Source organism: Drosophila navojoa, chromosome X (genome assembly GCF_054131105.1).
Source record: "Drosophila navojoa isolate 15081-1374.11 chromosome X, UAZ_NAV_1.0, whole genome shotgun sequence".
Taxonomy (NCBI): domain Eukaryota; kingdom Metazoa; phylum Arthropoda; class Insecta; order Diptera; family Drosophilidae; genus Drosophila; species Drosophila navojoa.
Genome location: NC_142895.1, coordinates 24,808,542 through 24,952,720, shown reverse-complemented (window position 1 = coordinate 24,952,720; position 144,179 = coordinate 24,808,542). Strand labels below are relative to the sequence as shown.

The 144,179-nt window shown below is 40.3% G+C and overlaps 7 protein-coding genes across 16 annotated transcripts in view; 5 read left to right on the top strand and 2 right to left on the bottom strand.

The window, feature by feature from the left end:
- nAChRalpha3 (nicotinic Acetylcholine Receptor alpha3) overlaps positions 1-26,963 on the bottom strand; it is a 124,604-nt gene extending 97,641 nt beyond the window's left edge. The window contains exons 1-2 of one of the 2 annotated variants that reach the window (XM_089263944.1): positions 26,639-26,963; positions 25,062-25,282 (exon numbers count right to left, since the gene is read on the bottom strand). The gene's annotated coding sequence lies outside the window, so the exon portion shown is untranslated. The remainder of the gene's footprint in view (positions 1-25,061; positions 25,283-26,638) is intronic. The other variant, XM_089263945.1, reaches the window with a different exon arrangement.
- Positions 26,964-55,534: 28,571 nt separating this feature from the next.
- LOC149090743 (uncharacterized) lies at positions 55,535-60,126 on the top strand. Its single transcript, XM_089264143.1, has 3 exons — positions 55,535-56,110; positions 57,154-59,123; positions 59,166-60,126. The coding sequence occupies exons 1-3, from the start codon at positions 55,975-55,977 to the stop codon at positions 59,811-59,813; spliced, it is 2,754 nt and encodes a 917-aa protein (XP_089120269.1). The 5' UTR covers positions 55,535-55,974; the 3' UTR covers positions 59,814-60,126.
- Positions 60,127-71,001: 10,875 nt separating this feature from the next.
- On the top strand, positions 71,002-76,774 carry LOC115564830 (pyridoxal-dependent decarboxylase domain-containing protein 1). The gene is made up of 6 exons (XM_030389564.2): positions 71,002-71,394; positions 71,574-72,752; positions 74,390-74,659; positions 74,716-75,231; positions 75,290-75,483; positions 75,546-76,774. Exons 1-6 carry the CDS (start codon positions 71,152-71,154, stop codon positions 75,907-75,909), a joined length of 2,766 nt encoding a protein of 921 aa, XP_030245424.1. The 5' UTR covers positions 71,002-71,151; the 3' UTR covers positions 75,910-76,774.
- A 5,996-nt stretch (positions 76,775-82,770) lies between these two features.
- Positions 82,771-95,136, bottom strand: tty (tweety). 5 transcript variants are annotated; one of them, XM_089263048.1, is made up of 9 exons: positions 94,750-95,136; positions 92,108-92,481; positions 90,162-90,647; positions 89,280-90,043; positions 89,047-89,216; positions 87,671-87,682; positions 86,679-87,598; positions 86,614-86,648; positions 82,771-86,543 (listed from the first exon to the last, which is right to left on the bottom strand). In XM_089263048.1, the coding sequence occupies exons 2-9, from the start codon at positions 92,243-92,245 to the stop codon at positions 86,099-86,101; spliced, it is 2,970 nt and encodes a 989-aa protein (XP_089119174.1). In that variant the 5' UTR covers positions 92,246-92,481; positions 94,750-95,136; the 3' UTR covers positions 82,771-86,098. The 5 variants fall into 5 exon arrangements, with proteins under 5 accessions (XP_089119174.1, XP_017963874.2, XP_089119172.1 ...); XM_018108385.3 differs by having other exon boundaries at positions 86,614-87,598; positions 94,750-95,128; XM_089263046.1 differs by lacking the exon at positions 94,750-95,136 and adding an exon at positions 92,951-94,076 and having other exon boundaries at positions 86,614-87,598.
- An 846-nt stretch (positions 95,137-95,982) lies between these two features.
- Positions 95,983-101,076, top strand: fliI (FLII actin remodeling protein). The gene is made up of 4 exons (XM_018108383.3): positions 95,983-96,216; positions 96,628-99,773; positions 99,858-100,008; positions 100,085-101,076. Exons 1-4 carry the CDS (start codon positions 96,163-96,165, stop codon positions 100,493-100,495), a joined length of 3,762 nt encoding a protein of 1,253 aa, XP_017963872.1. The 5' UTR covers positions 95,983-96,162; the 3' UTR covers positions 100,496-101,076.
- A 392-nt stretch (positions 101,077-101,468) lies between these two features.
- On the top strand, positions 101,469-106,426 carry HP5 (Heterochromatin protein 5). 4 transcript variants are annotated; one of them, XM_089263837.1, is made up of 7 exons: positions 101,469-101,612; positions 101,772-102,077; positions 102,144-102,227; positions 102,288-103,625; positions 103,691-104,383; positions 104,484-104,600; positions 105,383-106,426. In XM_089263837.1, exons 2-6 carry the CDS (start codon positions 101,927-101,929, stop codon positions 104,564-104,566), a joined length of 2,349 nt encoding a protein of 782 aa, XP_089119963.1. In that variant the 5' UTR covers positions 101,469-101,612; positions 101,772-101,926; the 3' UTR covers positions 104,567-104,600; positions 105,383-106,426. The 4 variants fall into 4 exon arrangements, with proteins under 4 accessions (XP_089119963.1, XP_089119962.1, XP_089119961.1 ...); XM_089263836.1 differs by having other exon boundaries at positions 102,141-102,227; positions 105,387-106,426; XM_089263835.1 differs by having other exon boundaries at positions 102,141-102,227.
- Positions 106,427-106,575: 149 nt separating this feature from the next.
- On the top strand, positions 106,576-143,324 carry LOC108656373 (TWiK family of potassium channels protein 7). 2 transcript variants are annotated; one of them, XM_089263953.1, is made up of 8 exons: positions 106,576-107,132; positions 138,420-138,581; positions 139,671-139,794; positions 141,057-141,206; positions 141,269-141,460; positions 141,523-141,638; positions 141,704-141,796; positions 141,884-143,324. In XM_089263953.1, exons 1-8 carry the CDS (start codon positions 106,905-106,907, stop codon positions 142,040-142,042), a joined length of 1,224 nt encoding a protein of 407 aa, XP_089120079.1. In that variant the 5' UTR covers positions 106,576-106,904; the 3' UTR covers positions 142,043-143,324. The 2 variants fall into 2 exon arrangements, with proteins under 2 accessions (XP_089120079.1, XP_089120077.1); XM_089263951.1 differs by having other exon boundaries at positions 141,881-143,324.
- The last annotated feature ends 855 nt before the right edge of the window (positions 143,325-144,179 follow it).

Genomic DNA, 144,179 nt, shown 5'->3' with positions numbered 1-144,179 from the left:
TCGATCTCCAGGAAATGCGAGCTTAAGAATTTACTGCAAATGAGTGTCGCAACACTGAAACGTTGGAAAAGTTGGATTTCCTCTGGGGAAGCCAAAAAGCAAAGTTTTCCCATATTTGACGAAAGCCTCCATATGCACAATCTGAATGTTGATTTCAGAAATAAATATCTAAATAAAGTGTGTATTTAATATAACGTATTTAAAAGTTCAAGTCGTAATCAGAGAGAGAGAGACAGACGGACATGGGGAAATCTTGAAAGGCAGGCAGAAAATAAAATGAATAAATATTTTATATATATTTTAGTTATCCAATCTGAGTACAAGTATATGAAATATGTCTGAAATGCCTTAAATTAACCTCTTTTAAATAGAAATATAGCTCACTAAGAGGTTTGTTTAATTTGTGAGTTCATTTCATACGTAATATTTATTATTTGCGTATGTCCAACTATTATATTAATTCATAAGCAAGAGCACTCTACTCTAGAGTCTAGCGCCCACCCTGACCCCTGTACAGAGCTGCTACTTCAATCGTTCCATGCTTCTCTTATGGCAAACAACACATGCAAACACACATACACTGGCGCAGTTCTAGTTGAACTTTCTTAATTAATTTCAGAGCATAAGAATGATATATGTTTGTATAAGTGTTTGCATTTGCCAAAGCGAAATTCCTAGCTATTTGAATAAAGTTGTTTCATTCCAATTTGCGAGAAGATGGGATAGGCATGCCTTACTGTGCATGTATCGCCGTCAAGTCTCAAGTTGTATAACTATCGATTGTTATCGATAAAATGGATATGGGCTGAGTTATCGAAAATAAAACTCGTACTGTCTAGGTATGGCACATAGGAATATCGATTCTTAAATTGCAAGCCCTATTACTTCCTGAGATGGGTTCGTCGAGTATGGTTAGCCTTGAAGGGCTCCAGATGGTTCCGTTGAATATAGACAGCCCGTACATAACTAAATCAACTTGGCTCATTGCCCAAATCAGGAATTTATATACTCCTTCTGGGTCTTACGTTAGTTGTATCGAATATCCGCTTTCTATGGGTCATATGGGAATACATGTATGTATCGGTATATATGATATACACATACATATATATCTTTGGGAATATATATATGTATATGTGATATATACCTACATACATAGGTATTAGAAGGAGTATTTCTTTATATATGATATATATGAACATACATACGTATATATGTCGGAGATGACAGTATTCTTCGAATACCATATCTTATCGATATGTCGGTAGTATTGGGTAATATTGATTGAGTGAGATGTTAGTTAACACTAATATCGAGTGGTTGGGTCGGTTGCGATAGATGTAATCGAACGTGCTAGTGAAAAATCGGATATATGTTTATGAAAATTTAAATCTCATATTGTAGACTATTAAGGGAAGACTCTGACTAAGAAGACTGAAATTTGTGCAAATAATGTCGCCACAAGACAAACGGAACTCGCGAAAGTTTCGCGGAAAATCACAGCCGCAAAACAATGCAACAGCAGTTGAGCTGCGGCTCAGCCGTAGCCGTAACCGTGGCCGTAACCGTAGCGTATGGCCGTGCGTCAGGCAATACGGTTTGTAGCTGTCAGCCACGCCCACTACTTAGGGCCTCAGCCACCGCAATGTGGCGCCGCATGCGCTTGTCTTTTACCTATGCTTTGTTTTAGTTTAGCCGGACTTGGCGCCTTTGGTGTATGCATCCGGATGGCGTAAAGTTTGTCCTGGCAGCGAGCAGTCCGTCACGAACTTGGGCCGTCACCAGTTGCAGCAGACAGAGGGGACAAGCGACAGGACAACAACACCAACAACAGGTGAAGGGGCACGGGGAGGGGGAGGGGGAGACAGCGACTGCATTAGCATTAGCCAATGGCCGACGGCACTGGCAACACTTAGGAAATTGAATTTCCCAGCCAAGTTGAAAGCCTCGACGTGGGCGTGGCCCAGGGCAGGCAGCCCAAGGCAGCCGAAATGCGTGCGAACTAGTTGCAAACTTTAAATGCCGCTTGGCGTTGCAATTTGCTGATAAGGCGGGCACTGCGGCAGCGCCGTTGGGGCGGGGAAGATGCGGCCACACCTCCTTATCCAGTTGCCAACTGCCGCTGACCAGGCCCACCCACGCGCCCTACGTGCCCCATCAAAAGTCACTCAGTGCTCCGCGCCGCCCGCTGCGCCGTTCAATTATTTAAAAACTGTCTTCAACTTTGGCTGACGTCCTGATTGCCAGGGGTCGCACTTCAGTTGAGCTTCTCTTTGGGTTTTGTTTTTTGCTTTTTGTTTTTCTGCTTTCAATTGGGCTCTGGGTGTGGGTGGGCTTTGGTGCCGCGCACTGGCTACGTGCCCGATCCTGGCGAGGCGCAGCCAGGACACTGCACTGGCACAGCGCTTAATTCCCTTTATTTCATTTTTTTTTTTTTTACATTTTCGTTTGCCTTATAATTGTATTTATTTTCATTATTTTAAGCTCTCGCGTCCTGTGCACGTTGCGACAAATTGAATTTGAAATTGAAAATAAAAAAAAAATTTTTGATAAAAATCAAAACAAAGTAATAAAATAGAGAAAATAAAACAATCAAACGCGGACAAAACACAAATATTGAATACATACGCGATTCGTCAATAGCTTTTGTATGTAGGTTTCGTTTTTAAAATAAATAAAGTCTACAAATATATCAAGCTCATAACACGTAAATACCAACAAATAAGTGAGTTGCATTCCCTTTTTCTTTTTATACCCTGAATCCACTGAAAGTGTGTTGATTGTGGGTGATGCATCAACACCTCTACACTCTACATACCACCGAAGTCAAAGCACTACCGTCACTAAGTTGTCATATACACTACATATACATACAGCACACATACATTTATATATAAACAGTTATGTAGATAGTCTTCAAGCGAAACACTAATAGAAATACATCACTTGTAACGTAACTCTCAGCCTGAACAGACCTGCCTCCCTCTTTCTCTACAATTCTCTACTGAAATACACTCTAAATTTTTTTTGATAGACGCATGCATATTCTATTTTAGTGATGGGCGCTACATATTGTACCGGACCGGAAATTGTGAATATTTATTTTATGTAATCCATAAGCAGATCGAGCTTAGCATTTATTACCAATAGCTTGTCCCAGGTCGATAGCAAAATAACGGAAGTAGTTATCGATTTTAGCAAACAAACTCCAAGTGGGCGCAGTATATAAGACTCTAACAAAGAAAATTTCAAATCTCTAGCTCTTTTATCTACTAAGATCGACGCGTTCAAACATATGAACGGACAGACAAGCAGACTGGCATACAGACAGACGAACAGGGCTAAATCAAGTCAGCTCGTCGCCCTGATCAAAAATAAATATACTTTATTGGCTCTCTCACGCTTCTTTTTGATTTCCCATTTTTAATCGGATCAGGGAATGAATATATATCGAGTTTCACATGAATAGAAACAGCTCGGAAGGGTGTTCCCAATGCTGATGGAGAATACTTGGTAATAATTGCAATCAATTGCACTTGCATCGAGGCGAGGCAGAGGCCTCGATTGTTCGGAGCGCAATTATTAATAAGCATCTCGAGGCAGAACGATTACTGACAGAGACCAGGAAGAGGAGTGGCGAGAGGGGTATGCCTTGCTTTATGCCGTTACACGAGTTGCATCTTACAATTTACAAGTTTTGAAAAATGCGCAGTCTGTGTGACGTGAGGCGAGAGCCTGGGCTGCTTGGCGTGGCAATGGCACTGTGATTGATTTCTGCTGCTGCAAGGACACGCTGAGCGCACAGCTGCTGCCAAGTGCTCAAGGACGCCTTCCAGCTGACATGGCAAAGAGAGAGAGACAGAGAGAGAGAGAGAGAGAGTGAGTGGGGGGAGGTAGGCTGTGATGTAGGCGTGAAAGTCGACTGCTTGGCTAATTGGACGCTTAAAAATATGGCAGGCAGTCAGTTGTGAATGGCTGCGAGTTGGGTTCGAGTTTGGGTTCGGGCTCGGCTTAAGGTTTTGGTTTTGGCTTTGGTTTTGGCTTTATTGCCCGTCAATAGGCTGGCTAAAGTGACTTACAGTAAATAAGTATGCTAAGCTGGAGTAATTATTTTTGATTAATGACCGGCCGACCCGAGCAGCTGCATCCAGAGTCCAGAGAGTCCCGGTTCAGGCGACCCGCTCGCCCACTCGCCCATTTGCCCACTCGCCCGCCCTGGCTCGGCCCCTTCGCTTGCGGAACGGGTTCAAGTCATTTGCGAACGATGTCAGCGCATGCATAAAACATGCGCCCGAATGCCCCAATGCTTCAGAGCATAAGCCCGCAAACTTATGACAGACAACATGGCGCGCGACACACAACTTACAGCTATGCAAATTGCGCGCTTTTAGCTGGCACAAAGCGAGCCCAGAGCATCGCTGCTGAAGAGGAGCGCTACAAATATTCATAAGTGCCAGGTAGACAACCACCAGCGGCAGCAGCAGCAACAACAACAACAACAACAGCAAGCGGAAGTTGCTGTCGCATTATGAATTACATACATGAGCGACATGGAGGACAACGTTGCGTATGCGTAATGTGACGATAGGCAGAAACTATTTTAATTATTGTCGCATAAAATGCGGCAACAACGTTGCTAGTTGCACCCACGCCCCACACACACACACACACACACACAAAGGCCATGTTGCAGCAGCACAAATACTCTTAAGCTGCCATTTGATGCTGCAAATTTGTTTGCTAAAGTGCAGGCAGAAGGAGAGCAAGAAAGAAAAGGCCGGAGAAGCTGCAGAGGAAGAGCAAGAAAGTGCAACATACTTTTTCGCTTGAAACTTTATATTAAAGTACTTGGTGCTTGGTATTTGGCTTCCAGTTTGCTACGAAAAAAGAATGAGCATGATATGATAAACATAAATTATATATGCAGCATATACGAAGATCGTACCAACTCACTCAACAGCTAACAGGTAGTGCAATGGGATAAGACTAGGGTCACATGTAGCGACTCTATAAATGGACAGATGAACACTAATCCTTGCAACCCCAGAGTGAGAATAAAGAATATAGAGAATAGACTAAGAAATTCTTACCAAGAATAGCTAATAGACCAATACTGAGCCTTACAGACTCAGCAATAGACGCACTAGATTTAAGGGTTGATAAAATGCATGAGTTGCTTATATAAGCCCGAGCTCAGAAGGATAAAGAGAGGCAATATGAAACCATCATAGTCATAATATAATATATATATAATATAATAATAATATATATAATATAATAATAATATATTTACATAATATATATTATCTCAGTTGAAAAGCCACAGCTGGTAAAAATAAATGTCTATATATATACATATAAGTATATATATGTATGTTTATACGTATATTGTGCTTGATTTCCTTTAAATATTAAAAAAAAAAACTCAGCTTTATATGAATTTTTTTTTGTTAATGTTCAAAGGAAACCAAACAGAATATATTTAGAAAAATAAAAATAAAATATAATAAAAGCATATAATATAATGAATTTATGTATTTTCTACAACTACACAAAAGTTGATTCTTTTTCACGGTATTGGTAAAGTACCAAGTTTCTGTTTAGATCGAAACATTGGTTAATGGTATAATTAGAACTGTGACTCAGACTGTGACGCAACCATAGTGTCCATAATTTCTATCAACTTCATTCGTTCTTTGCTTGTTAAGCTATACAAGCTTGAGAATTGTAATTGTGCTACATGTGAAAGGAGTGCTCCATTATAAATCTGAAGAGAGCAAGTGTGTGTGTGTGTGTGTGTGTGAGTGGGAATGTCAGATATATGATGGTCTCAGATATTATTCTGTATATAATTAATAGGGTATTGGTATAATGATTTGAGTAGTGATTCAACTTCTTTTAATCATCCGCGTGTACGTCTCTACTCTAACAATATTCCGTTCAAACTGTCTTCTTCTTGAACAGGTGCTGCCATCCTGTTGACATTCTTTAAGCCAGGTGCCACAGTACTCGACAAGGCTTATCATGCAACTGCTCGTATGTACATACATACATATATCATTACAGAGATAATTTCTTTTTCATCTACAAATTTATATATTGTATTCAAGAACTGTTCGGCCACCTCTAGTGTCAACATAATTCAGTTGCTTGCTATAGAAATGATTGTTTTCAACGGAAGGAGGTTGTTTTGCAGCAACATTCAGGCAGGAACATGTTACTGCTGGCCACTTCCTGACGCCCTCGAGTGAACTGCAAGAGGACATTGAGGAATTTACGACCAGCACCAACATCAAAACAATCGAATGCACGGGGGAAGTACAAGCATTTGTGCACTTGACATAAGTTACTATGAATATGTAAGAATTTTTAATAACTGAACATATATATATATATATATATGTATATAAGAATTTTAGACGAGAGAGTGACAATCACTGCAGCATTAAGTCTTGTATAATAATCAGAGTTACACATGAACTGTTGTACCTCAAGCACTGTGCTTCGAGTTGATAGGGATTCGAGTTTTATAGCTTCAGCTGCGTGGGTATTTAGAAAAAGCCATATGTGTGTGTTGGTATATAAGGAGCTGAAAGATATGCATATTCTTTATATGGAAGTACTCAACTGAGATCTCATAAATCTTGTAAAATTATCTATATATACCAGTTCTTCGATCTAGCAAATCAACCTCGGCGTAATTCCTATTATGGTAATATTTCATTATCTTCTATTTTTCCTTTACCATGGATCAGGTCCATGGATCAGGTTAGGTCTCTTGGCTAATCTGGTAGGCTAAAGGCTTGAATTGATTAAACTGGTACAGTATAGTCGTTGCTTAATGGGATACCTAGCTGATCTCATCACGATATGTGAAAGGTAATCAGGAAATCAAATATCGGGGCCAAGTTGAATTGCTTCGTGCTGATCAATCATATTTATGTTAAATTTACTTTTGATCAGAACCATATCTCCAACTCTATTTGATACACTGTAAGTAGCTCTACTTACTCATCCTGAACATAAAATCATACCGCAATCATTGCTAAATCACAGAACTCACGTATTTTATTAATCACATTCCGCACGAACTTTAGCTGAACTTCCCTCGTTTCGCTCAAAAGACGAGAATCAAATTTGACTTCGCTGCTGCCAAAGCAATCTTCATAAAGCCATTTCCGAACTGGCTTTAAACTTGATCGGGTCAAAGCCAGGAACGAAAAACAACAACAAAAATATAAATAAAGTTTCGTGTATAAATTTTTAAGTGCTGCACCTTAGTACGTGTCCGCCTCGTGAAGGACGTGAGAAGAGCTCTGTTCAGATCGTCTTACAAGTTGTTTTACATGCATGCACACATACATACATACATATATACATGCATAGATACATGCATACATACATGCATACATACATGCATACATACATGCATACATACATACATACATACATACATACATACATACATATACATATACATATATTGTTCGTCTATTCTTGAGCAGGCAACTACAACAAACTATTTGTTTCATTTATATACATACATACATATACATATACATACATACATATATATGTATATCTACTAGTTTGGCGGATGCTTTTATAATATTCGTTTAATAAACAATAAAGTTATTCGTGAAACTATCTTCAATAGCTCGCAGCTGGAGCATATCTCCATGCATGTGTGTGTGTGTGTGTGTGTGCGCATCTCAATGTGTGTAAATAATATCTATGTGTATGTTTGCTGCTGCCTTGCATGTGTGTATGTGTATGTAAAGTTTGTTAAATCCACAGTAAATGGTCTTCGTAAACTTTCATCCACCATGCCATACCACACACACACACACACACAGAGTTAGCTGGGCATTTTATTTATTCGATTCTCAATTTAAATCATTCATAAACCTAAACGATTTTCGTCCGAAAACTATTTGAAAAGTTTAAGAGCTCAAACTTTAAATTATCAATAATTATTCAAGACAATATTGGTCAAGAGAAATATTTAGATACGTTAAGCTCGAGTGCATGCCCGACTAGCAGATACCGTGCAAGCTATTGCTATCATATTTAGCTGTGCAAATATATATGTCCTGTGGCTATATAAATATATATATATATAAAAGTGCCTATGAAATTGAAACTTAATTATTAACTTGTAACTTGAGTTTGTTCAGCAATTCAATGATCATCATGGCTCAGCTAAAAGTAAAATTATCTTTAATCTTATTGAATTGAAGCAACTAGGAATGCCAGCTCGACGGCAGCATTGGAACCTCGATTGCCTTAGTAATTCATATGATTCATCTAATTCTATAAATTCTGAAATTCTGTCAGGAAACCATTTGCATAATTTACCAACTCATATATAGAATGCCATTAGGGAAGAAGTCTCCAGATAATATCTCAAATTGTTATTGTTCTACTGCAAATTGCAATGCCTCTTCATATTACTCTTATTTTATGATTTATTTTAGATGAATTAATCGATATGTGAGTGAATGAGGAATGACGGCTAAATAAATAAATAAAAAAGTAAATAAATAAATGAATAAATAAGTAAATGAAAATAAATAAAAATCTATATAAAGAAATAAATAGAAAAATTTAAATAAATAAATAAGAAAATCAGTAAATGAATAAAGAAACACATAAATAAATAGATATGTAAATAATTAAATAATTGAATAAGTATATAAATAAAGGAATTAATCAATTAATAAAATAACAAATAAAATATATAAATATACACAATTAAATAGATAAATGAATAAATAATTTATTAGGTATATACATAAAAAAAAAATTAATTAATAATGTAAAAAATAATAAAATTAAACAGATACAAAATTAAATATCTAACTATAATTATAAATCATACATATTATAATAATTAATATCATACATATATAATTTCAAAAAAATAAATTTAAAAAAAAAAATGCAAATAAATAATTAAAAAATAAATGAAAAATAAAATAAATAAAAAATTAAATATCTAACTATAAATACAAATAATGAATATAATATAAATAGTTGATATCATCACCATTAATTAATTAATAAATAAATAACAAATATATATATATATATATAAAATATAATAAATATAAATAAAAAATTAAAAAATAATATAAATAAAAAATTAAATATTGAACTATAATTAGAAATAATATATAAATAATATATCATATATTTCATCTGGAACAAATATGCCCGTCTATTTTTCCCAACTTATTAATGAGTATTCGGCATGCAAATGAAATGCAAATTAATGAAGATAAAGTGATATCCGGCGCACACACACACACACACACACGCGTGATATACCCACATTGGGGGCGAATGCAGGGTATGCGATGCAATTGAAATATACAATTTCAAATTATAAAATCTATATATAGAAAGAGGAGTCATAAGCTACCAAAACATATATCTCCTTAGTCGAGCCACAATTATTTCGATTCGATGCGAATATTGAGAGCAGAACTTAGACTACAAAATGTTGAATTTATAAAAAAACGAAACGGGTTTGCGAAATGACATTTGATCGATAAAAGAAGAGAGCAAAAGAACTGAAAGCGATAAGGTCGCAGTTCAGCCCAAAAAACTCCTAACATATGTTGTGAATCCGAGGAGGGTTGCAAGCGCAAAGGAGGGTAGGTAGAGGGGAAGAGCGTAGAGCGAAGAGCTCATGCCAGCTGCTTGTGGGAGTGAGTGATATACGAGGTGAGGCACCTGTGCATGTCAGCCAACTGCACGGTGAGCTAGCGCAGTGCCGTTAGCTGACCAAGTAAATATCAAATACAAAAGCACAACAAATGAAAAAAATAAAAATAAATAAAAATACAGAGAAAAAAGCCGAAAGTAAATTGAATTTCGCAACACATTTCGCACGAAAACTTTGCATATGCCAAAGGCCACGCCCACACCTGACGCACGATTTCCAACATTTGCCACTTTTGGGGCGCGTGAGTGTGAGTGTGAGTATGAGTGTGAGTGTGTGTATACCCCTTACTATAAATCAGCCTGCTTGAATGGGGTATTACGAGGCAAATGTGCTGTTTGCAAGGTTTTCAGATTTCCCAATGCGATGCGAGAATACTGGGTATTATTAATTCAATGTCATTTGAGCAGATCAAGTTCAGACATTTCGTTTTGATAGTTGACTAAATTTTGCATATCTATAATACTTTTATTAGTTCCAAAAGATTTGTATATAAAGCTGAATGTTTTCTTAGTAAAATTTAGCTAAAATTTGTGTGCATTTGCCAAATTTTTTAACGACCTAAAAGCAAAGTTAATAATTTTAGGCAGTAAAATAAATATGAAATATATTAATTAAAATATACATATTTCAAGCGGTATAAATATAAATAATATAAATACAAATTATAATTAATTTTCACTAAATTATTATTGATATGCATACTGACCCACTCAGTAGAGCTAAATACTCTTTATCGATCACTTTCTATATATATATATATATATATATATATATATATATATACATATATATATATATATATATATATATATATATATATATATATACATATATATATATATATATATATATATATATATTATATATGCATGAGTCGCTAAGCTCTATGACGAGTTTTCTGTGTTGTTGTACTTCTATACTTGCCCTCTCTCTCTCTCTTTCTCAGTCTCTCTTCTCCTCTCACTCACACTTTCTTGTTCTTAACCCCCTCTCTCTCCCCCTCTCACTCACACGTTTTGTATTTCTCTCTATCTCTCTGCCTCTTACTCACTCTGTTTACATCTTTCTTTATAAATATCTCTCTGTCTATTTATCTCTCTCCCTTCCTCTCTCTCTCTCTCTCTCAATCTCTCCCTCTCTCTCTCTCTCTCTCTCCCTCTCTCTCTCTCTCTCTCTATCTCTCTCTCTCTCTCTCTTTGCGCTTTTCGTTCACACTTTTTGTAGAGAGCGAACAAGTCTTTTTCAGTCATTCTCCGCCTCTCGCTCACACTTTCTTGTTCTCTCTCTCCCCTTCTCACTCACATTTTCTTGTTCTCTCTCTCTCTGTCTCTTACTCTTTCTGTCTACATCTTTCTTTATAAATATCTCTCTGTCTTTTTCTCTTTATCCATGTTTGATCTTCCCCTCGCGCTCTTTCTCTTCCTATCTCACTCTCTCCCTCTCTCTCTTAGTATCGTTCCGCAATGCTAGTCATTTCTTATAAACAACTCTCTTCGACAAGATTTCTACATACCATCTCATTCACTCACTCTCAGCAATATTCTTAGCCACGTTCAGCAGCAGCTATATATTTGTCTCACTCTCGTATACTAAGAGAGCTCAAGCTATAATTTCAGCACTACTCCAACAGACACTGCTACGATGTATACCTGAAAGTATCTACTATCTAGATATGCTATAGCGACACATATGCAGCTGTATAGCTCCGCTTGCTGCTGTTGGATGAGCGAATGCAAATTTTGTTGGTCAGCTAAAGTTTGGCGCAGCAAGCATTTAGTGGGTAAGGTCGTCCTCCACCCCGTCACCCCTCCATCCCGGCACCCCACCACGCTGCCGTTCAGTGGGTCACTGTTTGAGTAACCGCAAAGTTGCTGAGATTGAAAGCAATTTAAAGCAGCCATACGCCAACGGCGAACTGTGCGAGTCACTGGGGAAGGTCGGCTGGGCAGAGGATGGAGGGCGATGGAGCAGCAGCTGGGCGGGCCCACACAGGAGACAGCGTCCCATATTTCATTGATGGCGCTGACAGCTCCCCAAGCAATTGGCGGATAGATGTTTAAAAATTCAAGCGAAATGGCTAAAGAAAAATGCCTAACACAGCAAATGAGTTGCACCTGCCGAAAGGGCGTGGTAGTGGGCGTGGGGGGGGGCAGATGTTGGTGAATAAATGCATGAAATGAATGAGTAAATAACTGGAATGACTAACTGCGGTGCTTAGTCGTCTCCGGCGACGACTCAGCCTCGATTTGCAAATCACATGAACATGAGCATGAAGAGAAGAAGAAGAAGAAGAAGAAGAAGCTAAAGCATCGATGGGAATGGGCCGAGCGATGGAGGTGTGAAAGTGCCAGCCTGAGAATCACTTTAATGCGTATGTGGTTCACATGCCAGCAGCAGAAAATAACGGCAGGCAGAGATAGATAGCAAGAGAGAAAGAGAGAGAGATGGAGAGCGAGAGAGATGGAGAGCGAGAGAGAGGGAGAGGGAGGGTGGGTGGGAGATATCGACAAAGAGCCCAAGACAGGCTAAGCATGCTGCCTGCCCGCCTCCAGCCAGGCAGCCAGGCAGCCAAATGGCATTATCAAAATTTACATACAAGCATATCCTGATTATCCTTTAAGCATGAATTATTGAAAGCGTAAATACCGCCAGAGACGACACTTGGCAGTGGCAGGAGGTGCTTTCAGAATGCCAACAGCCAACAGCCAACAAAAATTGCGTAGTAGCATTGCCTGTCGAGAGAGAGGGAGAGAGAGCGTGAGAGAGAGAGAGAGGGCAGGCAGAAACAACGGCTTAATTTGCACATGACAAACCGAAAGACAAACTGTAAGACATTTGAATGAAGGTATATAACCTGGGCCAGGGCAACCAGCCGAGCAGTCAAGCCATGACAGACAGCCTCAAAAATAATGCGTAGACGGGCCAAACTTTGTCTACGGCAAGGCACAGAGGCGAGCGAGCCGAGCTCATAAATACCCTACACAATGTAAACCCTGAGTGAAGACGACTGGCAGAGGCTCACATTTGGTTATCCCTCCCCTCCCTCCTCGGATAGCATTGACCCATTGACGGAGACGCAGCTCTCTTAATGAGGCATGTGTAATTAGGCTGAACATGTGTTTGGCTGATTGGGCAAGTGCACCGGCTCCAGGCTCCAGCGGAGAGACCCACACCTAGCCTAAGCGAGCTGTGGCACTCTGCACTCAGTCGACAGCCAGTCGATTTCTGTTATGCTGATTCGAGTTGCCTTCGAGTATCCGAAAGCAACAATGCCGTATCGAAAGTTTTGCCTTTGCAATCTCCGACTCGGCGGCTCGTCACCAAGGCAAGATGTGAGATTTACATTCCCTTCGGCTTAACGGCGCCAAGCAAACCCACAGAGAGTGAGAGAGAGTGAGAGACTTTGAAATCCACTCACTTGGATAAATATGTTTTCAACTGTTTGTACACTCGCATCCTGGACGAGCCGACTCCTGCCGCCTGCTGCGTGTATTGTGTGCTAAAATCCTGTTAAAAGTTTGCCATAAATCCTATTTACATATTTCGTCTTCATCTCATGGCAGTCACGGCTTCTCCTTGACGGCCTCAAAGAGGTCGCCGAGAGGGCGCCGACACGCCCCCTTGCCCCCGTGCCATACGCTTGGTAACAAGTTTCTGGCCATATCAATTGTTTAGGCAAATAAATCATTCGACTTCCTTTAGCTGCAGCCGCCCGCCTTCATCGGATTTCAGTGGCTGGCCGGGCTACCTGAGCGGCTGGCTAGTGGCCTGGGATGAGGCCAGCTCGTTGCGGTTGCCATCTTTTTGGCCAGCACTGAGCATGGCTCATATTCCCCTTGTTGCTGTTGTTGACCTCGTTTGCCGTTTGTTGTTTTCGGGTCTGCAGTGCTTCCTTCCTGCCATCCAGCCGTCCAGCCTGACCCCTGTCCCGATCCCGCAGCAGTTTCAGCATTCGCCTTCGATTAATGCTGCCAAACGGCAGCGCATTGTTCGCTCTGCCTACCGCCCGCTGTGCCTGCGGCTTGGCGCTTTGCTTATAGCCAGTTTGAGCAACGAAAAGTCACTCGGTTCTCGGCTCTCTAATCCTAAGCCTAGCCTAATCCTGAGACTCCTAAAGACTCGCTTTGCATATGCCCCGCGGCCAGAGCCTCAGCTCGTATAATTGCCCGCTGTCCGCCGTCCGCTGTCCGCTTAAGCCCCATCGAGCTCTAAATGTTGTCTCCAATGGCATCAAATGGAAATGCCTGGCAAAGGCAGATGCCATATATGTACCTGGTTGAATCTCTACTATATTAGAGCTTTACACCTGATATCGATATACGAATATTATGCAAATATATATAGAGTATAAATATATGTATATATGTGTGTATCTGTGTGCGTGTGTTTCTTTGCAATGCAAATTGAAATCTTTCTTAAATTGCCCTTTTTACATTTCGCAGCACCCAAAACAAATTATTCTCAATGTATATAACGCACATTTATATACATTTATATACATACATATATGTATAGCTGTATATATATACATTTATATAGATTGTCAGATGTCTGCTGCAGACAAGCAGCAGCCAACGAGTGTAATTGTAATATGTATTGTTTGGTATTTCGCCTTGGCGTTTTTATTTTTCAATTTCAATGTTGCGCATACGCAGCGTATAACCAACGTTTGGGGGCGAGGCAGCAGCAGCTCCCCAGCGACGTCTTTTGAAAATAAAACGTTGGCTTGTAAATCAAATGCGTGGTTACGCCCCACACACACACACACGCACACATTCATGGAGACTGTTGAGTTTTTGTGGTGCCGACGCTGAAAAGCACGCAACACTTTTTGGCCAAACTCAATTAGTTGCCATTTTTTAGTGTGCGGCTTTTTTTGTTTGCTGCAGGCATTGAAATCAAGTGGTGTCAGTGTGTGTGTGTGAGCATTTAGATAGTGGCAACAAAGTCAAATGGCCATTGGCAGCCAGCACAAGTGAGTGCAACTTTGTTGCGAGCTATTAAAACATGGCTCGGGTGCCGGGCAGCAATTGAAGTCGCCATTCAAGGCGCACTTGGAGTAGGCAAAGCCTCAGTTTCAATTGTGCCACATTGTGGTGGCGCAGCACACACAGTGACTCCTGCCACATGGCGAACCGCATCAACTGACAGCGCAATCGTTCGAAAGCCACACAAACACACACACACGCACATGTGCAGGGCTGACAGCTCCCCAAAGGAAGCGCAGTTGCCGCTGTCTCCCACGAGAAGGCTGTTTGGACGAGCCACTTAACACGCAGCCACCGACAACAACAACAACAACATCGACAGCAGCTACAACTACAAAAATAACACTAACAATAACCGCAGTAATAACTGCGTCAATACGACGCACAAATACCCTACACAAAAGTCGGACTTGGCCTATTAAAAGTTGGCCTTAAATTTGATTTGGCCAGAAATTTGCTGTGGCCCAACGATGCCGTTAACTCAGCAGCAGCGCTTGGCTTGCCATGGAGTCGGTTCTTGCGGTTCTTTGCTTTCTTTTCCCCCTTTTTTTTCGCTTTTTCGCTTTTGCCTTTACTCCTGGGGCTGTTTCGCATTTGTGTTTGCATTTTGCAGGAACAAGTGAAATACACATTATGCTTATTATTTAAAATGTTGCCATGTACACACACACACACACACACACACACACACACACACACATACACTGTTAGTGCAAGGCAGTGGCTGATGCTTATCGTGATTTCTTGAGCGACTACAAAATACGCACAAGTCAGCACGGTATAGATTCTAAGGCATACATCAATATGACCTACTAGGGCATATATATATATATAATAATGTGTATGCAGATGTAACAACGTAATACAATATCATAAAATTTCCTGAATGATGGACTAAAGTTTCAACTAGAAAAACCATTTTCCTTTTAGAGATCGTAAAGTTTAGATATGAAACTAAATCTAATACATCATTAACAATATATTAAAAACAAATTTTATACAGTTTGATTCAAATACATACCATTTATAATACGTAATAATATAATACAATATTTCTATTGTCTTAAATCTTCTGCTCTTTGTTGGGTAAAAGTGCGAAAGGCATGGAAAACCTGATCGATTTTTATCGATTGCAGGCAGATGATAAATTTACAGTACAAAATAATGATCAACCTCTACTGTAAATGGAGCAAAAGTGTATTGATCTTAAATTTCCAGTCTCTAGCTTAAATAATTGACGAAAGAGCTTGCATATTCAATATAACCTCAATCCTTAACAATTCAGAAATGATAAAAAACTTATTTATTAAGAAAAAATCTCTAGTTATCTTTGAAAGAGATGAGCAAAAATGATATATCGTATATTTTCCAGATGTAATTGATATATGCCACATTTTTTATCATTATTATTATTCATATTATTTATTTATTTATATTTTTTTATTATTACTTTTATTATTATATGTTATTATTACTTTTTTATTAGTATTATTATTTTATTTATTTATTTTTTTATTATAATTCAACTAAAATAATTAGTGTGGGAACGACGTTTTTAAAGAATTGAGATAAGACTATGAACTCTGAATTATGGATGAGTGCGAGGACTTCACAAGGTAAGTTAAGCCCCTTCATTCATTCATTCATACAATACATACAATATATCAACTCTTAAAGTTATCCACATTTAAAATCGAAAGATCTGATACCCAATGCCGCTCTGGAGAAACCTACTCCAGGAAGACTTCCCATTCTCTATGCCCTTAATCAAGGAACCTATTTATATCACTGAATCTTGTAACTTAAATACTTGAAATTATGCTTAAGTATGTTCAATGATATGCGATAGTTATGTGCACGAGGCAAGCGTGACACGCGCTCATCTCTAAGACGAGAGAGGCTTTATAAATATCAAAATATTTTCTGCCGCCTTTTCCGACGCATTTTCATTGCTATTAAAAACTTTCTCGAACAGGAAAACGCCCATAACAACAACAACAACAACAGCAACAACAACGGCAGCGGCAACAGAAAGCAAGTCAAAAGGAGAAACAAAATTATGTATTTTATTATGCTGATGATGATGATGATGATGATGATTTTTTTTTTTATTTTGCCCGTTGATTTTTACGCATTTCGTGCGACGAGTGCGGCTGCTGGGCAAACACATTAAAAACCGCAGCAGACAAAGGCGGCCGAGCCGCTGCCAGCAGCGAGGGCTGCTCGCAAAGTTAATTAATTTCCACTTAATGTGCACTTAAGAACACTAAAGACGATTCAAGCGAGCAGCACTGGCAACATATAGAAGTACAGGACGTCAGCCGTCAGAGCGTTTAAATACCTAATTCGATTGGGCTCCTTAAAGCCAAAGCGATTCGCTCGAATGTCACATGGCTGGCCGTTCGGCCAGGACTCTGAATAGTTAATCTAGAATCACAACAGGAAATTATTTTAAATTGAATTGAATTGATTTCAATATCAAAGCGAATCCCAATCACTGCGAAACGGCAACGAAACCTCAATTGGACTTCTTAATAAGCCCACATGGATCACAGCTGCATCTCAGCTAGATAATATATATGTATATGTATATGTATATATATGCATATTCCACTCCAACTGCCAGTTGAGCTCAGTTTGTAACTTCTGCTGCGGCTACCTGCATAGCATTATGTGGAGCTTGTCAAGCCTCGAGCTCCGAGCTCCAACCCTTTCCCTTTCCCTTTCCCCTTTCCTTTGCCCGAGCCCCATTTGCAGCCCTTTTCATTCATAGCGCTCGCTTCCTAGCAGTTTATCTGCGGGGCTGCGGCTACTTGTTTTCGTTTTTATTTTATTTTATATTTTATTTATATATTCTTGTTTTTTCCATTTTTATTTTATTTTTTTTATTAGCCCTCGCGCTTTTCACACATTTTTCATTTTCCCAGCTCAAAGTTTCGTTTTTATATTTTATTTATTTTTTTTCGTGATTTTGTTGTTGTTGTTGTTGTGTTTTTGCTGTTTCTTTTGTTTTTGGCTTTTTCATTGTTTTGTGTTGGAGCAATTAAAATTTTTATGAGCAAACAAATTTTCGTTTACAACAATAACAACAAACTGCAATAAAAAATAATAATCATAAAAAAGCAAAGGCAACACTACGGCAAAAAAAAAGAAAAATAAATAAAATAACGGGCCAGCATATACACGTGCAAAGGTAAACCTGTAAAGGTGCTAATTGGTTAATTGTGCGCGTACAGTTAAGTGAAAGAACTTACAGCACACCGTCATGTCAGCCTCTGTGTGCGTGTGTGTGTGTGTGTGTCCTGCTCAATAATTCAGCAAATGAAAACAACAAATGAAGAGAATTAACTGTAGCAAGCCAAGGAATTAACACACCAACAAAGCAGAACAATAAATATATATACATACATACATACACACATATATATATGTACAATTTATGCATTTGTAAAGGTGTAAATGCATTAAAATTAAATTCCAAATTATTTACAAAAATTAATTTATCAAAAACTATCAGTTTGCCATAATTCCAGCATTTAAGTTCATCAGCTTTGGATATTATCGAGGATTACAATTTGCCGCATAAATATTTCATTGAACAAACCAGCGGAAAGCCCAATTCAGAGGCAGAAAAAGGCGGAGAAGAGATGATACGAGTTTGTAAGCTGCTTTAAATTAAATAATTTCAATTTCTAAATAACTTTTGCGGCTATCAATTATTGTGTATAAGTATATTTATATCATTAAATATATTGAATAAATATATAACTACTTCTAAATGATTCGAGTAAACATAGAGACAAGTGAGAACGTTGCAGTCGGGCGTTATCGATGGCAGAATACTCATTCATGAGGCAAAGACTGTCGGCTCAAGTTTTCGATTTGCGGTATATAAATATTATATTATTGTGAAAATCAAATCAAATCAAGAGGATTTAGTTGATAAATTTGAAGTTTCTATCTAAGAAATTGTGGAAGTTTTATCCAATTTGCCACGTCATAGATATATCCATCCAGTAATTGACGGGCGAAGTAAACCTATATACTCACTTCCATTCGTGAATAGGTATAAAGAGCTAGCTAGGAGCTGGAGTATATAAGCGCTGACCTATAAAACAATTTAAAAATTTTCTCAAACGCAACTTTGGTTGAAAATTTACTTTGCAACTCTATAAAAGGGCAAAATGAAAAGATATAGATAAAAACCCATGGCTATAGACTGGCTTATAATGAGATAAGGAATTACGTTCTGAGTTCAAGGCACTTGAATGCAAGAAGAAAGGCAAAAATCTATAGGGACTGCAACGTGCACTTGATTAATAAAGGTGTTCAATAGGGTTGTCGAATATTTGTAAAATAAATAAAATAAAATAAAATATTCTATGATATTTTAAGGCTTGATATCAATATTATATTTGATATGCAAGATTAAAAATATCAATATATCGATATATCAATTTTTCAATTTTTTTTTCTTTACTTCTGTTCCCACAATAAATTTATAAGCCGTCCCCAAAAATAAAATAATAATAATAATAATAAAAGTAAGTATTTTTTATTTAAATGAAAATGATCGCTTACTCAAAAGTATCATAGTGCTTGATTTTAATATGCGACGCCATATTTAATGCTTTCATTACTTTGAGGCACAACTAACATTCGGCTGTTCCATTATTAAAGTCAGAATAATACGTTTTCAGCATATTCTACTTTTATACATTCACAATTGGTTCACTTATAATAAGAGTGAACAATGCAGATATATAAAACATATCGCAAAATATATAAAATATCGATATTTGGCCAAAAATATTCTGATATAAATACATATTTGTAGAAAGCTATATCGATATATTATCGATATATTGATATTTTGAAATATTTTCAACAACCCTAGTGGTAAATTGAGATAAGTAAAAAACTGCTTATCGGTAATTCAATAGCTTCGACAGCATTAATTCCAGAAGTTAGTATTTTAGACAATATTATATAATAACAAAAGCTTTTCTAATTGAGAAGATTGACAGGAAAAAATATTTTTTTTTTTCAATAATAAAAAATTAAAAACAAACTGATAAAATTACCTATTATCGCGTTTCCCTTTAAATAAAGCTACTTTTGAAGCGTATAACGCAGTCCTCTATATCCGACTGCTACCCTCTAATTTATTCCGCTAAATCATCGTTCAGCCTCGCTAAGCGATTCTACAATGTCATCCACGTATGTAATACAGGCGTTCGTTTAGTTTAATTGACTCATAACTCAAGAGCAAACAAGGAAAAACTTGAATTTGCCTGGGAAAGCAGGGAAAATCAAGCCATTTACGTGCAGCTAATTCAGATGCCGCCGCGTCTCCTGTTTAAGGCGTCAGCTGCGCCACTGCAGACAAAGGCATTGACACGCCCAAAAAAAAAGGCACTCATACACGGTTGGGACAGGGAGGTCCACCTGCTGCCCCCATTCCCATTCCCCGTCCCGTGTCCATCTTCCCATCGCATCCCCAATTTCATCCCATGGCAGTTGTTAGTTTAAACTGATTTGCAGTGTTTGACATGGCCATAAAAAGCAACGGCAAGTGGACCAAACCGAAAAGGCAGCAGGAGCCGATGAGTGTGAGTGTTAGTGTGAGTGTGAGTGTGAGTGTGAGTGTGTGCTGCATAGAGCTGACTGCTCAGAGATCAGAGGAGCTTCGCTTAAATGTTTTGTCTTCATTGCTTTCGCCTCTCGCCTTTTGCTGCACACACACACACACACACAGTCACAGACAGTCCCACACACGCGCGGACAGATCCTAACTACTTGTAACCCATTCAACTAACCCAACCATGTGGATGGGCTAGTCTCATCGCCTGCCGTGTTCTGTTGGTCATTTCACTAATCTCTTCATTTTGCTCAATGATGTTTTTCTTTTCGTTGTAGTTGTTGTTGTTGTTGCTGTTGTTGTGCCTCCTCCCATGTTTACAATTTATTTGGCCTGTTGTAGTTGCTCATACGCCCCATTGTCTAGAATTTTTGGTGCTGCAGCCGCCCTTTTGTTTGACCAGAACGTGCAGCGTCTCTAATGTTAAGTTCAACCATTCATTTTCTAGCCATATAAAGCGAACAGGGTCCATGTGACAGCCAGCAAACACAACAAGCCATGAACCACCTACAGCCCTACAGCAACCCCTACAACTACCCCAACATCCACCCCAATCCCTATTCCTATTGCTATTGCTATTGCTATCGCTACAGCCCACGTTTGTGCGCACTCTTCCACTCCCTCTCCCCCGCTCTCTCTCTCTTTCTGGTTGGATATTATGCCTGTGCACGTCCGCCCCCAATAAGCTGCTCTTGTTGTTATTGTTGTTGTCGTACAGAACGGTGCCCTGGAGGGTGGGGCTATCCAACAATTAAGTAAAACGATTAAAATGCAAAGTAGTCAGCGCCAATGGGCTGCAAAAATCTGCTGCTGCTCCTGCTGCTGCTCCTGCTGCTGCTGTCAACAACACAAATTCCCTCAATACCCTAACAATGTCAAACAAAAGATTGGAACAAATGTAAATAGTTTGGTAATGTGAAATATATGCAAAACTGTCGACTAAAATCGCAGCTGAAAATTCAGGTGAGAAGCAGCAAGCGAGTGTTAAACAACAGATTAAACAAAAAACTATTTGAAATTTAGAATAGATGCACGTGTACACATGTATATGCGAGTGCATGTCCATCTCACATAGAGTTAGAATGCTCTATGTATGCCCACTGCATGTCAAAATGGTATTAGAGAGATTTAGATTCTATATATAAGCTTTGATCTGCTTTAGTCTACGATTATCTTGTACCTAAGGCATAGCTAATCTGGGTATACCTACTTAAGATACAATGTGAGAGTTCCAGATCCAAGAAATCCAAGTTTTTTCATGTATCTACAAGTATCTAAATCCCTATGAATCTACTCTACTCTACTCATTAAACTAAATTATGAGATATATGAGTCGAGTAAGAACTCAAATGAATAAACTATAGATTATGAGCTATAGGGTCAAGCTGATACATATCTACATACATCTATACATACATATGTATATTATGAGTTATGGGATCCAGCTCATCTGAATATATCTACTCAAAGAAGGAACTCAACTGAAGTAATCCAGATGCAAGCGAGCAATCTAATCGATCGTCCAATCTATCGATCTTTGACGATAATTAATCGATTTTCGGCTATTTCTCTAATTACTTGAGCTCCATGCTATCCTCTTAAGTAGATGAGCTATTAATTGGCAACTAGTACGTTCTATTTACTATTGGGGCCATGTGATATTTCCAGCTGGCATTGGATAATTTAAGTTTATATCCAGAGCGCAACCTTTTGGGTCAATTCATGATTTAATCCGTTCGTTTAATTTCCATGGACATTGTTGCTGCTGCTATTACGGTCACAGTTCTTGATCCCACAACAGCCCGCTACTAAACAAACACACATGCACACACGCACACACACACACACACACACAGACACAGTCGCATTGTGCAATGGTTTTGTTTGCTTCTGGCATTGTTGTTGCATTTAATTAAAACCCTTAAATGTAGGCACACGATTGCAGTAGCTACAGTTGCCCGATAAAGAGGCTGCAGCTGTGCGAAAGGGGCGGGAGGGCGGTAGGTAAGACGGGAGCATTTTGGGGGACATTCGAAATAAATAAATGTGGAGCTGTTGCCATTTTGGCAACCACAGCAACGACCAGAACCAACAGCATCAGCAACAAAGGCAACAGCAACAACAACTCACTTATCCCTTTCGCTCCCACACACCCTGTCTCTCTCACTCTGTTTTGCTCTTTTTCTGACTCTCTCTCTCTCTCTCTCTCTCTTTTGCTCTTTCTCAATTCGTAATCGCTCAAATTGTTGGGCAAACATTTTAGCAGCTTTTTGGGGAAAATACTTTAAATGATTTCGTCCGTTGGAAAAAAGTTATGTTCTAAAAAGCAAATAGAAAACAGTCCGTAATATGCGGAAATTATATTTGGAGAACTGTTTTAGAGAGCTGCAACTGGCTTACGCCAGGGCTCAATGTATTTATTAGCTCTAAGCCTAATTAGAGTGCCACAGAAGTTTCTTTGTGCAGTCGCTCCATGCGCATCAGATAATCCCAGAGACTCTAGCTATTTTCTGGGTCGAGGATTATTTGCTATATAGAGCTGTCTACTCTTATCTAAAATTAATTTAGTGCTAGAAATTTCTGTGTATGCTGAGAGTGCTGCTAGAAGAAGCGATGTATATCGCTGAGAAGCGATAACAGATTATCAAACAACGTTATCGATCAGTTGATGTGAAGTGAACTGGGTGGATCTACAGACGGTAGTCAGGTCTCTAGGAATAGCCAAAGCAATAAATGAATTGATTAAATATATACTATTTATTAGATTTTTTTTTGTCTTATTTTTGTTTTTCGTTTATATATGTTTTGTAAATATATTTTTATTTATATATTTTTATTTATATTTATATATTCTTTTTGAGGTTTATATATATATATTCGCTCTATATATATATATAGTCGTGCTTTACCAATTAGAGAATACTCATTCACGACCCAAACACAGCCAGATCTAATTTGTTAGAGATTAAATTTTGCTTGTGGTTTCTAGCGCTCAACTAGTACGGTAAATACAGTTTTTACCCATTTGCCACGCCTCCAATGGGCGTATATTCGGCATATATTTATAAGCTTGTGTTGTCATCGCGAAGATATTATTCGAATTTCAAATCTCTAGCACTTCTAGCACTTTCTGCGGTACCGGAAAATATGTTTTCCTATACGCAATGTGTTTTCCTATCGCAATCGAGCAAATCTTCACACTTCATAATTCCAGATCATATACAAGACAAAAACAATTCACTCATTTCACTTGCATGAATGAGTATAAAAGCAATGCTATTGTTGAATTACTATCCTCGAATATATCACATATCAACCTATATCAATAGCCGTGAAATTATATTTCAAGAGTTTTTTCAGCTCGCTGAATAATCAAATGAAATATTTTTTATTTTTATTTTCATAGCATGTCACCAAAATGATTCCAATCACATTATTGTTCATAATATTCTGTGTATTTTAATTGAAAAAGTGCCAAAAATAAAAACAAAATACATTTTACACGGAATCAAAAATGCGAGCATTAAAAATAAAACAAAATATTGAAATATTTCATGTCTTTACGCCCCCATTTATTAATTCAACTTCTTTGTAAAAGTTCTCTGAAATCTGATCTTACAAGAAGAAGCTTAATTATAAATATATTTACAATTATTAACCATTTCTAAGAAACGGCCTAAGAAAACTTCGAGCTTCCAGATACTCATATCATAATACAGAAATCGTTCTTCCCTTATACATGTACTTGAGGTGTTGAAATATTAACGGAGCTTATTTATTATTCAAAAATTCAGTTATGTCAGCTAACTGAATATGCTAATTACGCTCAGCCAAATTCATTGTAAAAACATAAAGTAAAACTTTTTAATTAACTAAACCGCTGTGCAGAGGCACAGCCTCGCCAAATCGCTCGGTTCAACTTGTGCCAGCTCATCAGCTGCAAATCTCTTTTTGTACTCATTCACGAACGTGAAATGGGTATATTGGTTTTGTAGAATATCCGTTCGTCCTCAAAGTTTCGATTCAGTAGAGACTCGGATCTCGGAAATCGTTTGATTAAGTATCAAGATATTCCCCATATTCCCACTAGGGGCGTAGCCAAAAATAAAATTCCTTTTTGCTCATTATAATATATCATAATAATTATATTCCTTTGGCTAACAGCTCGAGATCACACAGATATGTCGAATGTATTTACGTCTATTAGAGGCGTGGCAAGTAATAATAAACTGGAAATTTTGAAATTTAATGACTAAATTACCGTTAACCACATAAATAATATCTATGTATTTATCGGGGGCGTGGCAAACGAGCTGGGCCATGAATCAGTATGCTGCAGTCGATAACGCCCAACTGGAACGTTTTCACTTGATTTTCATTTTGAAAGAGAATTACCAGAGTGAAAAATGTCTTACTTCAGTTATTCATTTTGGAATGGATAATCCCATTTAATTTTTCAGTCTCTTAAATGAAATTCGAAAAAACCTTCCTCAGGCTCGCCTGTCAATCAAGCATTTTTAGCACTAAACTAAACCCAATACAATACTGGTACATTTGTAATCTCCATTCGAATCGTAAGACTCGGGCTGAGTACAAACAAAACTTAAAGTATTAGATGGCTTATGTTGCTTATGTTGCTTATGATAATACAATAATATATAATATATGCATGCTCGTCTTCAATTTGCATTTCGAGCCTTACCTTGGCTGCTGTCACGGAAGACAACAACAACAACGCCGCCAAAAGAAAAACTCGCTTCCGTTTCCTTAACTTCAATTGTTGTTGCTTCAGTTCGTTTTCTATATTTGCATTTGCTGTTGCTTTACGTGTTTTTGTTTCTGTTTCTGTTTTCGTTTTCGTTTACGTTCTCGTTTTTCTCGCCTGCTTATTTGCATTTAGTTTTTCATTCCTTTAGTGGAATTCTTTAAAAATTTATTGTGCACAATTTGATTATTTCAATTTCTTTTATATTTCTCTTGATTTGCCTTTTATCATAGTTTGCAAACAGAACAAAAAACCAAAAAAAAATTAGCAACAAACTTTGCCCGGATGCCAAGAAAAAAAAAAAAACGAAATACAAAAACAATTCACTCGAATATTTGAAAAGTCGCTTCATCTTCATCTGCTTCTGCTTCTTCTTCTTCTTAGCACTTTTCAACTTTTCTGTGTAATGCGTTTCGCTTGCTCACTCACTCTCTCCCTCTCGCTCTCACTCTCACACACGCCCTCTCACCCAGTCTATTATCTATTTGGTTATTATTCTTGCCATAAACAGAACGAAATCGTAACGGATTCAACATTGGTAAACACTAAAAGAGCCGTACGAAAATTCGATTTAAATAGCAACAAGTTGATCGAATTAATTGATATTCCCAATTAACAATAGTTAATTGGCTTGAAATGCAATTGCTGCAGCTGCAGCTGCGATTCGGTTATGAAATTTTTGCAACTTAAATTTCCTAACTGACTCGCAATTGTCGCCAGCAATTGTTGTTGTTGGCATTGCTGTTGTTGCTGCTGCTGCTGCTGCTGCTGCTGCTGTTGTTGCTGTTGTTGCTCTTTATCTTTGCCTTGGCAGCTTTGTTAGCGCGACCTCCGCAATGACCGTGTAACAATTTTGCAGCTCAGCAGCAGAAGCAGCAGCAGCACTAGCAGCAGCAGCAACAACAACAAACAATGCCAAGAAACGCGCGCGCGCCACAAAGTAGGCAACGAAAATGTTCGTGGCAATCAGACGATGCTTTAACGCAAAAACCAACAACAACAACAACAGCAGCAGCAGCAGCAGCAACAACAACAGCTGCCATAACAACTGCCAAAAGCTGCGCGCCTTTTTTTTCGCCTGGCAATTTTTAACAATTCATTTTTTTTATGAAGTTGCGTTTCCTGCTGCTGCTTCTTCTTCTTCATTGTTGTTGGTTTCTTTAGGCGGCATTTGCAGGCTGATTATTGCTGCTGCTGCACATAGCCAGAGCAGCAGCAATAACATCACCATCATCAGCACACACACAAAACTTATGTAAGCGTTTTGTGCGCGTTTTATGCGCGTTTTTTCTTGTTTCGTGCGTTTTTTGTGCGTTTTTGGCAGGCGTTAAGCGCCAGCTAAGCCTTTGCTTGCTCTGACTGACTATTGCTAATTGTTTGCATTCTTATTATTATTATCAGCTGTTTGGCTGGCCATTGCAGTTGCTGCTGTTGCCACATTACATTCGCAGCGACAGCAGCAGCAGCAGCAGCAGCAGCAATGACGGCGGCAGCATTCATTCATTCAAACTCACTAAACGAACGCAGCTGGCAGTCACATGCGCGACTAGCACACACACACACATGCACGCACATGGATTGAGAGGTATGCGAGCATACGCACACACACACACACACAGACACAGAGACGCACACACTCCCGCACACACACGCACGCACGCAGGCAGGCAGGCAGACAGGCAGACACAGAGACACGGCCACGGAGACGAGACAACAACGGCGACTGCGACTACGACAACAGCAATTGCTGCGACTGCTGCGACTCTCGCGTTTGGTTCTCCTCAAAGCGAAACGCGTGCCGTCTGCGCTGAGTCCTGTTTCATACTGTCCTGCAATGGTTGCTGCTGCTGCTGGCGATGCTGCTGCTGCCGCTGCCGCTGCTGCTGCTGCTGATGTTGATGCTGTCGCTGCTGCGGCACAAGAAATTCCCTTTTGGGCTCTGTTAAAATTTCCCTGGCATGCGCACCGTGTACAGCAGCAAGCGTTAACAGCGCCAACAGCAGCAGCAGTAGGAGCAGCAGCCGGCAACGCAACGTATACGTAATATTTAGACCATAGACCACAAGTTGTTTACAGCCAGCCAAAACATTTCCCAAAAACGAAACAAAAGACAGCAACACAGAAAAAAAACACACACATCAAAAAATATTGCATGCAATTCGAACTGGACTTTCGCTGGCCCAAAAGGCTAATGCCAATACTTTCTAATTAAGTGAATGGCATAGCAGCTGCTAAGCTATTCCAATTTACGATATTCGAGCTGACACCACGCTAGCCAGCACACGATGCGTGCACTGCATTAATACAAAACGAACAGCCACCAAATTGAATTATGTTGCATGCCAAAAAAAAAAAAAAACAACCCGAAAAACGAAAAAAAGGTTAATGAAAGGGCTCTTGCAGCCTCACCTCTCGCACCCAGCCTCAGGCTGCCCTCGCCCTTGGCTCGAGTGTCCTTTGCCTGAATTGCAGCTCAGGCAGCGCTGGCACCAGCCAAACCGCACATAGATGTACCAAACGGCAATGTGGGCGATGTGGATGCGGATGCGGATGCGGATGTGGTGCGGCAACTAACGGACACAGCTCCTCGGTCACTCCCAACAAATTGATGGGTTTTTATTCACGTTCACGCACGACACTGGGTATATTGGTCCGTCCAGCTGGACGTATGAATGGACTCTGAAATTTGTCAAAGATATGCGTGTATTGGTCCTGAAGGTGCTATGATTCTTTGAATGGATCCAATGAGGTCGTAGCCAATCGGAATTCGCATATATTCTAGGTCATTTCAAGAGCTATTGAAGCTAAAACTTTAAGCCTGAAAGATATAATGTCTATGCTTAGTCACCAATTTTAAACGATATAAGGACTCAAGCTTTCATTATTTGACAGACCAAGCTTTAGTCTTTATTATTTTAAAAGTAGAACATCAAAATTTATAATAAATCAGCATTACTTTTGACCTTCTAGACAATTTAGTCAAAAGTTGTTTCCGTTAATATAGGGAAATATCGTAAAATTTATAAGATGAGACAAGATCTCAAGATCATGTGGAGGGCCCGCTCTTTTAGACCCGTATAAATAAAATCTTATATATATTTATACTGAAGAATCTCCAGATTTAGCAGTTGGATAGACCCGTAGAATATATAGAATATTTGCCAGCTTGAAGCAGAAAGATCTCCAGATTTACCAGATGGATTAACAGCTCTGATTGGTCTGTCAAATAAAAGAATATTGTATAGCTTTGTACTTTGTGTAGCTGCGCACTACCGACTGCGTAATACTTTGTGTTTATACCCTGAATCCATTGAAAATGGTAAAATTTAGGTGGTACATGAATAAGAATTTTGGAAGTTGACTTATCAGAATTTTAAATTTGCTTATCATAATTTCAACGTACATCTACTCACACCATCTTCTTGTCATTGCTGTCAGGCGAGGGTATACGCGCGCCTTTTTGTCCCGAATTTCAAGTTTTCAGCTTCAATAGCGTCGAATAGATGAGCAGACAGACAGACGGATGGAGGGCAAGACGGACTTTGCATTGAACGATTATACTTTTTATACGCTCAACTCATTGAAAACGGGAAATCACGGTATACGGATTTTACCCTTTGTGAACAAAGTATTGTATAAAAATATCAAAATTGAATTGCAACCTTTTAGCCCTCTCATTAGTTCATTACAAATTTACCTCTTATCAATTGCAATAAATGCCAATGCCAGTACAATTATTACATATACCCATTATTTTCCCCTCGGTAAGTGGACAATGCTGCTGTCTTCTAAAGACTCAATACACTTCGATTCTCTCATTGAGTCATAAAATTGTTTCCACACAAATATAATTGAACCTCTTGTCAATTGCCATATCGTTTCGAAACCTTTTACTAAGTGAAATGTGTTAAGCTACCGTTAGATATTGCTTCCGCTTGAATTAATGATTCCTTTCGAAGTATTCAGAAAGACATGAATGCAATTAATTTTAATTAAACATTACAGTTTATTAATATTATATTTAATCAACTATTTTATTACAGACAATGGCAATATTTACTTAGATATGTATATAGCCCAAAGTGTTCACCCTTTGAACTCGTGAAAATTGACTGCGTTTTAGTCCTCTCATTAATTTATTAATATTTTTTCCTCTTATCAATTGCAATTTTGTTTCGAGCCCTTTGGCCATTCGTGATACAAATCGAAATTTGTTCAGTTGAACAAGTCTGAATTTCCTTTATGTAGCTCTGCAGGCTGAATTCTGTGGTTTTCATATTGTTAATACTTGGTTTAATTAATTTTTCCAAACGTTAAGTCAAATAATCGCGCTACAATCGATTGCACAATAAAATATCATAATTTCAGCCATTATTAATCAAACAAATTTCATTGACGTGTTTTGCCTTGTCAAAGAGAGGGAAAATCAAGCATCGTCGTGCAGTAAAGTGAAATGTGAGAAACAAGCATAATACCCTTATGTCGATAAATGTAAAATTTTCGTTGGTTCGACATTTGAGCCTCATTAAATGAAAATCTCGATAAAGCGAAATAGAGAGAATGAACAAGGAAATATTATTTTCTTGAATCTCACATTTGGTTTTATTGATTTTCAGCTGAGACTCTATTCGAAATATAGTTAAACAAAACATAATTTAGCTATGCATGATTTTCCTTTGATACCCATTCAAGAAAGTTAAACGGGTATATTGGTTTTACACTAATGAAGCTAGGAAATTCGAAATTTGAAACATCGAATTATAAAGTATATAAACTATACAATTTATCCCATCCACCCACTAGGGGCGTGGCGAATCGAAAGAAATCATAGCACTTGATGTGCCAGAGAGCTGAAATTTTCAATATGTACTCGGCGTGACAATCCAGAATCAATAAAATATTTATTTTGGTAGTTTTAAGCCGGGAAAAACAATATTTTCTACAGCATTAGAGGTGAAATATATATAAATTGAATATATGAAATATATATATTCAAAATATAATAATTGAAATAAAGCTGACATCCCTTATTTATTTGCAAAAAAGATTATAGATTAGCAATACTACGATATTCCTGTCATTATTTGAGCCTTAAATGAGTATTCTTCAGTCGGCAACACCCGACTGCAACGTTATTTCATGTGTTGATATGTGAATATTATTTATTTGATTTGGAACTTAAAACACTTTTACGACATAAATTTGTCGGAGAGTTCAGAGGTGGAAATGAAAGTTTTCGCCCTCAACTTCAAATTCAGAATGGATTAACAACTAAAGTATTTCAAATGGACGCAGCTAAGAATTCTGTTGTCAAATAAACCATATCTTAACTCGAGTTCCAGCCATGTAAGACTTTAAATAATATCTATGAACGCAACTCATTTTACAACTATAAAGACTAGCTAAAAATATTTATCGGGCTGTCTGAGTCCGCTCCCATTTGATCAGCTGTAAAGTGAGACTGAGCCAAAAGAGTGCCAAAGGCAGCATTTCCATTAGCAATCATTAGGTTGTCCAACTCCTCTCAGTTCAGCTCAGCTCAGCTCAGCTCAGGTCTGGCTAGCACTATAAATGATTATTTATGAGCGGCTGCTTTGTGTCTGCCGTTTGTCAAAAGCGCCACGAGCTATCAGGCATATTGTTTTTAGGGACAACAAAGAGAGCACTCAGTGAGGACACCATATGGAGACTCGGCAAAGGCGAAGGCGAAGCCAAAGTCCGAAACTTGACAACAATTAAATTCGCATAACTTGCTACAAAATGTGTTATGTAAATGCAACGTCGCGCAACTAATTGAGTTGTCCCGCTGTCAGCGAAGCTCTCAAATTGCCTCTCTTTGTCCCATTCGCATTTCGCATTCGCATTTCGCATTCCCATTCCCACTCCCATTTCCTTTCCCACTCCCACTCCCACTCCCAGCTCTCAAGCTTCTGCTACCCAAAGGCCCCAGGGCCCCAAGGGGCCGGGGCGGGCTACTTTGCGGCCCTCAGCTGCATGGCATTAATGATGGATGAACTTAATTTTTATTGTCCGACCTTGAGAAGCCAAAGTCTTTTCAGTCTACAATCTTTACAAACCCAACCAGCAACAACAACAACAACAATGTTGAGCCTACATTATTAACCGGAAGGGAAATATCAATCAGCATTTTACACTAGAATGCCTTAAAGACAAGGGATACACTGGCAGAAAAACTTTCAAACTCAAAATCATGTTCAATTCCACGTAAATTTATGCATATTTCATAATACAAAAAAGAAAATTCCAGGTAAAATCAAGTCAAACCTGAAACTTGATAATATTTATATATACAACATATTGTTTTTCTTGTTTTTCTTTTTTTTTTCGAGTGTACAGGAAGGGCGTGTGGCATGTGAAATGGAAGGATGTTAACGCAAAGACTTCATGTCTCATCTTTCGGCCCGTCTCCATTTTCTATTTGCTGCGAGATACTAAAACAAAACATTTTAATTAATTGAGGCGGAAAATTTGGTTGCTGTCGTCGTTTGTTGCCCTTGTCGGCATTGGATTTGGCTTTCCCCTTGGCTTTGCCGGTTGCATGCTGTCAACTTAACTGGGCGCAGCTGCCTGAAATAGGCCCAGAGACACTTGGCCATTTGCTCGGGATGTGGCCAAAATGGAATGGCAACGATTCCTGCAACGCCTTGCACGCCTAATGGCCTCAACAAGCCCTTTTGATGTACGTACGAGTGTCTGAGCCTACGAGTTGCTCTAAATACTTGATTTTGACCAAATCACATTTACAATAAAGAACTTAAGGTCCACAGACTATAATACTTTAGTATAGCCCAGCAAGTGTGTCTGTGTGGAGCCATTTAAGACAATTGTGAATGCAGAAGGGTGCCAAAGATGGTCATTAAATGTATGCCTCCTCTGGAACTGTGATACTGGGTATATGTAGGCAGTAACACAGCTTCCAAATACGGATTTCTGATCAATTTCAATGATGAAAGCATTACTCATACTAATCTATAATCTATAATCTATAATCTATAATCTATAATCTATAGCTCTGCTTAATGCACTTAATAAAAATGTATATATTACCTATATCACTTGTCGAGGTGAAGGGATCGACTAGGAAACACCTGCCCCTATTTGGTTCTCAATAATGATTTCTGATCAATTTCAATGATCAAGACATTATACATACGATTATTTGCCGCTCTCTCAAATATGTATAAAACATATATATCTACATATCAATACTGTATAAATCAGACTGCTCTAGTCGGAAGGGACCGACTAGAATATACCTGGAACTACTGGGTTCTTAATACACATTTATGAATTTCTGATCATTGATCAACTTATTACACATAAGCCTGTTTACCACTCTCAGAAAAAATGTTGTTTTGCCATACACTCACTCACACATAAATGATATTATCGTGGTCTGAAACTTTGAAACAATTATATATCCCATATTGCAGAGGCATCTACTGCGCAATTATATGAGTACTTGTGTGTGTGCGTATTGTTACGTTTTGAATAGGTATAAAATAATCGTAGAATGATTGGAATATCAGAGCTTTGTAGAGTTCTGGGGATCTGTTCTACTGAGCAGTAACGACTGGAGCACTCTTACTTCTGAAGGTATAAAGGAAACTTGGCATAGTTGAAAGATCAGATCAGAGCATTTCCTAGTTATGTACTCCCTTAAATATTAAGCTCACAATTATTGAATTATACAATAAATAATAATAAAAAGAATTTATAGTAAATGAAAATTATTTTAAAAATCATTGTCAATAATTAACGAAGTGCAACGCCGATTGTTATGAAACTTTCGATCGAAATAAAACCAAGATCTTTACCTACCGAGAGTTTTATCCACTCGACGAGTAAAAGTTTTATCATTTTCAGAGTCATAAATCGCTCAGCTGGTGCACTATAAAAGAGATTATAGCAAAGCCGACGATTTCGTTTTTCTCTCTCTCTCTCTCTCTCTCTCTATGGGAAAAGCAATTTTTTTCAATTTTCTACTCATTGCTGCTGGCTTGACTTTAATGACCAACGAGTGGGTGTGAATGTGCGCGTGTGTGCGAGTGTGTGAGTTTTAATATAAAAGAACTGGCTGGCAGCAAGTCAGCTCGGCTCGACTCGGTTCGACTGGGCTGGGCTCAGCTCAGCTCTCAGCTCTCAGCTGGTTGTTGGTGTTGCTAGCAGCAAATTGCGTGCGACACAGGCGCAAGTTTCAAGGATGCCACTTACAGCCACTGACAGCTAACGATGTTGCCCAACGTCCTAAAGTTCAGCGCTGGCACGCCCCCAAAACAAAAGCCCCTGCCAACGCCAACGCCTCCATATAGACCTAACTAAAGATCAACACTCGAGTGAAAACTTTTGCCATTTACGCGCCAAATTTGCTGGCAACTGGACGCCGGACTCTGGACTACGGACTGCGGACTCCGTTGCCACTGCCGCTGCCGCTGCCGCTGCTGCTGCCGCTGCACAGAGGCCCCTATGGCAGCTGCTTCGGCGTAACATAGACAGGGTCGAGCCATAATTGAATTTTCACAACAAGCGCCACGCTTCGCATTGTGAAGCAAAATATATAAAACGCCAAGTTCGGCAGCTCGCAGGATACCTACACACAGCGCTGGGATTACGGGCATAACGAGCAGCTTGTCACGGCTGAGCTCCGTATCGCATAAATAAAACAAACACTGGATCACGATCCCACAAAGTTATTTGCCAAGTTTATGGGATCAAGCAATAAATTTCCAAACAAACAAAGTGCAAATCCCCAAATCGAATTTGAATATAAGAAAATAGTCGATTGAAATTGAGAAAGACGCGAAACAGGCTTTCTCTCCCTCGCGGTCTCTCTATCTATCCATCTATATATATCTATATATATCTATCTATGTATCTCTCTATCAATCTATTTAGATATCTCTCTATCAATCTATTTAGATATCTATCTATCTATCTATATATCATATATATCCATCCATTTATCCATCTATCTATCTATTTATCATCTATCTATCCTATTTATCTATCTATCTATCTATCTATCTATCTATCTATCTATCTATCTATCTATCTATCTATCTATCTATCTATCTATCTATCTATCTATCTATCTATCTATCTATCTATCCATCTATCTATCTATCTATAATTATATATTTATCCATCTATCTATCTAACTTTCTATCCATCTATCAATCTATACATCCATCAATCTATTTATCATCTATCAATCTATATATCATCTATATATCAATCTATCTACCTGAACATCTATCTATCTGTCTACCTATCTTTCTATTTATCTATCTATCCATCTATCTATCTATCTAACTTTCTATCTATCATATATCCATCTGTCTATCTATCTATGTATCTCTACATCTATCTATCTATCTATTCTTCTCTCTTTCTATATCTATGTATGAAATTGAGGTGAATGTACATATATGATTCAGTCAAAATTGTGGGCTTAAGAGACAAATCATTCCAAAATCTAGCTACAGCTGAGTCATATTATAGTTATATAGTCGAATTTCCTTAAGATATTGCTTAAAGACTTGCATAGAAACTTACAACTTATAATTAATGTTTCATTATCTAATTACCGACCAAAATGTGAAACTCCATGATTTCTAATGAGTCAATCATAAATTTGCTAAATATAATTTATGTAAATATCGAATATATACTTAAATAATTATTTTTAACATATTTCAAATAACACTCTTATTTAATTGTCAATTCGAATGCGATGTCAAATAGCGCATGTGGTCGTAGTCAAGGCGAGGGTATTGCTAAAGAGCCGCTAGATGTTAGGATAGGGCAGGGCATGGATAAAGCGAAGGCTTCGCTCGAAGATGAAAAAGTATAAAATTAAATGAAAAATAAACAATGAACATGGCGCAGCGAATTGAATTGAAACTCTAGCTTCAACGAAGCAGGATGTCGAGATGACATAGAAGGGGCAGGAGGCGAACGGCTGAGGGAAGCGGGAAGCGGGAAGCGGGACGCAGGTGGAGTGGCACTGAAAGAGCTTGGCGGATGAGTAGCTCGAGCTGCTGCTGCTGCTGCTGCTACTGCTGCTGTGTGTGTGTGTGTGTGTGAGTGCTAACATTGTCAGAGCAACCAGCCGTCCGTTAGTCCAGTCCGGTTTTCATTTTTAACACACGACAGCTAAAAATGCTGACATGGTCAGGACACGACGCGCCTGACTTCGAGGCGAACAGGCGGATAGGCGGGAAGGCGTGTACGGGGGGGGTAGCGGCAGTGGCTGTGCTGGGGTGGGTTGTATATCACTAGCTTGGCTATTTGTATGAATTACAAGCGACACACATTCTCAGCACTCAGTTCTCTGTTCTCAGTTCTCAGTTCACAGTTCTCGGCGCTCGGCGCTCAGCGCTCAGCGTTCTCTCCGCTCTCTCCGCCCTGTTACGCTATGCTACGCCGTACTGTGCTATGCTGTGCTGTGTGCGCCATTTCCGTTTCCGCTTTCCACTTGCTGGGTATTTAGTATGTTCAAGCACAGCCCAGCCCAGCACCGCCCCAACCCGCCTCAGCCCCTCCCTTGTAATTGTTGTACTTCTGTACTTCGCTTGTACTTTCTGTTGTCGCTGTGATTTGGATTGTCGGATTCGCTATTGCCGCCCAGCCCAGCCCAGCCCAGCCACCATCGCCCCAGCCTAGGCCATCCGCCACGTGTTTGACAAGGCAACGCGCATGCATGCAACCTAATTGAGTTTTGCTCACCAAAAAAAAAAAAAAAAAGACGAAACAAAATTAAAAATAAAAAAAAAAGAGTGAAAAGAGTATCTTCTAGTTGAAGGATTCGCAAATGGGCTTTAAAACCAGCGCAGGATAATTAAAAAAAAGCATTGAAGGAGCAGCAGAAGTTTTCATCAGGAAGGAATTTTCCATTAATAAATATGGCTAATCACGGCGTATTAAAGATACGTTAAACATAAATACAGTGGAGTGTGCACAGAACAAACTACACTCAAAATGCGAGAAATGAAAATATAAAACAAATTGCATTCAACTGAAAACCAAACTCTATTCTAGTAAATCTAATACAAAATGTTTATATAAAAATATATTTATATAAATAATAAAATAATATATTATAAAATATGTCTATGTCACATATAAAAAAAATAATTATAGAATATGTTCACATATATAATTATTTAATAAAAATAAAAGCCCATTTCTTTGTTTATATAAAAATTATATTAAATATATAAATGATAAAATGATAAACTATGGAATATGTTCATATAAAATATAAAATAATAAATGAGAGAATATGTTACTATAAAATATGATATTTATAAAAGCTAAACAAAAACTTTTTTGTTTATATAAAAATAATATTTTCATAAAAATAATAAAATCATAAATTATAAAATATTTTTATACAAAATTTAAAAAAATAAATGATGGAATATGGTTTTATAAAAGATAATATTAATAAAAAAATTAAAAAACATTTTTTTGTTTATTTAAAAAGTATATATTTATATAAATAACAAAATAATACATTATATAACATGTTCATAAATTAAAATTAATAAATTATTAAAAACAATTAAGAAACGAAATATATTTTATTTATATACTTTCCCTGTTCAATGGATTAGGGGTATAAATTATGAAGTAAACAAAGTAAATATTGAGTAAAGTTAAGTAAGTTATTTGCTTACCGACTGCAGAATACTCATTCACGGGCCAAGCCAGTATTGTCATGACCCTATTAGGCGGATCCAATAATGTTGATGACCCCAATGTCAAGCATATAGCTCAAATAGCGGCCATATGGTTTGCATTCACATGAAAGAACATTGCACAAAGCCGATAAACCAACTTTAATAGTATTAAAATTTATCTGAACAATATCATTTAGCTCAAACAACAGAGTAAGATGTCTCGAAAATTTATTGTATAACTGAGTCTGCTCAAAAAGGATCTTTAACTTTTATTTTATTTATTAGGGAACTCAGCTTTTGGGAGCTTTAAAATAAAGATTACATAAATATACGGGTAAATATATATGTTTATACACAAAATAAGCACAAACTTAACTTACTGTCGGTAAGATATGACGTTGTTTGCAATTATCGATAAAATATCGATTTACTGAAAAGTAACCGAAAATCCACAAAGAGAAGAAATCCCGATTTTTATATGAAATTGCGCGCAATGAGCATGCAGATCAAGAACATTATGCATGAGGCATTACAATATATGTGATATATACATTATCTAATCATAATAATGAAAAGAATATAATATAACAGCCAATTCAAAAACCAACGAAATCAAAGGCATTTCAATCAAAAAATCACCATCAAAATATATATGCATATATGTATAGATATACATATATGTATGATAATGGCAGCATTTACTTTTGATTTTGATGGGCTTCTATTTGTCCACTGTAACATGTTGTGCGATGTGCTGCTGCATTGCGTTTGTGTCGTTAACGCGGGCATAAAAATTTAATCGTAAAACGATTTGGAGCACAAAAATCACATGGTCATAAACAAAACCCGAGGCGCAGGCAATCCTTATGCTTATCAGTGGCCATAAATGCGGAGCGGAGCAAGGCAACTGTGAAATTTCAACGCAACACACGAAATTGGAATTTTTTACCAACAGAAAATAATGAAAGCGTAATGAGGTCGCAAATGATGTGCGCCACTGGATGGCAGCGATAGCACCTTGAACTTGGAGTCTTTTAAGTTTAATATTATGCAATTAACTGTGCGGGGAGTGAGGTGAGTGGGGGGGGTGAGTGGGGGTGCTGCATGGGAGTTATGTGCAATGAGTCAGCATCTGTGATCAATGGCAAGTTGAGGAAAGCGTTAACAGCGAACAACGTTAAAAACTTTGCACAAATTATTTGCACAAGTCTCTGATGCTAAAGCAATAAAATGACAAACACACACACAGACACAGACAATATATATGTATGTATGTATATATGTATGTGAGAGAGGTGGAGACAAGAGAGATGGATGAACTGAAGCAACATTTAATGCTGAGGAGTGAAAAGTCAGCCTGGCGGCAAATCGAACCGAAAGTTTCTCTTTGACTCCGCTCCAGGCAGCTCGCTGGAGGCGGACTCTGAATGGATGGCAGCAGCAGCAACAACAACAAGCAAACTGCCATTAAAAGTGACAAAAATTACAGAAGCATCCGAACAACAACAGCACCAGCAACAACAACAATCGAATGAACGATGAGGGCCAAGGAAAGTTTTATTCGGGCGTGTTAATCAAGCATTGCGAACAACCACACAGAATTGTGTACGCGTGAAGGCCAAGGGCTGATTGAAGTTCGTGAATGGAGTGGGCTGGGCTGGAAAGGTGAGTGCCGCACACCTGTTGACACCCTCCGCAAATAGCCAAAGGAGCAAAACTTTCACAGCCGGAACAACAGCTCGCAGACCAAGGACCGAAGCGATTCAATTCGGGCAACAACTGAGCTGAAATGTGTTAAATAAAACTCTGTTTGACTTGGCCATGCAAATACACTAAGATATGGTGCGTGTATCTGAATTAACTGCTTCACTGGACACCTGACAAATATGCAAACACATTTCGAGGACAACTGCTGAGCCCACGGGATTGGACAATAAATTGAGCTTGAAGCGCTTAGAGCCCTGCGAATGCTGAGAATTTTAGCCTAATGGTATTAAGGCTTTGGGAATGGAAATATAATTGGCTTGTTTAACTTAAGATGCACAGATTAGCGCAGGATACAAGTCATAAAAGGTTTCAAGGCCCATCGATGGTACATTGCTGGTGGGATAGGAATTACAATATAATAAAAATCAAAAATTTTATAAAGTACATCTGAACTTACATATACAATTTGGCGACTCTAGCTCTAAAGATGTTCGAGATATAATTAAATAGCTCATTTTGGATAGTATTTTCACTCGATAATAAAATAACTGGATGAGTTATCAATTTTTGGAGATAAGCTCGAAATCCGCGCTATATATACGGACATTAAACAAAGAATGAAAGTCTCTGACTCTTATATCTTCTGAGATCGACGCGTTCAAACACACGGACAGACGGACGGACGCACGGATAGACATACGGACGGGGCTAAATCGACTAAGCTTGTCGCCCTGATCAAGAATATATATACTTTGTAGGGTCTGCCACGCCTTCTTCTGCCTGTTATTTACATTTTAAAAAAAATACTTTGTAAATTCATAAAGATATGAAATAAGCCAGAAAGCTCTAATCGATCACAGCAGGCACAGCAAATCTAATCACGTTGGCATTCCACATACATCGTAGCTAATGTTGAGAGATTGATTTGAAACTTTCCTAGTTTGAATGAGTACAAAATAAATCATTTTTAAAACTTATATAACTATTCATAAAATCATGGAAGGCCGCAGCGGGTTCTATGAGAAGAGCAGCCCCAATGAAAGCAGCAGCAAGAATGAATATAAACCCCTATGCTGGAAATCCCATCAAATCATACGACGCGACGAAATGAAGACCATACATGAGCTGTTGTATAAACTACTCAAGAAATACGGCTGGGAGGACGAGATTCGCGAGAAGGTGCGAGCAATTTGGGAAAGACGAGGCACCGACGCTAAAATGAATGACGTCATCCACGAGATCATGCCCACAGCAAGCAAATCGGTGCCCCCAGACGTCAGCCTGGAGCTGGAGGTGCACCTGCGCAATACCCTGCGCTCGCGCTATAAGCTATAGAACAATTACCTTTATAGATTCAGTAATGTATTGGGTATATGTAGCAGCATACACTGGACACTTTAGCATACACTGCACTACATACACTTGCACACTAAATAAAAACAAAATTTGAATACGGGGTAAATATGGGGCTTATACACTGGGCATTGAAAATTGTATTTGAGGGTATCAAAGTTTTGGGAAAATGCATGTAACAGCTCCCATGTTATATGGAACGACGAATTGATAATTGACAAATTGAATCGTGCGTCCGTCCGGGCGATCATCGCACTGATCTTCAAAACCACAAAAGATGGAGGCTGTGTAACATGAGCAGAACGAGCTTATCATATTTTACTGACGATAGCTTGTCCAATGTCCGTATGATCCTTAAAAATAGATAAAGTGATTACTTCTTTAAGCGCAAATAAAACTCTACAACAAAGCTCTAGTCGGGGCAGCTCGACAGCGAGGTCTCCTGAGCTTTTCTTTGCTATCCTCATACACAAGAAAAAACACATATGTGGATATATATATATTAAAAGTATATGCACAATTTGGAGCCTCTATCTAGCTCTCAAGATGAACGATATATAGTTTTATAACTAATTTCCTTTAAGGTTGATAATCGATACGAATAAAACGAGAATAATTATCAACTTTGTGCAATATATAATTTCAGTCTGCTTGCAGGCATAGTTCCATCTCTTCATCTACTACATATTACAAATATTCCATAGAACTATCGTAAAATATATATAATAAATAAAATAAATATACAAAATATTTCCTCAATACTTTTAACGGCTCGAATGGCTATCAGATCTAGAGGTTCTTGACTCATTCCGCCTGCTTAAGTCTCTTTGAGTTTTCTTTGGCTCTCCTCTCGTTTCTTCTGATGCTTTTCCGTCTGGCTGCATCAAAGTCCAGATTGATTAGAAATGACATAATTAACTCAAATGAAAGTTTCCTTTTAACCAGGTGAGTCTTACACGGCTCGCAAAGAAAAAACTCTCTTTGGCTGCTGTTTGCTCTTTCACTAATTACCATTAGCCTGCCGCAGCCGTCGAGCGTTGTGCTGTGCGACGCATTAGCTTATTGCCACCCAATGTGCACCTCCAATCGACCTTTTCTCTCGTACTTAACTTGGCTGAAGAGCTAATGAAAAGTTAATCGAGAGGCACGATCAATTGTTTGTTTAGCTTTCAAGTAAATTGAATATCGCCAAGTGAAAAGCAAAGCATTGCAGCAAGGAAAACAGCCAACAGGCCAACAGGCCAACTGCCAACTGCTCTGCAGGACTTGTTGTGCCGCTCTTAAGTCAAGCGATGAGCCAAGCAAGCGGAAAGCCATGCAAGTGGATCGATTGCAATAAAGAAAAAAAAAAACACAGAGCGGGAGAGAAAGAGAGAGAGAAAGGGCCAAAGGCGGCTTTGTTCATATTTTTACTGTCACCATTCACATCAGCATCATCATCATCATCATTATCGTGCCCAACATCATCATCATTATCGTCATCAGCAGCGCTATCGTCATGATGACCATCATATGATGGTAGCCGCTTGGCCGCACCTGCGGGCGTGTCATAACTTTGTCAAGTGCCACTCAACACATTCACAGCTACAGCTACAGCTGCAGATACGGAATACGGACTCAGATACGGCGCAAAGCAGCAGGGCGAGTGTGTGCAAAGTGAAATCAAAGCAGCATCAGCAGCAGCAGCAGCAACAGCACCAGCAGCGAAAGGCGACAAGAAATCTCGCGCCCAGCTGTACCGAAAAAAAATCAACGAGAGACACATTGTGCTGAGAACTTGTGACTGACTAGGAGATGCCCTGCAGGCAACAGTTGTGCAGGCGAATATACCCCTTAGTATACCCAAAAGCTGAGCTAAACTATACACTAAATAAAAGTTGATTAATCATAATAATCATTTATCGATATTTATCGATTACTTGAAATATTTAGATATTTTATATTATTATTATTTATTATTATACATAAAAGTTGAAAGCTTTGAGGCATCTATAGCTCTTGAAGCTTGATTAGCTGGATGGTTCACTGATTTAATATCCGATTTGATATATCCTATATACAATAGGCGCTTGACATATCGTCCATCAAATTCTGAAAGACTGAAGCACTCATTCGTACAAATCGATGACTCGCTTGACAGATTGACTGCTTGACTTCAACTTGAATGCTAATCAATAATTCAATTTTCAGCCAGCCCAAGATAAACAAAAAGATTCCCCAAGTTCCTTATGTCGAAGATCTCAGACTGAACACAGATTGTTTGACTTAAGTTCCCAGGATATCAACCTCATGCGCTCTCAATCAGTATACCCTATGCTTGCGCTTAGTCTCAATGACTACGGGGTATATAGAAAGGGGTCGAAAAGAGCAGCCAACAGCGATGTGTCGCATGGAGCTTCGCCACCAACTACAACAACAAGCGAGCACTCATTGACAGGCAGACAACGAGAAAGGGGAAAAACAAAAACAAAAGATAGAAAAAGAAAGGAAAATATTGTTTTTCTCTCACGTAGCTGCCACTGTTGATTTTTGTGTTTTCCATTTTAGAGAGCGGCCCTTTGGTTCGCAGGCCACGCCTCTGTGCTCGACACAGCCGACGCACAACAGCCAAAAAATAAAAAAAATATTAAAAAAAGCAAAAAAAAAAAAAAAAAAAAAAACGAAACATAAATAAATCAAAGGCATTTAATTTTATTTCGCAGGCACAACCAGGCGTGGCGTGGCAGGGCGCGGCGCGGCGCGGCGCTGGGCGCTTGACATACGCGGCGTATGCGTAATCACATTCTGGCAGAGAGGGAATGAGCCGCCGGAGGCAGTCGCGATTGAAGCGCGAACTGAGGCGAACTATTGGCAATGCCAGCGCCGCCATTAGACGAACGAGTCCCGCTCAGTTGGATGGGCCTGAAATGTGGGCGTGGCACCTTAACTTTGCCGTCAATTTGTTTAGCATTGCCCTTTGTCGACTTTGAGCAGGGATTGCAACAATGTCAAGAACAGACTTTGCCACATGTTTGCTTAACTTCGCATATGTGTGTATATATGTGTGTGTGTGTGTGAGTCTGTCTGTGTGTATCAGTGCTTACGTGCCGCGTCTACAAATGGACTTTGGTAAAAGCAGCTACTCGCCGCCCTGTTGATTTTTCTATCAGGTGGCAATTTATTTAAACTTCGTTTGCATTTGAAATGCAAAACAAAAAAAAAAAAACAAAAAACGAAACGTGCCAAAACTTTTTTCTGCTACCCTTCTGATTAAAGTGGCCCCTCCCAAAAAAAAAAGGGAGGTGAAGAAGAAGAAGCTGCCGGCTAAGTGACACTGCAGGGATTTCGCCAAAAGATAAATGAAACCAAACAGACTGCAACAGTGGCAACTGCAGACGAAGAAGCAGCAAGACTCGAATCGATTCCCCAAAAGACTTCAGCATGGAATCAATATTTGCGCTGTGCTCTAACCACAACACATAATCCAATAGTTCTTGATCGGCGCAGCTCTTGAAATTCATTCGTTGAAAGTCTGCGGTGCGAGGAAGATTTAAAGGAACTGGGAAATTTATCAGATGTGGGGAAATTTATGAAATCTATTCGCCTGAAAGCGGCTTGGACTGAGCTTTCCATGTATGTAAATGAATGATCTGGCATCTCTGTCAAAACATATAAGGCTGTTAGCTGGGTCTCAAATATGGACATATTTTCATACCTGGATTGTGCATTTCATTTCATTTTAAGCTTCCCTTCAAGATATTCATTGCAATATCATCAAACTAACTAAGGGGAAAACAAACTAGGCCGGCCTCAGGTATATATTATCGAGCAGGTCAACGAGCTGAATCTCTTTAAACATGATTGGCAGACCATCTGTCTATATAGGCTCATCAGCTATTAGAGCTAGACTATTTAAAATATATGAATATTATTATAAACCAACATCATTTAGATAAATTTACAAATAATTGGATAAAAATCAATCTCTACAGTTGACGCTCTTGTAGTTCCAAGAATAAGGCATGCGAAACACATGATTTTATATATTCCTTAGCATACCCGAATAGAAAATCTTCAAGTTTTTCGCCAACTTTACTAAATTGTTAATTATCGATAAGATTCCATCTCGATTTAATTTGACATGTTAATATGAATTCTCAAATTCCATATACTATATAAGTCCACTTTGACTGTTTACTTGGCTCATCTACTTTTAGTAAAATTGAAAACAAATTTCAACAACGAAACGATAAGCCCAAAGTGTGTATATATATTTTTCGTTTAGTGCTAGTGATAAAACCCAATCTAATCGACTAAAATATGTAAATATTTGGTATTTAACAAATATATTATCACTACCACTCACAATGCATGTTCATCATATTCATTTTGAATAATAGCGAGGCACTCATTATATCTAATCTCAACTTTATATCTCTCCAAAATTTCACTCAGTTGAATACTATCGATAGTTATCGACTTCGTTAGAAATCATGGCTATTATTACCACGCTCAGTTCAAGTTTATATAATTATAAAACTAGCAGTAAAAGCTCTAGCTGTAGTCTAGCTATATAGTCTTATCAGTATACGACTGTTTTCTTATATATCTTGCTTCACGATCGATAAAAATCGATCGAGTTGATTTCTGCGATGAGGCTGCGCTTTTAGATATCTCGTATAAATTACGAATACACTCTCCTACCAAATGGAGCTCCTCAACCACAGTCATAAATCATAAATTTATTTGTAATTTATTCCCTTAGATAGTTCGATTCAAAGATGAATCTCTCAGACTTTGAAGTGCATTCAACAGAATTTAATACATAATTTGACCAGGGCAAACGCGAGAGATGGCCAAAAATGTTGTGGAAATGTTTGTACAACAACCAGCTTGTTAATGCCAATTGGAAGTTTAGCCCACATTCACACACACGCACACATACGCTGTTTCCCAGATGTGTAAAGAGGTCGCCTAGTCTGCCGCTTGCACGACAGACGCATAGGCAATCTGGCAGGCCCATCGAAAGGCTTTTTGTTAGCTGTTTATTTGACTGACTGGCCGTGTGTGTGTGTGTGTGTGTGTGGGAGTGTGTGCGTGTGTGTGGGAGTGTGTGACAGGCGTGGAACTGGGAGCCTAGGGGCATCATTACATGTATCAATGTATGTGGTATATGTCTTTTGACTTTTGACAGCTCCACGGTCCAGTTAACTCACTCTGCTCTCTGGGCGCTAGCCCAGTTGATAGGCTTGACAAATGCCTGGGCCAAGAGTGTGTTGCCAAAAATTTCAGCAAACTTGTCTCGCTCCTGTTGCCATTACATTTTCCTCAGCTTGGCATTTTTGTTTTCCTCTTGATACTGGGCCCGCTGTGGGTGAAAAGTGTGGAAACACGTACGTTGCGCCAAACGCTAGTCGCTCGCTTTTCTTCGTTTCCCTTCTTCTTTTTCATTTTTGCTGCCAACTTTGCTTTCGATTTGATTTGTCGGTAGTGCGAGGGCGATGGCGAGGGCGAGGGCGGTGTTGCTGTGGGCCGTGGCAAATACTCGACTGTTTTTCACATTCCGTTTGATTGCATTGCAGACACTTGAGTGGACGGCAGGAGAAGTATTCTCTGGGTCAGCTTTTCGACTGCTTCAAAATTAAAATTTTATTTCCTACTAATTTTTATTGGGTTGTTTATTTATCCAACGGCCCCATCAATAATGCAGTTACTCTTGAACACCCTCCCATTCACATTAGCATCAGAGCCAGCGCCAGCGCCAGCGCCAGCGCCAGCGCCAGCGCCAGCGTCAGATGCTATGCAAACTTTCGGTATTTGTATTACCTGCACAATTGTTTGCTCGATTTTCCTTCGCTTTCACCTCCCTCACTCCCCCCTTTGAGTCTGAGACATCAGCTCTGGCTGTGCCAACAATCGAATCAATTATCTATCGAGAGTTTTCGCTCATTGAAATTCCATTCGCCCGCTCGTTACGCGCTACATTTGAGACCTATTCCCACAATTGTCCCCAATAAACTAGAGGAATCTCATTGGCGAGCACATTAGGTTTTAGATTCTAGTTAGCCAATGTTTCTGATAAGCATCTGTTGGGTAAGAGAGAAAGGTTTGCAGTGAAAAATAAAAGGCTATAGTCATTAAACTTTTCTTTTCATATTGTGTAGGGTATTAAAATGGAGCCAAGTTATTCAAATTGGTTTGGCATACTGCAAGACAGCCTGACTAATTTCAGCTAGTTCAGGCATATTCCCCTCTTCTCTATTCCTAATCAGGCTATTCATATTGTCCCTCCATCTGAGTGTACGTCTGAGATCCCTTAGGCTGCATAAGCATGACAGGCTGGACAAATCTTATTATGTATTCAGTAACATAGTAAACCAATCTTTCGATATTTCCATATTTCCATAATCAATAAAAATCGATCATTTTTTACTCTATAGGCTATTCAGACTTGGAATCATTAATTATACACACAGAATATAAAGAGTCTAATATGGTAGATTCTTTCTTGATATATAATAGGGTTGTCTAATATTTTTAAAATATTGTATCGATGATATTTTAAGTTTTGAAAAAATATCTACATGATATTTAATATGCAATTTCAAAAATATCGATATATCAATATTTTTCGAATTATTTTGAAACCTTTTTTCCACAATAAATTTATAAAGCTTCCCCAAAAAGGTGAATAATTAGAATAAATGTTTTTTTTTTATTTAACTGAAAGAAACTGCTTAACTCCAGTAATAGGTATTCAAAAACATTGTAAAGCTTGTTTTTAATATGCGGCGTCATATTTAATGTTTTTGTACTTGTTTTCCTTACTTTAAGGCAATAATTACATATGACGTTTCCATAATTAAAGTCGGTATAATACGTTTTCAGCATATTCAATTTTTGAACATTCGCAATTCAGCTCTTACAGCAGATATATCAAAAATATCATTCGATATTTGAGCAAAGAAGAGATTTAGATATTTGTATATATTTTTTGTTGAAACATTGATTGATATATTGATATTTTGATATATTTTTAGCAGCCCTAATCCACATCAATAACCGCTCACTATTTCATTAAGCACTAGAAAGTCGCGGTATCTCCTAGTCAGTCACTTTTACTCCTTCTCGCACGTGATAATATTAAAGTTCGCCAGCGTTACTTTTGAGCTCCATCTGCTTCTTCTTCTTCTTTGTGGTTGCTTGACCTGGGCGAGCCAACAGATTTTATGAGCATTTCTACAAATTGATAGTCAAGTTTTTATTCCAACTAATTTTGTTTTCCTGCTTTCCTATGGTCGATTGGTATAATGCTCTAGGGTATCATTTAATCGCATACTTTTCGCCTAATTTGGCCAGCCAGGCTACTTAATCTGCGCCCCTGGGCGTACGACGGCGTAACTCATTATCCCAATGCCATCGTCCGCCCCTACCCCTACCCCTACCGAGCCGGCACGCTCGCATAGAGCATTACGGATCCGGATGATTGGCTGGGCGGATGACGCTGCACTGTAGACGCCATTAGCCTGCCAATATTGATGGAGCCATCGGCTTGGCTCGCCCATATATAACACAAATTGCAGCGAGCGCTGCTAATTATTCAACGTCATTGACATTAATAATGCAACGTCCAGCGACTTAGATAGGAGCCGTGCAGCGCCTGCCCTTGCTCCAGCTCCAGCTGCCGCTGCAGCTGCATTGGCTCTCAGTCGATTATTTATAAGTATGACAGGTGAATGGGGCGCACTTATAGGACAAGGTCCGGCCAAGAAATGTGCGGGTCGCTGCGCATACTCTGGCTAAGATTAGACCTTGTCCACGTATATAGTATATATACTATAAATTTATATGCATCTATATAATGTATAAATTTGTAGAGAAAAGAAAGTTTGCCTTTTTTCTGGGGGAGGGGGAGTGGGGGAAAACTAAAGTGACGACGACGTGGACTCCGTCCGCAAGTTGATGGACGTCCGCCCGCTGGCGACCGCTGGGAGTTTAAACGTCGACGCACTTAGCGGCCGCCTGGGCGAGTTGTTAAAAATTTTATTCCTAAAGTGCTGGAAAATTGCCGAGTGCCCACTTCAAAAGCAGCGGCAGCAGCTGAAGACCCAAAGCAGTGGCACTGGCCCGCCGAGAATCCATCCGTTCATCCCTTGGCCATCGCTCGACCGCGCCAGCGCCTAACCACAAAGAACTTTTCGGGCCAAAAGTCGTTGTAGCAATCAAGTGGCGACTGCCACGAGGGGTCGCTCCACGGCTCCGTCCAAATACCACGCGAACTGCAGTTTGACGAACGGATTCACCAAGATGCCGAGGCGAAAGGGGTGTGCTCGGGTCCTGGCTGCTGAATCCTACGTCCGGGTCTGGGTCTGGGTCCGAGTCCGGGTGTGCGAAATGTCAGAAACTGTTTCGCCTGCACTTCAACTGACTGCTCCTGACTTTCCTCCTAGTTTCAGCTCGCGACTGACGATTTCACTTGATTTCACCGCTGCTGCTTCCACGGCGACGAGCTTATCGATTTTATGGCCCAGCATATTCGATCTGCGGACAAAAAAAGAAATTCATAAATAAAAGGAAAAACTTATTATAAGTAGAAGCCTTTGAGCTTGATGGATCTAGCGATTACTCATGCTAGGAGCTTAAAAGCGATTGAAAGGGCTTGGAATTATTTGAATAGATATCTTTAAAATCTTAAATGAACTTTAAATACGATATATGTAATACATAAGAGCTTCGCTTCGCAGTAGATGTCGAAAAACTATTTTATTGCTTAAAGACTTGAAGCTCGACCATTCAAAAGTTAGATAGATATATATTATAAATCAGATACTTCAAGACATTGAGCTTAATAAAGCAAAGGTTGGATGATATGCAGATATTCATATTATATATATAAATCATATACTTCAGAACTGAAGTAGCAAAAAACAAGTAAGAAAGCTCTAGTCGAGACAGCTCGACTACGAGATCCCCTGAACCCTACAAGCAACTGATATTTCAATAATAATTAGCAAACACACACACGCATACAAACAAACACACGCACACACACGCATACAAACAAACACACGCATATACACACACTCACATATACAGGCGATTGCGCTTGGGTTGCGCTGCAGTGACAATATAATGACAACTTATTTGTTGAATAATTTAATTTCTAGACGTACGATCGTAATGAAACTTTCAGAACGTAATCATAATGTTAAAATGTATGTGTATACCGAATCACAAGTCTCTAGTATTTGATATACGACTTTTACAAAGATGAGGGTGAGGGGGTGGATTTAGGGGTGGGGGGTAAATTTTAACAAAAACCGAAATTGCATAAAATACATCTTTATATACATTTTAAATTTGGAGACTCTAGCTTGAAAGATGTAGGAGATATAATTTTTTAAGTGATCTTCGATAAGGTTTTTTATCGATAAAAAAGTATCAGAATGAGTTATCGTTTTTTAGTGATAAACTCGATAAGCGCGTGATATGTACGGACATTTTAAAAAAAAGTTTAAGTCTCTAGCTCTTATATCTTCTGAGATCGACGCGTTCATACATACGGACGGACGGACGGACGGACGGACGGACGGACAGACAGACGGACAGGGCTAAATCGACTCAGCTTGTCGCCCTGATCAAGAATACATATACTTTGTGGGGTCTGCCACGCCTCCTTCTGCCTGTTACATACTTTTAACAAAACCATTATACCCTGATTTCCCATTTTCAATGGGTTCAGGGTATAAAAACCTGGAATAATAATTAATATATGATTACATAAAGACTTAAAAGACTTAAAACTTAATCGGTCAAAAGTTAGACTATATATTATAAATCAGATACTTCAGGACTTCAAGTTTAACAGATGAAAACCTATATGATATACAGGTATACATATTATATATGTAAGTCATATACTTCAGAAATCAGTTCTAGTAGGAGATAAAAGTTGGAATAATAATTAAATACTGGAATACGTCAAGACTTAAAGCTCTACCAATCAAAAGTTAGATACTTTAAGATTAGATTATATATTAAAATTATAGATTATTCATAAATAAGATACTATCAAAATATATCAAAATATAGATAAAAATATATATACAATATACATATATATTGATCTACCTATTAGCAGTTCCAGTTCCATATTATAAATTGAACAAATATTTTCTTGCAATTCCAACTCTAAAACTTTCTGATATTGCATATGGTAGAGCTCTATATTTCCATTATTCTCAGTTGGTAACTTGTTAATATGCGCTGTGAGCTGTAGGGGCAGTCGTACAGTTGGCATGGCCGTGGCTGAATTTTTGGCATTTTCTTTGGCATTGGCTCGCTCGGGTATTACTTTCACTTTGCCCGCAGTTTAGAGCAGCAGTTTTGAGTGCTGGTACTACATATTCATTTATCATTGATAAGAAACATAATCAAGGAAATGAATGAATGCCTGACTGAGCAAATGAATGAATGAGCAAAACCCCAGCACACATACACACACTCACACACACACACACTTACACACAGAGAGAAGTTAAAATTTACGAGCTGCTGGATGGGTTTGCAGCTTGTTTTAACTGGAAACAGAGCTAAGTTTCTGCTGCTCCTCTCGACTGTTCGCGCTGCCAATGCAGTTGCAGCTGTGAGCTCGAGCCATGGCCATGTGGCGACTGTTAAGTCAGTTCTCTCTCTCTCTCTCTCTCTCTTAATCTCTGTCTCTGTTCATCTCTGCGTGTGTCACTGACTACTCGTAGCTGCTAGCTGTCCATAGTCATACAATTTGTATACCCTTAGCAGATGTTTTTCTAATTCTATTTCCTATGTGACGCTTCGACTTTTTTTATTGCATGCAGATAACTCTCGAAGCTGCAAAAACTGTCTCGTTCATTGAAAGTACATAAGTGCAAAACAAGTCAGAGTGCGTTAGCTGGGGATGTACGACTAGAAGATACCCTGCGTGAGTTGCTGACTGAAGCATTTCAGGTTGTACTTTACGTTTACAAGCATACATATACCTACATATCCTACATACATATACCTACCTTCTAAATTGTCAAGTCAAAGTGAAAAAAACAAGTGAACTTATCGATTTTGATCGATACCAATAATGCGGTATGACGGGCAGGCAGGGCTACGGATGGACAGTCAGACGGACGGTAAAACGGACAGTGAGTCTTAAAGACGGACGAACAGTAAGACGGGCGTGTAATCCGATAGTCAGATCGGGTAGTCAGCTAGAAGAGCATACGAATGGACAGACAGATAGATAAACGAGCGAATGGAGTTCCATTCGCTCTAAATATGAGAATATGCGCTGCACTATTAAATCTAATACAAGTCAAGAAAATCAGTATACCCACTTTACCTATTTTCAATAGACTTGTAGCATACAAATAACACATGTATGAATGTATGTATGTATGTTCCTCTATGCAGATAAATTGATCGCATTTTGAAGGCAAAGCAAAAGCATTTGTCTTCCCGTGTTAATGGTTAAAAATATGCTGTTAACAGTGGGGATGACATCTTTAGGTGCTGTGCTTAAGCCGGAGCCGGAGCATGTGCATGGATAAAAGTCAATTAGGCTAATTGCCAAAATGCAATGAATGTCGATTTGAATGGGGCCAAGGCGCATGGACGAGAGCTGGCCAGAGCTGAGGATGGGCTGAGGCTGGGCTGGGCTGGCACGGTCCCCAATTAGTGGAACGTTAAAAGCAGAAAGCTGAAAGCTTTTCTCGAGACAACTTTTCAACATTCACTCAAATCACAACAAACGAACAAAAACAAGCAACAACAACAACAACTACAACAGCAACAACAACAGCAACAGCAAGAGAACATTAACTAAGCCCGAAAAGGACACTCGTAAAATTTGCACCTCACTTTGCTAATGTGGCAGCTTAGCAGCAACAAGAGCAACGCTTTGGGCCAGGCCAGGACAGGAGGCGGGCGGCAGGGGACGGGACTGGGCGAGAGGAGACGCTGCAAAGTCACATTTTGTTTTGGTTATAAACTAAAACTCATTCGACACAGTCGCAGGGCATTAAAAAGGGTCAAAGGACAGCTTAAGTGCGTGGCCGGGCCGTGCGGCAGCTGGGGCACTGGAGCGTAATGATGTGCCAATTAATTAACTTAATTTTTAAAGTTTCATGCAAAAGAATTGCAAAAGTTTTGCTGTTTGCCAAAAGCCAAAAGGACAACAGCCAGACAACATGCAGCACTCCACAATGCATATGTGTGCATGTGTGTGTGTGCGTGTGTGGATTGCGGCCTGTGGCCTGTGTTTGTTGGCCACTGTGGTTCTGTTCATAAATAGGCCACATTTATGCAGGCAACGGCGCAAAGGTTTCGGAATTCAGGATTCGATTAAGCCCAACTGCAGCTGCAATCGATTTGTTTGCTGTGGCTTCATTTTCAGCTGGAGCGCTGCAGCGCTGGCCCATGGCCGATGGCCGATGGTCAATGGGTGATGGGTGATGGGCTAAGCAATGCATAAATTACGCACTGTAATTCAATTAAAACCAATTTGTGCACACGCACAGCTCCAATAAACCAGCAGCAGCAGCCACAGCAGGAGCAGGAGCAGCCGCAGCAGCAGCAGGAGCAGCAGCAGCAGCAGCAGGAGCGGCAGCAGCAGCAGCAGCAGCAGGACCAGCAGCAGCAGGAGCAGGAGTAGGAGCAGCAGCAGCAGAGATCCCGGATCGACAACTTGTTTGGTTGTCAGCACTTTTTGGCCAACACACACACACACACATACACACAAAAAAATATTACGGAAAACAAGCGGCAATGGTCTGGGCGGGTGTGCCCGACTAGAAGATGCCCCGAACTCTATCCGTACAGCTGCTATTACATATTCCAAGCATTCTTCGTGCCGAGAACGTGCTCTGCAGCGACCGGGCTGCTGCATTGTTGAATAACTTTACGTCAAGATGGACTTTCCTAATCGAATTTCCAGTGCGTGATAATGACATTCATATGTGTGCATTGGCCGGAGCACACGTCTCTGGTATTTGAAACACGTTTTCTGCGCATTTAGGCCAACGGACGCAGCGTACTCCAAATCAAAAATTATACAAATTGTGTGAAGGTCATTTGAAAATCCGAGCAAAGTAAATTGGAAGCTGTCAGGCTTTGTGGTACACAGGATAGACTAGAAAAACAATAGGAAATTATCGATATGTATCGATAAGTAGTGAATAGTGATGATGAGCACTACCAGGCTAAAGACTCTATACAGTTGAGTCCCGCTAATTTGAAATGGAAAGGGGATTAGTCTTTTTTTCGAACTACACAGAAATTATAATTATCGAGAATTATCGCGAACAAATTTTGTAAGGCAGAGTATTTCTTTTTTTTCGATTTTTTTATAAAATTTAAGTACAAATTATCGAAGCTCCAGTGTAAAATTTTTATTTATTTGCATAGCTGTTTGAATGGAGATCATTTTGGGGATAGAGAGACTGACATGGATTGATAGACGCAGGTTGTCTGGAGAAAAATCTTCACAGATGTGGACAGTACTAGTGGTTCTGCAAAATTAAACGATTTGAAGTCTAGGACCAATTAAAAATGTGGCATCTTCTTGCAATTTGTAGTTACATATTTTTAATATTCTTCAATTTTCATATTTTATAGTATATGATGGAATGATATTAAAAATTAATTAAAAAAAAATCAAATATAATAAGAAACCAATTTTAATAATAGGATCTTTATTGGAGCTTTATTGGCTGAGACCGTAAAATATTCTATTATTAACAGACTTCAAGACATAGTTTTACCCAATCACAGATATCTATATGCTATCTATAAGCATTTGTATATATATCAAGCTTTCTTCATTAAAAGTATTTCGGAATATAACACGCCCCTAGGGTATCTACGAGTGTGTCATCCAAGAACTTTCAAATCCACAGCATAAATTTACACGAAATTTACACAGGAACAAAAAAATTGTTTTCTGATTGCGAACGTGTTTAATTAAGCACATTGCGGACAGGCGTAGACGATTGCTTCATGCTCATTAATAGTTGAAAAATCTATAGAATTCACACGAGTTGAGCGTAGCAACTTTAATAAGAGATTATTTATTATAGATATATTTTATATATAAGCATATTTGCTTAACTTCAGTAGAATCCGCTTCTGGTCCCAGACTTATCTACCATATAAGCAAATTTATATGGAACCCGACGATCCCTGGATTTTACTGTATCTTAATGCCAGATCTATAAGAAATACATACATATATATGTATATACTTACATGTATATATACATATGTATATTCATTTATATTCTATATATATTCTATATTCTCTTCTGAGCGAGCATAAAAATGGCAACTGAAACAACCAGCAACAGCAACAGCCCCATCGTCATCGTCATCATCATCTTCATTATCAGCATCAGCAGCAGCATTATCATCATTAACAAGCTCATCATCATTATCAGTGTCATCAGCGGGCAGTGGATGAGCTGCGCTGTCTGCTCCAGGGGCAGCGTTGACAAATTGCCACACAGAGAGGACATAAGACTCGGCGACGACAATTGCCTCGCATTGAATATTGCCCGCTGAGTTGCCTTTTACCTGTGGCTAATTATTATATATTATTTAAGCAACTTTATTCCCTTTTTCCCTCCTTCTTCTTCTTCTTCTTATTTTTTTTTGTAGCTGCCTTCAACATTTTCAAAGAAGATTCGCATTAATCAGTGTCAAGGCAGAGGCAAAACAAGATAACCAAAAAATATGTCCCATCCAGAGTTCGCAATTGTCCTGAACGAAGTCAAAGGACATTTTTGTGTGTGTCTCCAAATGCTTGAGCTGGAGTTGAAGTGGCCTACGCAATGGCGTATAGGTGTCTTGGGCAATAATACTTTAAGAAGGCCTCATCACATCATTAAGCCAAATTTACTGCACAGATTAGATAGGGTTAGATGGGACTCTAAATAAAATATGCCCTGAATTCATTAGCAATGAGGGAAATCTGTTCATATTATTTTCAAATGACTTCTGTAACACATAGAGTCTTCCGGTAAACTCTGATGGGGAAAGGAATTCTTCTTGAAATTAAATATTTTAAATATGCTCTTAGAATTTAGATAATCATTATTGACAATTGTGATAACATTTTATCATTATCTTGATTATTTAATTAGTTGAAATATTTTTATTATTATAAAATTTTTTTTTTTATTATTTTTTAATTTTTTATTATAATTTTTATTTTTCTATTATTGTTTTTATTTTTATATTATTATTATTTTTTTATTATTATAACATTTTTTTATTATTATTAAATTTTTTATTATTATTTTTATTTTTTTATTATTATTAATAATTTTATTATTATTATTAATTTTATTATTATTATTGTTTTTCATTATTATTGTCTATTTTATAATTAATTTTTTTTTATTATTATTATTACTTTGCCTTATTAATATTATTATTTAAATAATAAATAAATTTTATTAAGTATTATTTAAAAAAATAAATTTTAATATTATAATCTTTATTCATTAGAACTTTGAAGAACATAAACATAAATTTCTGAACAATCAATAATATGTCAGTTGCTTGAGGCATTCAGGGGATCTCATAGTCAAGTATTCTCGACTCTCGCTTTATCACTTGTTTTTACTCCTTTAAAGTAGGCTGTTCATTAGTTTTTATTTATTTTCTTTCGGGTAATGTTTCATTAGTTTACATTTTTCACTACCCTTCGACACTTTTAGTATTTATAGTCAGTTCTTTACCCAATTTTTTCCGATTTCAAATTGCAAACAGTATAAAAGAGGTCAAAGGCCTAAATGAGGCAAACGTACCTATATAAATTATTTGAGCTACTTTCGGTACAATTGTAAAGAACCACAAAATTCGTTGAGTGTACTGCGCTCGCACCTCCGCCGAGGAGCAGCGCCTGTAAGAACATCTCAGTCGTTTCGGTTAACCCTAAATACACGAACACATCAACAGCCAACGACAGCGCTCAAACCCAATAACGCAACTGTGCCAGAATCTATTGTAGGTTCGATACAACGCCGTCACTGCGCACTACCAGCCGACACCGCTAAAGACGAGGTTTTACTGCCGATATTATGAAGGCTGATCAATTTAACCGGCTAATGCGAGTTAATGGACGCACGAATCTTTGGCTACTGCGCAACACCAATCAGCTATACGAGAATGCGGTTAAGAGCTACAATTCACGCACGCTGCTGCCCTATAGTCCGGGTATGTCTACAGGCCGGAAGGCCATCTGCAGCTATTGAATTTGAATGGAAGAGAAAGGAAGGCGCAGAAAAAATGCTAAAAGAATAGCGAGAATGAGAACAGGAGAGAGTCAGTGGGAAAAGAGAGAGAGAGAGAGAGAGAGAGAGAGAGAGAGAGAGAGGGAAATGGAATAAGCGAGTTGATATATGGAGAAAAAGTATTATAGATGAATAGATAAAAAGATTTCGTGACCGAGGTAGATTAGATACATGGAAGAAAAGGAGAGAGAGATAGAGAGCTATGCGCAAAGAGACAGAAAGGATAAGTGGGACACACACGAAATAAAAAGATTTAAAAAATTATATGAGAAAATGAGGGGAAAATAAAGGCACAGAGAACAAGAGTGAGAGAGATATGCAAAGAGAGATAGAAAGAAAGTGAGAGACATAAAGAGAGAGAGAGAGAAAGAAAGAGAGAGACAGAGAGAAAGACGGAGAAAAGAGATAGACAGGGAGAGAATACGGGACAGGGAAAGAGCGTAAAAAGAGTAAATGAAATACATTTAAAGAAAAAAGGGAGATATATATGTTTATTAAGAGAGGATTATAAAGAGGGATAGTGCAAGTGATACGAAAACAGAGTAAGAGCAAGACAGGAAAGAAGAGAGAGGGAGAGATAGAGGTAGAGATAGAGGCAGAGAGAGAAAGAGAGAGACATTTGAATATTAAACAACTTGAATGTCAATCGGTCGATAGCTCCGAGATCCTCAGTTCATAAGGTTATTGTATTAAAGTTGTTTGTTACTCAGACTTTTATTGTAAATTGTAGGTTTCGATATGCGCGTATATAGACTGTCAAATTGTATGGATTGCTGGATTCTTCACTACGCTACAACTCTCAGTCTTAACACACTTACTAAAGTGTTAAGACTGAGAGTTGTAGCGTAGTGAAGAATCCAACAGCTCGATAAGCGTAGAGCAGGTGTAGTCTATGTTGACTTTACATTTAATACTAATATTTCTCTCTCTCTCTGTCTCTCTCTCTCGGTCTATTCCAATCCAAAGAGGTACCTCAAACTGTTAGCACTCGTGAGGAGAATCAGGCACCGGTACGGACGTTGGCTGTGCGGCGGGAACACCACTCGGCCACGGAATACCCACGCAATCATAAGCAAATGGCCGACCAGGCAGCCTCAGTCAGCTCCGGCCAACTGCTAAACACTGTGATGCAGGCGAGCCGACGCCGATCGACGTCCTTCACGTCGGACGGTCTTGGCATGTACAGCAATCCACGGCCGGACACGAGCGAGGAGGGGCCGCAGGAGAGGAACAGTCCGGTGAATAGCAAGACGAGGCTCGACGATGCACAGCAGCCGGACGACGAGCTGCTAAATGAACGAGATCTTGACCTGTGTGCGCTCACTGGACGATCGATGAGCCTGCCGCCGCGCACCACGCTCGAGCTGGGCATGGGCTACACGCTCGGCAAGGGCAAGGGACCGCCCAGCTGCAAGCACCATTACGAGGCGCTCGAGAAGACAATGAGCGCGAACCAGGTGACCATGGAAAAGCAACGGGAGCGCAACAAGTATGACTCCGATGCCGAGCAGCTGATGGTTGTCGATGAGGCGCTGAAGCAGCGCCTTTCCGTACGCTTCGATCGGCAGTCGGAGGACGAGCCAAACTCGGCGCGCTCTCGCACGGGCACCGCTAGCGCCGGCCAGATCAATGTCAAAGATCAAAGATCAAAGTCCTATACGCTGCGCAGCGAGATGTCCGCTAGCCACAGCGCCGGCAAGGAGCACACGGGCTTCCACACATTTGGCGAACACGTGCGACAGTTTGGGGCCATACAGTTCGCTGACGGGCCGGTCACCAATCAGGCGTTCAATCGACGCCAGGGCTACGGCAGCGGACGGTGCCAGTCGACGGGCAGCAAGCACCTGCCGAAGCAACAGCCCTGCCTGAGTTTCCACAATGTGCTGCACACGAATCACAGGCAGCGCAGCCTCAGCTCTCAGTCGCGATCGCAGTCGCAGTCGCAGTCGCAGTCGCACGAGATGAGCACCGAAGTGGATGAGGAGCTGAAGCCAGAGCCCAGGCCACAGCCGAGGCCAAGGCCACGGCCGAAGGCTAAGTACAAGCACCAGATACCGCTGGCCACGATGCCGGCCTCGAAAGGCAACAGCAAACGCAACGCGCCGCCGCTGGGGCAGCTGGGGCCGCAATCGGCAGACCGGCGACCACAGCAGCAACAGCAGCAGCATCGCCCGAAACACCACCGATCGAAGCACATCATGGACGTACTGGCCCAACAGCAACCATCAGAGCCGCCGGCCATGCTAAATCTTCTGTCAGACAACTACAAACAGAGGCGTAAGCGTTCCCATACGCCGTCCAAGGCCGTGAAGCAAGCGATCAGCAAACGGAGCCTAAAGAAGAGCAAGGCCCACGCAAAGCTCGTCGTAGACGGCAAGGACAATCGGATGCGGAAGTCGGCTGATGAAGACATCGAGGAAGCGCTGCTGAAGCCGAGAGCCCGAGTCAGTGCTGAGAGCATTGAGAGCGTGCCGCCCAAGGCGACCGTCTCCAACAAGCTCAGCCGTACCAGCCACTTGACCTTCATCAAGGATACGGTACGGCGATCGGAGCCGCCGGCGCCGCCTCGATTGGACGACCAGCTGCAGGAGCTGAAGAGCCTGAAGCAGTCCACCCGACGAGTGCACTCGAAGCGGACCAAGCAGCCCTCATCATCGAAGGGTGCCCACCATCTGCTGGCCGCCAGCGCCTCGCAGGTGTCTGCCCACAAGCGCGCCCACAAGCATCGCCAGCAATTGCAGCATGCCGAGATGATGCACCTACACGCTCAGCAGCTGCCCACGGAGCTGCAGCAGGAGCTGCAGCAGCACAGGCAGGAGCAGCAGGAGCAGCGGAACCAGCGCTTCCATCAACAGCAGCAGCACCAGCACCAGCTGCGCCTGGCCAAGGAGCAGGCGACGGTGAGGCAGCCCAGCTACTTTCCCACAGTTAGCAAAGTGAATTCGATGCCGGAGCCGCAGGAGATGCCGGAGTCGCAGGAGAAGCCGGAGCCGCAGGAGAAGCCAGAGCCGCAGGCCGTGGCCAAGCTGCCCGTGCGAATGCCGTCAAGCTCGACGTCGCAGCTGCAGTTCAAGAAGCAACTGCAGCAGCAGCTGCAACAGCAACAGCAACAGCATCAGCAGCAGCAGCGGGAAAAGTCGTCTGAGTCCGTTAGGCAGGCACTACCAAAGATCAATTCGGGGCAACAATTAATGCCGGAGGGCAAAAGGTCAATGCCAAAGCAGCTATCGCTGCCGCTGCTCGGACCGGAGCCGCACGGAAGCCGCCAGCATCGGGCCTCATCAATAGTCCTGCCCCTGGAGGTGACGACCAAGCAGAAGCGCAAGGCGGTGCCGCGCTTGGCGTACAGCTATAAGCAAGCCGGCTCGACCAGCACCTCGGAGCAGTCCATTGGCAGCAGCGGCCAGCAGCGCCAGCAGCAGCAGCAGCAGCAGCAGCAGCTGCAGCAACAGCAACAGCAGCTGCAGCAGCTGCAGCAACAGCAACTGCAGCAACAGCAGCAGCAACAACAGCAGCAGCAACTGCTGCTGCAACAAAGGCTTCAGCAACAGCAGCAGCAGCAACAGCAGCTGCATCAGCGTCAACGGCAGCAGCCGTACCAGAGTTTTTGGCGACGCAGTAACTAGATGGTAAATACTCTATGCACACACACACACACATACACACGCACCATATAACCAGATACACTTTCAGACTCCAACGCACACGCACACACTCAGAGAGAACCCCGACAGATTTCAACATACACTCATACACACACGCACACACATATATGACATATACGCACTCGCTCACAAATGACCCAAATACCCAAATACCCAGTTGCGAAGCACTGCATTGACCTGTCCCACTCGAAAAAAAAAACACACACCCAAAATAACATAAAAGCCAAACGACACTCGTTCTGGACAATAATAAAAAATAAGCCCAAAATGTAAACATTGCGAACTGCGATTGGGAATGTTCGTTGGGAAGAGGCAAACGGGTATATTAGCTTGCTTGGGCATGCCTATGTCTAGCTTAAGGTAGAGTCCATTGACTCTAACCTCTGAACTCCACAGCTTGCACGGTGGAGATTTTTATGATGTGGTCATTGGAGATGTGACGAAATGGCAAAATACTATAAATGTATAAAGAGAGAGAGAGATAGATAGAGAGTTAGAGAGATAGAGATAGAGATAGAAATAGAGATAGAAATAGATAGAGAGAGAAAGGGAGAAAAGAAAAAGTGATAAGATAAGAGGAGAGAAGAAATCTAAGTAATACAAAAGGAAGGGAAGAGCAAGACTGAGAGAGAGATGAGCGATAGAGAAGAGACACTAAGAAAGCGAAGGGAAAGGAAAGGAGGCTGATACAAGGGGGGGGAAAAATGATATAAAGATTGAAATAGAGATAGATATAGAGATATGGCGAGAGAGATATAGAGAGAGGGAGACAGAAAGAGAGAGAAGTAGAGAGAGACATAGATAAAGAGCGAGAGAGACATAGAGAGAGGAAGAAAGAGCGAGAACCAGTGAAGGACAGAGATCAAAGATATACATACATACACATATCTCTGTATCATTCTTTTCCTGTTCTCCTCTCTTCTCGTTCTACACTCTTCTCTCTCTCCGTGCTATATTTTCCTCTCTCTGTCTCGCTCTTTGCCTCACAGCCCACGTCTCTCTTACACTCTGCTCATTTTCTCTTTTCTTCCCTTTACTTCTCTATTCCAATCTCTGTCTTTCCCAATCTCTCTCTCTCTCTCTCTCTCTCTCCCTGCCCCTTTCACACTCTCAGTCTTACCATCTCCGCCAGCCTGCAAAGAACTCTTTTATATATTTCGAGAAATTCTTTGATTTTCTACTGAGCTCAACCTGTATGTGGATCATGGACAGGTATTAGGCAGTCGATTGACCCTGACTGCAACATAGTTGCTTGTGGTGCGTGTGTGTGTGTGTGTGTACGTGTGTGTGGTGTCTCTGTGTGTGGATGGCGTGTGGTTTCGTTTGCCAAAGGCCAATACTAATTTCAATAGCCCACAGCCAAATACACAAACACACACACACATACACAGAGAAAGAGAAAGAGAAAGAGAGAGAGAGAGAGACACACACAAATATACAGCGGCATTAATTTTTCATGCAGATTTAACCGTTACATGACAGCACCAACTAACGATAAGCTGCGCAAGAAAATGGCGACGGCTTTTCCACAGTTTCCAGCCATGGAGCTGAAGCTTATGAGGGCGGGGAATGGGGGGGGGGCTGCTGGTTGCGGGGTGTTGGGTGCTGGGGACTGCCGCTGGCTTGTCAGCCTGCAAATTCTAGCCGCGCTTTTGATAAATGATGATGCGTTGTACATGACTCGCCGTATATACATATATATATATATACATACATATATATATAGGCGTATATATGTATGTATTTGTGCTAGTGGTCCATGGAGGAGCTAGAGCAGATGAAACAACATCATAGGCATCATAGGCACAGCAAGGCGCTCACTCACTTCCTGACTGACATGGACTAACTATGCCTGGACTGGCGGTAGGGGAGCGGGTGGAGGCGGGGGGGAGGGGCTGGCTTTGGCCTGATTATCAGATTGACAAACGAACCTATTGACGACGGCAAAGGCACACGAAAAAAAAAAAAAAAAAGACAACAATATTATATAGATAGATGGATATTTTGATATTTACTAATAGAAGAACTCCGAAGAAAAACAAGAACAAACGGTTTCTGTATCCATTAGAGCATAGCTCGAGACAATTTAACCGCTGTACCAAGTGACTGACTGGATGAGTGAGTGAATGTTGAAATGAAACGGGAAATGAAAATGAAATTTAATTAGGCCTCGCAATTCTTTAAATATGTTTTCATTTTGCTATTTGAAGTATGAGCATGAATGGACATCATTGGACACTTGATATAGTCACTCAGAATGGTTTGGTCGGGTGTGCTCGACTGGGAAATACCTTGAGTAGTGCCTCTGCGAGCACTGCTTGTATATGAAATCGATATTGAGCGATAACAGCTATCGAAAAGGACGATTAACTAGTGCTGTATATGATGGAGAAGACAATAATCAGATATATACATAAATATATGTATTTCCTATCCAAAGTGTGCTACATTTATATAAATACACAATTCAGATTGGTAGGGAGTATATACCAATCATACTTCTCTGCTTATCCCCGATACATAACAGACCATAGATGTATTCACACACATACACATGTACACATAACCTAGAGCTCTGCTCACTGGACTGAAGCATGGAGTGTGTCATGGGAGCTTCCTTGCTGAAAACCTTTCTCTTAGATCAAAATTCTTAATAACCTATCAAAGCTGGACAATGACATCCGAATAGATATTAGACAAAGAGGAAATGCATCAAATATTGGGATGCACCTAACCTAAAATATACAAAGTGTGTTTATTCATTACAGAAAACAGCACAAGACATTCAAATCTTTGATCTTTCAAATAAATATACAAATACTCGATATTGATATTGAAAAAAGAAATCAACCGAAAAACTCTTAGTGGAAGCATCCCTATAATATTGTCAAGTCTCTAGCCTAGGAGATCCCTGAGTTAATACAGACGGACGAACAGATTGAAAGATGATTATGACTAGATCGACTCAAAAGTCCTTTAAATAAAGGATTGAAATATTTTATGTTGGCTCTGCCACGCCCAAGACATTAAATTTTGACATTTTGACTAAGCAATTGTAACTGGATTTGCCCTTTTCACTATGTTTATTGTTTCCTGTTTGAGCAGAAAAGCGAACCAAGAAACCGAAAAATTTAGGAAATATTACTCCCTCAAAGAGCTCAGAAGATCTTGTTCCCGAGAAATCTCCACTAGAGCTTTTTTTCTGTTTCCATTCATGAATTATAGCTAAATGTTAGTAAAGAAATTTTAGGAAATGTATTAATGACACAGTCTATAATAGTTACGTAATGCTTCTAAGCGATTCTCATGGTTCCAAAGTCTCGAATGGAATTCAGATAAATTCTACCTTTTAGCTGTGGACTCAATTAGCTCTTGAGGGTAGCGAGGCTGACTGGCGAACAGGTAAATCTGGCAGGTGAAATGGGAACGTAAAGTCCATATTTGACACATTTTGAAGCGGAGTACAGAGGGCCCAACATTGAAAGCGTGTACCGAACGGAGCGAACAATTTCCATTGGCATAAGCATAAATAAATAAAAATCAAATGAAATTAATTCGAGCCAGCGACGCGACGCGTCTCTGCTCGCCCCAGCCGCTCTTGCGCATCAGCTACTGGCCGACAGAGGGCGCAGCGAAGCAGCAATTGAGAAAGCGGAGCACACATAAAGGGCTATAAAATTAAATCAAATCAAATGAAATGCGCATATGTATGGCGTTTTATGAGATGCGCGTTGGCTTTGCCAAGTGGTGCGGGGGAAGTGAGGAGAGCGAGAGTATGGAGCCAACTTTAGCTGAAGGAAGACAACAAACGAAAGGATTAAAGACAACCACATACAAAAGGCTGAAGCTGGCAGCGTGCAGCAGACAGCAGACAGCAGACGGAGGCGCACAAAAAGAGCAGTGGGGTTGCTCCCCGTTGCCCCCTAGCCCCTTAAGCTACGCTTCATCTGTGCGTTGGCTTGGGCAATAAAATAAATCCACCGCAAAGCCGCTGCGGGTAGATTGCTCGGTTGACCCGAAAATTCTTTGCAAGACTGGGCTGCACCTAGCCCACAAACGTAAAAATTCGAGCGAAACCCTTCAACGGCCACCACCTCACCCTCTCACCCTCTCGCCTTCTCGCCCTCTCACCCTCTTCACAATCCCCAATCGCATGCTGACAGCCATTCAGCTGGTCAGTTGGTCAGTTTTTAGCAGCTAATTTCGCGTTTTGGCTGCAGCTTTACAAGCTTGTTGTTGGCTTCGCTTTGGTTAATATTGCTGCCATTTATGCTGCACTGGCTCCTGCCACATGCACCACCAGACAGGCAGACAGACATTGAGTTGGGTCACAGAGGCAGCAGAGAGTTGGCCAAAGATGAAGCCACTTCGCATTGTCGCATGTTGTGCGCTTGTTGCCATTTCCTGTGCAGATTGTTGTAACTATGTGTGTGTGTGTGTGTGTGTGTGTATGTGTTTGTGTGTGTTTGTCACTCGTTTTTGTGGTCATTTCAAATTTTCATTTCATTTGCCATAAAAAGGAAATTGGTTTTGTATGCTAGTTGCCTCTGTCATTGCCTTTGCCTTCGCCTGTGCATTTCCATTTCACATTCCACATTTCTCTGCCTTCGCTGGGCTTCGCTTTGCGCTTGCCGCTGGGGTGGGAAGTCAACTGCTTTAAGTTGATTGTCATTGCCTAACTAACTGCATGCTCAGCCAAGACACACCAATACACGCACACGCACATATGTATCTATATACACACATACACACATACACAATGAGCATGGCGGCTGCCAAATGGCTACCTGCAGCCAAGAGAGCTTTGAAATTGTATTGTTCCCGATTTAAAGGCTTTGTCTGTGACTCCCATTCGAGCGCACATTGACAGCCCGACGGCCCAGGGCAAGACATTCTCGCTGGTCAGTGTCTGTGCGAGTGCGAGGGAGAGGGACCTCGGATAGCTGGCATAAGCTGCAACAGCGCCATAAAGCATAAACAGCGCTCGTCTTTGCACATTCCCTTTGCCTGCTTCGCTTTGTCTATTCCCATTATAGCAATGTACCGTACGATTTATCTGCTGCATACAAATACATATACATACATCTGTATAAATGTCTGTACAGACATAGCTGGCAGCTATATATGTACCTCTCTCTCACTCTGTCGCTCTCTCTTGTCGCCGCTAACTTGAGCAATTTTAAATGCACTTCTTACTTTCCGCAAATATCTCAAAATAGCAAAAGGAAGACAAACAAAAACGTATATTAAATTAACACTCACAGACAGTTAAACCGACTGTGCGTGTGCTTCTCTCTATCTTTGTGCGTGTGCTCTCGTGTGTGTGTGCGTGTGTGTGTGCGTTTCACTTTCTGATTTGCCGCACGAAAACAAAAACAAAAAAAAAAAACGGGGAAAAAAACAACTGCGCAAAATTTTTAGAGTTAAATTCAGGTCAGGGTTGCCGAGCGCCGCGATGATGGCAATGCGAAAGCAGCCACAGCCGCAGCAAAAACAGCAACAGCAACAACAACAAGAACAACAGCAACTGCGAACTGCATACAACACAAGCACACACACACACACACACGTACAGTTAGCGAGACGCACGGCGAAAATTTAGTTCAAAGGCTTTGGGCACAAACAAAACCAAAACTGTGAAATGAAAGCAAAAAATAAAAATAATAACAAAAACAACAAGAAAATGGAAAAACGCCAAATATAAAACAACAACGGCAACAACAACAACAATAGCCAACATCATTCCAAGTGCAATTATGCAATAAACATTTAGCTGCTGCCCACCCGCACACAAATACACACACACTCACGTACACACCTACACACACAGAGAGAGAGAGAGAGAAACACCGACAGTTGAATAAAAACTCGCGTTGGCGCAATTAAAACTTGCGATGCCTTAAATAAATCACAGCATGAAAAATTATTCACAACACTCAAACTCCCCAAAATAAAAAGAGAAAAAATAATAAAGCAAAGGGTAGACACCCTCCAAAAAATGAAATAAAGGTAAATAGGCATAGCTTTCCATTCAGCTATATGTATGTATGTATTATAAAATATTTTCGTTTTGCAAGATCCTAGAGTTCAAAAAAAAGCCAGAAGTATAAATATATGTACAATGGATATAAACAAATAGATTTTATATACATACATATGTATGTACATATTTGCTCATGTGTATATGTATAATACATATATGTATTATTCATATATTTTCGTACAGTCTCCAAGAATGTTATTTAGCTGCTTTGAAATTCAGGATCTACAAAGCTATACGATCTTAATAAAACTAATTAAGTACATCTAAGCTGTTTGAGTTTCAGTTAATTAAATCCGTAATGAAAAGATCCATGTTAAGTACATACATACTATATTTAAATTCAATATGGAAGGAAAGAAGAGACGGTTACAAAATTTGTCATAATCTATTTTCTGAGAATATATAGATTTGAAAATATTTGGGAAATCTAGCATGAAATTATTAAGGATATCTTATTAGGTAGTCTTATGGATAGGCCCAACTTTTCCGATGGTACACATGATTTTCGATTCATATGTAAATAAATACATACATACACATGTATGTGCATATATGTACATATCTATATCTAATGTAATGCCTATGTACTTAAAGTGATCAAGTATGGCTCACTTTATATACCATACACCAAACTCGCAGCAACCTCTATAAAGATATATGTATGTATGTATGTACATGTGTATGCACGCACTTGACTACATTTGAATGGCATCCACTTGTCGAGTCGAGTCCCAAGACAAACTCACAGCGGAAAAGTCGCCTTCGATGCATTATAATGCGCTCTGCTGGGAAATTATTCAAGAGCATGAAATCAGGAACCACAGTCAGACACAGACGAAAGCACAAATACAGATACAAAACACAGACAGACACACACACACACACACACACACACATCCTGCGCACCGAATGAATAATGAATTAATTTATATTTGCATTAGAGAACAATTAAAAAACATCTCGAAAAACGCTCGTGCAGCGAATTCGCTTGCGGCTGCGGCGAATTGGCAGATCTGCGGACTTGCGAATGTTGTGTAAAGTATGCAATAAAGAAATGTGTATTTGCATTGGTAAGCCAAAAGGCAACCGACACACACACTCGCGCACAAACAAACACAAATATACGGGGACATTGAGCATGCATAATATTCCCCTTTTTTGGTCCGTTTGCAGCACGCTAATACATGCACATGCCACGCCCAACGCCCACACATGACTGGCAACTTATGAGGCCGCCTTTATTGCAATACCGTTAGTAAGGAAAATCCATCCAAAGATTATCGTGCAGCCTCCTGCAAATACTTCTAAATATATGTATACATATGTATGTATGTTTTTCATGTGTTATACATATATTAACATTTTTATAATAGTTTCATATTTTAGTTTGTTATCTATTTCCAATGCATATAAATTTCTTTAAAAATTGAGCCGAATAAAGACATTAATTCAAATATGCAATGTATTGAAAGGGTATTTAATATGCGGCTCTGCTGAAATCAATTTTCTTCACTTGTTTTATTTATGTCTGTGATAGTATTTGTTGTCATGTTGTTGCTACTGCCCCACTCTCTCTCTCCTCTCTTCATCTGACTATCTTTTTGTCTCTCTCTTACTCGCCATTGGTTCCTCTCATCTCTTAGCTCTGCTCTCACTCCTACTCGTTCTCACTTTGTTACAAGCATTTGAAATTTTACGTTCAATTGCATTAGGAACAAAGACTTTTGGGCAAGTTGTTTGCTCAGCATCACTCACTCTGCTGTTATTGTTGTTGTTGTTATTGTTGTTGTTGCAGCTGCTTCTCCAGCTTAACTTCTTTGCATAGTTATTTGAGCGCGTAGCTCATTGAAATTTTCGGTGCCGTGAACAGTGTTTGGTTGTGGCTTTGGTTGGCTAAATATTTGTGTGTCTATGTGTATGTGTATGTGTGTGTGTGTGTAGGTGTATTGCATGCTTACAAACATGGCACACAAACACACATTTTTCAGCTGTGCACTTGACTGTGTGTATGTGTGTTGAAATTTTGTGTTGCCTTACCAGCAGGCGCGCTCTTATACTTATGCATGCTTGGCACTGTGGGCAATGCAAAAACATTTTAGATAAAAAGTCGAGCGCTGAGCTGCATACATGCATAAGATTAGCCGATGATATTAGAAATTACTTTTAACTTATATTACTAATATCTTCATATTGATACAAAAAATTTAATATAAAAAAAAAAAAATTCACATCTAAATATCTTTTCTGTTGTATTACACTACTTGTTTACCCATAGTGCATGTGAGATATGTATGTACTTTTGTATGTATGTTTGAGTCTATGAATGTATGTGTATATTTCTTTTGCCGCCTGCACTTTTTGCTTATTTGTGTAGTTTTTGCATTGCCTTTTGCTGTTGCCTTCGGACTTTTGGCTACGGCGACGCATTTCTTTTGACTTTTTGTTGTTGTTGTTTGTCTGTTATTGATGCCTGCCTAACTGTGTGGACAAATATACATACATATGTATGTACATATTTGGTATTTTATATGAATGTGCATGTGTGATTGTATATCTTGACTTTCTGTGCCGCACATTCTCTTCCTCTCTCTTTCGCTCGCTTGTATATTTTGTCAATTTCACAATGTGTGCCTGTCCGCTATGATTGCATGTGTGTGTGTGTGTGTGTGTGTGTGTGTGTGTGATCGTGTGTGCGCTTGTCCGCCTGACAAATGGTTTGTTTTTTCCTGCTGATGTATTCACATGGTGCGCAACACTGAATGCTGCTGGCCACTCGCAGTACCTCGCCCCCCTCCATTTTATTAATTTTTTTTTTTGGTTTTTTATTTTTCGCTTTACTCCAGCTGCCCATGTCATCAAGTTGCCTGACTCTTAGTGCCAATTAAATGCCAGACTGAGCCAACGCTTGCTATCGAGCTGCCACAAAAAATAGCAGCTCAAGAGCAGCTCTAGAACAACTGTGTCACCCAGCGACAGGTGGGCGTGGCTCTGCTCATTTAACCTCTCATATTCATATGCAACGCATCAATTTGCCAGTGAGCCAAGCTGCGGCGTACAGAGCTGAACTGAACTGCGCTGTCGAACGGAATCACTCCAATACCAAACCTGCCCCATTCCCTCTCTCCATCGCTCTCTGTCTCTCTTTCTCCCCTGTCCCACAACACGAGCACTTTAACTGTTTTTCTTCTTTTTTTTTCAGTGTCTGTCTGCAGCAACGCTCCACCCCGTTCGTCCTCTCTTGCACATTTCACGGGCTGAGCTCTTCAAAATCCTGACGCAGCCTGTTCCCTGCCGCTTGTTTGTTTGAAGTTTTTTTTTCAGCCTCTTAAGTGCCAACTACTTTGCACCTCTGCCATTCACACACGCGCCCACACACGCACACACACACACATTCTCTCCCTCTCTCTCTGTCTCTGTCGCACTGTGTGGAAATTAAAATGCTGCTGTTTGCGGCCTTGAGCCTTTTTTTGCACCTTGGCATAGATGTTTGAGGTAGAGCTAAATACACACATCTGTGCGTACTTCTTCCACTACTTTCGCTCTGTAAGTACATACATACATACATACATACAAAGGCGGCGTATACGTAATTTATATAATCAGCCCACACAGTCGACAGCACACGGCAAAAAGTGCGTAACGCACTCTTGTTTTAAACCGAAGTGAGCCAATCAACTAGTTCAGTGATCAGTGAACGATTTATGTATATATGTATGTATGTATGTGAGTACTGCAATTGCTGCTTAGTCATTAAATCGTTCATGAACGCTGCATTTCGTTCACTCGTTCATAATTGTTCATTTGTTCAGCTCTTGATCATGAACTAAATCGTCTCGTTCATTCACTGCTTACAAAATGAATTAGTGAAAAATGTATTGATTCAGCTAATTGAACCAGGATTCGCCAACTGTATGTACATGCATGTATTTGTATGTGTGCATGTACATACATACATATATTAGATTGCCTGTTTACATATTCATTTGCGTGTGTGTGTGTGTGTGTGCGGAGCTGTCTCAGATCTGTGGCCACGTCCCTTGCCCGCATTGGATGCTAATGATTCAACTAACTTCTTTAACAGCACACCCACGCACACACATACACATACACACACAGGCTCGAATGCCATTCACTAAGGTGACTGTGTGAGAGAGAAAGAGTGAGAGAGAGAGAACTAGGGTCGGGGGCATTGATTGAAAGGTTCTATGAGGTTTTTTATTTTTAATAAAGTTTATGGTGGGTGGGAGGTATGGTGCGGGCAGACTCTTGCGGCTGCCTGGCCAAATTGATGCATGTGCAGCGGCACATTCCGGCGGCACCGTCGCAAATCCCCGGCACAACAGACGCCAAAGCCACAAGGGTAACCAAGTGCAGCCAATTGGGTATGGTGGGTTCGATCGATGGGTGGGCCCGCGGGGGGTACATACATATGTATGTACATATACACACATGCATACCTACATAAATACATACATACATCTATTTGAAAAAGCAGCATCGATATGTTATTTGCATGTGTTGTGGGCAGGCGGACTCGCAAATCCCAATGCTCCGGCAACTTTTAGCTGGCGAACCAGCTCAGCTCAGCTCAGCGAACGCGAAACTTTCTCAGCAAGTTTATGCATGAATAAAGTGCAAAGCTACAAGCGCACACAGACGCCGACACACATGTGTGTGTATGTATGTATGTGTGTGTTGATGCACATATTGCCTGGCAACATGGTCGAAACTCTCCATGTTCCATGTTCCCCATGTTCGCATAATCCAGTCGCATACAAATGTTGCTCGACTTTTGCAAAAGTTGCATTTTATTTAGTGCCGTCGAAACACATGTCGCAAAACAAATGCAAAAGCTGCAAATATGCATTAGTGACAGCAACTGATATTTGGGTCAGTGCTGAGAAAGTCAAATAAAAGAAACAATAATAAAAATAAATAGAACAATGAAAGTCAAGTAAACTTATGTAAGTAGACACATTTAAATTATTGGCGCCCTGTAACGGCTGCAGCGCTGCCAACTTGCTGCAAGTGCGCCAATCGTTAAACGATATTATGTGTGTCGCATATCGATAGCATGCATCGATTATGTGGCTGCGTATGCAGTGTGACCACACATGCCAACCATTCGAAATCCTCAAATTTGTAGTTGGGCTAATTCCATAGTAGAACTCCACATCAGCTAGAATAACAGAAAAACAGGCAGAACGAATCGAAAAGCGCAGCCACGAAAAGTTTGCCAAGCTAACCTATAGAATTATGTCAGCGGCTGGAGTTGATGCCGAGCCAAACGCTGCCGCTGCCCAACAGGCACGGCCGCAGCCGCAGCCGCAGCCGCCGTCTCCTTCGACACCGTCATCAATGGGCACAAAAGCAATAACAACGTCAACGTCAGCGACGATAGCGGCAACGATACCAACTACAACAACAACAACGGCAGCAGCAGCAGCAGCAGCGGCGGCGGCGGCAACACCAGCAGTGGCTGAAATTGCCGCATCCAGCGTAAGTTGTTGGCATTTGATGACGACGACGAAGACACGTCAACGTCAACGTCTTATTGTTTTGATAGTGTTTACAGTTGCGGCAACTGTTTTTGTTGCTGCTGCGGCTCTCTCTCTCACACACACACTCTCATTGCTGTTGTTGTTGTTGTTGTGGTTAATTGTGATGTTTCATTTTAGATACGCTCCGGCCTGGCTGAGTTGGAGCTGCGCTCCTCTCAGATGCTGCAGCGGCTGGAGAACGTGAAGGCTGTGCCCGGCTCGCCGGCGAAGGTGATCAGCGATGCGTCCGGCGACAACCAGAGCTCCGGCGACAGCCAGTCGCTGCAGGAGCAGTCGGAGCAGGAGCGTGCACCACGCACATCCGCCGCCGAGCTGGTGCTGGCCACGCAGCTGCGCCAGGAGCACCGTGTGCCGGCGGACATACTGAAGTCGCTGGAGCAGCTGGTCGCCTACTCGGACAGCGAGGACGATCCGGAGTTTCCGCTGCCCGCCCTCGACGACGTCTCCCACTTGGCGCTCATCTCGCACAGCATTGTGGCCTACCTGTCGCACCTGGACCGCCAGCATCTGCTGCGCGTCACGAACAGCATCTCCGGCGACGCCACCCGCTGGCTGGGCACCCTGTTCCACTTCAGCAACGCCGCGAGCAGCTTCCATGCGGACAACGCCGACGCCGTCCTGCGCACCGTGCGCCTGGCCATAGTCGCCCGCTGTCCGGGCTACCTGGAGGGCGGCATTCCGGCCCTGGCCCAGCCGTGCTTCTACATCTCGGAGAACACGACGCCGGTGCGGCTGCAGTACGCCTGCCGGCAGCTGGGCATCTCGCTGGACGCCATCAAGATCATACCGGAGGACAGCAAGTACGGCACCATGGATCTGGCCCAGCTCCAGAAGCAGGTGCAGCTGGACCTGGCCGCCAGCCGCACCCCGCTCCTGGTGGTCGCCGACATCGGCGCCTCGCTCTGCGGCTACGTGGACAACCTGCAGCGCCTGCGCGACGTCTGCAAGGCCCACAACATGTGGCTCCATGCCAGCGGGCACGGCCTGGCCGCGCTCGTCTGCGCCCAGAGTCCCGGCAGCGTGCACGACGTGCTCCACTCGATGGCCCTCAACCTGGGCAGCTGGCTGGGCGTGCCCAGTCTGCCCATTGTGCTGCTCCATCGGCCGCTCCAGAACAGCGCGCTGAGTGCCTTCGAATCGGACCCGATCCTCTCCCGGCGCCTCAACGCCCTCTCTCTGTGGACCAGCCTGCAGGCGCTCGGCCGCAAGGCCATCGCCGAGCGGCTCCACGTCGCATTCCAGACATGCAGTATTCTCTTCGAGATAGCCTCCAAGTGCGAGGGCATCCGAGTGCTGGTAACGTAGTAGCCAAACCCTAGACCCATAAGACCCTAACCCAAATGGAATATAAGCATCCATAGAGATTGATATTTTAAGAAAGATAGTTTAATGGAACAGCCTATAGTAAATATCTATGTCTATAGGATATTAGTCCCATTATCTTATCAATTGACTGTATAGATCTATAGAGATTTAGTTCCTTCTCTATATTGTCAAAAGTCGTACCATATCGATAGAACTTCAATTAGGTATTTTGTGTTATATATAGGAAGTTATTCACGTGAAACTCGTAGAAATTGAGTGAATACTCTATCTAATCTTTCCATTGTCAAGCTTAGACAATTTGTTCTAATTTTTCCAATTTTCTTCCCTAACCAATCTGATAAACTAGTCGTACTACTCTCTATCTATATTATCCATTATCCACATATTATTTTTAGAAATTGACTGAGACCCAAGAGAGTTGGCATAGATTTACTTTGTCTATAGATATATTAGTCATGTATATTAGTCATATATTAGTATAGTATTCGTAGTACCAAGTATACCCATGCAGGCCTCTAATTGGCACTACGATGAATCTATTTTATTTTGAATAGGAAGCTATTCCCATTCTAATTGTGAAGCATTTAAGGAGTTATATAATAGAGCAGTCGTACCACACATATTTCTATACGACGTTAACCTCATCTTACTTACTTAGAAGTTGGCATAGATTTACTTCATGTTCCTATATAGAGTATTATCTAGTCTTGTTATATCTATACGGAATATGCTATTGATTCCATTATGGGATATTAGTCATTCTAAGCCCTTGTCCTACTTGGATCCAGAAGGAAGAGACAGCATAGATTGACTTCATGTATCCAGATATGAACTGTGTTATCTGTTTGATATGATGGCCTAAGATATTAATAGGATTTCGATGGCATATTAGGAATCACCCCCATTTTCCATATTTAAATGGGGGCAGACTCAGCATAGATGAGGATTTAAAGATCCCTAGCCCCTATTAGTAATATATTAATGGGATCCCAATTACATTTCAAGGAATTTATCCCATTTTCCCATTGTAAACCCTTATCGAAGCAACACAATCTAAGATAATCCGAGACTTGGCATAGTTTTTAGTGTCTTTCTAGGTTTACTATTTTGCTATCTATCAATTTGTTATCCCAATTATTCATTCTTAAAGATTTATTGTTTGTCTTGTCTGATCTCTTCATATCTATACGATTATATCGTACATCAGTAGTGGGATATTCTTAAAGACTTCTTAGTACATATGATGGAAGTTATCTATACCAAACTTTTATCGCAACAATCGAAGCTAGGCAATTCGATATTTAGTTCGCATGATATATATGATATGATAATATTGATAGAACTTCAATGACAACCGAAGGTAGCCAAGTCCATTTCCCACTCCAAGTTCTTATCAAGCCAATCCAATCTAGGGTAATACGATTTTAATCAGAACTAAAAGAAGGTATTCCCATTGCCCCCTCCAAACTCTGAAAGGAAGATGGTGCCATGTAGCTCTCCCTGCTGTTAGCAAGCCATTCTAGTGTTAAGGCATCCGAGTAACTTAACCTCGTCTTCCATTTTGTTCCGTTGCCCCTAATCTTCCATTGTGAATCTGTTTTCCGTAGAGTCACACGCCCGGTGCTCAGACGGGCGCCGCCCTGTCGGACATCATTCACAGCGCGTTCGACGTGAACGCCCTGTTCGACGCAGCTGCTCCGGTGGTGGTCTACCAGTTCGACGGCAGCACAACCATTCCAATCACGCCGAGCGCCGAGCCGGCAGCAGCGGCGGCGGCTGAGGCGGGCCAGAAGCCGCTGGAGAAGGTGAACAACGCCTCGTACTTCGATCGGCTGAACTCCTGGCTGGGCCAGATACTGCAGCGCGACTGTCCCAATGTGAGTAACTGCGTCCGCAGCGACATGAATCCCTGACCCGAATCTCGTTTCCGCAGTTTGACTTCGAGGTGATTGAGCATCCGACGCACGGCAGCTGCATACGCTATTGCCCGCTGGAGCTGGGCCTGGGCGAGCAGCCGCCCAGCTCGGAGAACCTGGAGAGCTTCGCCCAGAGCCTGGAGGCGCACGTGGACATACTGCGGGCCACGATCAAGCACAAGGCGCGCTTCATGCACTTGGTGGAGCGCAGCGAGGTGCTCCGGCTGGTGCCGCTGCCCGAGTGGGCGGGCATGGGCGGCGTCCGGTTCGTGCCCGAGGGCTGGGAGTCGCTGCTGACGGACCAGGCCAAAACGGAGCTCAACAAGCTGAACATCGACCTGGTGGAGGCGCTCAAGTCGACGGACAACGCCTTCTCGCTGGGCGAGGGCACCGACGGCCTCATCTGCGTGCGCTTCGGCATGGTCACGCACGAGACGGAGGTGGAGGAGCTGCTCGACCTGGTCGTCACCGTCGGCAAGAGCGTCCAGGAGAACTCGCGCGTCCTGGACACCATGTCGGAGATCGTCAAGAAGGTAAGACTGCCATCGCCATTGGCCACTGGCCATTTCAACTGATTCGATTTGAATGCAGGGCATCGAGGCGGCCACGGCGGATCTGCAGCGCGAGTCCGAGGAGAAGCTCTGGCAGGAGGGCATTCTGCGGCATGTGCCGGTCGTGGGTCGCGTCTTCAACTGGTGGTCGCCGCCGGCCAAGGAGTCGGGCATCAAGGGCCGCAGCCTCAACCTGACCCAGGGCGTCGTCGAGAGCACCGAGAACATTTACAAGTGAGCCACGATCACGTTTCATCCGAATGCCAATGCCACTAACACACGCACTCCCTCCACAGATATCACATGCAAATGTCGGGCGAGGCGGCGCATCAGCTGCCCGCCAACCGGTCGCCGCCCACGCCCATGATACAGACGCCTGTGGTGTCCACGGCCGTGCCGCCCGTTTTTCCCACCGTGGAGCCGGTGACAACGGATGCGAACGAAATGTCCCCATCGCCGACTGCTGCACCAGCGGGCGTAGGCGTGGCAACGCCAGTCGCCGCCACAGCTCTGCCCATCTCGGCAGCGGCCTCAGCGGCAGCGGCCGCAGCGGCGATCGGCAACCACGTGGACCACGCGCGCACTGTCAGCCAGAGCAGCGCCGGATCGTCGTCCGTGCCGGAGCTGGTGGCTGTGTCTGGTGCAATTAACACTAAGTGATCCACTGGCTAATGATGATGATGATGCTAATAATTATAATGATGAACAACGACACGCTTGCAGCAGCGCCCACTTATGAATACGCCCATAAACAAACCAGCAGACGGAATAATAATAATAATAATAATGCTAATAATAATAATAATAATAATAATAATGATAATAATAATAATATTACCCTAAGCATAACCAACCAGACGGAACCTTAAAACTTCGAAAGCAATTCTCTGATTCCAAAGAGCCCGATGATGATGACGATGATAATGATGACGATGATGATGATGACCATGATGACGATGATGACGTTCCCTATGCTTTTATGCATTTCAGTTCAGATCGATAGAGCTTATCTATCTATCCCTCAACTATTATCAACTATTGTATTATCATTTATCTATTCTTATATATATAAACACACACACACACATATATATATATATATATATATATATATATATAGTTTATATATATCTCTGTATTTTTAACCACTTTATTAATCATATTTTGATGCATATATATTATTTTTGTAATTTTTATTATTTCTTTTTGCATCGTTGTTGTTGCCCTTTTGCTATTGTTGTTGTTGTTGTTGTTGTTGCTCTTCTCTGTTGGGCGTTTTCAATTCCATTTTCGCACTTTCTTTTGTTTGCAACATTCTAATTTAATTTGTAATCTGTTTAGGCGCTAAGTGAAATCAAAAACAACAAAAAAAAAACAAAAACAACATTTTATATAATTAATATATGCTAATTATATACATATATATTTGTATGAAAATGATAAATATATTTATTATACAAATCGACGTGAAATATGCTGCTGAAAATGTGCACAATGATAATGAGAATAAACATTAGTATAATTAATATAATATATGAAAAAAAAAAACTTGCAAATAAATTTAAAAACTGCATTCAATTTCTGTTGTTTATTAACTGAAAAGAGATAGCTATATATGGTCGCACTCTTCATTTCCATTACGGAAAGCAAATCTGAGAAGAATCGCAGACTGAACTATTGACGGGTTGATGAATTGATGACCAACTGATGAATGATTATGTGATATATATATATATGTAAGCATGCATGTATGTACATTTGTACATGTGTATGTATGTATGTATGTCTGAATGTATGCATTTATGTTAGAATTTCAGTTTAATGTATGATGTATGACTGCATATATGTATGTATGTATGTATGCATGGCCTATTGTGTATAAATGCATGTAAGCATGTATAACTTATGATGTAATACATATACATATGTACATATACATTAACATACATTACATATACATATATAATTAAATTTACTCTTATACAGTTCAAGGCATATAAATAAATGATGCAAATAATAATAATAATAATATAATATAATAATTGTAATTAAAAGAATATAAATATTATCATACTTAAATATTGTTAGTCTTAAGTTTGAATTTGAAAAGCGGGTAAAAGCGCGCGCAAAGCGTCGGCGATCGGCAGTGCAGCCCTGCCCCCCGCTTGGAGAGGGCCCGCGAGAGTGGAGAGACTGCGCTGTGGAGAGTTCCATTGCCGACGCCAAAGCGAATTGCGAATAATATTTGTTTAATTGTCGAATTTAATTTGTTGCAGAGCATCGCGCAGGTCGGACGCAGAGAATTTTGTGCAGAATTAACAAAAGCAGTGCAAAGAGCAAGAGTGAAGTGTAAAAGTGCGTAAAATAAATAAATACAAACATACATACATGCATGCATATGTATATAGACAGATCAAAAATTCCACAAGTTGTTCGATTCCTTCTATTTCCCCCCTCTGCTTTCACTAACCCATCGGCGATTTCTGAGTGTGGTCTCATCCCATCTGGAAATTGTGGATTAAACCTATCCTCCGTCCCCGTGCGAGGCTTGAGTGCGCCTCGCAGCGCCACTCGCCTTAAGCCGCCCTTCGCTGGCACGCGCGTGGACGCGACGGTCTTCTCATAATTCCGACGCTCCACCCTTTCCCACTCCACGTCCTGTGTCTCATGAGTAAAAGTCTCTTGTGAGAGTAACCTGCCACAGTCGGCCACAGCGAAATTTACTCCTTTAAAAGTGGCGCCCGAGCAGGGACGCAGGGCTGGAGAGCGGCGTGGCTAAAGCGTCGACAAGAAAAAGGCGAAAAAAGAGATGAGCGAGATAGCTGCATATGTATATGTATGTATGTGAGTGTGTGAGTATTGTGCAGTTTCGAACATACCCCCCGCGCGCCACAGTCTTCGAGCTTGCGAACTTGCTTATTCGCGACTTTTGGGCGCTTGCTGTACAGAAGCGCGCTAAAGTCTAGCGTCGCCTCTAGCGATCTAGTGTTTGGAGTGCACAGTGGGCCGATAGTGGAATAAAAAATTAAATTAAATTAAAAATTAAATACAAGTAAAATAGAAATAAAATACAAATTAAATACAAATAAAATTCAAATAAAATACAAACTAAATACAAATAAAATAAAAATAAATACAAATTAAATGCAAATAAAATAGAAATTAAATGCGAAAAAAATTCAAATAAAATACAAATAAAATATTAACAAAATACAAATAAAATAAAAATAAATACAAAAATAAAATGCAACTAAATTCAAATAAATTCCAAATAAATTAAAAAAAAATACAAATTAAATAAAAATAAAATAGAAAAAATATAAACAAAATACAAATAAAATAAAAATAAATACTAATTAAATCCAAATAAAATACAACTAAATTCAAATAAAGAACTAATAAAATAAAAATAAATACAAAAATAAAATGCAACTAAATTCAAATAAATTCCAAATAAATTAAAAAAAAATACAAATAAAATACAAATTAAATAAAAATAAAATAGAAAAAATATAAACAAAATACAAATAAAATAAAAATAAATACTAATTAAATCCAAATAAAATACAACTAAATTCAAATAAAGAACTAATAAAATAGAAATAAATTCAAAATAAAATACAAATGAATTCCATATAATATTAAAATAAAACAAAGGGATTTCAAATAAAATACAAATTAAATTCCAAATAAATTTTAAAAAAATACAAATAAAATACAAATTAAATAAAAATAAAATAGAAAAAATATAAACAAAATACAAATAAAATTAAAATAAATACTAATTAAATCCAAATAAAATACAACTAAATTCAAATAAAGAACTAATAAAATAGAAATAAATTCAAAATAAAATACAAATGAATTCCATATAATATTAAAATAAAACAAAGGGATTTCAAATAAAATACAAATTAAATACAAATAAAATACAAATAAACTACAAATAAAATTCAAATAAAATATAAACGAAATACAAATAAATACAAATAAAATACAGCTAAATTCAAATAAAAGGACAAATAAAATAAAAATAAATACAAATTAAATCAAAATAAATTACAACTAAATTCTAATAAAGAACTAATAAAATACAAATAAATTCCAAGTAAAATACAAAAAATACAAATAAATTCCAAATAAAATACAAAGAAATACAAACAAAAAAAAAAAAAAAAAACAAATTAAATACAAATCAAATACAAATTAAATACAAATAAAACAAAGAAAATTCAAATAAGATGCAAAGAAAATTTAAGTAAAATACAAATAAAATACCAATAAAACACAAAGAAATATAAAACAAATTAAATCATAATAAAATACAACTAAATTCAAAAAAAGAAAAAATATAATACAAAAAAATTTCAATAAAAAAACAACAAACAAAATGTAAATAAATACAAATAAAAAATAAATTAAAATAAAGAACAAATAAAATATAAACAAATACAAATAAATAAAGTATAAAATAAAATAAAGTATAAAATAAAAATTAAAAATAAAAATAAAAATAAAATAAAAATTAAAAATAAAATAAAAATTAAAAATAAAATAAAAATAAAATAAAGGAAAGCAGAAGAGAAGCAACGTCGGACCGGTCGAAGACTATCCATCGGATGATGGCTCACGACGCAGGATCCGGAGTAGGGTTCCAGCGGGTGTGCTATCCCCTATTCGTAAAGGATGAGAGGATCGTCGCGACGGTGCTGATTGGGGGTCGAAGGATGACCGCCACGATCGACACCGGGGCCACACACAGCTTCATTAGTGAGGATTGCGTGCGCCGGCAGACGATTCGAGGGGACTTCCAGGATGTGCAGTCGCAGATTAGATTAGCCAACGGGTCTGCACTAAGTATAACGAAGATGATGAAGGTAGAGGTGGGTCTCGCAGGGAAGGTGGTATGGACGACGATGCTCGTCATGCCGAGCATGATGTACCACCTCATTCTAGGGATGGACTTTCTGTGCGCCATGGGTACCACGTTGCGTTGTGGCGACGCGGAGCTCATAATGAGGATAGAGGAGAAGCCACTGCCACACGCGCAGGGCGTGTCGATGGAGACCAGCCGGTCTGGAGGCCAGGATTTGCTCGCTAGACCAGGATCGCTAGTCGATGGACAGGGCACGCCGAACGAGGGCGCGTCGTCCGACTGGGCGAAGAAAGTAGATCATAATACGCCGAAGGGGGAACTCAAGGATCCTCCTGATGTAAAGGCAATGGGACTAAAAATCAAGGCTGAACCCATAGAAAGCCCGTCGATGCAGGGAGCACTGGATACGGAGGATAGAGGGCGTCCGACATCACCGGAAGGTTTGTGGACAAGGAGAGGCGACGACAGGGCGGCGCAATACGAGGCGACACCTAGTCGTGGAAGCAGGGAGGCTGAGCCGACGCCGCAGCGTCGCGTGGATGCCAGCCCAAGAAGAGGTCATCGCGACGACTCCCTGCGGGTGGCTGTGCGATATACACCGGGAGCCGTGGGGAGTCGACGGTGGAACACCGACCTTATCCCCAGGTCGGAGCATTCAGCCGAACGAGTCCAGGTAGTGGGAAGCAGGCGGCGCGCACTCCCGAGCGCCGTCGGGGGACCAGATCCCGGCGAGCCTGCAAACCGGAAGATGAGGATGGACTACGCGGGACCGTCGCCAGCTCGGACGCGACAGCGGACGCCGAACGTTCCCCGTGCAGGCTTCCAGGAGCCCACCCGACATGGTCGACAGGCTACGGATGCGTCACCGCCGAAGAGCCCATCGAGTGGAGCGGACCTCATGGTCGATATGACGGACGTCCTCGACGGATGGGATTCAGATATGGCGGATTGGTTCGGCAGAGAGTACGTGGCGGAGCGGGAGATGCCCCCGTTAGTGCCCTATAACTGGAAGGTGCGTCCGGCCGGGACCGTTCTGAGCGCGGACGCCATCAGGTTATTGAGAAGAGAAGTCGACGCTTGCGACCGGCGACATCGACGGACTAGGTTTAGGATGTCGGCCGACGGTGCCGTCTTTAACATCACGGTGGCGGCTACAGGAGCCGTGGTCGTCTCCCGATTGAGTAAGGGGAGGGCATAAGGCGGCTCGCCAACCCACGGCCTACATTATTTGTAGTATATAAGTTTTTAGTAGTAGGTTTTTAACATGAAAGTTTGTAGCAATTAAGCTGCAGTCATGTAATAGTATATAAGCTCGTAGTGATAAGTTTGCAGCTGAGTAGTTTCGTAGCTTTGATTAGTAGAATGTGAGTATTATTAGGATTAAGTATTGTTAATCCTGAGTTTGAATCTGAAAATCGGATGAACGCGGGCGAGCGGCCCAAGCGACAATGAAGTCAAATTAAATTCGTTAAAGAGCAGAGAATTTTGTGAAGTCAAATTTAATTCGTTAAAGAGCGTCGCGGAGATCGAACGCAGAGAATTTTGTGAAGTAGTGACAATACGCAAAGAGAAACGTGAAGTGTAAATTGCGTAAAATAAATACATATGAATATATACAGAACGAAAATTCCACAAGTTGTTCGATTCTTTTTATTTCCCCCTCTGCTTTCACTGACCCATCGGTGATTTCTGAGTGTGGTCTCATCCCATCTGGAAATTGTGGATTAAACCTATCCTCCGTCCCCGTGCGAAGCTTGAGTGCGCTTCGCAGCGCCACTCGGCTTGAGCCACCCTCCGCTGGCACGCGCGGGGACGCGACGGACTTCTCATAATCCCAACGCTCCTCCCTTCCCCACTCCTTGTCCCGTGTCTCACAATTATAAATTTCTTGTGAGAGTACCGTGGGCAGACTAAGTCTACCCCAGCGAAATTTACTTTACAATTTATATGCAGGTAAGTAATCACATGATGCTTGCATGTACATGCTACGTATGTATTATATATATATGCGTTGGTATAAATACGACGGTAGGTATTTAAGAACATATTTATATATTCACTTCTGGATGCAGTATGGGTTTGTCAGTATGTATGATGAATGGATCCACTTATGTATGTAGATCTCAGATATGCATTCACATATGTATATAAGATGTATGATTTTTGATGTTTGGTGTATGATGAATGATGCCTGATGTATGATATTTGAATGTGTATAAATCATATGTATGATGTATGATGCGTAATGATGTATATTGTATCGTGCATGTTATGATATATAATATTTGAATAAATGCTTTAATGCATATAAGTGATGTATGATGTTTGAATATATGTATTCGATGTATGATGCATGTTTGGTGTTAAATGATATATGTCGGATGTATGCACATAGAAACTAAGAGCATACGAATTTCGAAACTACGCAAGTGGAGCTAAAACATGATATAAATGGTTTCACATATACGAAATATTTTTCCAGCTACATATATTCCATATATCGACCAGTAAAACTCATTATGTAATTGATTTCTTTTTTATTGTTTTATTTTATTTTTATTAATATTTTTCGTTTTTTTTTTTTTAGCGTTTTTTATGGTTGCCACTTTTTTGCTTGAATGAAATTTTTGTCGGATTTTGGAGCCTTTTTTTGTGGGTTTTTTCATTTGTTTATTTGTAATTTTTGTATGTTTCTTGTATATTCTACTTTTGTTTCGCATAAAATATTATAAACCCTTCAAATCAGCTAATTTATCCAACTTCGTCTTCACGCAGTTATGCGATATTCCCAATATAACCGAATACTTAGGTATGCGGGGTTGTTTTTTTATTTTTAATTTTTTAATTTTATTATTTTAAATGTTTTCTTATTTTTTTTAATTTTGTTTTTATTTAAGCTTGATCTGGCGCTTCTCTTTACATTGTCTTTAACTATATATGTGTGCGTGTATGCATGCGTACACTCACATACACACACACACACACACACACTCAGCAAGCCTCGAAAATGTTTCTCGTTTTCCCACTACCCAAAGTTTCTCATTCCATTTGTATTTTGCCTTTAATAACTACAACGCGTACGATGACAACATTTAACACAGAAATATATTTACGAGCTAATGTGTTATACATATATATATATCTGAATGTATATATCTGTATATCGCTGCGATCAGCTTGTGTCATAAGTCGAGTCCACCCATCGCAAAGTATAGCTCATCCCATCTGGATACCCCTGCAGTGCGTTCCCCTCTGTATGATATAGGTGAATATCATTTGGATTGGTTGAACGACAATATTTCATTATCCCAAAGTCATTTCATTGGGGGTTCAAAAATTTGTTTGCATCTTTGATGATCCACTTTTTTCCAGCAATTTTTTTTTTTTTTTTTTTTTGATACTCTTAAGGAATTTCCAATTTTCTCTAGTTAAGCTTTACAGAACAAATAAATACATATATAAACTTATATAAATATACATTTAAAAAATGATATATATTTTTTTATAAAAAAAAAAGAGTCAATTATTGAACTTGATATTCTTAATAAAACTTGAGCTAGAGGCTTGTCGCATTTTTTTTCGGTCTGCAGGGGTATTTGATAGTCGATCAAACGAATTAGTTGCTCTAACTCTTCTTCTTGCGCTCCTTTCTGGGGCTATACGCGGCAGGGGCGGGTCGATGTTTAGCTACATATATACGTGCCATAATTGTTGTTCAATAATCTGTATATATATATATATAACATTATGTATTATTGTATATAAGCGAATAAAAAAAACTTGATTAGGTCGTTTTTCGTTTTGACGTTACTTTACAGTTTCTATACATAAGTGTTAATACTTAAAAGCTTAAGTTAATCGAATAAATTTTCGAAATTTGTTTTTTGGTTTTTCGATTTTGTTATTTTGTCTCTCTTCTCTTTTGCCATCCATCGTTTGTCGCTTCGTTTGCGCGAATATGCTTTTCGTACATATATGTATATATTTTGTATATAATATATGTATGTATGTATGTATATATTATACAATTGATCATTCCCGATGTGCTCTATATAGTGTACAATATTAGTCTAATAATAAATCTTTAGCTGTACTGTAAATGTAGTTCATTTATATATATATATATGTATATGTATATATGTGTACGTGAGTGTTTGTGTGTGTGTGTGTGTGTATTAAAAACTCACTGGCTTTGCGGGCAGTGCTTAAGCGATTTTTTAGTTGGATGTTAGGCTGACCTCTGGTCACACTGCTATCGTTTTGTTTTGGTTTCTGTTTCTGTGTCTGGCTTACTTCCTTCTCGTATTTGTCGTCCTTTTAGAATTCCACTAACAACTCCGCTAACTAACTACACAAGTATTGAGTTTTAATATCTGCATAATGCCTTTAGTTTATATTTGTATATTGCTGTAGTTCATATACATATATACGTATATGTATGTATATATATGTATATATATTATATATGTAGATTTATTTATTTAACTGTAGTACTTGTTGCTGGTGTCAATTGGTGTCTTTCGGCTCAGCCGAATGCGGGGGCAGTACGTTTACATCATTTATATTGCTATTCTGTTAACACACACGAGCTGGAAATCCAGTTAATTGGGGTTTCGGGATTTTCGTTTAGGCTACGCGTTGACTTTCGTTTAGCTACTGCTATTAAATATACAGTTACTTGTGTATAGCTACATATGTATATAGTATGTATGTATGTATGCTTGTTTGTATGTATATGCGCACTCGGAATGTGCTAAGTATTTGTTTTGTTTTTGTTGTATTTAGTTTAAATTTGTTAATAAATGCATTTTTGTTAAGCTTACGGTTACATTACAATAAAAATCGCAAGGTCCGAACTGCTCGAATCGGCTCTAACCTGGCGCACAACCCAATTACCCACAAGTCCCTATACCAATGCCGGTCGCATCCACACACACACACACACACTCGCTCGCTCACACACACGCACACACACCCGACCGTATTATTATCGATAAACAAAAAAATTGACTTGACAAAATTCATTTTAAAACAAAAAAAAAAAACGTTGAACTCTTGCTCCCCCTCTGCAGTTGTTTCTCCTTACTAACTAATTGAAGTGACCATGCACTGGATTTTAGGATTTCTGGATTACTTAAGACCAATTTGACGAATTCGAATTCGAAGCAATTTCAACAAAAACCGTTTTCCCATTTCTGTTTTTGTTTTTCCTAAATTGTGAATTATTCTTTAACGGCTTTTAAAATCGCAACTATATCTATTTTGAGTTTCTTTTCTTTGGAAAGTTTCTAATATCTAAATGCGCCTTTCCTTTTCTTCTTATTCGTGGAGAGTTGGAGGGGGTCAGGGAGCTTCGTGTTGTCGAAGTTCAAAAGTTCGTTTTTTCTCTATTTCGTAATCTCTTTTGTTTTTGTTTTTCTTTCTTCCTTTCTTTGTGTTTTTCCGTCTCTTAAGTAGTTCCGGCCTACGTACGTACTCCTACATATAACTTTGTATATGACGCTATATAATACAATAATTTGTCCCATATTTCGCTTAGTGTTCTTGGCATTATCTTTCGTCTATATGTATGTATATATTTTGTTTGTTTTGTTTCCTTGTTCGCGCGGTTCGGCTAAAAATTGTTGCAATAAAACTGTTTGCGAGCATTAAAATGCCTATTATCAAAAAGAATATACCAAATATCGTGTATATATGTATGTATAAGTATATGTTTAGTATAAGTGTGTGTGTGTGTGTGTGTTATAGTTAGGATCTGTATCAAGTGTGCTTGTATATATACAAAAAGTCCAGTTTGTGGGTTCAGTTTATCCATTTCAGTTTCAAGTATTTCTCGTTTGGCTAATTATTGGAATGCGTTGGGAACTCAAGAGAATGGACTTAGGATTGGGATGCGAAGCGCAAATCAAGAACCAAGGAACACTCAAATATGCTACTAAATGCCGACTCTGGCCACTATCCGTTAATCGTGGCTTACAGCTCGGTGACTGCATAATTGCTCTCGTCGGTTATCGCCGGCGGCGGCGGCGGCAGATCGTCGTCGTCGTCCAGGACACCCGAGTTGGCGGCTGCTGCTGCTGCTGCTGCTGCTCCTGCTCCGCCAACACCGCCACCGCCGCCTGCACCGTTGAGCAGGACGAGTCCGTTGCCAGCCTTGCCGTTGGCAGCTTGGAGACGCGGCTTGGGCGGCGCATTGTCCGCGCTGTTGCCGAGATGCGTTTGCGCCTCCATCGGAGGCGGTGGCAGTGAGGCGTCATCGTTGTTGGCGCCGCCATTGCCGCCGCCGCCGCCGCCGCCATTCTGCTGCACTGCATCCGCTTGCGCGGCGGGCGGCGGCGGCGAGGTGGGCGTGCCAATGCGCGGCGGCGGTATGGCCTTCATCTGCGGCGGCAGCTTCATCGGGGGCCGTTGCAAGGTCCTAAACAAGGGCAAGATTGAACAGAATCGGAAGGTTTGAGAGCGGCGTCCGCATCAAGCGACCAACTTACTTGGAATAGTTCTGCGTCTGGTGCTGCTGCTGCTGTTGCTGCTGCTGCTGCTGCTGCTGCTGCTGATAGATGGACTCCACCTTGGGCTGCTCCGCATCCTTGGGTATCTCGGGCAGGGGGCAATTGAGTATCGAGGGCTTGTACTTGGGATCGAACTTGCCGCCCTGCCGCAGCGTCGAGCACTTGTATATCTGCTTATCCCGATCGTATATGGCCGAGTCCATGGCGGTGCTGATGGGCACCACCTCCGTTTCGGGCACCTGCTGCTGCTGCTGCTGTTGCTGCGGCGACTTCAGCTGATGCTGTAGCATCTGCTGCTGTTGCTGCTGCGAAGGCGGCGGCGGCTGCTGCTGCTGCTGCTGCTGCTGCTGCTGCTGGGCATGCTGTGGGTGGGCGTGGGGATTGGGCTGCTGCTGCTGCTGCTGCTGCTGGTGGGGATTTGGAGGGGGCTGCGCCTGCACCGGCTGCTGGTGATGATGGGCCGGTATCTGCGGGCCACCCTGGCTATTCTGGCGCCGCATTGTCGCCAGGTTGGAGACGTAAATGGAGCCCTGGCTGACCGCCACCAGCGGCTGATAAATGGAGTGCGGATTGCCATTGGGCGCCAGCTGGCCGGCCAGATGGGCAGGGATCTGCTGATAGATCTGGCTCTGGCCCGGCGGCGGCAAGTGATGCTGCTGCGCATGATGGGCCGCCGCAGCTGTCGTATAGGTGCCATACTGCTGCGCCTGGGCCTGCTGCTGATGGTAGATGGCGTGCTGATGCTGCACGGCGGCCGCAACGGCTGCCGAGTGCGAATGGGGATGGGCGTGTGGATGGGCGTGCGGATGCTGGTGAGGATGATGGCAGTAGATTGGCTGCGGACCCATTTGTTGTTGTTGCTGCTGCTGCTGCTGCTGCTGCTGCGCCTGGGCGTGCGCGTGGGCCTGGGCCACCTGGGCCTGCGTGCTGGGCGGTAGGGAGGAAGCGGCGGCGACGGCGGCGGCTGGCGACGATTTTCAGTAAAAGTCATTGGCTTCCAAAGTTTTGCATTGTTTGCTTAGGGTTGCATATTTACCGTTATTGGGACCTAAAATGTACACACAATTAGCAAGGCGGATGAGGATACGGAATGCGGATGCGGATGCGGATGTGACGGTTTCATGGAGATGGACGAACGTCAGACGCATGATACGAGAGAGATACATAAGTGAATGGCCAGGAAACTAGAAACGGAAGGCTCAGGCGGTTCCAGAGAGGGTTTACGTAGAGTCGGGAAGAATCAACTACTTTTGGAATGACTTAATTCCAACTAATATTCGCATATATGCAGTTCTAAGACTTGATATATTCATATATGCGTGCAGATATTATGGGGATATAGATCTTATATTTAGAACTCGAAATAATGTGCTTTTAGCTAAGGCCTTGAAAGCCTAAGGCGAGCTTATGATACCTGAATCGCACTCCTAGTTTTAACAGTAGATAAATAGGGAAAGTTAACCAATTCCCAATGCGAACCGGTTGAAGAAGAGAGACGGAAAAACTACTTAGGGAATATCAAAAGAAAAGTATATGATATTATTTTATGCAGATAGATATTTTAAGATTATATTGATTTTATATTTTCAAATCATGAGAAAGCATTTTAATTCAAGATGCCTCAATAGAGATAAAAACTTGAACAATTATAGCACTTTATGATAAATGAATAGAATTCTATTCAATATATTAGCTTGTATTCATCTGCTTTCATTATTCATCCTTTATAATGTAAGAAAAGCTGTTAACAAATATCCTCAAATTGAGGTTCAGGTAGAGCTGGCTTTTGCGTCTACTACAAATCTACAGATTTAGCGTTATGTACAGCTTATATTAAGATGGGCTTAGTATCTATATATAGATGTATGTATATAAGATGCGACTTCTGTCATACATAAGATACTACTCCCATCCTAATGCTTATAAGCATAGAAGATATTATTCCCATCTAAATATGTATAACCTCTAGTTCTCAAGCTATATTTCTATAGCCATTTTAGATATATTCTATACATGTCTATGAAAACTCAACAATACGAAACTGAAATACGAAATGTTTCCAAGAATCCAAGAACTACGATCAGGCTGAGCTAATATAATTATATAATGCCCAATAGATAACGCGATAAAGCGAGAGACAGTCATTTAGAAAGAAAGATAGATGGACAGAAACAGAGAGAAAGAGAGAGAGAGGTGAAAGATAGAGTGAGAGAGAGAGAGAGAGATTTGGGATAGTGCAGGTGATGCTAATAGTGCTACTGATGGTATTTGCTATGGTTGTGTTTGGGGTGTTGTGGGTGCTTGGGTTGGTGTTGGTGTTGGTGCTTGGGTTCGGGTTCGGGTTCGGGTTCGTGTTGGGGTTCGATGCTGGCATTGATGTGTTGGTATTCAGGAAACGGCACTTGCACTTACCAGTCATGTGGGTGGGGCTGTGGTTGTGCGAGGGCAGTCTGCCTAGCGTGTGGGTGCCCATTGCCCGCATGTTCTGCTGGATGTGCGCGTGGGCCATCATCTCGTGCTGCTGTCGCTTATTGGGATGCTGGAGCGTGTGGGAGCCACTGATCACCGGCGGACTGAAGTGCCTGCAATGAGAGCGGGTTTGCCGAGCTGCAATGGGATCAGTCTGGGGATCAATAAGCACCTACCCGTTATGGTTGCGTGGCAGTGTGCGTGCCGCATTCATCATCTGCTGATGGTTCTGGGGCGCCGGATGTGATATATAGGACGGCTCGTCCACCTGGGCGTAGTCGTTGCGCTTGCGTATGTAGATCCATGTGTGCGAATCGACCCACACCATGATCGTCAGCAGGATGGCCGCTATGAAGCTGGCGATGAGCATCAGCACCAGGCCCAACAGGCCGCCCTCGCAGAGGCCACGTGCCGCGGCCAGGAAATTGTGATGCACCGCCTTGCAGTCGACCAGGGCGGTCAGCTGGGTGAGCAGACGTTCGCTGCTGTTCAGATCGGCATTGACCGCACCCAATTTCGGCTGCAGGCCCGAGCTCTTGAAGAGCACCAGTGAGATCTTCATGACGGTGGCCATGGCGCTGCGGGCGTTGTTCAGCGAGTTCTGCGACTCGCGCAGGCGCTGGGTGAACGGGTTCGTGTGCCCCGGCTCGCATTGGGTGTAGTGCAGCAGGACATTGGTGGGCAGGTCCCGGGGCGCTGTCGAGACCAGGAAATCGGCCGGGCTGATGCACAGGTCGCCCACGGCCACCGACGACGACAGATACAGGCCGGACATCAGCCAGGAGCCGGTGACGGCGAGCAGGCCGCAAACGCTAAACAGTATTAGGGCGCAGCGCGAGTGCCGTGCCACGCCCACTAGCAATACAGCACAGAGCACAAGCAGCAGAGCCAGGGTGGCCACCGTGCCGGGCCAGCGGATTAGCTCCCATTGATCGCCGCGCTGTGCAATGAGATTAGAAACGGTTCAGGGATCAAGGATCAGGCCAGGAAGATGGGCGGGACGGGGCGCAAGGGAGCAGCTAATGATTAAGGCACAGCTAGCTAACGGTACTACTCACGGTCAGAAAGTGCGTCATCGAGATGCCCATCAACGGGCGCCGGATATCGCTGGCCGCATTGGTGGCCAACGTCACGTTGCCCTGGACGATATTGAGCGAGACAAAGAGCTTGGAGAGCGCCGTCTGATTGGACACCGGCTGATCGAAGATATCCGCCAGCTCCACCAGCTGCGGCCGTATGCGATTGGTCAGCGTATTCTCCAGTATGTGCGTCTGATTGCGTATGGTCGTCACCAGATTGTCCACCTTCCGGCCGGCGGTCAGCACCTCCAGCAGTCCGTTGTGCAAGTCGTCGTTCCCGTAGAGGCCCAGTCCGATCGCCGCACAGCACATCACCGTCACGATGGAGAGGGCCACCTTCAGGCTGGTTATCGAGTGGGCTGGGCGTGGCTTCCGGTCGCAGCAGCGCGTCATCAGATAAAACAACAGTCCCAGCAGCGAGACAATCAGCAGTGCTGCCGGCACCGATCCCAGTATGCCCAGGCTCTGATCGTGGGCGAAAGAGAATCTCAATTAATCAATTTCGTTGTACAGTGCGCATTCGCTATGATGTTCAGCTCGATAAGAGCTGGGCTGGCTAATGTTAGTGGATCTCTGACATTGCCTCGGAATATAGAACAACAGCTAAGAGCCCCTTAAGGGACAAATCAGCTACAAGTTATCGATAATAATCGATATTATTCAAATACTATATTAGTTATATTATGTTAGTTAATTGACATATTTTACATAATTTTGTGTCTAGAATGAATTCAGTAGCCACCCGTAGATAGATCAGTATCTTATCGATAGTTTATCGATCATTCCATTAAAAATAACAATATAAATCATAGCCATGTTTTGTTTATGGTCACAAGATATCTTAACATTTACTAAAGAGTTAAATAAAAAACTAAACATTAAATTATAATATAATAAGATAAATTTGTTTTAGGAAAGAACATCAATTTATGCCTATGAATAATAACCAAACAATAGAATATGGTTATTGCATCAGTAAATTCTTGACAATTTATCGACTCTAAAATATAACTTAAGCACTTTTGTGCTTAACATAAATGAATAATTATGATATTAAGACGCTTAGAATAACATAATAGTCGATAGGATAGTAGACACAATGAAATGAAAATTGGGAAGTCATATCAGTCTTATCGAGCACTGTGATTCATAACATTTATCTATTTCATGGAATGAGTGGGGCAGCTTAGGCTGTTGTGTCTATATAATCTGCATTCTTTTATAACACTTTATATGGATTTCTAAAGACAAGCATCTATATACAATACCTCATATAAGGATAAGATATACTGTATATGTATCATAGATCAATAGATAATCTATTTAGCAGTTTAAACAATACATGTACATATTAAACAGACGTGGATTGAAAAAAGAAATATTTTTCTATATTACATGGGGTTTTATACAAATTTAAGTAACAATATATTATATACATATGTGTTATATTGGATTATGTCTTTTCCCTCTATCTTTTGTATTGTTTTCTTTCTAGATTACTGCAGGATGCAGTCGAAATATAGACTCATTTATAAGCATACTTATAATTTTATCACAATCACTATCATTGTCTGTTCATTTAAATGAAAGTTACTCAGCTTCTTAGATTACTACTTATAATAAGTATATAATGATGAAATGATAATATAATAGAAATGAAATGATATACATATAATATAATAATATAATAGCACTGTCCATTATATCATTTTACAATAATACTAAAATTGAGAAATTATTCGCTTTCTCATGCCCAAAAACATATAGCTCTGATAGCTCATAGATTTAGTATATACTCATATGTACATAAATAGAAATCTATAGAAATCGCTGCAGTTAACTAAAATTCGTACTGCCATACACCGTTTATTCTATTTGGCATTTGTGGACGTGAGACGTGAGGGATGAGTGCAGATAGAGCTTACCTCCAGGTAGATCTCATCGTTGGGCCGGAACGTGCTATTGATCTTGTGGAACGTGATGTTGTAGTGGGGCAGTGCGTGCAGCAGCTTGGCTATCACCGGCACTTTGTACTGATCCGTAAACTCATGATAGTCGCCCATCCTGGATGCGGGACTGGCAGTCGAGTGCTCGGACCGCGTTTACCAAAATGGCCCGGTTCGTAAGGCTATGGAGTTTGGAAATGGTAATGTAGGCGCTAAGGGGGCGTGCGAAAGCTCCTGCAGGTGTCGACCCGTCCTCGTCCGCGTCCTCTTCCTCGTCCTCGTCCTCTACTTCGTCACTGTGCTTCGTGCTGTCGGTGCAGAGTTTTAAACTCTTGACATCAAACTGTCGCACACTGAATGAGGGAAAGAAGTAACATGGTAACACAATTAGTTCATAAGGCTCTTCAAGGATGTAGCTCATTCATTCATTCAAAAGGAAAAAAAATTGTTAGGCGTGGTTTGGCACGTTCCAAACGCTGTTCAGATATCTATAGTGTGGTAAGTATATATAAGTGGGTACACACATACAATCTCGAGCAGATGTACATATGTATGTGGAATATGGAGCGTACCGACGTATGTAGATATATGGTATGTAGGCAACACTAGGTAGAGTCTATATACATATGTATATGTATGCTATACCGATGAATCAAGGATAAACTGTTAAAAAACAGACGAACTTTAAAAATTTTTGTTTAAATGACTTTATTAGGTCTGTAAAAGTATCAGACGAAATGCATAAGTAATGACAGGAAAAGAAATGGGGATCTAGTATTGTCTAGTTGCCTTTTGCTTCCTTATGACATTCGTATCTCATACTTTTCAACACGAGCCGTTATCTTTCTTGGTATTTTCAACGAATCACAAATTCCGCTTCAAGCTCATTTAAATTTTAGGTTTTCTCATCTCGCACAGAGGAAGAAGATCTTGTACACATTTTGCAATTTAAACAAAACACAGACGATTATCCGGCTGAGCAGGGTATGAGACGCTGTGTGTGCAAGTGTGAAACTGTGTTTGCCATGGGGTGTATACATCTGTGTGTGTGTGTGTGTGTGTGTGTGTGTTTGTTGTGTGGGCATGGCCTTTATTATTTAATAAGCATGTGGGCGAACGCTGGCCGCCCAAAATGAGCCATGTTGCAGCACTTTAATTAAAAATTGTCTGTGCAACGCGTTCTTGCTCCCATTTTTTTTTGCCCAGTGCTACTTCCCTATGCGAACTGACTGACACAAACTCGCACACACTTACACGCACACACACACACGAAGACGGACACAGACACCAGGCAGAGTCACAGCCACAGGCTCAGGCACAGGCACAGTGACAGTCACACACGTACACTGAAAGAGAAACGCACACGCACACCCTTAAATCTCTGCTTTGTCGAAAGCCCGCACACTCTGCTCGAGCGCTCTGTTATTGACGCTGCGGCTGCCCAGCGCAATAGCAATTTTGTTCACTTGTCTTCCTCTTGCTCTGCTCCTGCTCAGCCAGCCGAGTGCGAGTACGAATAGCGGTAAAAAGGTATCAACCAGGCGCTCACTCATTGACTCGCGCTTACTCTCTTGGAGTGTCAGTCTGGCTCTCTCAGTCTAACTATCTCTCTCCCTCGCTCTCTTTTGCCATGCTCTTTCAGCTACTTGCGCGCTCACGCTGTTATACTTTTCTTTGTTGTTGTTGTTGCTGCTGCTGCTGATGGTATTCCCGTTATTGTTGCTTTTGTCCTGCTCCTGTTGTCGTCGTCGTCGACGTCGTCGTTCGTTCGTATGGGTGTGTGCATATGTATGTGTTTGTATATATGTATATTGATTAAAAGTTCGCACTGTTTCCTTATTCCTTATTCCTTATGTTCGGTCTCGCGCTGTGCTCGTGCCACGCACTCGTAATTGCTGCGCTTGTTGCCCACCTTCCTTCCGCGGCCCCACCCGCCCACATGCCAAATGCAGCGCAGCATCTTGCGCTTAGTTAGTTGTTGTCGCTGTCATTGTTGTTGTTGTTTTTGCTTTTGTTGTTGTTACGGCTTTGTGCTTTTAGCCAATTGGGCATTGCAACATTTGACAGTTGCCGTTACAAATGCGACCACAGTAGCCCGCTGTCGACGGCCCACAACTTACACGCCCACTGCACACAGAGGCAGCAGCACGAGCGCATGTGTGCGTGCATGTATATACAAATACATACATATATGTATATGTACGTATGTATACAATTTACATACGCACATATTTATATTGCTGGCTTTTTGGGACACGCATAATCAGGAGCACACCCACTTTATCTCTGGACACTGCAAGCTTCCAATAACAACGGACAGAACCTGCCTGATATACACACTTCTACACACATACATACATAAATCTATATGTATGTATGTAAGAATGTAGAGATTTTTACATTTCTAACTGCATTCGCATAGTTGGCATGCTCGCATTTCGTGCACAGTGCGGCACACGATATTACAACAAACACTCCCTTTTCTTTTCTTGTTTTTTTTTTTTTTCTTTTTCTTTTCCTTTTGCAAAATGGGTACACAATTTTTCACAACAAACAAAGCTGGGGAACACTGGGAGCTTAGCTGGGAGCCTCGACGTACGCCGCATTCGCGTTCTGCTTACTTTTAAATTTGATATTCGCCAGGCACAAGACCACGAAACGTATATTTATACGGCAACGGAGCACTCAGCTTGACAAGTTTTTAGCATTTTCACTGCTGTTGTTTTTATTTGATTGGTATTCGATTCAGTTGCGTTCGTTTTTATTTAACTCTTTTGTTTTCTAAATTTTTCATTTAGTTTTTATTGCAACGTCGTTGTGGCAAACGTCCTGCAGGAACTTTACATTCCGAAGACTGAGCAAAGTATGAAAAGTTTTTCTCGTCCAACTTGGTCACACCCTCTACAATACGCATACGATGTTGATGTGCCATAGGCCACACGCGTAACAGTTACAGGATAACAGGAGACTAAAGTCCTTGCGGCGCTCTTACGCTCCGTGCGCATTTTCCCACCCCCTCAGAACATTGCCAGTGTGTACCTACGAATGCGCAGGGATATTGTAACATTACCAGTGCATGTACACATTGGTAAATTTAGAAACTAATAAGATAATTCGAAAACAGATTCGACGAAATTCAATCTGAAAAAAAAAAACACCACTGGCTTGCCTTTGAGGAATGAATGAACCATCATTCAGTTACAGTTTTATAGTTCCTTCTAATACGATATTCTCCCTCTCTTTTGCTCTCTCTTGATGATCTTGATAAAAGCTTTGCTCACTGTCAGTTCGATCTTTTCAATGTCATCGATGTGCATATATAGCCGTATTTGACCCGCGCTTGATAAGAATAAGTATAAACTGTTGACGTCAATCTGAACAGACATATTATATCTTAATAAACAATATCATCCTGTATTTATGTGTAAATAGATTCTGGGCGGATGTCAATAGGATATATGAATGTATGTACATATGTACCTCTCTGTATGCATATGAGCATGAATGTATGTATGACATATGTATGTATGAATTTTTCTTGTTGACACTTTCAAAATTCAAATGCTGCATGAGTTAATTAGAATTCACGCCAACAATAAGTTTAATTGCTTTCTAAACTATTATTTATAATATTTATTTTTGTTATTTATAAGTCATTTTAAACCTTGTGTTTTTGTTTATTGATATTCACACATTTTAAGTCAATAACCGAATTAACTAAGCCGAAGATGTTTAATGCGCACATTTGAAAACAAATATTAAATATCGATATAGCGCTATCGCATAATTCGTGCTGCTTCTATCGTTTTTTTTTTGTAAATATCGCATTCGACTAATCGATTAAGTATACATATCGATTAAAATCCCATCACTAGAATAGGCACAGGCACATATTCATTGAAATAGCAATAACAAGAACGGGCTCACAGCCGTTTTCGCCGTCCGTCTCCGTGTCCGTGACGCAAAATTATTAGTTTTATGCTACTCTCCGCTCCCACACAAGAAGCAGCAGCAGAGTGCGTAGCGTATTCAGTATGAGTGTTTTACCGTTTGTGCGCGGCGTTGATTTTACTAAAAATGATTTCAGCGTAAGTATTGTGTGTGCTGTTGTTGTTGTTGTTGTTGTTGCTGTGGAGCTAAATGCGGAATGTAAATGCAAATGCTAAATTAAGTGCTGATCGCTAGCTGCTAGCTGATGACTGTTTCTCCTGCGCAAGCGGGTCAGCGCCAGTCCTAGATTAATAGTTCAGTCATTGCTTCAAAATAAGAAAGGGGGAAAAAAATTATTACCATTCACGGCGAATTTGTCATCGGACAGCGCACAGCGCACAGCTGCTGCAGCTGCTGACGTTGACGTCGACGCCGACGTCGCCGCTGAAGCCGAAGCTGAAGCTGACGGCAACAACAACGCCAACGTTAACTGCACAATTTGGATTTTGTTGACATTGACAGTTACTTACCCTTACAATTATTGAACGCTATTACCTTGCACCTTGCAGAAAACATTCCCCAGCTCCATGCGGCAGATGTCGCGCGTCCAGTGGCTGACACTGGACCACACACACCTACAGCAAATACCCGAGGAGCTGGGCCACTTACAGAAACTCGAGCACCTCTCCCTCAACCACAATAAGCTGGAGAAGCTCTTCGGCGAGCTGACGGAGCTGCCATGCCTGCGGACGCTAGATTTGCGCCACAATCAGCTAAAGAACAGCGGTATACCGCCGGAGCTGTTCCAATTGGAGGAGCTGACCACATTGGATCTATCGCACAATCGCCTCAAGGAGGTGCCCGAGGGCCTGGAGCGCGCCAAGAATCTGATCGTGCTCAACCTGAGCGCCAATCAAATCGAGAGCATACCACCAGCGCTGTTCATCCACCTGACGGATTTGCTCTTCCTCGATCTATCGCACAATCGCCTGGAAACGTTGCCGCCGCAGACGCGCCGCCTGATTAATCTGAAAACGCTGGACTTGTCCCACAATCCGCTGGAGCTGTTTCAGCTGCGCCAACTGCCCTCGCTCCAGAGCCTCGAGGTGCTCAACATGAGCAGCACGCAACGGACGCTGCTCAACTTTCCCACCAGCATCGACAGTCTGGCCAATCTGGTCGAGCTGGATATATCGCACAATGCACTGCCGAAGCTGCCCGACTGCGTCTACAATGTGGCCACGCTGGTGCGGCTCAATCTCAGCGACAACGAGATCACAGAGCTCAGCTCCAGCCTGGACCAGTGGCAGCGGCTCGAGTCACTGAATCTGTCCCGCAACCAGCTGACCGTCCTGCCCGCCGCCCTCTGCAAGCTGTCGCGGCTGCGTCGGCTGTTCGTCAACGACAACAAGCTGAACTTCGAGGGCATCCCGTCGGGCATCGGCAAGCTGAGCGCCCTCGAATGCTTCTCGGCGGCCAACAACCTGCTCGAGATGGTGCCCGAGGGTCTGTGCCGTTGCGGTGCTCTCAAGCAGCTCAACCTGAGCAGCAATCGGCTGATCACGCTGCCCGATGCCATTCACCTGCTGGACGGCCTCGATCAGCTGGACTTGCGCGACAATCCGGAGCTGGTGATGCCACCCAAACCCAGTGAGGCCAGCAACGCGACCAGCCTGGAGTTCTACAACATAGACTTCTCGCTGCAGACGCAGCTGCGTTTAGCCGGAGCCGCAGTGCCGCCCTCCATGCCGGCGGCGCCGACGCCGAAGGATGCGACGGCGCGGAAAATACGGCTGCGTCGAGGGCCGCGCGTCGATAACGGTCAGGATGGGGGCCAGGACGCGGCCAAGGTGCTGAAGGGCATGAAGGATGTGGCCAAGGATAAGGATAAGGACGACAGTGATATGATGGCCAGCGAGTCGCTGAAGCCCAAGCGCTGGGACGAGTCGCTGGAGAAGCCCCAGCTGGACTACTCCAAATTCTTTGAGAAGGAGGACGGCCAGCAGCCGGGCCTGACCATCTGGGAGATCGAGAACTTTCTGCCCAACAAAATCGACGAAGTGGTGCACGGCAAATTCTACGAGGGCGACTGCTACATCGTGCTCAAGACCAAGTACGATGAGCTGCACACGCTCAACTGGGAGATCTACTTCTGGATCGGCAACGAGGCGACGCTGGACAAGCGCGCCTGCGCCGCCATCCATGCGGTCAACTTGCGCAACTATCTGGGCGCGCGGTGTCGCACGATACGCGAGGAGCAGGGCGACGAGTCCGACGAGTTCCTGGCGCTGTTCGACACGGAGGTGATCTACATTGAGGGCGGACGCACTGCGACCGGCTTCTACACCATCGAGGAGATGATCCACATAACGCGGCTGTATCTGGTGCATGCGTATGGGGCCAGCATACACCTGGAGCCGATGGCCGTGGCGGCGCAGTCGCTGGACCCGCGGCACGCGTTCCTCCTGGACGTGGGCACACGCATACATATCTGGTTGGGCAAGCGCTCCAAGAACACGCTCAACTCCAAGGCCCGCCTCATGGCCGAGAAGATCAACAAGACGGAGCGGAAGAACAAGTGCGAGATCGTGGTGGACATGCAGGGCGCGGAGAGTCCGGAGTTCTGGGAGGCGCTCGATGTGCTGCCCGAGGAGGTGGCCAAGCTGCCGCCGCCCAAGGAGCACATCGCCGAGGACTATACGCCAGTGCAGCCGCGCCTCTACCAGGTGCAGCTGGGCATGGGCTACCTGGAGCTGCCGCAGGTGGAGCTGCCCGAACAGAAGCTCAGTCACACGCTGCTCAACAGCAAGCACGTCTACATCCTCGACTGCTACACGGACCTCTTCGTCTGGTTTGGCAAGAAGTCTACTCGGCTGGTGCGCGCCGCCGCCGTCAAGCTGAGCCGGGAGCTGTTCAATATGCTGGAGCGGCCGGACTGTGCGCTGGTCATGCGCGTCCCGGAGGGCAACGAGATGCAAATCTTCCGCACCAAATTCCCCGGCTGGGACGAGGTGATGGCTGTCGATTTCACGCGCACCGCCAAGTCGGTGGCCAAGACGGGCGCCAACCTGACGCAGTGGGCGCGCCAGCAGGAGACGCGCACAGATCTGGCGGCGCTGTTCATGCCGCGACAGAGCGCCATGCCGCTGGCCGAGGCTGAGCAGCTGGAGGAGGAGTGGAACTACGATCTCGAGATGATGGAGGCCTTCGTGCTCGAGAACAAGAAGTTCGTCCGGCTGCCCGAGGAGGAGCTCGGCCATTTCTATACGGGCGAGTGCTATGTCTTTCTGTGCCGCTACTGCATACCTGTGGACGATGTCGATGCGGCCGAGGGCGGCGGCGAGGCCAACGGGGACGACAGCAAGTCGGCGCCGCCGGAGGACGAGATCGAGTGCGTCGTCTACTTCTGGCAGGGACGCAACGCCGGCAACATGGGCTGGCTGACCTTCACGTTCACCCTGCAGAAGAAGTTCAAGGCGATGTTCGGCGAGGAGCTGGAGGTGATGCGCATCTTCCAGCAGCAGGAGAACCTCAAGTTCTTGTCGCACTTCAAGCGCAAGTTCATCATCCACACGGGCAAGCGCAAGGACAAGGCGCTCACGCCCGACGGCAAGCCAGCCGTTGAGTTCTTCCACTTGCGTTCCAATGGCGGTGCTCTGACCACACGACTCATACAAATCCAGCCGGATGCAGTGCACCTCAACTCGGCATTCTGGTGAGTAGATAGACTCCGCTTTGAAAGGCTCTCAATGATCGAATTCCTCTCTCCCACCTTTGCTCCCTCTCTCCCCTCCTTCAGCTATATTCTACATGTGCCATTCGAAACGGAGGACGCGTCCCAGTCGGGCATTGTCTACGTTTGGCTGGGCAGCAAGGCTTGCCCCGAGGAGACAAAGCTGGTGCAGGAAATTGCCGAGCAGATGTTCAACAGTCCCTGGGTGAGCCTGCAGGTGAGTTGTCTATCAATGCTGATTCATTTGCCATGTGCTGATCATTGGTGATCCTGACTCTGCAATGCATTCGCAGATACTCAACGAGGGCGACGAGCCGGAGAACTTCTTCTGGGTGGCGCTCGGCGGCCGGAAGCCGTACGACACGAACGCGGATTACATGAACTACACGCGGCTGTTCCGGTGCTCCAACGAGCGAGGCTACTACACGGTGGCCGAGAAGTGCGCGGACTTCTGCCAGGACGATCTGGCCGACGACGATATTATGATACTCGACAATGGGGAGCATGTCTTCCTCTGGATGGGGCCGCGCTGCAGCGAGGTCGAGGTGAAGCTGGCCTATAAATCGGCCCAGGTCTACATACAGCACATGCGCATCAAGCAGCCGGAACGGCCGCGCAAGCTGTTCCTCACCATGAAGAACAAGGAGTCAAGACGCTTCACGAAGTGCTTCCACGGCTGGAGCGCTTTCAAGGTGTACATTTAAGGGATGCGGACGTGCGGTGCCGTGACAGAGTAGCCGCCGGACATGACAATTTTCGACTGCAATATACACACAAACACACACACACAACCACACACCCACACATGCATACACGACACATAATCGCCAGCAAATGTTTGTACTTTTATAATGTATTTAATTGTTTATTATTATTTTTTATTTAGAGCCGTTGTTTATTTTATTTTATTTTAATTTTTTTTTATATACTTCGCCGCCCAAATAATTGATTAACTTACCACTAGCCCCTGTCTACGCAAAGTATTCTTTTTATCTTGAGATATGTTTACATAGCTTTTGTATGTACTACTTATTACATATATATACATATATATATTATACATATTTATATGCTGAGCCGGCGAACTTTTTGTGCTAGTCTTTGAAGGTGTTATCCTCAGAAATCGAAGTGTTAACGAAACGAAATCCAAACAATTGCTAATTTGCACAATGTCTTGCTGCCTGCAAAAATTCGCCAACTAATTGTACAAAATCATATTTATTGCAATTAACCAATTATACAAAAATGAAAATGAATAAAAATGCCAATTGAAAAATTAAATAAACTATTCTCGCATTCATTTTGAGTCGCGCGCAATGCATTCCACAGCTGGTGGTGCCAGATCAATCAAGTCACGCACTTAATCTGACGAGATAGCATCCAAAGTGTGAAAATAATTGAATTGTCTGCAGTCGATAGATATGCACTCAGTTCACAATTTTGGCATTTGCCATATTTATGTAATAGAAATTTCCAGAACGTATGTTATATTTCTTGGAGAGTCTCAAGTCTAAAGCGTAATATTGTCAACGGTCAAACGAGTTAGGTTTGCAAATAGTTGTGTGATTTTCTGATTTTATCAGAACTAGAAATTTTCTCAGAATTTGGGTTTTGTGACATTTGGTTGATTTCGCATTTGATTTGCCAACCGCCATTGATATTATCGCGCTTATTCCGATAAAAATACGTGTATATCGATGCATCGATAATTGATTTTACATCACTGCACAACGGCGTCGCTGTCATTTTGCAACAGAGTCGGAATCCGCGTTTATTCGTTTTGCCTCTCAATTTTTGTAAAAGAAAATTGTTGCTGCTGCGGTAAGTGAATTACAAATTTGTATCCACAGGCGTAATGTATTGGGTATAAACTAGCTGGAGAATCATTTCATTTGTTGCTGCACTATTTTGTGTGATTGTAATTTATGTTCTATTTTTTTGCGTGTGGTTTTCGCGCTTCGTTCGTGTTTGTGCCAAAAGTTGAAGCGGCTCGAGCAAAAGTGTGGATGTGCTTGTGTCCGTGCTTGTGCTTGTGGTTGAGGACTCTGTCAAGTATCTAAGAAGCAACAATTGGATACATTCAACACACATACACACAACACACACTCGCACACGCACATACACACACACTCAAAATGGATCTCTTCGACATTGTGCGCGCTGCACCACCACCACCCGACGAAGATGTGAAGGATGAAGTTGAGGAGGAATCGGATGCTAGCCCTAAAGTAAAGCAGTTCTCGCCATCGTCGTCGCCAATGCCAATGACGCCAATATTCAAATTAGGTACATATTGCATAGAAACCCAATTCAATGCAATTTGATACATATTTATAATATCTTTTGCAGAAGATTCGGACACTGAGACGCTCCCACGTTCGCCGCTGGTGGAAGACCGTTCATCGCCACCACCACTTGACATATCTACCAATATAGGCTAGTTAGAACTAAAGTTCGATTGTACTACAATTATTAAGAGTCTTCTTTCCACAACAGACAACGAAATCGCTAAAGTCGGTGCGGGCAGAGCTAAAAATGCAAGCAAGTCACAGGAATCTAAACGCACATCACTTAAAAAGAATGACAAAGACTCTGACGAAGACTCTGACAAAACAGACGACGCTGACTCCGACGACTCTGAAGATGACGTCAAGGTGAACAATGTAAAAGGCATCGACAGTGACAGTAGCAGTGGCCTCAGTGATGACGAGGAAGATAAGAAGAAGAAGAAGAAGAAGAATGTGAAGCGGAAGCCGATGGAGGACGAAGACGAAGAAGAGGACGAGGATGATGATGATCCAGATCTACTGCAAATACAGCCACGCAAAACAAAGGGTGAACAAAAAATGTTTACAGATGCTACAGCGGCTTCCAAGAAGCAGAGAGGCAAAAACGCCAGAACTGTTGGCATCAGAAGTTGCGTGGTGCGCATTAAGCGCTTGACACAGAAAGATATTGACAATTATACCAATGCCAGTGGCAAAGGCAAGGGCAAAGGCAAAGGCAAGGGCAAGGGCAAAGCCAAAGCTAAAGCCAAAGCCAAAGCCATTGCCCATGCCAAAGCTGAGCCCAAAGCCACAGAGAAAGGTAAAGGCAAAGACATGAGACGCAAAAAGCCGCGCAAGCGCCAAGCAAGCATTTCAGATTGCTCATCTGTGGACTCATCTCCATCATCGGCCAAAAAGCCAAAGTCCAGCAATGCCAAGGTGCACGTCAAGGTGCCCTTTCAGCAGAACGGCACCAAGCCGCGTTCTTGGCTCAACACATCACGCGTGCACACACCGCCGCCAAGCCTGAAGAAATCACCCAAAAGAATCAAGCCATTGAAAGCTAGCAAAGCGATGATCAATAAGTATGGATCGCGTTTCTTTAATTGCTATGTAAAGATGAAGCGTTTGAAGGATCCGGGCGTGAGTACATCCAAGCGGGCTAAGCGCAAGTCAAAGTCGAACCTATCCGTCTCATTTAGTGAGGCCGTCGAAATACTGGGCAGCAAGCCGCGCAAGTCTTCGTCCATTGCGGGCGCGCTCAAGCAAACCACAAAGCTGAATAGTTCGGTGCCAACGCGTTTGCAGCGTGTCGATGCCACTGGCAATGTGCTCGAGGACATCGAACTGAAGCCGGATACGGTATTGAAATCGTCGAATAGCTCCGGTGGCCAAAGGAAGCGCGGCCGTCAGCCCGCTTGCAATGGTGGGAAGCGTAGCGGCAACAAACTGAAGCGTCCAGCTGTGCATGTGCCAGTCACTGACTTGGCTAGCCTGCGTATCGATGACAGCCAAGATGAGGAGGAGGAGGAGCCAGTAGACAACGAGGCTGGCGAAGAATATATTGGTAAGTGGGCGTTACTCTTGACGCAGTGCTTGTTCAATTTGACTAAACGATTTATCCTGTTGCAGTGCCCAACGATATGCACACTTGTAAAACATCGGGCGTGCGCCGCTCTTACACCCCGACGCCGCAGAAGAGAGTGGCCGTGGTAACAACCACAGTTAGTGATGTGGAGGATGTGGATGAAGGGCAGCCGCAGTGTAAAATGAAGAAGACGACGGCTGCACCGGAAAATAAGAAGAATAAGAAAGAGAAAAAGGACGAGCAAAACAATTGGGATGAAATTAAAGTTTTGGATGAAACAGATACGGAACTGGAATCGGAACAACCAAGCCCAGAGAAGCCACAGAAGGCGAAGCAGCGCGAGCAGAGCGATTCATCAAACAGTTCGCCTCTGCTCACAGTGCTAACAGATGATGTTACCACAGATGACATATTGGAGATTCAAGCATCTATGGAGGATGTGCGTGAGCTGCACACACCGCCATCTAGACAGGATACGCCGCTGCTGTCGCTGGCATCGTCGGCTACTACCAATCGTGACCAGCGCTCCGAGTCGCCGGAGTCAGAGATAAGCTTTAAGTCGGCCGATGATCTAGAGAGCAGCGTTGCCATCGAACAGGCATCATCGCCAGGGCGGCGGGCTAGTGCATCCGGCTCATTTGTCGACGACCAGCCGACACGCGGTGAGAATCACCAGTCCATGTACGCGCCGATTATCGATATGCCGAATCTAGATGATGATCTCGGTCCTATTATAGGTGCGTATTATGCGTTTCTCTTCTATTTACATATTATTTAATTTTCAATTGATAATTTCTCTAATTGTTTGGGCTTGCATTGGTCTTTCGTGTATTGTAGAGCCCAATTTTCAAATGGCCAACAGCCTCAATTCAAATTCTAGACTTACAATGGAGGATATTTTGACAGTGTTCGAGACTTAGGCAAACACAACGAGATGAACGCGTCGCGTAGCAGGTTATTGACAGCCCAATATTTTCTGTCTCGCTCTAAGTGCTTATCTGTACATATTTATGCGTGCACTTGGTTCGCGCGCGCGTCTGTGTGTGTGTGTGTGAGCGTGTATGTTATTCCATCTTGCATGCGCATAGTTTGCCATCTCTTTTACTGCACGAAATGTTTCAGTTTGTCGTTGTCTTCGCTGTTACTGTTGCTGTTGCTGTTATGTTTCTAGCTAACATAACTTTCAATAACATTTCGCAATAGTGATTTTTATATGCTTGAATAGGATTTCCATGTTATGATCTGTTCATCAAAGTAATTTTTAATTATTTGACACTTAATAGTAGCAGGAGGCGGGTTATATTTCTATTTTGTAGATTTATCATTTTCTGTAGTATGGCTACACTAGAGTTTTTCTTATCGTTATCTTTGGCCTAAATAATATATAACTCGGATAGTTTTTACTTTATACTTTATATATATCGATTTGAGCATGTCAATCAATTTACATATATTTAGGTTTCTTGAATCAATAATCAAAGCAATCATCATATTCTATTTTCAATTTATTCAGCTCGAAAGTTAATTTAGACTAAGAACGGTAAAACTGATTTAAAGCTCTTACGCACTAGTTTTCACTGCATTTCATATTGAATCGTTTAAAGTCTCGAACCAATATTCATTGTAAATAAATATCATTTAGAGATTTTGCCTAAAATTTCATTTAAATTGTGCATTTCCATTCTAAACCTATTTCATTCATAGCAATAACTGATTTGTGTGTTTTCTTTCTTCAGACAGATACAATTTGTGAATCGTCCCAGCTGTGGATGTTGTGAAATCTAAATGGAGAAGTTGAAGCAATGAAGCAACCTGACAACTTTTTTATTTACTTGCGTTAAGAATTTGTTTGTTACTCTCACATCTAAAAGAACTGGAATGCTAAATTGAATAACTATGAATATCCTTCGTTGCCCGTTGGGTAATATACTCAAAACTTAAAGAACTTTTAAATATGTGCATCACATATAATATGGGTTTTGCTTAACCAGAAAAATAAGTATAATAAAATTGAATTTTTTTGTTTTTTTTTTTTTTTTAATTAATTGTATTGTTTTTTTTTAAATTTGTATAGAGCTATTTTAGAAATATATATATGTATATGTATATATATATATAGCTCTAGTCATACGAGCTCTTAGTTGACATAATCTATTAATCTGAAATTCAAATTGACTTTAACACTAAGTTTTACATTTAAGTTTAGGCTACCTAAACTTTGTTATGCTAGCTTGTTAAGTGGACCAAGCGCACACGTGCTTGAATTGCTCCATTGAAAACTTTTAACATTTTGTTTTGTTTTTTTTTTAAGTAGATGCATAACAAGTGGATGTATTATTTTAAAACAGAATAAAGTCTACGTGTAAAAGGCAAATGAAGTTGCTTTCGTTGTAATATTAATATATATGTATCTATATTTGATATATGTATGTCTATAAATGTAAAAGATCTTGATCGTAGAATAGCTATCCAAATATTAGAGCAAATTATGAACATACATGATATATGAGGGTAGTCTAAGAAACAATATATATGTGTAAAAATAGAAATATATATATATACTTATGTGCATGTATACATATGTATACAAATACATATTACTTAATTCTCAAATATTTTTAGACTAACCCAATGAATAGTTGGAGCCGTAGTTTGCTGTTGATTTCTTAGAACGTTCAGCATTAGCTATTAAGTATTTAAACAACAATTTAATTGGAATTTTAAATATTCAATATTAAAGAAATATCAATTTCAATTAAACGCTTTGTATTATTTGCAACGATTTTATGGGTGGCTCAATTAGCAATTGACTAGGCCACTGTTACGCTTAACAGGGCGCGCAGAAATATTTTGCCAACATTCTGTTAGACTCAAATTGGCACGGTTATGGCAAGCAGTGCTGTTAAGCTGGCCAAGCTGCTGTGGCCGTTGCTCATACGCCTCGTTGGCCGTCGTCGAGTGCGGTTGGTTTTGATTCCCGTTGGCTGCTCGCTGTTCGTTGTTCGCTTCGGTTGCTTTCGCGACGTTTCACTTGGCGCGTATTTGAATAGCATTGCTGCCCAGTGCAGTTAATTGAAATTAACTTGCAAATCGAAAATAAAAAGAAAACCCCCAGAGAAAAGAAATTGGGATTGACGGGAATGGTGCGAGGCAGTTTAAGTGGCGGGCGCTGGGCGCCGGCTAATTGATGGCAGGACCGCAGCCAGACAAATCAGACAGTGCTAATCGTGAATTTGAACCAGACGCAACTGCTAAGCGATGCCAGCCAAGGTACGCTCGCCGGCCGACTACGACTCGCAGGATGAGGCCAACACTGAGCTGCTGGAGAAGCTTAAGCACTTGGATCGTCGCGCCGAGGCCGTCGAGAGCGGCAATGGCATTTGCAGTCGCAGCTCCGCCTGCTGGCAATCGCTCAAATTGAAATCAGCTCTAAATCATATCGGACTGCTCGTCTCCCTGTCCATCTACTGTGGCGTGGGCGGATTGGTAAGCAACAATTACGACAACACATGAAACGCGCCTCGCCAGGCCAGACAGCCAGACAGCCAGACAGGCAGACAGGCGAGCAAACAAACAAGCAAAACAGACAAACAAACAAATCATTTGCATATTTTGCAAAAAAAAGAACAGAAAATTAAAAAAAAAAAAAACGTGAAATAATTTTAATGTAACAACAACAAGACATAAATAATTTGTGCGTCGAGATCATGGCGAGAGGCAGGGGGCGGTAGAGCGGGAGGGCAAGCGAGAGAGATTTGCTGCATGAATAGCTTCCGAAAATCAGCTCATAATTAAGGCATTAAACTATTCCATATACATTATTTAAGTGCCTAGCGTTACTGCCACGCCCACACGTATACTGTAGCCGCCTCCATCGCCTGTAAACGCCCACGCTATGAAAACGCGCCCAATTGCCATGCAAATTGTATTCATCTCCAGACGCCAGTCTGGATGCGCTGCATCGTTGACCGCCGCCACAGCCACAGCCACATTCATGTGTGTGTGTGTCAGTGTGTGTGTCAGTGTGTGTGTAGACATTTAGACAAGTTTAAATACTTGTTGTCTAAACATTTACATTTTTGCCAATGACGTTGCCATTTATTGGCCCGGAATATGGCCAAATATCCATTCATGACTGCGTCGCCCGCAAGTGCAGCCACTCGCATTAGGCTCACTAATTGTTAGCTTCCGCGGCGCACACTCTGGGCCCAGTTGACATATGGCCCATTGTCGTGCTCCTGTCACATTTCCAAATGGCCAGCAATACTTGGGCCCGGGCCACAGTCCATAATAATGCCGTTAGCCCCTTTGAGTGGGTTGGCCTGCTTGATTTCTTGTTTATGTTTTGCTCTTGGCAATTTTGTTGTTGCCTCTCCTATTCGATAATCCATTGCAGATATATGGGCATATAGATACGCATCTGTCAGATATATATACATACATATATATATACATATGTATATTATTATGTGTGTATTGAGAGATATGTATCCAAGGCATAAATCTTACGTATATTCCACATTCAATTTCAATTTCAATTTTGCATTCAATAAATTGAGTAACTGATCTAATTTTTGCTATGAATTCTAAATATTACTATTTATATGATATATACAATATATGTAGTTATATAATATATAATATTTTTCGTAAGTATGTAAATAAATATAACTAATTCAGAACTACAATTTAAATATATTCACAAAACGAACTTTTTAGAGATTCGTAGAGACTTCGAATTATAGATTCCTGGAGTTCATCGAACTTTTGAATTCGAAACTACTTTTGAAACGACTTGAACTCTGTAACTTCTGAATTTTATATATATAATATATTATATATTATATTTATTACAATTTTATCTAATTATATACAAATTTGCGGTTATGGGATATTAATATCCTGAACTCATTCAAAATGAGAAGTTAGGATAAAACGCTTTGTTTTTGTTTTTTATATTTATTTACAATATAGGGTATATATATTCTCTTTCCTCTTTATAACGTATATATATTCCTAATGAATGCATCTAAATGAGTCGATTAAGCCCTCTTCGTCCGCCCATCCGTATGTGTGAATTACTGGAATTCCCATCTGATCTATTCAACTGGAAGTTTGTTCAATTTGAGGTCCCTTCAGCACTGGATTCCTAAGAAATGCGGCCTCCACCTTCAGCTTGACTTAATAAATTTGAATAGAAATAGTTATTAATTGGGTTTTCGTAGCTCTAGCTGGCCAGGATTTACGTCAGATTTGATTGTTTACTCGACCTTTGCTCATTTTTTTGCTCTTTCTTTCTGTTTGCCAAGACGAAATCATTGAATGCTGAGCACTCGCACATGATTCATTTATCATTTGACTTTTCATTTGTTTGCAAATAGAGTACTTAACGCCTGATTCATGGCCAGACAATTAGACTGATACTTTGGCCAGGTTTCAATTTGGCCAACAAACACCTAGGGGCCTCTTCTACATGCATGTTGTCCGGTGAGCAATTGCCGTGAATTAATCAAAATACGCGCACACAGACAGAGAAAGGGATGGAGTAGAGGGGGGAGGGGAGAAGCATCAGAGGCCGTCGCACCACCCACAGCATATGCTGGCCAATTACGCGCACTTTGATGCCAAATTGATCGTCAAATTGCTGAAAATTTCAATTGAAATTTGAATTTCAATATGAATTACGGTATTGTGAGCATTTGTTTTATGTTTCACTGGCCTTTTTTCTCGCTCGAGCTATCCTCAATCGAGTCCATATAATGAATTGGCCTAGACAAGCCAAGTACCAAAAATAAAATGTGGCCTCATCATCAACAGCCAAAGGCGGCGGCAGCAACTGTTGCTGTTGCTGTTGTTGCTGCTGCTGCTGTTGCTGTTGCTGCTGTTGGTCGGGTGCGTATACGTAATATTTGGTAAACCATCGAGGCAAAAGTCATAAACGCTCCATTCACTGGGCTCCAGCTGTGCTGCTCGTTTGCTAACACTTGCAACGTCCTGCTTCTCCTCTGCTTCTTCTTCACTCCTTCTTCTTCTTCTTCTGCTTCTTCTTGTCCTTTGCTGCACTCGGTCTGCATTCGCTTAAGGTTAATCCTGCAGCTGTGGCACTTTGTACATTTGGTATACATTTTTGCATTCACTCAGCGAATGCACCAAATGAAACGGAACTGAATGCCACATAGAGATGCACATACACACACACACACACACACACACACACATGCATCAACACATCATATGATATGACTGTAGATGACATTGGTTTCGAATTTTCAACAGTTGTGGAATTTCCAAGGAATCCAAGATGGAAAAACTTTTTCTCTTGGTATATGAAAGGAAATATCCTTTTACATACACAGAGGTGGAGAGCAGTAAAAGGTTTTTATTTATACTATAACCTATATATATATATATATATATATATATATATATATATATATATATATATATGTATGTATATCCTACCTGCAAGTATTTCTACTTATCGCCTTTTCGATTATGGCAGACTCAGAGGTTGATTAAATGACTGATTGATAAATGGACTTGCATTGGTTGACGGATTAGCTCGCTGCTTATTGATGGATTGATTGAGCCATTGAGAGTTGAATGCACTGTCAGATGGTATGCTGCATTGATTAATAGATACTAGACGAGACTAGATAATCCATGATTAAATCTAGCGATTAATCATTGACAGATGAGTGACTGAGTTTTGAAGTCTTGAAATATGTTGGACTGACTAAGTAATTGACTTAGGCTAAGTGACTGGAGGCTGCATAATTTGTGACTAATTGATCAGCGAGCTCGATCAGCAGTTTGACTAGCCGACTGACTAGTTGATTGACTGATTGATTGACTAGTAATCCTACTGTACCTAGCTAACAATACTAATCAAATAATTGACCGATTGAGTAACTAGCTCACTGGGCAAAAAAAAGCATCTTCTTTACCTTAATGAATTTATTGATTGACGCACTTTTAGATTGACTGATTGACTGCCACTTGATTGACTGATTGATTAAGAGAGCCACTAAATTGTTATCAGCTAACAAAAGGCTTAGATTAAATGATTGACCCACTGAGCAACATTTTATCAGACTTTCTTAACAGTTGCTTGATTGACTGACTGATTGATGACTGTTTGATGGGCTGACTGAGTAAGTTTTTTGCTGAAAGATTGATCGTTTCATTAAAGAACTGACTTTCTGCCCAATTGATTGATTGATTGACTGCTTAAATGATTGACTGAGTAAGTTACTTCGTTGCTAATTGATTGATTGATTGACTGCTTAAATGATTGACTGATTCTGTTATTTGATTGCTAATTGATCAATTGATTGATCGACTGATCGTATTACTATCTGAGCAACTAGTGTATTGATTGACTCGTTGATTGACACGCTTTACATCATCTGCGCTAACATTCTTTGAAGTCAGCTATTTATATATATAATCCATCATTTATGCACTGCAGTCATCTACAAAGCTGATACTCCCTTTTCAATGAAAGTGGGTCAAATGTCGCGCTTGGCTGTGTTGCTGAAACACAAAAGTGTTTCGTTTAATGGCCCCGCTTCAAATCCAGCCATAATCGCTTAACAGCTCAGTTAAGTTCTTCGCAGATTCGAATTGATTTCGAGTGCATTACTGGGGCAATCGTTACACGGAACACGCTGGCTGGGGAGCTCTTGATTGCCCTTTGAGTGCTGGGACAGTCGAGTTTATCGGCCTGTTTAATGCTCGCACTTTTTAGTGGCTGTCAACGTTAGTTGATTTATTAATTAATCTCAGCCCAAAAGGATTGTCTACGAAGTGTTTTCGCCAATTCAAGTGGGTGCTCCCGATCCCAGACGCACATGACCATATGGCCAGTGGCGTGGGTGCGCGAGGTCTGTCATTATGCCAGGGGGATCTGCCTATAAATCATTTTAATTAGCATATATAAACATTTATGTGTGTATGAGCTGAGGCGTTGCTTCTGTAAATCGCGCAGCTTTATCGATTCGCATCACGTAAAAAAAGAAGCAAAAAAAAAAAAATAAGAAATTTCGCTTTATCAAAAATGCTCGAGTCACCTTAGCAGGCGCTGCCAAAAGCGAGGCCAAATAAATTAAGTTGTTGGCCACGAAAAAAAAGGAGAGAAGGCAATTAGACAGGCGTGCGAGTGTGTGTGTGTGTGTGTGTGTGTGTGTGTGCGGGCGCGCGTTTGTTATCTGATTAACTGGGCCATCCAGGCGCAGACATACATGATTTTATATTAAGCCAATTTCTTGGCCATAAATGAGAGCAGGAACTAGGCACGGCCATGCTTCGGATGTTTACGTTTTGATTTTGACCAAAAGTCAACTCGCTAAAAGACACACGCACTCACACCCACACACTCACACTCACACTCACACACACACAGGAAATCACGCCAGACGCGCATTAAGCGTGTGACAAGCGGACATTTGATTGTGCCCTGTCGCTTTGTTTGAGCCTTAATTTTGGCTTCCTGGCCAATTTCAGCTGCCTGCTTTCTGGCGAGGCGCGTCTCCAAATTGAAATACATCCGCCAGCTGACTTTAAATGGCCAAATTATGTTGAATAAGTCGCCGGCTCAACGGCGAATGAACCCACAAATGGCTTTATTAGAAATATTCGTTGAGTCCAAATCCCGAAATGCTTTAAAGTGTAGCAAAAAAAGTTGAATTTAAATAAAACTTGACAGATATGAAATGTAAATAGAACATATAGGAGCATATAGAGCATATGTGTATATGTACATTTACTACTAATATATATATATATATATGCATACAGGGCTATCCATATTCGACGGACCCAGTTAGTAAACCTACATCTTTAGACAGAGATGAGGAGAATACCCCGTGCAGGCTCAAGACGAGAGGTATCAGATTTCATAAGTAATGCCTACAAATCTGCTTAAGCCGAATAAAATTATTATTATCGTATATGTATGTAAGCCCCATAGGAGCGTACTTGATAAAAAAAGGTGTTTAGTAGTTGTATATATGCATCAAAGTTTGGATCAATTTTGTAACTTGTTTAAGTCATTTTACTTATTAACCTGAGCATTAATTTGCCCTTGCTTAAGTAATTTATATGATATCCTTAACAGTTCTACCTATATAGATATGTGATTCGTAATCAATATTTGATCGATTTTTATCAAATTTTGAAATGAACTAGAATAACTTCCAACTTCTAAATTAATTTTGGATACAATATAGTTTTTTATTTTATTTTCTTGATATAGAGGGCATATATAAAACTAAATCATGAACAATTCGTATTTTTAATATCTATGCTAATTTAATTTTGGTCCATAAGTACCCTTCATATTCATATGTATATACTTACACATTCATATATATTTACATATTCATATATATTTACAAAAATCTTTCGGGTTCTGTTGCTTTGATTAATTGCCTATCATAATATATAAAAAGTTAAAATAAAAATTGTTTTTCTTCACTTTTTCGATTTTTTTGCCACTTTCTGTTCCACTGTGCAGGGGCCTATGCTAGGCGCCTTCTCAGTTTCAAGAGGACGAGGTCTGGGAAATCCCTTCTTTGACAAGAGAACAAAATCGGATGTCGAATATGCGTCACCAGAGAAAATTTAAATTTCAAACAGACCTCGCATATAACTAGGAGATTTATATGACATGGTTTCATTCTCAACTGTTCTGTTTCTATATACGCTAGAGTAGCTTCTCTTCCTCTTTAGTTTCTCTACGTGTTTGGGCTACAGTTGTACTTCATTAGGAATAAGAATTATTCCGATGATTATAATGAATTACAATATGAAGGGCAAAGGTCACTCTTGGTAATACGAATGCATATAGAGATCAGTTAACTTAATTTGAGCTGTTATTGAGTGCAAATGAATTCCCGTGGGCGTAGCCCTAATCAAATGGGCGGTATTCCATTTGTTGGCTGACAATTGCTTCAGCATGAGATTTAATGAAACGATTCGGCTGTGACGCCTGGCGCTATGCAACACTTTGTGCTCTTTGCCAATTCCAATCATGTCGACAAGCCCAACAGCTGCCCTCTACCCAACCCGCTCTCCCCCCTCTGACACACACCAACTACAATATTGCGATTGTGATGCGTGCAAATGACTCAAGGATGACAAGCGAAACACGAGACATGGCCGAAATTGCGAATGACAATCGCATCCATCGATGCCCAACGCATCAACGCGAATAGTTTGCAAAGTGTTTAAGTGTATTAGTGTGGAGGGGGCCATGTGTGTGTGTGTGTGTGTGTGTGTGTGTGGTGGCTACAGGTTATTGGGTGGGTTAGATGATGGCCGTGACGCAAAGTTCGTCTCTTTTCTAGCTCTTACATTTGATTTTTGTGGGTCAGCTCGCAGTTACGCATAAGGCATACAAATCGAGTGTCGAGCTGTCTGTCGGTTTGCTTATTTTCAATTTATTTACAACAAAAAACAAAAGCCAACACATCAATGTGTTCATATGTATATATACAATGTATGTGTGTGGGTGTGTGTGTGCATAAAGTGTAAGTCATAAAATCACTTGGCCACAACAAAAGTAAAAACAACAAGAGCACGCGGCTAGCCGAGTGCGAGCCGACTATTGAATGCCCTTTGAGTTGATTTTGGATAAATTCTATATGAATTTATATTTATTTGATTGGAATAATTTTCATTGTTGATTTTATATATTTCCATTCATATTAAATGAAATATCTTAGTAATTTATAACAGTTGTGTTAAGCCTACTCATGGCCCTACTTGCTTTGAATCCTTATATTCATTATTTATTTATTTATTTATATATTTACGTAATTATTTATTTATTTAAATATGTATTTATTTATTTATCTATTTACTTATTTATTTGTTTATTTATTTATATATTTATTTATTTATTTATTTATTTATTTATTTATTTTTAATTGTTACAGAGCAACAAAGGCATTCAGGCAGATTTATTTTATTCCTATTTACTTATGTATTTTTATTATGTGATTCGTTTACGTTATGCACATTGAGCTTACGTTCCTGGCGATCATCGTGAGTTCACTACGTGGCCATCTTTAGACGCTAGATGTCGCCACAGTATGAACTATTTAGCCTGGCTGTTAAGTTAACAGCTCTTTATCACGCCTAGCATTGCTAGGCTAGCAGCGCACACATTAACATTGCTGTTAAATCATTTGAATGAAATTAATGTAAAGGCGTAAGAGCGACGCTTGAATTTCAAATCGCAAGAGCGAAAATGTCGCTTTCCTGGGAGATTAATTACGATTACTGCTAACTATTTATGCTCACTTACTATTTATGTGCTTACTGCAGATGAGGAACTGAAGACCAAAGGCTTTATTCAATCAAAATCAATCTTGAGTTAGTTGTATTGAAGAGCTTCGATGCATTATAGGAGCTGAAATGTAGTAGCGATTCCCTCCATTTCCTGTTGGACATCCTGCATCATAGAACGTGTATGCTCTTTCCTCAGCGCATTCAAGCAAAATGTCTTTTGGCTATTTTATTATTCCTTTGTTTTTTCTTTTTGTTTTTGTTTTTTGATGCTGACGGTTTCTAGGGGTCGGCCAAGAGCTGTCGAGCGATTTATTTACGCATTTTACACGCAACAAAAAACTTTATCAATTTCTACATATGCCACACACTCCCTCACACACACGCACACGCACACTCACACTCACACACACATAGACTATTCGGCTGGTGATGAACATTTTGCAGACGCCGTAGAGTCGATGACGCCCATTGGCTTTTGGCCAGCAACTGGCGCCTCGACTCTTTCTTTTTATGCGTGTGTGTGTGTGTGTGTGTATTACAACAATATGATTTAACAAATTACCCGACGACAGCCAGGTGACAAAATTTGACAGATTTATGCAGCAGGCGCCATTAAAATTAAAGCCGACAACAACTGAAAATACTCGAAACATTTGTTGAGATTTTCATCGCGTGCCATTTCCTATAAATAGACGAAATGAAATCTTCTTGCCCCTCGCCTTGCGTTTGCCCAGAAAATTTCATGTGATGTCTGCGAAATAATACGGATCATTGGCCTCTTAACTGTGCACATTTCTCGCCTGTAACAGGAATAATAATATAGCACTCGACACTCTCAGTCGCTCTTCACTTGCTGGCCTAATTGCTTTGCCCTTCTTAAGTTTTGCGACGATCTCTTGTCGCCCATCTAGTATAGAGGATGGAGTTCTCTCCTATAAAATTTCTTTTACACATATGTATATATAGGAAAAAAAGGTTGGCCGTCTTATACCTTAAGTACGTAATTATCTATTCCCTAAATAATTTCGTTTAATAAGAAGAGCTTATCTTAATCTTGGATGGAAGATCGAAAACTGCATGTTCGTCGATTCATGTAAAGAGCTGCAATATGGAGCTCCGGATCGGAACGGAATGATTTAGTTATACTACACTACTATACTACTACTGGGTACATATTGGGGCTGTCGAAAGATTTTTCAAATATCGATGATATTTTCAGTTTTGAAAAAATATCAATATGATATTTGATATGCAACTGTACAAAAATCGATATATCAATATTTTGCGATTTTTTTTTAAATTTTTTTCGCGCAATAGATTTATAATCTATCTCAAAAAGCAAGACTAATAAGAATAGGTATTTTTTATGAAACTGTTAAATATCCAGATATAAATATATGTATTTATATTTTATAAAAAATATCGATATATTGATATTTTGATCTACTCAAAGATCCCGTGCTACTAGCGTACTTGGGCGTACTCTTCATATTATTTAAAGCATATTAGCAGCGTACTTAAATTATCTTTGATGACGGAATATTAGGAAGTCCAAATTTTGCAACTAACTCTTCTTCTTTTTTCTTGGGCTTAGGAGATCTAGGCGTTCATATGGACGGGCATGGCTAGATCAAGTCAGCTCGTCATTCTGATCAAAAATATATATACTTTATGGAGTCTGTCACGCCTCCTTCTGCCTCTTACATACATTTTGCCCATTTTCAATGGGTTTGGGGTATAAAAAAGGAAAAGACCCGACCTTGATTTGATTTAGATCTATATACTAATGCAAATATACAAATATGTTATATCGACTTGATTTGATCTAGCTTTATATACTAATACAAATAAGAAAATACTTTATTAATTAATTAATATATGTATGTATACATCGATTATTTTGATATGCATCTATTTGTTACTTAGCACTTGGAATTCGACTTGGAGAACTAACTGTAAATGGCTTCATTGTGATGTAGTTGGCAAATCGAAAACTTGCGCTTGAAGCGTAAGTGTTCGTGCCACAATTTGCGGCAGCTCCAACAATTCCAATGCAAATTGAACGACTTCCATTTGCACAAGCACACATACAAAGACTGTCTCTGTATGTGTGTCTGTGTGTGTATTTACCTTGCGGTGCTGTTTGCTTTCCTACCTTTTGCCAGCTGTCATTGTCCACGGCAAGATAAAGGCCATGGCAGATCTTTTAGCCACGGCTCATATGCAAAATAAAGAAAAGAGGAAGAACAGAAAAAGGAAAAGCAACCGCGAACAGATGAAATGAACGATGCAACAATAGCAACAGCCGTTCGCTGTGCTCCTTACTCTTTGCTCTGTTTGCTGTTTTACCGTTGGTTGTTTTCCTTCTTCTTTGTATTTTTGGTGTTGTTCTGGTTTTGTGGGCCGCCGCACTTTGTTGTTGGCCGCAATGTTTCAGTTTACGGCAGCCGTCGCTTGTCCAATGCGGCGTATGAGTAATTTTTAACGCAGCTCACGGCAAACCAAAAAAACAAATATCGTAAAATTATTTAACATATTTTACGTCTAGGCAGTTGTTGTTGCTGTTGTTGTGATTATTGTTGCTGCTGCTGTTGTTGTTGTTCTTGTTCTTGTTGTTGTTGTTCTCTTTAGCCAGCGAGCAAATAAATTTTGGAAGAATTCTGCAGATGTTTGCTTTGTTCCATTCGATTTTTGGCTCGCTTTTCGATTTAATTTCTACTTTTTTTTTCCCACCACAACGAGTAAAACGAAATAAAAAAAATAAAAATAATTTGTAAACTTTTGTAGTTGTTGTCGGGTCAAAATAAACGATCTATTCAAAACTCGCATTAATAATTCTCACAATTTATTATAAAATAATAAACTACGAAATGTGTGCTCGCAATTTGTTTATATGATTTATTTATTTATCGAACACACACACACACACATACATATACACATTCACATGCACACATACACGTGCCTTTTAAGAGAAACTAAAATCCAGATTCGAGTGAATTCAAAGCCAAAGCACAAAAAGTTTATGGAGAGTTGGCGTGTCAAGGTCGTTTTTTTTTTATATATATACATAAATTTAATCTATATACTTTTGGCATTATTAATGCTATTGCTGTTAGCCGCTGTAGTACGAGCAATTGCTGGCACTTAGCAGGAGGAAGTGGCCCATAAGAAAACATTCGATGAATTAGCATAATTGAAATTTGAATTGGTAATTTATAACAAACATTAAAGTACACTTTAATAATAATAATAATAAAATACACAAAATTTGTGAAAAAAAAATTAAAACTTAATGGAATGAAACTAGTAAAGCCAAATAGAGTCTTTTAAAACTAGTCAAATAAAGATATTCAAAACATAATATTAAAACGGCTTAAGCTACAGAAATTGCCTGTAACCGGCAGGGAATTGATGTCATTCTAGTCACAAGCATACAACCTGGTCTTTGAAATACATTATTGGCGGCGAAAAGGCACGGCCTTTCTAAAATATACAATTCAATATCTTTGCATTTATTGAATAGAACTACACAGTAAATCTGAAATCTCTAGCTGTAACAGAATCCAAGTTACGCCTAAAGACACGAAATCAAATTATCGATTATAATCGATATTAAGGCAATGGGATGAAGCAAACAAAAATTGTAAACTCGTACTTCTCATGGTGTACACGGTATGTACATACGTACAGCGTATAACCCAGAGTCGTATATTTATTTAGGTCTGAATGCTACTATTACATCTTATTAATCTGTATCGTTGCTTTGCTGGTCAAGAAGCGAGCTCAAGATGTTCCGCAATTCATCCTTCAGCTCCGTGTGCACTTTTTTGGGCACCATTTTGATTGCGAATGGTAAGATCTCGCGGTACACATCATTCACATCCTCACCTTCAGCTCGAATTTCCCAAATCTCTCGGGTTAATTTACGAACCTTGTCTACCCAGCCACATTCGCTAAGAAGTTTAACCATCAGATCATTTGCGGGCTTAAATTCATCGCCTTGTAGGATTTCATCGACATCCCAGGAAATGTTCTGATATCCACAGTTGCAGCTATAGTCTTCGCTACTTCCATTGGGGCTGCTTTCATTAGAGCTGCTTTCATTGGAGCTGCTTTCATTAGAGCTGCTTGCATCAGAGCTGCTTTCATAGAAGCTGCATGCATCGATGTCCTCTTCCATGCTGTATCCATCGGTGCTGGGTCCATCGTCGCTGATTTCTTCCATGTTGCTGAAATCCATGATTTTTTGAATAATTATTTCAAACTATTTTTTTTTTTTTTGTACTTACGCATACAATGATATGAAAGGTTTGAAGTAAATTCTCCACATAACATATGATGTATGTGAAATCTCGACGTGATTAGATTTGCTATGTTTCCTGTGTTTCACTTATATTTGTTGAGTTCTTCCAGTATTAAGTAGGAATAACAGAAGTTTTAAAAGTTGGATTATAATAAAATTCGAAATTCAATACAAAATATTAGCTCTAAGTATGTAAGATATATATTTTTAATACTGATTTTCGATAACTTTTTCAATCGATAATAATAAGAAAACAGAAATAGTTATTGGTTTTTCGACACCAGCTCGATCTGCGCATGCAATGCTCGAATCTAGGAAACAAATTTCAAGTCCCTAGTTCTGATATCTTTTGAGATCGTCGCGCGCGGGCCGACAATTGCCTGTTCTTGACTTTTCTTAGCTTATCCATCAGCAAACTACATTGGCTCGAACAGCGATGACTTTTATTTTAATTTCTTATCATCTGGGAGTATTCAGCACACAAGTAAACATACATATCCCTTAAAAGGGATACCTGATATACTCTAACGAATGTGAAGACTCTATACATGTTTCAAATGAAGCAATGGCTCTCTATATAAGGGCAACAGCAAGTGAAACTAAATTCCGCACATGGTGAGCTACATTGTTCAAAGTAATGCTTTCAGCTTTCATTATGTAAACGTCTCCAAAGGTCCAATTAAAATGCTGTAAAATAAATACCTTTCCGAAAAGCGCTGCAATTACGAAAATTGTGGCAAAAAAAAGTCGCAAAAAAAAAAGAATGGAAAGCAGAATAACAACGTGAGCCACAATTTGGGGGCAATGGGGCAACACGGCGACCGCTTTGACCGAAAACAACGTTTGCGTGCAATGCATACGCCAGCAGGAGTCGAAGCAGGAGCAGGAGGTTGAGCTGGTGGCGAGTGGCTGCCTGGATTGACTTGCACAAAGCGACAGCGGCAGCAGTTTAGCCACATGCCAGGCCATTCGCATGTCTTGGCGTTCCTCTGATTGTTTGCAGTAACCAATCGTTAGCTTTCAGCGTTTCACTACACTGGCCCAGAGTTACTCGAATCTGTTGTGGAGTACGTCTAATGAGTGTAGAGTAGAAGAACAGTCAATACTTCTGAATACTTCTGAAATCGATCAGATTCAACTAGGAACTAAATCTGCTCAGCTTCCATTGAATCAATTGAGATGCCACATAGCAGATAGCCGTTGCCTAAGCATATACGTTATTCGATCTATTGCACAGTGTTGGGCTTTGCTGTGTGGCTCATGTTTTGTTCGACACGCAAAGAACTTTGGCAATTCAATTTCGGAGTTGGCAGGACATTTAGTTGAGTTCCTTAAAATCCCTGCCAGGTTGAGTTGCGTGCAGAATTTTGCATGTCAAAATCGCGCTGATTGATGATACGCGCTGTACACATACATGCATGAGTGAGTGTGAGTGTAAGCGTGTGTGAGTGAGTGTGAGTGAGTGTGAGTGTGAATGTGTGCAAGTGTCTTACTTAAAGGCGCATAATGCGCATACGCAACGTGACACCACGCCAATGCCAATCATTGACTGCAACGCTTGACTTCATCACAGGTCACACACACGCACACACACACGCACACACACACACACACGCACACATACTCATAGTGTAAATACTGTTGTGACTTGCATTGCAACATCGTGAATCATGAAAGTCGTTGATTGATTTCAACTAGCAAAGCAATAAATCAAACAACAGCATGACGAGAGATTAAACTGTCAATTCAAATATATATGTAATACATTTTATGTACATACATATACATATATGTATATATCAATTCATTTTGAAAATATAAATGTGTACAAGTTTTTATATTAATGTGTGCGCATATTTCATTTGCTGCCAACATTTAGTATTATATATAAAATGGGCATGGAGTATATTGGCTTTGTATTTCCATGCGAATCTAGAGACTTGAAGTTTAGTATAGTTTGGTATATATTTAGTTTACTATATATTTTTTTGTCCTGTAATAACTGGAGTAATAATTCCCTAACAGCCTCTACGTGCATACAAATTTTAATATAATAGCAGCGCCCTCATTCAAGGCATTAGAGACATGAAATATGGCACGTATCACGAGTAACTAACACCTTGAACACCTTGTTGAACTTCTTTAAAAAATATACAGTGTGTATCGTTGCGACCACAGCCGTAGAGGAGAAAAGACCTACATATCAGTTAAGCTCTCCCACACTAGAGCACTAGTGATTGGGAACGCTATGGTGGGTTCTTGTGAATATAAACAACTTTGTGTTCAATGAAATAATATATTTTATATAATTTAGTAACAAAAGATCTAAACTCTCTCTAGTCCGAATATAAACTGACCCAAATCAGTTCTACTGATTGGGTTCTCCCCTTGAATGTCTGACTGCACTCTCCAGCCTCCTTAGATTGTCGATAGTCTTACTTATATATCATCACACATCTTAGTTTTAAAGCTAATGCTAAATAAACTACAGTAGAATCCGGCTATAATGACTCTCAAGAGACCGACGTGTCGGTAGACCCGGAAGTTTGCTCATTTAAGTATGTCTGGGAACCAGAAATTCCAACGCAGTAACCGGGCGGATGCTGTAAGCGGAGGCTCTATAGCCGGGATCTACTGTAATTACTACATAAACATGATTCTTTAAGAGTAAATACTAACTCGAATATAATTGAATCTATATCTAAATCATATCAAGTTATTCAAATCATTCTTGTTATGAGAGAAATTCTTATTGAGAGAGAGAAAATTCTTAGTATTATGAGAAAATATTTATCTTAATTTTCATTCTATTTTGTTTGTTCCATATAAGTGAATAACTTTAGGTAAACTCTATTCTCTCAATCTCTTTCCCTTTCTGTCTCTCTTCTACTTTCGCTTACTCTTCCTCTCTCTCTCTCTCTCTATCTCTCTCTCTCTCTCTCCCTCTCTCTCTTTCCCCCTCTTTCACGCCCTAACTCTAACACTGCATTCCAAATAGTGGGCAGTAAAACAGGTTTTCTAAACTTTAGACTAGTATCGTACATTTCATATGGTATTAGATCATTTCATATGTATAGCAGACAAAATTATAATAATTTGATGATATGTATTCAAAATGATCTTCACGCTGGCCACATATGAATACAGACAAATTTACCTATTAGCCAAATAGTGAGCGAAGCTATTGTAATTTTTGTGCTTCTCATGGGGACTGTGGATGCGATGGCATCACCTTTGGCCATATGAGATATGGCAGACTCATCCGGCAGCTGCTCACAATACAATGTCAATCAGTCTGTCTATCATGTTGCCACGCCCCTACCGCTGCCCCTACCCCTCCCTCCCCCCCATTCCGCTAGCATCGAGTCGAGGGCTGCTCAAGAGCTGTGAAACACGCGCACATAATTAAAAACAAATATGTTAGCTGTCCGAAATTGTTGTTGGAAATAAATACGCGTCAAAAGTGGCTTGTTGCTGCTGCTGTTGTTGTGTTCCCATTCGTAATTTAGTGATTTTTGTTAAAAATTTATTTATTTATTTGGTTTCTGGCAGTTTAATAATTCAATTTGCGCGGCTCATTAAAATCGTTGAGTCGAAACAGCTGGACATTGAGTCGACTCGTATTTCTCTTTGGCCATGTCATGTGGCACGCAAGCCAGCGGAAATCCTTTTGGCAGCTCCAATCTCTGGCTACCGTTACGCATGCCCCCAGCCCGCTCCCCCTCCCTATCAGGCACCTGCCATGTTTGGCTTGCACGCGTCAAATTGTGAAAAACGCAAAGCAGCTCAAAACTATATAAATGTTTGCATAGACTGGAAAACATAGGCGAGAGTACCAGACTAGGTAATACTCTCCATTGTAGTAGAAGTAGAAGTAGAAGTAGAAGTAGAAGTAGAAGTAGAAGTAGAAGTAGAAGTAGAAGTAGAAGTAGAAGTAGAAGAGAAGTAGAAGTAGAAGTAGAAGTAGAAGTAGAAGTAGAAGTAGAAGTAGAAGTAGAAGTAGAAGTAGAAGTAGAAGTAGAAGTAGAAGTAGAAGTAGAAGTAGAAGTAGAAGTAGAAGTAGAAGTAGAAGTAGAAGTAGAAAGGGAAGTAGAAGTAGAAGTAGAAGTAGAAGTAGAAGTAGAATAGAAGTAGAAGTGAAGTAGAAGGCAGTAGAGTGCCGTTAGACAGTAGAGTCGAGTGGTCGAGTTGCCGTGCCGTAGCCGTCGAAGTAGAAGAGTAGAAGTAGCAGTAGCCAGTAACGTCGGTAGCGTGAAGTCGACGTGAGTAAAGTAGAAGTAGAAGTAGAAGTAGAAGTAGAAGTAGAAGTAGAAGTAGAAGTAGAAGTAGAAGTAGAAGTAGAAGTAGAAGTAGAAGTAGAAGTAGAAGTAGAAGTAGAAGTAGAAGTAGAAGTAGAAGTAGAAGTAGAAGTAGAAGTAGAAGTAGAAGTAGAAGTAGAAGTAGAAGTAGAAGTAGAAGTAGATGTAGAAGTAGAACTTAAAATATACCTTCAATAACAATTGGTGTAGGGTATATACTATGTGCACATACATATATAATGTATATCCCCGTTTACACTTTTTACACAAAATTTCTTCTACCTTATAAAAATGTAAAAACGTAGGATATGTATGTATGTATGTACTCGCATATAATCACACACACACACATATTTTGCATAAAGTATACGTACATACTTTACAAGTTATGTAGACTAAATCGGTCAAAATAAACTCTTATTAGTTGGGTTTTTCATGCGGCTGACCTGATTCGCGCTACTTATTTGCCGTTGCATGCAAATCGCGCTTAATCGTAGTTGAGTTTATTTAATGTCTTCGTGACACGGCCAAATGGCTGTCACGTGCGACAGGACACGCGACACGGGTCAACGGGATTAGTGAGCGAGTATGAGTGAGAGCAAGAGTGAGCATGAAAGTGAAAGTGAAAGTTAAGCTGTGGCCGGGATTCGCTTCAATTTCAATATTGAAGACGCATTTTAATTGAGCGGCCTTCTGGCTGGCTTCCATCATCGACCACTAAAAGGGGGCGCAAAGACAGCCTAAGCAACGCGAACAGCTCCCTCGACGACTGCCGCAGTCTGTGGGGAAATCATCGGCACATGCGAGAGGAGTAAATCAGCCAAAAAAATCAACTGCAACTAGAAGATACCCTGCTAAAAACGATCTTATTTGGTTTGATACTATTAATTTGATATACCACATACAGTGAGTGCCATTAATGTTCGTTTATTTTTTTAATTTCCAACTTCAAGTTTAAATAAAAAATATATATTAATTATTAATTAATTAAATATAGACTCTAACTGCCAGTGCTTAACTGTTAAGTTAGCTATAATTTTATATATTTACTCTAAGCTCTAAAAAATAATAATAAACAATATATAATAATATTTGCTTGAGCTGACTTATATTTTGTGTTAATTGGAATCTGAATAATAAATAAATTAAAAAAGAAAATTTATGTATATAGTAAGTATTTTAATTTACAATTTAACCAGTCACGCTATAGTTGGTGCTTATCTGTATACGTTTTATTTTACTTAGTTATGTCGAGATATACCGCTTTGAAAAGCTATTTTCTCAATCTTTAACAGTCTACATTTACACTTTTTTAATTAAATTAATACTAAACGTTTTTTGAATATTAAAAATTTAAAAACATATATTATTACCTCATATGTACATCTCAATACTAAACTAGATTTCAGTCACAACATAAGTCACATAGACCTCATTTGATATTTTTTATTCGAATGAAGCATAAAACATATTGAGAAAGTTTCAGTTGGAGTTGCTTTAAGGCATTCCCACTTCTTCTCCTCAATTCTGCCTTGCTCAGCTGAATATTTTGTCTCCGAGCGAACTCTTTCACTCAAATTGTTTTCGACTTAACCTCAATGCCACTCATTCATGCGGCTCCCTGATATTAATCGAAGTCTTTCTGGCGCTTTGTATATATTTTTTTTTTACCTTTAGCTAAATGCATTTACAGTATGACAACTTGACTCTCCCTTTCTATGGTACCGCATTTGGTAACTCTTGCAAGTACAGGGTATTCAATGACACAGTCTCCACTGTGTTTGTCCAGCTGCTTATTATCGGACGCCGCGCTCATTATTCGAGGCTCATCATGGGCGAATGTCAACCTTTGACAGCTGCCGTCTCATGCCTGATCTCTGCTGACGAGTGCCGGTCCTTTATTTTCGACACTTTGTATCCCTCAAATTGGCCATTTGCATACCCTATGAATAGATATTATAGTGTGTGTATTATCCATATTATGCTAACTATGTGTTTATATTTGTTTTGGGCCCGCATCAGCTGCTGAGAGTCTTCAATTTGCCCCGGCAAATGACTGTTTTTGTTTGATTTGGTTTGTTTGTGAAATTCAAGTGCTGCAGCCAGAGTCGAGAATGATTTTTGTATGCGAGACGACCATATTATCAATTGCTGATTAACTTGAATTAGAAATTGCCAGAGTATTTGATATTCAGCTCATTTATGTCGAAAGTGGATTTAAAGTACATATACTTAAACTATTTTGAATCAAATTTTAGCACTATTTATGTAAGAGGTGTAGATCTAGTGAACGAATACACTTGACTAAGATGGTGTTTAGTTTCGTATTGATCTTTATTATTCTGAGCCTGGGTTTATATACCCAGACTCATGTATAATTTCAACCCTTAAATCTAATGTATCTATTGCTGAGTGTGTAAGGCTCAGCATTGGACTATTACATATTCTTATCTTATCGCTGAGTGTGTAAGACTCCGCGTTGGTCTATTAGCTATTCTTATCCTATCGCTGAGTTTGTAAGGCTCAGCGCTCGTCTCCTTCGTAATCTGACTCTGGGGTTGCAAGGGTTGGTCTTCATTTGTATATTTATGCAGTCCGTACATGTGGCCCTTATCGCTATCACAGCGCACTACCTGCTAGTCGCTGAGTGCGTCGGAGGCATGTATACGATCATCGTATATTCATATGTTCATGCCTGAACATCTAGTCTACGCTTTGCATATCTAAGCAAAACGAAAATAAACACTTTACAGACATATTTCTTTAATGACATGTTTTTATTGGAACTGACATTTGTATATATTTATATATTGCACTCAGGATCAACAATCATGACATGCGAAATGCGAATTTTGAATATTTTGAATATTTGAATATAGTAGTTAAGCTATGTATTTATTCAAATTTAATTCACTTCGAATTTGGTTGATAATTATTTTGAAACACATTTGACAAAAACAAGTAGGAAAGTTTTAGTAAAGACTGCTCGACAACAAGGCCCCCTGAACCCTTAGAGGAACTTTTACTTCAAATATGCTCTAAGCACGGTAACAATCCAGCTTTTGTGATTTAGAATATCAGTGTGATCAACCGGATGGTCCTACGACTCGATTTATCGTCCTAATTCAGAATATTTTATAGTGACTTTTACATACATTCTCCTAAAATTATTATATCCTTAAATCCAATTTTCAATATGCAGTGCATAAGAATCATATTTACCCAAATTCACATTTTATTTGCTATATCTAATACATCTCCTTAATCTGTATTGCTGCTTAGCAAATGTTTCTAAAAGTCATAGTGCGAGCGCAAGATGTTTCGCAATTGATGCTTCAGCTCGGTGTGCACTTATTTGGGCACCGATTTGTATGCGAATGGTAAGATCTCGCGGTACTCATCATTCACATCTTCATCTTCATCTCGAATTTCCCAAATCTCTTGTGCTAGTTTACGAACCTTGTCTTCCCAGCCACATTCCCTTAGCAGTTTAGCCATCAGATCATTTATGTGCTTAAATTCATCGGCTTGTAGGATTTCATCGACGTCCCAGGAAATGTTCTGATATCCACAGTTGCAGCTATAGGCGTCGCTACTTCCATCGGTGCTGCTTTCATCAGAGCTGCTTTCATCGGTTTTGCATGATGTCCATGATTTTTTGAATAATTATTTCAAACTATTTATTTTCTACTCATTCATGCAACGATATGAAGGATGCCATATACATATACATATATATAAGGATATTCATAGGGTATTCAACTCTTCTAATTATTCTTTGGTTTCGGTAATTGAGGCCAGATTGGGGGATTGTTTTTTTTGGGTTATGCGTAGTATTTGCATAAAATATACATACAATGGCACTTTAGAGTGGGGCTAATGGGGCGTCACTTGCGCGGACAAAAAAAGGCGAATCAACAACCACAGCAACAAGAAGAGGAAGAGCAATAACTGTATAGATCTGTTAATTAGTAAGGTTTCAGGTGGGGCGCGCCCATTATGATTATGTTTATTATTTTGGGGTTTCGCCCTCAGATATGGGGCATCTTCCTTCGGCGAGGCCTTGGCCCTGGTGCATAAATACATGTGTGCAGTCCTATATATCTGTGTCAAGTGCGAATATATGGCAAATGTGCTGCGCCGTTGATGCTGCTGCTGCGAGTGGCCATAAAAATGAGAGATAAACTCGTTTATTTATAATTTAATGGGCTTTGGCAACACTTCAACTGTAGCAGGAGGTGGGCCACAAACGGAAGTTGACTGGAAAGTGTCCCAAATTGTTTGTTGAGCACTGTAGCGAATGAAATGTGATTATGAGTCCGCGGACATATACATATTTATATACATGTATATGTGCATACAAATATATGAAAGAGGTGCTAGTGGAAAAGATATTGCTGATTGAGATTCAACTCTTTATGCTGAGTAGAGCCATATTTTTTTTAGAATTCTCACATAATGTCTTATATCTGTTGTCACGAGCTATAATTGAAGCACAAAGTGCAAATATTCTTCTTGTTTTTTGAGGATAATCGTAGATGCCTCAGCGCATCCCTCGCAATCCATGCGAAGGAATCAGAAGATGGTTCTCCATTACATGTTCAGGCTAGATATGGTTAAAAGAAATAACAGTATCACTGCTGTATAGGAAGATATCTTCCTAAGCTAAGATAATATAATATCAATGCAATGTGCATAATAACAACAAATATTGTAATCGACAATACTCGCTCATATTATAGTTAGTTAAATAACCAAGTCTATTATATTTGATAGAACTACGTACTTGTTGAGCAAGTTCATAGTAATCAGCTTTAAGCTGGGCATATTACGTGATTGAAGTGGAACATATATTTAAACAAGGAATCGAAGGAGTGGAAGTGAAACACAAAAGACATAGCAAATCTAATCACGTCGAAATCAGAACATATTCTGGGAAGTCGATGAAATCCTATAAGGCAATGAATTGAAGTCTATAAATAATCTGATGGCTTCTTAGGGAATGTGGCTGGGAAGACAAGGTTCGTAAACTAGCACAAGAGATTTAGGAAATTCGAGATAAAGGTGAAGATGTGTATGATGTGTACCGCGAGATCTTATCATTCGCATACAAATCGGTGCCCAAATAAGTGCACACGGAGCTGTAGGATTAATTGCGGAACATCATACGCTCGCACTATGACCTTAAGAAAAATGTGCTAAGCAGCAATACAGAATAAGAAGATGTAATAGATAAGCAAATAAAATGTGAATTTGGGTAAATATGGTTCTTATGCACTGCGCATTGGAAATTGGATTTAGGGATATAATAGTTTTGGGGAGAATGTATGTAAAAGTCACTATAAAATATTCTGAATTAGGACGACAAATCGAGTCGTAAGACCATCCGGGTGATAGCGCTGAAAATATTGTACATATTTGCTACTGTATTACTGTATATAGCAATACGAGACCGTATTATCCTGACAAATCGATAAACTCATGTTTTTCTAAGATTCCGGGGATTTTCTAGTCGAGCAGTCTCGATTCGCGCATCCTTACTTGATGTTGATTCTCATTATTATTATTATGTTTCATTGAGTTTAGAGCCTGAACATCCGAATTTAGTACCCTAATAAGCTTAGATATTATATGTGAGATCCTAATTCATAAATCTCTCCAACGAGTATTACACCAAAGGCCAATACGCTGTTTCCACTTGGTGAGCATGCCAAAGAGCATCGCCGTCTGGACGCTTTGGCTGAATTTTGGGTGTTCAAGGCGAACATCTTTGCATATTTTGCAGTGCAAAATCGCACGATTCGCTAATTGTTAATAAATAAGACAAAGCACCACTTAGATTTAATGAGCTGGCAGCGATTTATGCATGGCAGCAACAAGAACCACAGCAAGCGGCAGCAGCAGCGGCAGAGCCAGCAGCAGCCATAATAATAAATTCATATCTAATTTGGTATCAAATCATAAGCTTATGAAATCATAAATTCAACAACGGCCAATGCAGGAACAACAAAGTTCAAGTACATGAAAATTTGTAGCCATATAATAAAAACGCCCCGCTGCTAGACGGGCGCACGACCCGACGCCTCGTGGAAAGCGCATCAATATGGCAAATGGAAAATCGGAGAATGGATAAATGGGGAAAATTGAAAATGAAAATGAAAATGCTTGTATTCTCTGTAAACAAAGCTGACTGACTAACAACAACAACAACAACAACAACAACACCAATATATGCACAGTCCTCACTCGAATGTAATTAACATTCAACTTCAAGTTTTATGACATTCACAATGCACAAAATGATCGACTAGATTATGCCCTGTACTTGAATTCAATGTTGTTCTAATATACCTTATTTAAGAGTCGATTTTTTTTATAGAATATGCTTCTTTCTTGCATAAGTCCAATTTGATAAAGCAAATCTTGTGTATCTTAAGGAATTCCCATAGAAGTATTGATTGAAGATTGTGCTCTAAGTGGGGGTATCCGACTATCAACTACTCTGTCTTGTCCAAAGACAGTAGTATAAGTCTAATGAAGTTTCTCATACTTCTATTTAAGTATAATATGTGAGTTTTACTCAAAACAAAACTGCGCAGCTAAAAGATACCCTGGATTTTAATACATTTCCATATAAAATAAAATTTATGGTGTATAATAATAGTCAAGTATACTCCAAATCTCTATGAATACAACATAAAGTCAAATTAGCTATGATAATATAATAATAATCAGAATTTCTTCTCTCTTCCCTCTTCTTGAATATTCAAAAATATTGTGGAAAATTTCAATGGATATAGATAATAAAATAAATAAATAATAAATAATTAAATAGAAATATATAAAAATATAATAGGTATATACACTATATAAATATCAATATCAGTAATAATAAAAAAAACTTCAAGTTCTTCAGTTTTACTCTTCTTGAATGCTCAAAAATATTAATAAGACAAAGTATCCATCGAATCTAGCTGATGATTGATACAAAATCATTAAATTCAATAAAAATAATTTTTATGAAGCAAAGGCAAGAGCTGTTCGCAACCAGCCGAGAAGGCTAAGGAATACACAAAAGTCAAAAGTAAAAGCCATGAACAAATATTTCTATAGGCATGATTAAAGCGAAGCCATTTCGTGGCGCCCTCCGGACGGAGCTAATAATTTTCGCATTTTCACCGCGCTTCCGTTTTGGCAGGCGACCCGATAAAGTTTCACTCGGCCAGGGACCGAGATCCAGACTCAGACCTACAGTGGGCCAAACGCCCCACCCCGGGCCCAAAAACTCATCTCCGTTTGCGACCAGCGAAGGTCGCGCTCTGTTATGTCTTGCGGCCAAGGCCCGCTCAACTATTGACGACGGCACTAGCTGGCCCAGAAGGTCAACAACACCCGGAACTAATTTGTAATAAACAACAAAAGTGCTCGAATCGCTAGTGCTCGACTAGCACATACCCTAAACGATTCATTAATTATAGATGATCTTTTTTTTTATAACATAATATGAAATTGTTTTCAAATTATTCTGGTATAATATTTTAGGGTAATATGAAATAGTTCATATTGAGAATATAAGAATATGCCTAATTCCATGTACGGCATTAATAAAATCTCTCACAAGCTCGTCGTATTGCTCCAAATATACATACATATGTTCCTCATAGGTTTCTATTCGTAGGGTATGATAGCCTTAAGTCAATATGATATTAAGAATATATGTACACCAACAATATCTACTTATATAACTTTATACGGATTTGTAGCTGCGAGGCAACTATTCGCTTCCCGTAGATTTAAATTTATGAAAATACACAAACGACTTTTGTGAATGCCCCGAAGTGAAAACAATATTAAGATGGGGTCTATGGTTACAGTTATTTTTTTTTAATATTTTTTTTTATGTGCCCCCGATTTGGCGTGACACGTATTTCAAATATTAAAATCTTGTGGCTTATTAAATATACACATAGGAATGTCATTATTCCATTTGAAAAGTTTGACTACGAATGTCCATCTACAATAGAAGCTATTCAACAAATCAATTTCCAAATTTCAACCCAAGCGCAGACACTGACAGAGCGTGTGCTTATGCATGCTTGCGTATGTGTGTGTGTGTGTGTGTGTGCTGTTTGTTGTGCATGCAGAAAAGAAGCGAAGCAAAATTTGGAATATTAGTTCTTCAAAGGGTTCATAGGGATGATATCGTTGTCGAGTCTGTATGTTTGCATGCGTGGATCTCAGAAGCTATAAGTGATGGAAACCTAAAATTCTTTTTGCTAGTTCCGTGTGTTGCACTCGCAGATCGAGTTTGTTTCGAAAAATCGAATGCTATTCCCGTTTTATTGTTAAAGCGCTTATTGAAAATCATTTACAAAATTACAATCTCTTACATATTTGGAGATAGAGTCGGCATCGAGAGAGTCTGCATCAATGAAGACAGCATCGACGGAATCAACATCGATGGAGGCAGCATTGATGGAATTAGCATCGATGGAAATAGCGGAACCAACGGATTTAAAGTCGATCAATTTCTAGCTCAGGACGAATTGAAGTATACAAATGATGTGTTAGATAAACTTCTTTGGGAATGTGGCTGGGAAGGGGAGATTCGTAAAAAGGAACAAGAGATCTTGGAAAAACGAGATGAAGAAATCGATGTACATGATCTGTACCGCGAGATCTTACCATTAGCAAACGAATCGGTACCCCAACGCGTGCACATGGAGCTGGAGGATCAATTGCGGAATATCTTGAGCTAGCGCTATGACCTTTAGAAATATTTGCTTAAGAGCAATACAGATCAAGGAGATGTAATAAATATGATAGCATATTGAACCAAATAAAAGTATGCATCATATGAATATGAATATGAGTTCCTTGCATGGGTTGGGGATTCGTCTAGTCGAGCAGTGTGAAGTGTAGAGCATTCTGACGGAATTTCTTAGAGTTCTTTAATGAAAGAACTTAATGTAGAATACTAAGAATAGTACTTCCTTAAAGAAGAATACTAAAAAGTTTAGCTTGTTGCATGGTACAATAGAATCCGGTTCTATATATCGTACGGTTATTGCGACGAAAATTTTGGTACCCAGACAAACTTATATCAGCAAACTTGTACCGTATGACGACGATCCCTTGAGCGCCTTTTTAACCGGACTCTACTGTATTTAATACATCTCATCATGGCATCAATTTACCCTGCGTTTTCCTATTGCCAAAACTCCCATGTTATTGCCCCAATATATCGTGATATATGTATATGCATTCATCTATATGAATTATGTTATTGGATGCATACATCAGTGGCTGCTAAATTGTGGTTCTTCCGCAATATGCAAACATCCCACACACACGCACACACATATATATACATGTATACATACATACATATACACACTCACAGAGATTTTGGGTGTTGCCCGCTTTGGGGCGCTTTGAGCTCGGCGGAAATGAATAATCGCATGCTAAATGGGCGGCACATCATTAGAAGAGTGAGAGCTGCGAAACCATTTACAGGATTCTATTTAGGTTTTTCCCAAATGAAGAAAAATTACGTTGCAGATAATTGTTGTTGTTGCTGTCGCTTATGATTAAAAACAAGCCATTCGGTTCATTTGGCCAAATGAAAATTAATAACAACACAATATGAAGTATACGCCCCGTCAGCTCGTCAGCATAAGTGAAACAGGTAGACGGGTGGCTAACTGTGTGTACCACGCCCCCTCCCCCCTCCCCCCTCCTTAGTTAAACATGCCAGTCGCCAGTCAACCCGCCCACCTGTTCGCTAAGCCACTAAGTAGCCGCAAATAGCCAGGTGCGAGCGCAGAGCACTTTGCTGTTGCTGGCAATTGTTGCGCATAGAGCAGCACTGCGTGCGGCTTGTGATTTATGTTGTGCAAATGGCCTGACACTTGCCCTGACAAGTGCTTTAAGTCCATTCAGAAAGACGAAGGACACTGCCGCTATTATGGACTGTCGACGTGTCCCTGCTTGGAGCTCATAAATTTGCCATTTGCTTCACCTCAACTGGGTATAATAAGTCTTGTTTGTCCAAAGTACAAGCATGCGAAGGCTTATATAGATGTGTATGTATGTTTATATATTTGTGTATGTCTATAATCTCTCACATATATGTATATTTATTTATATCCTGGAGACGTTCTCAAGCAACTTGCATAGCGACACTGATCCAAAGAGGACAAAAATACAATTATGAGCGCTCTATTGGGATGTGCACGGCCAGAAGATACTCTGCACCTCTGAGTCGTCATTGTGTTTCATACATATCGTGTAGCCAAAACTAATATACCACGATTTCCCATTTTCAATGGGTTCAGGGTATAAAAGATTATTAAATATTTAAGTGCCCATAGTAAACCCTCACTGCAGCCCATGCGTGTTGATGCCTCTCTTGTCTGTTGTTGAAAATAAGCCTTCGCTTATTATTATATCAATTCATCGAAGAGCTCAGGAAATTTCGTAGTCAAGTAATCTCAACTAGAGCTACGCTTAAAAAGAAATCATTGGACAAGCTATGGGCTATAAATGAATAGTTATCGATATTTTATCGATAGGCGTGCAACACATGCAGGTCCAACAAAAGTAAATCTCTGATAGGTCATCAAAAATATAATTCTCTTAAGGCTTCCAGCAGAATTTGTACCGAAATCCCTGTGAAACACAATCAGCACCGTCTCCAACACCCTTTGCACTACTTATAAAGTAACAAATACATGTCCAACTCGTCTATTGTACTTATTAAATTCGAATAGAATATACTCTGTGGAATTTATGCCTACGAATGTCGTTAATTTGTACTAAACTTTGCCAGTTAGTTTAATAATGACGGTGTAAGCTGGCGGACTCCAAGAAAATCTCCAGCATTTGCTCTACATTTTTTTCAAACTCATTCACATATTCCTTGTGCAGACTTTTTAAACTGAAATCTAATAGATCTAAAATAAAAACTGTATAAATTATACTTAAATTATACAGCTGGAAACATCTAAACTATATGAATGAATAACTTCAGTTCGACCTGTTTATATCACCTGATCAATAAGACATACATATACACATATACACACTTGGCAGAATTAATCACAGCTGCTGTCAACAACAGACTCACATTTTCAATGCACTGCAGGGTATAGAGAAAACAAATCTCGAATAACTATAATTTATGCGCAAGCACAGAAATAGCCTAGAACTCTGTGACAACAGAGAAATTGTTATAAATATTGCGCATACGCCGCATTGTGCGCAGCGAGTAGCTGAGGTACGGGCACCGGTCAGCAGCTCTAAAATTGATTTAACGCCTTGTCTACTGCGTGCTGCTCTCCATGCTCATGTCCATGCTTGTGTCCATGTCCTTCCTTGTCCATGACTGGCACTTGAGAAACTTATAGATCTGTGCGAATAACTTTTCGCAACTTGGACAAGTTGTCGCCGTCATTTGGGCGAGCGAACCGAAGCTAATTACGCAAATGTGTATCTCTGCAAGCGAAATGTGACACAATATTATCATAAGCCAGAAGGCAAGGACATCCGCAGCAACAGACAAGTTTAATTGCTAATGTCATGGCAGAAGAAAAAACTCGAAACTATACAATCTCTTCTCACTCTCTGAGCTGGAATGAAATTTTATTAATTTTCAGCTGACTTTCAAAGCTAGAAATTTGACCAGCTCTTAGGACATTTTAAATCGAGTAAATTACTTTTCTGCTTTTGCTTCTTATTTTGGCAACCATTTCGATTTCTATAAATTACTTTAAGCGCGCTCTATTAGAGGCTGCTCGACTATGAGATACCTTTTCGAGGAACTCATCTTCCAATAACTTACTGCATCTAATTTTTTAGCATACAGTTTCAAGGTTTTCAGATTAACCTTAAGCCTACGGATAAACTGACAGAAGTCGTGCAGATCAAGAATATATATACTTTATGGGGTCTGCCATGCCTTTTTCTGCCTTATAAAGCACTTTAACAATATTATTAGAGCTGTTGAGCCATATACTATATATACTTGTTAAGAACTGAAACCGATATCATCTATAAATTATTTACAGAATACTTTTTATGTACCCCACATATGTATATACAAATCTTTATTATTTCTTAGAACAAAAGCCATAATTTTATAAATAAAATTTGGAAGAAATAGTCTTTATAAATAATGTATATATAGACTAATTCCAGCAAACACCTTTGTTAATAATATTTCAAACGATTCGATAAAAAGCTTGGTTAGGGTTTACTCATAGAGCAGCTGTATTTCTGAACATATTTCATATGAAATGAAAAAAAAAAAACCAAAGTCGAAAATACGTGGAGTCTGCGAGTCTTCAAAGTGCGACTTGCATAATTTTGTTGTGCAGTGTTATTGACTTGAGAGAAAAAATGCAAAGATGCAGCTGCTGTCAAAGTGCCCGAAAGAGGGGATGGACAGTGGGTGGGGTGGTTTTGGGCTTTGGGGTGTGGGGTGTGGGTTTAGCACACTTAATATAAGTCGCGCGGCGCGAATAAGAGAAATTGCTGACACATTTCAATTGAATTTCAAATGCGAGCTAGTTTCTATACGTTTGTATGTATATGCGTGTGTGTGTGTATGTGTGGCAGACATATCGTAAATACATAAATACAACACATATGAATATTTGCTGTTGTTGTTTGTTTGTTTTTGCTGTTGTTGAAAGTTAAACACAAATCAATTTGTAAAACTATTTTTATAACAAGCAACAAGCAGAGCCCGCACTACATTTCAACAAATTTATTGCCAAGATGTGCGAAAAAAATTGAAAGCATATTTTTTTGTTTTATGCTTTGTTTTGGTTCTGTGTTTATTGTTGTTGTTCGCTTCTTGTTTGCTTTGTTTGTTTGGCAAATAAAGGTGAAAACCTCCATCAAATATTCATATTTTATGTTCGCGGCAATTACGAAAAATTTTCAAGTATTTACTTGAATTGTTAAAATCACTACATATACCCATATACCATATATTATATAGAGTATATATAGAGTACAATTTAAGCATTATTCCAGCTACACATAAACAGTTTTATTCATGTTAATTCGCTCAGCTGGCATTAAAATTAGATTCCCTCCACTCAAGAGAGTTAATGAACCCATTGCAAATGCCACTTACTTCACTTAATGATGCTCGCTTGCAACGCCAATCCCATCGCAAGTTGAATGACTTCTGCGAAATACCCTACAATCGTATTTCATATAACAATTTGAAAATATTTGCAGCAAAGTTTGATTGGATAACATTAAGATTTGTTTTAATTGATTCAGCCTAATAGCAAAATGTTAAAAGATTTGTTGAAGAAATACTCCATGACATTTATGTATCGAAATATAATGCTTTGAGAGCATCATTTTATACCCTGGTCACAAGGAGGCGGTTCAGACCCCATAAAGTATATATATTCTTGATAGGGTCTTCGAGCTGTGTCGATTTAGCCTTGTCATGCTATGTATCTCTTTGCCTGAGCGCGTCATTCTCGGCACTTATAAGAGCTAGTGATTTGAAATTTATGTTGAAGCTTCCTATATATTATGCGCAGATGGAGTATAATATAAAAAATTGATAACTTTTATCGTTTTCAAGTTTCCGAGGAAACATTAAACCCTTGTTTCTCATTTTCAATGACTTCAGAGTATATTTATATCTACAAAATTATATCTATATACATATATATACATATATATATATATATATATATATATATATATATATATATATATATATATATATATATATATATATAGAGTATGAGTGTATGTGTTATTCTTCTTGTGTATGCAGAAAAAACAGAAGGAAAATATATACTTATTGGAATACCAATTTTTCGAAAGGTTCAAAGAATCTCGTAGTCGAACAGTCTCCACTAAAGCACTCTCGCTTTATGGTAACAGAGTTATTTTATATATTATAAGAGGAGAAAAGATATTGGAAAAGAAATATTCCTAGCTGATGGGAATTTTTGATTAATTGCATTGCTTTCTGAAGTGACAGTCAGTGTAGCATAGATCACTGTACCTCAATCTTGAGTGTGGCTCAGATCGTAATAGGGTTTCTTCCATGTAAAATGCCCTTCACAATAAACAAAATGTATTTGCTTCAAATTGGGATACAAAAACTATATACAAAACTTATATACTATCCATATTTTCCATAGCTCACGCTATTACGTACCTTCTCTATAGATGGACCACAAATTGTATACCGTTTTTATGGTCTCATCGAGTCTGTCTAATCTGAGAGTGTATATGTTTCGTAGTCTTGGAAATTACTGCAAATCATCTCATCTCATTGATGCATCGTCAGATCTACAATTTGTAACATGCCAAATTTCTGAAAGGCGTATACTAAATTTCTTCTTATTAGTTGTGCTTGTAAGAGATCTACTTTCTTATGAATGGTGCCGATCATCAGACTAAACATTCGAAAATATAAGGGGAGAAGACAATTTCGATCTGTTGAGAGCTCATTGCGCCTATTAAATGGTTACAGGGTATAATTACAACAGCAGCAGCAACAGCAACAGCAAAGAGAGCGTCGAGTGGAATCGCTGTGTGCACAGTGCCTTGGCCATCAATCAAATGCCAATAAATTGCACATAGCTGGCTTAGCACACAGTCATAGCCCTGGTGATGCCATCAAAGCCCCCGCCCCCCCAACTTCTGTAGACCCGCCCCTTTTCCATGGCCTGCATGCCCGTCAGGGCCGCCAGGGCGCTCATCTCGGTGGCCGTCTGTCCCCGGTCCGGCGGTGCCAGCCATTTATTATGCGGCGCACTTTAATTAAATGCTAATGCAGCGTAGACTTTCAATTCGCAATAGTACCCATTTTTCACATTGTTGACGCAGATCTTTCGCCATCTGGAGCGGCCCGCGGAGGTGGCGCGCCTCACCCAGCTGAAGGACGTGGTCAAGACGCAGCGGGAGCGCTTCATGAGCACCATATTGAACAACACCGAAGTGAACAATCTCAATGAGCTGCTCTCCTTTGAGCTGGCCAAATATGAAGCGGTAAGTGGAAAAACAATGGAAAAACAATATGCAAAATGTGTTGCATACTTTTTGGCATAACTTAGCGATGCATCGCAATTTATGTATTATTATTATTATTATTGTTATTATTATTGTTGTTATTATTATTATTATTAAAATTATTATTATTATTGTTATTATTAAAAAAATAAGATTCTTATTATTTAATAGTTTCTTAATAGCGAAAATATTGTGAAGCTGAGGTATTATTATATAGTATAATTATAAAAATTAATTGTGAAAGCAACTTTCCCTCAGACTATAATAAGCGATATACTTTTTATACTCATTTACGAAAATTAAATGAGTTTGCTCGTTTCTTCATATGAAAGACTCGAACTTTGGAACAGACATACATAGGCCCTTATACAATATCAATGTGGCAAATTATAGACATCTCAGTAATTAATTATAGTGTTAGAGAATTACGATTTGGCAGCTATATTTGTGTTGGCGAATATATTTACAGCTATGGGGGGCGTGGCAAATCGATTAAAACTATATGCTCTACAGTTTTAGAGTCAGAAACTCAACGACTTCAACGACTAAATAACACGTTCCATTGCTGTCTGGAATGATGATGAAGCGTAGTATGCTTAGAATATGAGATTATCGAAGGGATAGTCTTTCTTGTCATGGTAGTGCTAGTATTATAGTATAGTATATAGTATAGCATATAGTATATGCTATACTATATTATAGTATAGTATAGTATAGTATAGTATAGTATATAGTATAGTATAGTATAGTATATAGTTTAGAATAGTATAGTATAGTATATAGTATAGAATAGTATAGTTAATATATGTAAGCAGTAAAGACACATTTATATCTACGACACACTTGACGTCAGACATTCGTGGAGAGGCACTTACGGCAATTCTTTGTTTCTTTTCCATTTTAAGGTTTTTTTTTGAAATTACAGCAATACAATAAAAAAATTAGCTATTTCTAACTATTTTCATTTTACTTTAATGAGGCAGCTCCTAAACGATATAGATATCTATTAAAACAAAGCCATAAATACATCATTAATCGGTTTACTGTAAATGTCTCTTCTCTCAATAGGCCGTACAACAGGCGGCCGAGGGCGGGCTGCTTATCGTAGCCGATAAAGACTTTCCAGAGCCCTATGAGCGCTGGAGCATACTGCAAGCTGTGTTCTTCTCATCAACTGTGTTAACCACTATAGGTAAGTGAGCAACTAGGCGGTAGTGCGTGACTGGAAGATGCCCTGCCTTAGGCAACGTTCTATATATGAATTTTAGGTATCAATGAATGTTTTAATGAATCAAATTATGTAAAATCGAAATTAGATCTAAGTAGAATCCAAAATGTAAACTACACTTAGACTATATACTTATTTATATCAAAGATTAATATGCCATAAATTGTTATCTGTAAGATTTGTAGTCCCCAAATTGTATAGACCAAGAAACATAGTCGATTTTTATCGATACTATGAAGACGGCAAAAATTATCGTAGAAATAAATTTTTAACCTATACTTTGGGATAAATGAAAAGACTATATGTATACGATTGCGTTATCAATACATAATAATATTTAGATCCATGAATCACATTGTTGTAGGGATAACAAAATCTATGATTATGTATATATCACTTTTAATTTATTAGCCAACCATTGCAATGCAATGAATTGACACGTAATGTCCTCGTTTAGTCAGTTAATTTCAAGGTATATATCACTCCTCCTTAAAATCAAGTAAGCAATTCATGAATCGTTATAGAATCTAGGGTATTTAGCAGTGGTAATACCTCTAAAAGTATAGTAAACATGTGTACACTATCAATTTATCCACTCAATTTCAATGTATATGCAATATGGTTAAACAATATAATAACTCTTAGTTTTATAAAGATGACTGTATGAATTTAAAATTGTCTAGTTTAAACTATAGACATTATATAATTGTAACTCAACATTATCATTCAATTAATTCAAATATTATTTTAATTAAAATCAACTATATCGTGGAAGGAATGAGGGGCAGAGGGTGTGGCTGGGCTGTGGCACCTTCGCAAGCAACTCTGATGACTTTATTGGTTTTTTCTATGTTTTTTTTTTTTTTTCATTTTAATTAATTCTGGTGTATATCATCATTAATTTATTGTAAAAAATATATTTTTTTGTTTTATACAGTTATGGATATCAAAATGATATATAGAGTTTTTATTTATTTTTTTTTTACAGAAACATTTTCCAGTACAAATATTTGAATAGTTTTTTAAGTGTACAAAGGTTTTCCTATTAGCTGCATATTTTATATGATTACAATAATAATCCACTTTTATATAGCTGTGAATATAACAATGAAATAAGGAGTTTTAGTAGAAATGTCAAATCTTCCCTATTCCATCTTCCAGTAGAATAATTTAATCGCTCACTCTTTATTTCCTCATCTCTCTCTCTCTCTCCCTCTCTCTTACAGGCTATGGCAATATAGTGCCCGTGACGACGAGCGGTCGTGTCTTTTGCATTTGTTTCGCCCTCATCGGCATACCCTTCACGCTGACCGTCATCGCCGACTGGGGTCGACTCTTTGCCAGCGCTGTGTCCGTCTTTGGCAAGCACATGCCAAGTAAGTGCAGTCCCTCCCAGTATATCGATGACCATGACGCTAGCGATTATTATCGATTGCAGCGAAACCAAAGTTCACAAACTTCATCGGAAAGACCTGGTTCTATGCCATTCTGGCCGTTGGATTTCTGGGCGTTTATCTGGCAGCTGGCGCCGGGCTCTTGCTGCTCTGGGAGGATGACTGGACGTTCTTTGATGGCTTCTACTTTTGCTTCATAACAATGACAACGATCGGATTTGGCGATCTGGTGCCCAGTACGTTAGTCGCAATCAATGCATTTTCACAGCTAATCGAACTCTCTATCTCTCTCTCTCAGAGAAACCCAACTATATGCTGCTGTGCACCCTTTATATACTGATTGGACTGGCGCTCACCTCGACCATTATTGAGCTGGTGCGTCGCCAGTACGCGACCAGCTGGGCCAAGCTGCAGGTAAGTGTGCACCTCCTGCTCTCCCTCCCCCACAACTGGCACTCAGGCCCCACCTTGCCTTTCAGGAGCTATCGGGTCCAATGGCGGAGACACTGCGTCGCCTGGGCGAAACGGCGGGCACGGGCCTGGACTACACCACTCTGCAAAAAGTTTTAACTGTAAGTGAAGTGAGCAGCTACAGCTACAGCTACTGCTAATGCGCACTCGGACGGTGCTGAATAATAAATGATATAATGTGCCAGCAGGTCTCCATGCCCAAGTGGAATAGCAACAAGAAGAGCGAGCACAATTCGGACATTGCCGCACTGGAGGCCATCACGAATGCCATACTGAAGGAGGTGAAGGAGGCGCAGAACAGCAAGCCGAAGGTGCTGCAAATCGTCATCTACGAGTCGTCCGTCTAAGCGCATTATCAACATCGATAGCACCTAGTACTGTAGCATACTTTTAGACCTAGGCACATCACAACCCAACAAATATCATATGTTAGAGAGGGAGAGAAAGAAAGAGAGAGAGAGAGAGATCATTGTATTTAGTTAGGCTTTGCATAATGTCTCTATATAGTTGTTGTTATGCTTCCATTTACTGTTCATGTATCTGTGTGTGTGAGTGAGTGTGTGTGTGAGTGTGAGTGAGTGTGCGACTGTGTGCGTGTGTTTAGTTGTATCTCTATCAATGGGCTGCTATCAGTGAGCTCTGTGCCCCTGTGGTCCAGTGATGTCCAGCCAACGACTTCCATAAGCTAATTTCTAAATCTAATTAATTGTAAATGTCTGGGCAATAGTATTGCTCATACGTACTGTGGTCACATCTATAAACGAGGGCCGATCAATAAGCAGTTACCATAATGTCAAGCGAAACTTCCGAGGGTAGCTTAAAAGAGACATCTTTGTTTCCCTAGAGAGTTGTAAAAATTCGCAAATTTCCCAGTTGAATTGAGTTTATAGACGAACTGGGTACTTAAGGAATACAGTTCTATCTTCTTAATCTAAATATGCTGAGCGTTATTTGCTTGATTTTACAAGTAAAACTTCGTACTACCAGAGCTGCCCTAATCTTGGTCGCTCCACCTCGAGCCCTCAATATGTAGCCCTTACATATGCTCATAGCTGGACACTGCCATCTGTGTTTGTGTGTCAAGGTCCTATTGCGATTGCTGCTCAAGTTTTCACATTATCGATAAAAATCGATAGTTTCACAGGGTTCCTTAAGCTTAATTCAAAGACGATAAAGAAGTAAAGCACAATACATTACATGCATTTAGTTCATTTTCGATAGTTTATAGATAATTTTCCCTAATATTGGACACTATTTCAGTACGTTCTGTTTTCTAGCCACACAAGTCCAACTAAATTACTTCTACGTGATTTCATATGAATTTCAACTAGTTCATATAACATGTGAGTTTTTTATTTAAAGGGAATTATTGCTTCACATCTGAACTGCAAGCATAGGGTCCTCAGAATAGAGCACTTTCTAGTCTCGGCAAATGACAACTTATTGATCGCGCCTCGCTTTTACTTATTATGGCAAAAAGTGATGGAATATCTATATATAGATATATACATAAATATAAATAATTTTTTTTTTTTTTGTTTAGCTTTAGGTAACAAGTACTAAAAATAATCATGCATAAATGTCCAAATCAAAATAAACAAAATAAAAAAGACTTAAACTAAGCGCAAATCAACTCTGAGCAACTGCAGCTGAAACTGAGACTGAGACAGAGACGGAGAGAGTTACTGAGACAGGGACAGAGAGAGAGACTGAAACTGAGACTGAAACTGCCTTTGAATGAAGCTTTTGGGAAATGGGTAGCCGAGCTTTTACTATGCTCATTCGGGCGGCTGAAATGAGCATATTGGTTTTGTGTCTTGCTGTACGGCCGTCTGTCTGTTGGTCAGTAAGTCTTGTGCTGCTGTCTGTAAGCCATTTCGTTGCTATTGAAGCTAGAGAGATGGAAATTAAAAAAATATATACTCGAATTATGAATGATTAAGACTTTCCCGATGCAATATTAATATTGTAAATACGGAAATATTCGAATGATGAACTATCAAGATATTAACGTTTCAGTTAAGGAAATCCGGATAATAATCATGCAAGTACGATTATTCAGAAACCATAGCAGATGCAGTTGGAATATATACTCGAGTTGAAAAACGTAATTCAAAAAGGTAAGGCGGATATATACATCTATATATAAATTAGGCATGTGGAAAATAAGGTAAAACTGTATTTCTCACCATTTTGAAGCTAGAAAATGTTCATAATTTAGCGACTTTTCTATCGATTTGCACTAAGAAAATGGTATATATATGGGTATATACACATAAGTTAAGACTAACGACAATCTAAAGAGGCTGGAGAGTGCAGTCAGATATTCAAGGAGAGAACCCAATCAGTAGAACTGATTTTGGCCAGTTTATATTGGGACTAGAGAGAGTTTAGATCTTTAGTTACTAAATTATATAAAATATATCATTTCATTGAACACAAAGTTGTTCATATTCACAAGCGTCCCCAATCTCTAGTGCTCTA

What these genes read in the sequence shown, in the direction of transcription:
- tty (XM_018108385.3), bottom strand. Translation starts at nt 92,245, where the DNA reads ATGGGCGACTATCATGAGTTTACGGATCAGTACAAAGTGCCGGTGATA. An exon ending in CGATGACGCACTTTCTGACC is followed by an intron (nt 90,044 to 90,161) that starts GTGAGTAGTACC and finishes CTCATTGCACAG; the next exon opens with CGCGGCGATCAATGGGAGCT. An exon ending in CAGACGCAGAACTATTCCAA is followed by an intron (nt 86,544 to 86,613) that starts GTAAGTTGGTCG and finishes GCCCTTGTTTAG; the next exon opens with GACCTTGCAACGGCCCCCGA.
- LOC108656373 (XM_089263951.1), top strand. Translation starts at nt 106,905, where the DNA reads ATGCCAGCCAAGGTACGCTCGCCGGCCGACTACGACTCGCAGGATGAG. An exon ending in CTTTGGCAAGCACATGCCAA is followed by an intron (nt 141,207 to 141,268) that starts GTAAGTGCAGTC and finishes TATCGATTGCAG; the next exon opens with CGAAACCAAAGTTCACAAAC. An exon ending in ATTTGGCGATCTGGTGCCCA is followed by an intron (nt 141,461 to 141,522) that starts GTACGTTAGTCG and finishes TCTCTCTCTCAG; the next exon opens with AGAAACCCAACTATATGCTG.
- HP5 (XM_089263836.1), top strand. Translation starts at nt 101,927, where the DNA reads ATGGATCTCTTCGACATTGTGCGCGCTGCACCACCACCACCCGACGAA. An exon ending in GACGCCAATATTCAAATTAG is followed by an intron (nt 102,078 to 102,140) that starts GTACATATTGCA and finishes TATCTTTTGCAG; the next exon opens with AAGATTCGGACACTGAGACG. An exon ending in TGACATATCTACCAATATAG is followed by an intron (nt 102,228 to 102,287) that starts GCTAGTTAGAAC and finishes TTTCCACAACAG; the next exon opens with ACAACGAAATCGCTAAAGTC.
- fliI (XM_018108383.3), top strand. Translation starts at nt 96,163, where the DNA reads ATGAGTGTTTTACCGTTTGTGCGCGGCGTTGATTTTACTAAAAATGAT. An exon ending in TTACTAAAAATGATTTCAGC is followed by an intron (nt 96,217 to 96,627) that starts GTAAGTATTGTG and finishes TGCACCTTGCAG; the next exon opens with AAAACATTCCCCAGCTCCAT. An exon ending in CACCTCAACTCGGCATTCTG is followed by an intron (nt 99,774 to 99,857) that starts GTGAGTAGATAG and finishes CCCCTCCTTCAG; the next exon opens with CTATATTCTACATGTGCCAT.
- LOC149090743 (XM_089264143.1), top strand. Translation starts at nt 55,975, where the DNA reads ATGAAGGCTGATCAATTTAACCGGCTAATGCGAGTTAATGGACGCACG. An exon ending in GCTGCTGCCCTATAGTCCGG is followed by an intron (nt 56,111 to 57,153) that starts GTATGTCTACAG and finishes TCCAATCCAAAG; the next exon opens with AGGTACCTCAAACTGTTAGC. An exon ending in ACTTTCCCACAGTTAGCAAA is followed by an intron (nt 59,124 to 59,165) that starts GTGAATTCGATG and finishes CCGGAGTCGCAG; the next exon opens with GAGAAGCCGGAGCCGCAGGA.
- LOC115564830 (XM_030389564.2), top strand. Translation starts at nt 71,152, where the DNA reads ATGTCAGCGGCTGGAGTTGATGCCGAGCCAAACGCTGCCGCTGCCCAA. An exon ending in GCGAGGGCATCCGAGTGCTG is followed by an intron (nt 72,753 to 74,389) that starts GTAACGTAGTAG and finishes TGTTTTCCGTAG; the next exon opens with AGTCACACGCCCGGTGCTCA. An exon ending in TGCAGCGCGACTGTCCCAAT is followed by an intron (nt 74,660 to 74,715) that starts GTGAGTAACTGC and finishes TCGTTTCCGCAG; the next exon opens with TTTGACTTCGAGGTGATTGA.